Source organism: Podarcis liolepis (genome assembly GCF_965112155.1).
Source record: "Podarcis liolepis genome assembly, chromosome: 5".
Lineage (NCBI taxonomy): Eukaryota > Metazoa > Chordata > Lepidosauria > Squamata > Lacertidae > Podarcis > Podarcis liolepis.
Window position 1 is genome coordinate 35,145,292 of NC_139556.1, and position 144,179 is coordinate 35,289,470.

At 43.0% G+C, this 144,179-nt stretch overlaps 3 protein-coding genes across 10 annotated transcripts; 2 read left to right on the forward strand and 1 right to left on the reverse strand.

Annotated features, from left to right (window-relative positions):
- Nucleotides 1–457: 457 nt before the first annotated feature.
- MCU (mitochondrial calcium uniporter) lies at nucleotides 458–87,084 on the forward strand. Of its 2 annotated transcripts, none has more exons than XM_083503204.1 (8): nucleotides 458–767; nucleotides 65,896–65,965; nucleotides 68,340–68,510; nucleotides 74,286–74,390; nucleotides 80,183–80,343; nucleotides 81,877–82,080; nucleotides 83,075–83,191; nucleotides 85,122–87,084. In XM_083503204.1, the coding sequence occupies exons 1-8, from the start codon at nucleotides 624–626 to the stop codon at nucleotides 85,197–85,199; spliced, it is 1,050 nt and encodes a 349-aa protein (XP_083359330.1). In that variant the 5' UTR covers nucleotides 458–623; the 3' UTR covers nucleotides 85,200–87,084. The 2 variants fall into 2 exon arrangements, with proteins under 2 accessions (XP_083359330.1, XP_083359329.1); XM_083503203.1 differs by having other exon boundaries at nucleotides 85,126–87,084.
- A 6,631-nt stretch (nucleotides 87,085–93,715) lies between these two features.
- Nucleotides 93,716–129,753, forward strand: OIT3 (oncoprotein induced transcript 3). Of its 2 annotated transcripts, none has more exons than XM_083503104.1 (9): nucleotides 93,716–94,297; nucleotides 98,403–98,777; nucleotides 101,690–101,800; nucleotides 105,400–105,522; nucleotides 107,849–107,971; nucleotides 112,397–112,557; nucleotides 114,641–115,056; nucleotides 127,375–127,474; nucleotides 129,335–129,753. In XM_083503104.1, the coding sequence occupies exons 1-9, from the start codon at nucleotides 94,228–94,230 to the stop codon at nucleotides 129,509–129,511; spliced, it is 1,656 nt and encodes a 551-aa protein (XP_083359230.1). In that variant the 5' UTR covers nucleotides 93,716–94,227; the 3' UTR covers nucleotides 129,512–129,753. The 2 variants fall into 2 exon arrangements, with proteins under 2 accessions (XP_083359230.1, XP_083359231.1); XM_083503105.1 differs by lacking the exon at nucleotides 93,716–94,297 and adding an exon at nucleotides 96,208–96,240.
- Nucleotides 123,343–142,594, reverse strand: PLA2G12B (phospholipase A2 group XIIB). 6 transcript variants are annotated; one of them, XM_083503251.1, is made up of 5 exons: nucleotides 142,224–142,594; nucleotides 138,030–138,118; nucleotides 135,941–136,106; nucleotides 132,547–132,666; nucleotides 123,343–124,840 (listed from the first exon to the last, which is right to left on the reverse strand). In XM_083503251.1, the coding sequence occupies exons 1-4, from the start codon at nucleotides 142,459–142,461 to the stop codon at nucleotides 132,548–132,550; spliced, it is 612 nt and encodes a 203-aa protein (XP_083359377.1). In that variant the 5' UTR covers nucleotides 142,462–142,594; the 3' UTR covers nucleotides 123,343–124,840; nucleotide 132,547. The 6 variants fall into 6 exon arrangements, with proteins under 6 accessions (XP_083359377.1, XP_083359380.1, XP_083359376.1 ...); XM_083503254.1 differs by having other exon boundaries at nucleotides 138,042–138,118; nucleotides 142,224–142,582; XM_083503250.1 differs by lacking the exon at nucleotides 123,343–124,840 and adding an exon at nucleotides 128,123–129,017.
- Nucleotides 142,595–144,179: the final 1,585 nt, after the last annotated feature.

Sequence of the window (144,179 nt, forward strand, 5' to 3'; positions counted from 1 at the left end):
GCAGGCTTCTTTCTGACTGCATTTACGCATTTGATCTTCGCGTTTGCCGAGCGCTTTCCCCAATAGCCAGGCATCGAACAGCAGCCAAGGGTGAGATTTCCCACCGGCGCAAGCTTCACCACGTCTACTCAGAAGTAATTCCTACTGATTTCAATGGGGGGGGGAGGTCAGGACTGCAGCCTAAACCCTTGAGGACTCGAGGCTGGGATCGCAACACCCACTTTTTACGCGTCTCCACAGGGCACCCCCTCAGCCTCTACCTGAGCTAGGCGCGCCTCTTAATAAGCCGCCCGGTTCGCGCTCAGTTCTCCCTCCCTGTTTCTCCCGCCCCTGCACCTCCTCCGTTGACGGACAGCTCCCGAGGCGCCTTGTCCCGCCCTCCCTTCCCAGCTCCTCGGCGGCGATTGGCGGCGGGCTTGGCCGAGGATTGACACGCCGTGCCCGCGCCCTCCAGCGAGGGCGGAGCCGCGCGATTGGCTGGTTCCGTATGTGTGTGTGTGTGTATGCGCGCGCGCACGCGGGGAGTGGCGGCGGCGGTGGCGGCGGCGGGGACTCTTCCCCGCCCCCTTCCAGCAACCCCGCAGCGCTGCCTGCCGGAGAGCGGGGCGGCTTCCAGTTGAGAGATGGCGGCCACCGCGGGCAGATCGCTGCTGCTCCTCCTCCTCTCGAGGACCCCCGGCGGAGGAGGAGCGGCGCTGACAACCGCCGGCTGCTTCCCGGGGCTGGGGAGGCACCGTCAGCAGCAACAGCAGCAGCGGCACCGGACGGTGAGTGTCCCCCTCCGGGCGGAGGGAGGCCGGGAGCGGGACGGCGGGACAGGTATTGCCAGGGCGAGCCAGGAGGAAGGGACTCCGCTGCCCTTCCTGCGAGGCGCTTGGGGGGTTGGGGGACGCGGGACGTGCCCGGTGCCGCCGCCGCCGCCGCCCGTCGGAGCCTCCTGGCTCTCCCCTCCTCCCGGGCAGCCCAGCCCTTTCCAGGGTCCGCCCCGCCGGCGGAGGGACCGCCCGCCCGGGAGCAAGGGCGACCCCTTTCTCCCTCCTCCCCGTTGGGTTTCCCTGGGCGCTTTCGTGCCTCTCCTGCTCCTCCTCAGCAGCGGCGCCTCGGACAGATCAATGCACCTCGCGCGGCTGCCTGGCTGGCAAGGGAGAGCGAGAAGGCGCTGCAGGCTGCGGCGTGCAGGGGCAAAGAGGCGGAGGAGGGAGACGCCGGCGCTGCTCCTGCTGCAGCAGCAGTGACTTGGAGGAGTCTTTGCTTGCTTGCTTGCTCCCCCCTCTCCTTCCCTCCCCCTCTTCTCTATCCACCCCGGTGCTGCATCCCCTTTTTATCTTAGCACACCAGCCGTGCCCCTCCTTACGTGGGCCCGTCTTCACTTGATGACAGGCTGAAAAGGGGTGGTGGTGGTGGTTCACAAGTTGCTCGCGAAGGAGCGTTTTTGGATGGGGGGAGGACATTGGCTTGGTTCCAATTTTTCATTCCAAAGGGACAGGGTCAGGAAGCCTGCTGGGCGATTTCCTTCTTAATTCACCCCTTCTTTCCAGGAAGGGAAAGTCAGTGGGGAAATGGCACAGGGGTCTTTCCGCCTCCCTCCCTCCCTCCTTCTTCAGGCTTCTTAGAGCGACAGTATGTGGTGGCTGCATTCCAACCAGTGATTCCTCCCAGTTGTAGGAAGTCTTCTGTCCCCCTGCCCTTTCTCCTGAGAAAGTTATCTGTTAAGCTGAATCAATGCAGAACCAGGCTGAGCGGAATGCAAATCGCTGTGCAGCAGCGCTCCGTTGCCTGTAATGTTCCGGTTGTCGAATGACTGGAGTGCATTGGTCTGTCAGGATGGGTGAACTCAGGACTGGGATGGAATCCAGCTGATCTGAAAGTTCAGTTACCTCTGGCAGCAGGGAATCTGCACATGGCAGCCAAGAGTTCACAAGCGAAACTGTAAAGATGATACAAAGGTTGTATGTTTGTGTGTTGGCCTGTTGCTGAACTTTTGTGGAGTACTTCCCCATGGCTACTATGGAAGCTTTGGCGTCTTCCTAGTTAAGCCCCACTTCCTGGTCTTATGGTTGCATTCAATTAAACTATGTAGTGTGGATCGTATTTCAGCCTGTCTAGGGAAATTCAGTCAATGTAGACTTTTATGTAATGATAAATGTCAGAGCTGCTATGTTGCTCCCTCCACCCAAAGCTCTTTAAAGGATTCTCTGCAGCAGCCTGTTAGGAAGTCCTTGCTCTCCTGTGATCTAAAAGGCCAGCCAGCGTTTTAATTAAGTTGCTCAAATAAAACTGATGAAATGTACACTATAGAAGCAATTTTGATGGAACTAGAGAAGAGCGCAAGGCCCCATGTATGCGGTTCATCCAGATTTTGCTACGCTATATTCGTTTGTTCTGTCAGGTTCATAAGCACTTTGTGTTGGTTTAACACTGAGTACAGGGAAATGACTTTCAACCACATATGCCAGAATAAGTTTGATATAGCCTACCATAATAGCTTTTTGTTTTGCAACGGTGAAACAGGTCAAAGCCGCTATGCAGAAATGAAATTTTCAACAAGATAGTAAATGGTAAAGTGGCTCGTAACGAAAACTTACTCACATCGAGTGATCCTAGTAATTTTCCTCCTTCGAAAGTTGTAAAACTTTGCAAATCTGGTATACCAAGATCTCAGGTAAATAGGTTCCTTGTTCTACTTGACATTTAATGCTTTTATATCTCATAACTTTTACTTTTTGCGACCTGCGGTTTTGGCATGTTAGGCCAAATGCAGAAGAATAAGTCATTCTAATGAAACAGGTGTCTTATTCAGGATCTGCTAGACTTCATTACTTTAGCTAAATGTTGATAACAGAATCTAACAGAAATATAGTATTAGGCTTAAGTATAAAAAAGCTTCGAAAAGTAAACTATTGTGTTGTGTCCCCCCCCCCCCAATCTTAATGATATTGAAGGGAGAGATTTATTGATGTATTAATAGGTCACTGATCACAGTCAACCAATGGATCATCTTTGTTACTGGAGTGTGTTGCTGGGAAATCAAATTGCTTTTGATGAACATGGCTGCATGGGTTATTTACTGCTGGTGTAACAATAAAATCAGGAATGCATTTGAAACACAAAACAGCTTATTTCAATGCTCTTCTTTTCAGATTATTTTGTTTCATTTTCTCCATGTCACAATCAATCATTCTCAAGCCATAAAGTCTACATGATGTTTGAGAAAAACAGGCCAGTTGTGTCGTGTGTTCACTTTGTTTCAAGGTTATATTAATTTTTTTCCATTGAGCAATCATCCTGTGTATGCAGTAGATGGCACTCTGCATTGTGCTGGTGGTTTGTACGAGACCAGGATAGTCTCTGACGACTTGGCTATTCTAGTATGCGATGGGAAGGAATGCTGAAGTTGATTGACCTGTATCTGGCAGGTAGCTCATGGATCTCTATGGCCTCTATGGTCAGGTGGAAGAGCCTCCTCTAGTTGACCTGGCAGAGTACAGATTTTTAATCAGGTTGGGAAAGCCAGAGATAGGCAGCTGGGTCCTGTTTGTACTACTGATGACAGAAACCAGTATGCTCTCAAAAGCATTTGGTTATATGGGTTTGACCCTGTGAGTGAGATGGCTTGCCACTTGCTATCGGCTTTTTAAGATGGAGGGACAACCGTAAAGCCAGTGAACTTTACTTATTTGTCCTCTTTCTAACGAGATAGGCAGATTTCTCATACGCATGCCTGCTCGTTCTTGAGCTCCTGCCCATCTTCTGCGTGCTGTTTTTTGCACTGCGTAAGGTATCCTTTTTTATCCATATGGTTAAGGAATGTGGTTTCTGTAATGAATGATAAACAAATTGAGGGAACACCATGTGACTTCTTGGGAACTGGAAGAATTCCTTCAGTGCCTCTGCTTTCTGCAAACCATACGAAACTAGTGCATCTGTTGTCAGCCTAGAAGTATAGAACTCCAACATGCTGCCTGTGTATGTAAGGGGTGGGCTTTCTCCTTGCCCTGGCATAGCACAACATTGAAGCTATGGTGTAGCTGCCCTGTAAACCTCAACTTGGCTAGCAGATGCATACCGGGATTTGCAGTTCACCAGGGAAATATCACCTCCTGGTGGATAGATTAAAGAGTACATAGTGATAACATTTGTCACAGTAGTGTGACAACTGTTACAACTGACCAAAAATGTCACAAAACAGGCAGCAAGTCCAAAGGTAGGCGTTACACAATTGCAGTAGTTCTCAAACTCTGCCCCCCCCCCCCCCGGGCCACACTTTCAGAATAAAAAGCAACAAAAACACACCAAGGTTTTTGGTGATAACAATGGAAAACAAAACAAAAAACAATTCCTAGCAGGGCTTCATCTATAACATAGAACACAGCTATTTTATAATAAAACAATGCAGCTACATAAGAACAGGAATCATTCATCACAATAATATAATTATAAACAAGCCTCTTACATATGTATACAAACTCAATGAGAGGTATAAGCTTTAAGTATCACTTGTCGCTCTAGCTGTGATTTTGCAAATAGAAAAATGTTTTTTATGAGCATGGTGTATTATACTATACTATACTATACTATACTAAAATGTCTCTTTTGATTGTCCTGGAATCTTCCTGCCGCACTTACCATCCTTTCCTGCCGCACCCTTTGAAAAACCACTGCAAAATTGTGACTGTTTGATTGAATCCATTTTTCTCCTTGGTATTTGTGCTCAAATAGATTCTGCATCTATAGTTATAACTAAGGAAGCATATTCTCTGACAGTCCCCTGATTAGATCCATAGCTCCTTAGCTTCATTCAGAAAGTCTGCTGCATCATGAATCTTCAGATCATGCCTGTGGGAGATATTCAAAGTAAATCTTTGAAAACAGTACTTAACAAGGCCTAGTTAAAGAGCAGATTAAAAAAAAAAACCCAAAAACCAGACAGGCATATAGCATTCTTTTCCACACACAAAAATATAAGATTTTTTATCTGAGAAGCACAGTCAAGGCTATGAAAAATGGGGGAAGGGTACATTCTGGGACGAGCTCTGCTATGTCCCCAGGTGAACTTTTGAATCTGCTCTAGGGTTAGTGATTTCGCTCAAACTGAGCTGTAATTCCTAGTTTTCAAGTAAACTTGTGGAGATTTTCCAGTGTGGTGTAGTGGTTAAGAGCAGTGGACTCGTAATCTGATGAACCGGGTTCGCTTCCCTCCTCCACATGCAGCTGCTGGGTGACCTTGGGCCAGTCACACTTCTCTCTGAAGTCTCTCAGTCTCACTCACCTCACAGAGTGTTTGTTGGGGGGGGGGAGGAAGGGAAAGGAGAATGTGAGCTGCTTTGAGACTCCTTCGGGTAGTGATAAAACGGGATATCAAATCCAAACTCTTCTTCTTCTACGCAAATAAGGGAAATGTGTGTGTGGTTTTGGGGGGAGCATTTTGCTATGGTGAATGATAAATGCGTTCCTGTCTGTTTTGCTGCATGCTGACCCAGCCCTTGCCAACCTGGTGCCCTCCAGATGCTGTTGGACTAAAACTCTCATCAATCAGTGTTAGAAACTCAGATATATAAGCCTGGTGCCAAATGGCTCCTTAAAACAAGGTCACAGTTTCCAAAGCAGAATGACTTGTTGCCATTTTGGGACAAGACTGCTCTAAAGTCTTTATTTTTTCAAATGATGGGACTGACTGCGATTGATTATCAGCTAAACATCTGGCTAGTTCAGATGACACCCTTGAGCTAGGTGAAGAACCTTCAGAACTTAAAGAAGAAAAGTCACTTGATCCAGGGACAGTCCACATATATCTTGGCCTGTTGCTACAGGATGTGGTGTTTAGTTTGTGAAAACAGTCAAGATCCAGTGATCCCCTGGTATGCACCTCCAGATGGTGGAGATGTCAGGCATTCTGGCTGCTCATCATCACCAGCAAGCACAACAACCTGCTGTTGATTGGGGTTGATGGTAGCGATAATACAACTGGAGGGTGCTGGGTTGCTGAACACTGGGCTAATGGAAAATAACTCACCTGCTAATGCAAGTAAACCAAAGAGGATGATTATGTCAACCCATATTTCTTCTGTGGACACAAATTCAATAAGAGCAGAATGGGGCCTGTCAAAACTACACATAAGCAAGATCCATACATTTGTAGTCAACTGTGTGGCTTGAAGATTTGTGACTGTGCATATGCAGCTGCTATTTGTTATTGTCTGCTCGTATAACATATACACTTTTTACATTGGCTTTACCTGACTGGTGAAGCTTTACTAGATTTTCATTGAGTTCACCCCACCCCCCATTTGTAATTAAGGATTGTTTTCCCGCACGTGCATATTGATGGGGAGCTGGGATACAGGGAAGAAACAGCTGGCTGCTTTTTTGTGGAAAACTCAAAAAACGGAACCTGTAAAATGAGACGCTTTGATTGGCTGAAAGCAGCGGGCACTGTAAAAAGTTATAATGGAACAACTTGGTGTACTTAAAGGAGGGGGACATGAGAAACATAGATCTAAACAGAGGCTTGCAGCTCCTTTAAGAAATCTATTAAGGCATATCTTTCAGTGGACTGCAGTCAAGTTCTTCAGATGTTTGAAGCATTATCCTCCATTGGCAGGTGTAGAGATATGGAGGAAAAATTGTAAACAGTGAGGTCAGAGGGAGACGACATGGCCCCCCCCAAAAAAAAAGGGAAAAAAAGGAGATGGACAATTAAGTTAAAGTCTAAATGTACTTAAAATGTATCAACCAAATCTCACCTGTGATGAGGCTCTGTTACTTCTGTCCTATGCTACAAATTTATATGTTTGCCATTCATTCGTCTGACCCTTCATCTGCCTTAACAGCTTTAACTCATTTTGGTTTCTTTCTTATTCAGTTAAACATGCCTTACTTAATAACATCTTGAACGTGGCTTCCTCACTTAACTTGTTCCACCCTTCATGTCCCTCCACCCATGGCAACAACCATCTGCTTGTGGTAGAGTGTGCTCAGAGCTTTGTGCACACAGCCTGCTGTTGCGTTTGACATTTTTGCAGAATGAGGCAAGAGGGTATTAAACAACTCTTTGTCTGGTGGGGATCCTTCCTTTTCCTTTCACCCCCCCCCGCCCCCTGCCACACTTGCTTCAGTGGTGAATATGACAGAAACTAGCGATTACATCTGGAAAGTGGTTAGCGTTCTCAAGAATCTGGTGGGTCAGAGGACCACAAGTCTCATTACAGATGCAAGAGAGATGCCTGGGTGAGAGGCAGTAGTTTCTCTGGTGCTGTATCAGGTTTTTTTGAGGCTCCACATGGCACTTCCTGACTCACTTCCACTTTCTTATTCCTGCCCTGTTTGTTGGAAATATGTGCGTGTGCTTTATGGGAATAATGTCTGCTTCAGAAATAGCTATGAGTGAGAGAAGCCAAGCCAAGCCAAGGCTACTTCAGATGTATGTTTCCCCACACGAGAGCTGCTTACAAATGTTATTGCTCCAAGGAGCAGGGTGCTACATTCCTTAATAATCAGTACAATTTGAGGGCATAGTGTAGTAGTAGTAGTAGTAACACTTGGGTGATATTTGGAAATGAGTGAAGAGTGTGGGCAGGGAAACTATTTTAAATGCTTTCAAGTAACAGCCACTGCTCTTTTTAACAGAATGAACATTTCAAAGTTGAGGTCACCTGGGTGAACCAAGTGCCTAGGATTTTTCCTGTCCTTGTCTAGATGATATTGATGAAACACAGTCACAACAAAACACAAGCATCTTCTAGTTATGCTGCCACATATCTGCAATAATGCATATCGTTTAAAAAACAAAAATCATACAGCTGGATGCCTCACTCACTGCTAGGTGGTTTTATCTAATGCTAGTAAATATTAGCACCAACACTTTGTTACTTAACGGGATTTTGTAGCCCATGTGGTCATTCTCCTTGTGCAATAGACTTCTATTTGCCCAATGGAACACCCCCTCCTTTGCATCCCATCTCACCTTCAAAACCTGTTCCAGAGGTGGGAAATCCTTGGGGTCAATTTTGGGGGTGCACAGGGAGAAGAGAGGAAGAAGAAGCATGAGTGGAACACTCTATCTGTGTGTGGTGTTGGATACAACCTTGAATCAAACCAATTAATTAAAAAAAGTCAAAGAACCCTAAATACTGAATTACCTATTTATTCTTGGGATGTCTAAAAACTGAATCTCTTCCCAAGCTATTTTGGATCCATTTTTCTTTTTGTTTTGCCCTGGCATGACTAAGGATTAGGCAAACATATTGCAAATGGAAACTTAAGCATCCCTGACCATCCATAATGGCAGCATTCAACACACAAACAAGTTAAAAGCAATCCCTTTGGAAAGTCTCTGTGGGCCTCATAAGCTCAGCTGTAATGCCCTATAATGGATCACTGTGAACTTGCTGTTGTCGAAATACTAAGGTGGAACTGTTAAGTAGGTTCACAGATAATAAGCACAAAATCATAGAATTGTAAAGAAGTATTGAGACTTATTCTGGATGGTCCATTGCTTTAACGTAAGTTCCCAAGGCATCTCATTAGGCAAATATGCTGGTCCCTGGTGGTATGGAACTTCAAGGCAAGGCTTTGTTAAGGCTGTTTGGATGGCTGTTCATGCTGCCATGTGGTTGCAATTGCTCTGCAGCAGAAGGTAACTGTTCAGTGAGGAATTAAAGGGTTCTGGACAACATCGTCTAACAGCATTTTGGTCACATTGCAGATGCTAATGTTGTAATTTCACCAGCAATGGTACCTACGCAAAACTGATTTCTTGAGAGGCGTGGTATTGCTGATATGCAACTGGTAATCAGAATAACGCAATTATTTTAGTGTTGATTTAACTTTACAACCCACCTGTAGGAAAAGAAATACCTTTATACCTATTGAGCGCAAGGCTTTTGGTTATTAAAATGCAGACAACTCAGTGGTATTGACAGAATAAACTTTGTGGCAGTTCCTGGAGAACAAACTTCCTAATGTGTTAATATACGGCATATTGGAATTATCAGGTGCAGTATCAAGAACGCTTGAATCTTGAAGAACACTTTACAAAATGAAACAGAAGTATTCAGCTAGTTAGCAATTATGGCAAAGCCAAATTGTCCCTATCCTTCAATAGCATGATTTATCCAAAGAGGTTATGTGTCAATTCCAAATCCAGCTTCTGTTCCTGAAGTATGTTTTCAGCTTAATAGCAATAATACATTACTTCTATTTAATAAAGTATTGGACTGTGAACTCGCCAACTGATCCTTTTATAATTCTTGGCAGGAAAAGACAGAATGCTCCTATCAGACTGCTCTTGGAGTTGAAGTCCAAGAACTTATTCCATGCTCTAGCATTCTTAATGTCCATCTTGATCCTTGATATATGACCCTTGTTATGTATTCTGATTTTAAGGTGGAGCTGTTTTCATAGTACATGTAAAAATGTCATGTACTACCCGCTGCTCTTGTGAACTTCTTTTGAAACATGTTCGTTGACTGCCAGATGTCGTGTAGTGGTTAAGAACAGTAGTCTTGTAATCTGGTGAACCAGGTTCGCGTCTCCGCTCCTCCACATGCAGCTGCTGGGTGACCTTGGGCCAGTCACACTTCTCTGAAGTCTCTCAGCCCCACTCACCTCACAGACTGTTTGTTGTGGGGGAGGAAGGGAAAGGAGAATGTTACCCATTTTGAGACTCCTTTGGGTAGTGATAAAATGGGATATCAAATCCAAACTCTTCTTCTTCAGATTAATTTTTATGTCCAATTCAAAGTGCTGGCCTTTTTAAAGCCATAAATGGTTTTGAGTAACTCAGGAAGCATCTTAATGAAGCTTGAGGGCTCTGAACTTTTCTTCTTTTTTATTGTGACTTCAGCTGTTAAATTAAGCAACTGTTTGCTTGTGTTCTTCAGTTGATTCTTCTTTCTAGCTGATTTACTACCTCAAAACCATGCCAAGAATCAGAATTGTTTCAAATTAGGTAGCTTAATTGAGATTATTTTTGTTGTATGAACAGTATTGTTAATAGCTTTTGCAACTCATTTAGAGTTCTTCTGCATGACTGTTAAGAGCAAATAATTGTCTGTTGTGGAGCTAATATTTAAAGAAAAAATGGTATTATGTTTTTAAGAGCCTTCTAGGACAGGGTTTCCCAAAGCTAGGTCTCTAGCTGTTTTGGGGCTACAACTCCCATCATCCCTATCTTGCAGGACCAGTGGTCAGGGATGGTGGGAATTGTAATCCAAAAACAGCTGGACACACAAGTTTGGGAAACCCTGTTCTAGGATCTAAGACAGGACACTCTACGTTTGTCCTCTTGTCCTTGAGCCAGTTTTCACACTATTCTGATTGGCCACCTGATAGAGAAAATAAAAATGACTGTATTGAGGAACTAGAACTTTTGGCTTTCTTACCAGAAAATTTGCATATGAAAATAGAAGTTTTGAAAATGGTGATATGCTGGGTTGAGTACCAAGCATCTTGATCACGTAATAGATCTGTTGCTGGACTCTAGAACTTAATGTTGTTGTTGTTGTTTAGTCGTTTAGTCGTGTCCGACTCTTCGTGACCCCATGGACCAGAGCATGCCAGGCACTCCTGTCTTCCACTGCCTCCCGCAGTTTGGTCAAACTCATGCTGGTAGCTTCGAGAACACTGTCCAACCATCTCGTCCTCTGTCGTCCCCTTCTCCTTGTGCCCTCCATCTTTCCCAACACCAGGGTCTTTTCCAGGGAGTCTTCTCTTCTCATGAGGTGGCCAAAGTATTGGAGCCTCAGCTTCAGGATCTGTCCTTCCAGTGAGCACTCAGGGCTGATTTCCATAAGAATGGAGAGGTTTGATCTTCTTGCAGTCCATGGGACTCTCCTCCAGCATCATAATTCAAAAGCATCAATTCTTCGGCGATCAGCCTTCTTGATGGTCCAGCTCTCACTTCCATACATCACTAAGAACTTAATGTGAGAGTGGGTAAAAATGGGAAAGAGCCCCCCACCCCGGGAATACTTTAGATCAGCAGCTTTCCCTTTTCTAATTTCTGAATATTTTGGAACAGTTAGTTTCATGATCTTAACGATGTCCGATAAATTCACTTTCTGATTACAAGAATGACATTCATCATATCTGTTCTTGGTCTCTCCCCCCCCCCCCTTTATTTCATTCCTTAGTATTTCATTAAGTGTACAGTTGAAGCTGGTCTATTCTTCTTATTCTTCAATCTCATTTCTTGCTTGCTGATAGGTTTGATCCCCACCCAGGCAAAATGCCTCCGCAGATGAGAGTTTTAAATTGATAATGAGTTGACTTCCCTTAATGACAAGCTTTTAAGAAACAATGACTGCAGAGGTATAGCAGGCTTTGTTTCTTGAGATTTACCTCTCAGTTAGTGTTGGAGAGCCAGCCAAAAGTTATGTAGTTATAAATCAAACCACAGGAGTTGAAGAATTGTTGGCTGTCAATAACAGAGAATGGATGCATAAAACACTATCCAAAATGATTGATCATGGTAACATTTTAAAGGTAATTTCCACAAAAACTTATTTCTAGGCATTTGGCAGAACTGAACTGCTTATGTAAAGCAAGTTATATAAATGTAATATAAATTAACATCAAGCAAATAATATAAATTAATCTAATTTAGTTGGCTGCATGCTGCTTACTTGAACAGACTCTGCTTTCAGAGAATATGCAGAGTTCCGTGCAGAAGAAAGGGTTTGAGAGAGAGCATATTTGAACTCCTGATTATACATTTCCAGAAAGACAAAACTGGAGTCTTGTGTATTTATGGGAACCTGAGACCAGGAGAAGCTGGTCCTTTAGTGGAGACAGATAGTTGTTTGGAATGATGTTGGTAGTCTCTGGACAGTCAGAAGCTTCCAGCTTCATAACTTCTCTGCACTTACAGGGCAAAAGAGCTAATCAGTTCTGGTCAGGTAGTCTATGTGGAAAAAAGACTTAACTTGAGGATGAATATTCAGGAACATCACAGTAGACAGCTGTCCATTCAGGGTTCAGTCACTCAGGGTTCAGACACTCTAAAACAGATTATAGAGGTTGCACAACCAGAACCATATCTCGGCTTCTTATTCTGCTTTTGAAACTGACATTAGCCCATGTTTCCCTGGTTCAGATGTTATGGGGAACTCTGCCCTACTGAAAATCAGGGTCTTGGCACCAAAGCTAAGCACATGGCAAGATGGGTCCACTCATCCACAGCTTCATAAACTATGGGTGGTTTCCAAGCTAAGTCAATAAAGTTCAGGCCCCATGGATTTAAATGGGATCTTAAGTTTAACTTAATTTGAAGCCAGCACAAAATTAGAACCTAAATCTTAAAACTTCAAGCTGATTTCTACCAGCCAGAATCTTTTTGTGAATGCATCAAAAAGTGTGTTTTTTTAGCAAGTTAAAAGGTATAGAATTCTCCCTGCAAAAGGTCTGCCACCAGTTTGTTGCTGGGCTACAACTCCCATAATGCCCAACCATTTTAGTAAATGGTCAGGGATGATGGAAGTTGTAGTAGTTCAACATCTGGGAGCCCAAGGTTGAAGAACGCTGAGTAATACATTCAAATTTTGTAAGACCACCTACAATGCACAGTTAATTCTGAAGAAAGCAGCTCTCCAATTGAAAGCTAACCAGTAGCTTCATAATACAAACCACAATGGGTAGAGCTTTGTTGATTTAATTGTGTAAATAACCTTTATCTTTTTATGCACAATGATCCTCTTGGATTTGGGTGCTGCGAAGGCAAGCATTAAACTGTTTCAAAGCAATCCATATCTGTGTAAAGATTTTACGTTGCCAAAATCAGCACAAATTGGAAAACAGGAGTGTTAGAAATACATCTCTGAATTAAAACATTAGTATGGATTAGCATTGCTTTCTACTGAAAAGTCGTTGTCGCTTTGAATGACTAGCTTGCCAGGGGAAAGACTGCTGCACTGATTGGCAGTCCTTGAGCTACTGTTATACATCTTCTAAAAATGCTGAAGCTGCAAAAGGAATGATGTTAAGGAAGCTCTTCAGGGTTTTGAGCTGAAAAAAGGGTGAAATAAAAGCTAGGCTATACAGTAATGTTTGGACATCCTCAGTGCTTTCCTGCTTTGGAGTGAATGTTGCCATTTCAGGTTGGGGTTACAAATGTAATTAACTTAATTGGATGTTGGATTAGATTGATCTAAGATGAAGCTGGCTCAGCAATAGTTTGACTTACTTGGCAAGTTGTGACCAAAAAGCATTTCTTCATCCTTATGTTAAGAAGCTTGGAGCGGCAGTATCCAGCACCAGTCGGCAGAAGATCAGTGTCAGGGAAAAGAAAAAGAAAAACATAGATAATGGAGCTGAAAGAGAATGAGAATCAAAACTTATTTGGATTAATTCCTTTTAAATTACAAGTAGAACTTATTTCTGTTAAGTTTGTTCTATACAGTGTATTTTAGGAGAGACTATTACTCTGACATGAAGAACATGTTTTGCATGCTTAAGATCCCTACATTAATCTATGGCCTCTCAATTTCAGTGATTTTGGGTAGTGGGGCTGTTCAAATCTGCACCTGGTTGCAGTTGGAGCAAGCAGTAACTGATCAATCTGACTCTGTATAAGCTAGTTAATACATTTAAGTGTAAAAGGAACAAAAGCTTCATTGGGTAACAATCAGTTGCTTGCCAAAGCAATCTATAAGAAATACACTAAAAAGACTTCTACAAACCTAGACAGTTTTTGAAGCAAGTTACTCAGATTCCCTGGAGGATGTGGGTGGTGCTGTGGGTTAAACCACAGAGCCTAGGACTTGCTGATCAGAAGGTCAGCGGTTCAAATCCCTGCAGCGGTTCAAATCCCTGCAACGGGGTGAGCTCCCGTTGCTCAGTCCCTGCTCCTGCCAACCTAGCAGTTCGAAAGCATGAAGTGCAAGTAGATAAATAGGTACCACTCTGGTGGGAAGGTAAACGGTGTTACTGTGCGCTGCTCTGGTTCGCCAGAAGCGGCTTAGTCATGCTGGCCATGAGCGCCGCAACCCCAGAGTCGGCCACAACTGGACCTAATGGTCAGGGGTCCCTTTACCTTTGCCTTACTCAAATTCCCAAGTTTCAGCTAGTAATGATCTCATTGTTGAACAACGCATGCACTGGGAACTACTTTCTTTAAGAAGATTCCTGTAGATTCTGCTCCTTAAGGAAAGCTGTATCCTTCTATCCTTTCACAGATAACCAATCACCATCTCTCTATCTCAAACAACTGTGAGGAGAAAAACAGGAGGGTGGGAAGAATGTGTAATGTTCTAAGCTTATTGCAGGAAAGGTGGGATATAACCTCATAAATAAAAATAATTATTCCTGACCATCGTACAAAACTGGGGCCTATCCCTGCTGTCTTTTCTAGCTCCAGGGCTGCAGTTGCAAAGTGAGGGTAGAAGGTTGCCCCCATGATTTTGCAGGTTTTTATCCTCACATCTCTCCTCCCTGACATGAGAAGGGGAGCTGAGGGTTGTGTTCTAGCACTGGGCTGTTAGAAGGAAAGGTTGATGTTTGGTTTTCGTGCTGGGTTGTACAGTGCTTGGAGGTTCCTCTGCAGTCCCCAGCCGGGGCCATAGCCTTTCCAAAGAGATTCCCTATAGTGCACTTTGTTTCCAAGCACAGTCCAACTGTGGGATGATCCCCAGACACACACACACACCCAGCTCTAAGCTGCAGTGAAAGACTGGGGATCCTCTCACCATGCTTGTCAGAAGGGGGAAGGAAGACTTGAGTGGAATAATGGACTCCTGATGAAAGCTGTCCTGGCTCCCACCCAACACATGACGGCACTGGCAGAGACTCTTGCTGGGAACGAAGGATGGCTTTATTGGAACAAAGCAACAGCACAGACTCGGTAGCAGGTAGAGAGCTATTGCAGCCTAAAACTCTTACCAGGCGAAGGGACAGCAGGGCACAATGGGCTGGGAGTAAGAGCCAGAGTTCCTGAGTTCAAGAGCAGGGCAAGAAATTCAGGACCACACAGGAGCTATTAATTTCTTCCAATGGATTTCTCTGCCTTCTTGCCAGCCGAGCTTCTGAAGTTGTAGTGTACTCACTCACAGGATTTCTGTGCCATGCAGGAATGTGGAGCTTGCAGGTGTTCACTACGTCTAGGTAGGTTCTTCAGAGGCACCTCCTTATCCTGGGAGTCAAGGCTGAGCTTGCCTCCCCTTCTCATTCCTGTTCTTCCCCCCAAGCCGTAGGTTGGCATCTTCCCCAGACTCCCAAGATGCGCTCCCCCAGGAGGAGAAGGGAAAGCCAGAGAATCCAAGCTGGAGCCTGATGGCATCTTGGGGCTCACAATAAAAGCAGCCTTTGCTAGCAATATCATGTGAAATATTTTGTAAGGGTTTTGCTTCCCTGGTAAGTCTTGTAAAGCTCACATTCATTTCATTGGGGTTTGCACAACTTAACTTGCTGGTGGACAGTATCCTATATTTGTTGTTTGTGATAAATTTTCAGATACTCAATTCCCTGTTGAATGAGATAAAAAAACTGGATTTATTCATTCATCGTATAAAATGGTTGAAAAATAATGAAGGAAAATAAAGGTTTTGTGTATTGCAGTTAATAATTTTCCTCCTGTACTGGGGTTTTTCTTAATGAAATTTAACTCTTGCCAAGGTAGCCTTCAGCTTTAGCTACATCTTGTTGCATGCAAGCACAACAGTATAGAACTCAATTCTTCTTGACATTTCATGTTCTGAATTCCTTGGGATCAGGAATGCAAACATACTCTGGAGCATCTTGAAAATTGGATTTTCCAGTTTAAGCGTTATGGCTGTCGTGAAGCAAAAACATAGGTTACATACAATTTACACACAGATACAAACACACACATGTGGCAAGCATGCACCCATGCGTAAAACTTCTAACAGCTTTTCCATAAAAGGGACAAAGCTAAAAAACCTTATTGTGCATAGGTTCATTTGAATTGCAGCAGACAACAATTATTCCAGACTGACTAAAATACTTAATGTACTGCTCAAAATGTTAAGGGTGATGAAGCATATTGTCTCCAAGGAATCAAAGAACTAATGATTTGTTAAGACTGTTCCTCTTCCATAACTGATGTGAATAATTCAAAATATTATTATTTTAACTACTTGATAGAAGTTGGCTTTCTAAGCAAATTTGTTTCTGTTAAAGCCCAATAGCAGTTAGTGTTTCATGCTGTCAATGCGTCGGAGATTGTATCAAAAGTATTATGGCTTTGGCATTGGTTAGTAAATTTCTGATACTGGCAGCAATTGTGGTACCACCTAGCCTTCTGGGTAGCCACATCATTTTACTATGGGATGGCCACACTGTTGCCTGGAGATAGCAGTTCAGATGATATGATGTCAGTTCTGTGCCATCTTTACTAGTAACCAAGTTATTTCTTGCTCAGTTCAGGATGCTTGGTTTGACCTTGCAAGTTCTCATCTAGGGATGCCAACTCCCTTAGGTAGCACAGCCAATGGTCAGGGCTGATGACCACTGTAGCCCAACACCACACGTCCTTCATTCCAGCCCTAAACTGTCTGAAAATAGGATATATGGAGAATCCCTTTCTTCCATACAAACCCATCCAGGAACTCTGCTTAGCTTCTGAAATTTTTCTTCTTCCCGCCATCCAAATATCTGCCAGTGGAATAACTCTATTCTGGTGACAGTAACTGTTTTAATATTTAATTTTAAATTGTTGCAACCCACTCTGGGACCTGCTGGTGAAGAGTGCATAATAAATGCAATATTATTAATTTAATATTTTATATTAATAGTAAAGAGGGTCTTTTCAGTGGTGGCACCCAGGTTTTGGAATGACCTCACTAGTGATGTGTTTTTTGCCTTTTAAAAAACCTGACACTTAAGACACTCCAATAGTGGGATAGTTTTATTATTTCTGTCTGCTCTGTGTTTTAATTACCTGCTTTTTATAGTTATGCAGTTTTTATTGTTGTTGAAAGCTGACTTCTTTTTGCTTGCAGAGAAAATCAGCATATATGTTATAAGCAAATGAGCCTAAAACTGTTTATGCTGAAACAGTGCAGCTTGTTAGCATTCTCTCCCTCTGCACTTCCCGTAGGAAGGGCATAAAACAGGGTTTCCCAAACGTGGGGCTCCAGTTGTTTTTGGACTACAACTCACATCATCCTTAGCTAGCAGGACCAGTGGTCAGGGATGATGGGAACTGTAGTCCAAAAACAGCTGGAGACCTAAGTTTGGGAAACACTGGAAAAGACTTCCTACTCCATATTGTCATGGAACAGTCATCATGCTGTTGCTTAAAAACTTTTAAGCTTGTAACACTTCTTCATATACTCAAAACAAATAGTTAGAAGGTCTACTAATATTAAAAGTGGCGTTTCTGTAGTAATAACATTTAAATTCTTTATATAGATAGATCGTTAAATCTTCAATGCAGATGAATAGCAATACCCAAAGTTAATTTAATATATTGGCATGTTTTCAAAGTGTTTTGCATCAAACCAAAAGCTATTGGAGCTTTCTAAACAAAGAGCTACAAAGAGTGTGCCCACTCAATCACTTTGATTAACAGAATTTGCACTGCCACCGGTGCTACATAATAGCAGTTGCACATTTGTAAGAATTCAATCACTTAGCTGCACTTAGGAACTCCCTGCCTATTGATATCAAGCAGGCACCTTTGCTTTATTCTTTTTGGTGCCTGCTGAAAACATTCCTGTTTTGGCAAGCCTACCCAGACGCTGGTGGGAATTTTAATCTGCTTTTAGTATTTTAAATTTTAGTATGTTTTAAAGTATTGCAATTTTTTCTTGAATGTATTGTTTTATCTTTTTGTAAACCACTTTGATGTGCGTGTTCTGAAGTCAAGCGGTGTATAAATTTTATTAAATAAATACGTGTATAGGTATTTATTTTTCTAACCAGGGGAGGTCCAAGTATTCCCATGCAACATCTGCCCATAATGCCCCACTTCAGGCAAGAAATGCAAATGGTTTCATCCATTTACTTGTAATGCGAATCAGTGGTGGGTTGTTTTTTTAATATTTTCAGAAGAATCAGATTATAAACAGCAAAGTAGATTGAACATGTCTGCCCAAACTATTTTAAGCATGGGTAGCGGAAAGGGTATTGTGGAATAAATTAAATTCAGATGTTACGGTATATCTCAAATCCTCCTTCTTTGTAGGTGTAGGCTGGGGATCTAATTAATGTTGAAGGAAGATTCATTCTTTCCAGATCGAAACCTTTGGCCCAGTAACTACCGATAAAAAACATATATACAAAAACACTTGTAGTGATGATAAAATACCTTGTTATCAGGGCTTCAGATGCATTGATACTGGTTCCAGAGTCCAATAATAGGAAATGTTAACAATCATTTTCAGACACTATCATTTACTGACAGATTTCTTATACTTTGCCAATAGAGATGATCTCAGTAGACGAGGAACTAAATGCCGGCCCAAATTCAAATAATGTGAGGGAACCTCTGAAACTGATGATGAGAACTCAACAACGTGGTTTATTAAATACTTGAAGCGAAAGCAAGTATAAATCATGGCAAGGAACTCTTTAACCTGAACTTTACTTTCCTGTTCATCCTGAATATCTGAAAAGTAGCAATGTGGGCACTTCAAAATAAGCAGGCAAACAGAAACATTGTATGATTTTATAACTTGTAGTCCAGTTTTATAAGACTGTATCCTGTGAAAAACAAGAACTTCCTTGTTACAGTGTCCAGGCAGTTCTCTACAGAGCAGTCAGTTGGGCAGTGTGGGATTAATTCTACAACTGAATACAGTGGTACCTTGTTTTTAAAATGCCTTGGTATTCAAATGCCTTGGTTCCCAAACGCCAAAAACCCAGAAGTAAGTGTTCAGGTTTTCGAATGTTTTTCGGAAACCGAACATGTGATGTGGCTGTCGACTATTGTTTCCGGGGCGCTTGCACCAATCAGAAGCTGCGCCTTGGTTTTCAAACATTTCGGAAGTCAAACGGACTGCTAACAGACTGCATCTGCTAACCACCCATGAAACATCTATTATCATGTCAGGAACAGCTCAAGTGCTTGTCCTTGTCCTCTCCTCTCAGATCTCGCCAAGCTGGCCACAACCCCAAATGGGATTCACTAATTTTGCTCAAGATCACAAACAGAAGACAACAGTTCCCTGTTTCTTGTTGAAGAAATGTAACTTTTTACCATATGATTTTCTGCTGCATATGCTGGATTAGTTCAATAGGTAGAAGGGCTGAGAACTTTGAGTAGAGAAGGTTTTGATGCTCATTGTATGGATTGTTGCATAGATTTTGTAAATGGTTAGTCTGGGCTCCTTCAGTCTGGGCTCTTGTGTGTTCTCACTTGCTGCCTGAATAAAGCATATTATTCTTACTTCTGGGGACAATCCCCCCTGCCTGGAACTGTTTGCCTAATTATATCTATGGCAGCTCTTCCCACCTCTTCCATTGCTACTTGGAAAACATCTGCTTTCTAGTTGCTTTTTCTATTCTCAGCTTATCGTTCTGCTTTTTTTCATTGTGAGCTATGCTTTTTATCAGTGAACTGAGGAAAGAATGAAATCACCTATCTGAAGGTCAAATATTAACCATTCTGGATAATATCCATCATTGTGGGTGTGTGGAAGACAAGCTTGTACAAGGGCTATGTCCCTCCCTCAAAGCTCCCAGTACCCCCCCCAATCAATTCCAGAGAGTCAGGGGGACTTAACATTGTGCAATGACAGTTGTTTGGGATTCCAAGGGGAGAAGGATCACTTGAAATATGGAAGAAGAAGATGAAGAAGAGTTTGGATTTGATATCCTGCTTTATCACTACCCTGAGGAGTCTCAAAGCGGCTAACATTCTCCTCTCCCTTCCTCCCCCACAACAAACACTCTGTGAGGTGAGTGGGGCTGAGAGACTTCAGAGAAGTGCGACTAGCCCAAGGTCACCCAGCAGCTGCATGTGGAGGAGTGGGGAAGCAAACCTGGTTCCCCAGATTACGAGACTACCGCTCTTAACCACTACACCACACGGGCTCTCAGAAAAACTCTGTGCTGCTGAGCACAATAACTCTCAACCTGATTTTGAGAGTCCTTCTCCTACAATCCAATGCAATGCTTTATTAGTTTTCAGGAAAAACGATCATCCATACAAGCAAAAGAGGAATACATAACTCTAGCAGTAAATAAACCCTGGGTTGTGCTTCATTCTCTCAATTAGTATTAATGCATATCTGGAGGTCACCAGTCAGGTTCTTTGTATCTGTATAATTGAGAAAACTGACCCAAAGAGCACAAAGGTGGTCTGCTGTAATTACTCCAATGAACTCGAGGGTCAATTTTTCCATTAAGGCCAAGTTTCAAACTTACTGGTGCCAGCCTAGCATTAAACCTGCTTTCAGAATTTTCCGGTATGTGGCAGTGGTAAGTTTGGTCCCTGGAAGCAGAAATGTAATGAGTTCTTTATGTAGTAAATTCATTGTGGAACCATCATAGATAGAGAGAAGAGCAAGCTTGGGATCCAGTGGAATAGTTTGTCCCACAATGTTGTTAAGTCTCCTAACCCACTGAAGATTATTTTCAGGAGGTACAGAGGCCTTCAAGGGGAGAGAGAAAGGTTGGTTGTGCAAGTTTGTATTTGACTTGGGCACTCTGCTTTTATTGTAAGTGAACTTTGCTTAGTTTCATGAAATGAATATTTAAGGATATCCACCATGTTCTTAGGAAGGGTGCTTAATTTTCAAGTTTCACTCAGTTTTATGATGTGTCAGCTAACCTTCTTAAACTGGTGCTGATTGTTGTGTGAAGAAAGAAATAAGGTAACCAAATGGGTAGTAAAGATAATGGACTGACTTTTTGGCTTCTAAAATGCATAACCCGGTGCTGCCTGCAGTTGCTTTCTATTTAGAGTCTTGAATTTTGGCTGTACCATTGCAGCTGTGTCCCTTTTTAATTACATTGTACAGGAAGAGACTAAAAATCCAGTGAAAAGAGCAGTGTCTGCTTGAAATCGGGTTAACTAATATAGCTTTCTTTGGTGGCTGTCCAAGCATTACAGTATTTACTATATTAGGACTGCTTCTGTTCCAAATGCTGTTTACTTTTTAGGTTTGGCCATTATTGGTTCAGTGGAGTCGGTCACTAGGAGATGTTATGTAAACTCGGAGGAGAGTTTCCTGAAAGCAAACGAATAAGATGGTTATTTTGTAAAACCAGTCTCTGTGAAGCGCAGTAATCCTAACTGCTGGCAAGTGATAACTGGTACACTATTCCCTAGATACTCAAACAAATAGGAGTTTCCTTTGTTTTATTCTCCAGATGCCTGCCTTGATTTAAAGGTTCGGGGAAACAGCCAAATTTAGAAAAATAATGTTTTCCCCATAGCTTTTCTAATGATCTTGTGCAAAAATTTACCCATCCATGTCCCTTTTTGAAAGGTATGCACATTTAATACCAGTTGGCAACCCACCGCTCATTTACATCAGCCAGTGATAGATTTTTCTGTGTTGTTATATTTATCAAGGCAGCTTACATGGATTCCCTGCACTCCTTTTATCCTCACAACAATTCTGTTAGGGTAGTTTATATTACCTTATTTTATTGAAAATATTTTAGATGCGTACAAAAAACAACAAGCAGTTCACATATGCATTCATGATTATACAGCAAGCTCTAGAATGCCTGAGCTTTTAAAATTTATTGGTTTATTGGATTTGTATTCCTCCAAAAACTTGCAATATTATACATAGTGTCTCTCCTCCTCTAAGCCGAAGGATAGCAATTGGCCCAAGGTCACCCAGTGTGCTTCATGGGTTAGTTAGGGTTTAACCCCCTGTTTCCCCAGTCCTGTGGCCTGCAAGGAGCCATACTTTGGTGGATTGTGTTGGGCGACTCCTTGTCATCTCGTATTAGAATTTTGCCCCTGACATACATGATCCTCACACAGAACCTTGGCATGGTAAACTGCTAAACAGGTGAATCCTGAGATGGCAACTTCAGCTTCACTTTCTCTCCTGGATTTGCTTTGTTGTCCTTTGGACCCCAGGGTTTCGCCATAACATTCAAGATGGCTTTCAACAGATGCTGAGGTGCTATTTCATTAATCTTAACTTGTCAAGGTTACTGGGCGATAAATGTGCACAGATGGCTTTTGCAAAATAACCTGGGTTATAACAAGTTTGTTCTTATGAGCGTAAATGCTCCTATAGATAGTTGTTAGGTGGAATAGAAGTGTTAAGGGTGCAAGTGGGTTTCAATATGAGCATGAAGTCTTGAGGGAAATCTTTCCTGCAAAATGGGCAATTTATCCTTTTCCATCCTTCCTCTTAGTATGTCATTTGTGTTAATGCAGAAACTGGGCTTCAGTGAAGCCAGATTTGCAAATAGAGCTTTCTGTGAGAGAGTCACATTTATTTGAATCTGAAGTAAAACCAAATTTAAAGAGATGAAATCTCAAAATATATTATTGAATAGTATTTACTGAGATGACAGAAGGTATCAAGGATGTGCAAAATGCTGCAAAATGTCTCATTTTAGTTCTAACCACATTGGTTTACAACTGACAAAGTTACGAAAGAGAAGAAAAGTCAACTTCTGGTAGTATATGTGTATTGATGTCGCCCCCTGGTTCTAAGCTCTGTTTTGGCAGGAAAAAACAAAAGCTTTAATTCAAATATAGACGTTACAAACACAATGAAAAGCTCAACCTAGAATACATTTCACTTTACCCACTTCACCCTAGGCAAAGTGAATTCAATCAGAGACTTGGCAAAATGTTTCTTCATCAGCTCTATTCATTAACACAGAATAGCAACATGAGCTAAAATATTTGGAAATACGGAACTTGAGTAAATGTATCTGGATAATAATGACATATCTGGATAATAATGGATAATAAATGACATATCTGGATAATAATGACATGGCCTGCTCTTTAGATTGTCCCCTTCACTTTCTCTAGAGAACTAAACAAATATGCAATCAGTTCTGTCCATGTGGCTTATTGCATATTTCAGAGGAGTCCATTTCTGTTAGGTGTATGTTGCCTTGCTCATAAAGGTTTCTCTGATAAGCATCTGCATAACTTTGGTTGTTTTGTTGTTGTTGTTGGGGGCTGTGTTCTTTGTGTTTTTATCTTTGGAAGAGGTGTAGCCGGTGGTCCTGTTTTGGGGGAAGGTAATGGTGAGTATCAGCAGTTTTCTGTGAAATGGGTATTTTGTGGTACTCGTGGCAGTTTCTTATGTTTTCCAATGTCCTTCCAGGCTGGAAGAGGCTGAGGATGCCTGTAGTAATCAATCCACCGAGTAGCTGTGGTTTTGAGAAAAGATTTGTGATAAAATTGCATCTGTCGTTTCGAAGCCCACAAAATTTGGCTACTTGTGGACAATCCCAAAATGGTGATCACCAGGATCCTGCCATTCCTCTAAAGCAGACATGGCCAAACTTGGCCCTCCAGATGTTTTGGGACTACAATTCCCATCATACCTGACCACTGGTCCTGTTAGCTAGGGATGATGGGAGTTGTAGTTCCAAAACAGCTGGAGGGCCAAGCTTGGCAATGCCTGCTCTAAAGGATATGAAGTTCTTTCCTTTGCTCTGGGCTTCAATTTATAGGTGCAGTACAAGGTCAATGTTAGTCTGCTGTTCCCCAATAAATCTCTATAAGCTTTGATCTGAAGAGGGTGGTAGTGATAGTTGCCACAATTGTGCTGGGTTTTTGAGGTTGTCTGAAGTATAGCACCTTTGCTGGAGCTTCTTTTTTTTTGTTATGCACCCCAGAAATGCAGGTGATGAAGAGAAGGCCTGGAGAAGGGAAATGGGGATTGTCTCTTTAGCTGTGCTGTGGTAACCAATATTTATTGGTTGAGAGGACACTTCTGTGGCTGGCTTCCATGCAGTTCCTTTGATCAGTGGCGTAGCGTGGGGGGTGCAGGGGGGGCCGGCCGCACCGGGCGCAACATCTGGGGGTTAGGGTTAGGGGGCGCAAATCCACGGGTTAGGGGGCACAAATTACTTGCCTTGCCCCGGGTGCTGACAACCCACGCTACGCCACTGCCTTTGATCAGAGCTAGGTAGTAGCACACAGGCTTCATCCCTCCTAATATCTTTCAGGACATCAACTGAAGACCTGCTGAGTTCTGTCTTTTTTGTAATGGTATTCTAAAGTACTTAACTGCATTCCCACAAATGGCTGAGAGGCACTGTGTGGTCTTGCTGTCCCCTGAGACTTCCAGGTATCTCCCCACTCCTTCCTCAAGTGCTACATGTGATTTCTTTTTGTTTAATTTTTTATTTTACTAAGCCCAAGTTTTCAGGTTATGTAAGAAGATTTGCAAGTGTAGGGAATGAAATGTTTACAAGGTATTAAATGTGCTTTTGCCAAAACATGCTGCTGTACATACCAATCCTGTACAACTATAAAGGCTTAAAGTTGAATGTTGTACCCTTCTGGCTTTATTTGAAACTTAACTCAGCTCAAAAAAGTGTCTCTTAAAATCTCAAGCCAACAATTAGCTCATGGTGATAGCATCCCTTAGGCTGTCCCTTACTGCCGTTTTTAACAAGATAATAATCCTTTTGGTTCTGAGAACTGGTTTTCCTTGTTGATGCCTTGCACTGCAGTTGTGCGGACGGGCCTGAGTATACAGTCAATTGGTAGCTATTCTTCCACCTTAAGATGACTGTCGTCACTTGAATTTAGGGATCTCAAGAGGCTTCCACATTGATAACTGAAGATGTCCTGGTTTGGAGAGGCTTTCTTCTGCAGAATCAACACTAAATGGAAGTCATTGGAAGAAGGAAGTGATTCAGATCCAAGCACAATTTACGTAACCAGCAATCTTTGTTGGGGGGCAGGAGGAAGGAATTCTTCCCACTTATTTCCAATAGCTTTCATGATCTATTAGATGAAAGTCTTGTTCTTCTACTCCCCTATAAAGGGGTGCAAATCCTAAAGCCTATTATTCATCACCAGGGGTGCCAACTTGAGCGAAATATTTTTTTGGCGGGGCAAGTAAGCCCTGCTCTGCAGAATCGAACACAAGACATGGTGTATGCACTGGGCAGTCCAGTCAGATGGACAGAGTACACATAATAAAGTTATTATTATTATTTTATTGGCAATGCCCATCAACTTTGTGGGTGTTCAGGCCCCTCGAATATTTTATGGCGTGTGTGCCACAGAGACCTTAACCCCTAGGAGTTGGCTCCTATGTTCCTCTTGCTTCTCTGCTTGTCCTCTGTTTTTGTTTCATCATCCCTTCATCCACTTGTTCTTCATGGTGCAAAGAGAGGCAAGTGACTCAGAGAATGGTTTCTTCGATTTTTGTTAGCAGGCTAACAAAAACAATTTTATTATTTATATGCCACCCATTCAACTGTGTTTCTCCAGCCACTCTGAGCGGCTCCCACTGGTTATAAGTGGCTGTTTTATGCTTTATTTTCCTGCCACTTAGGGACCAGCATTTTAGGGTTACTATTCATAAAGCTTCAGATGTTTCACATGAGTAATATTATGATTCTACAGACTCAATTACATCCTTAATTTGAACCATTAATCTTAAACTCTGTGCCTCCCTTTTATTTCAGATAAAATAAATACAAGGAAGTAAAACAAGTCTTCAACTGTGTGATATCTTTTGTATAGATTACTGTAGGTAATATTGATTTTGGGTGAAAATACATCTATTTGTATTTTCCATGTGCTTGCTAGGAAGCCGCTAATGACTTCTTAGGGAATTCATCCAATAAAGTCAATGTTTCTTAGCTTCTGAAAGGGCACTTTGCTGTTCCCTACTTTGGGTCTCAAGTCTTTCTGTGTGTTCCATATCTTAGTTATCTATGTTTATTCCAAGACAGAACAGAAGTATTACTAATAGAGAAATAGTATTTCTGATATTTCCTGGCAAATTGTTTTGGGCTTTCTGATTTCTCCTCTTGATAGAATTCCTGCTCCCCTCCTTGTATTTCCAACTTGTCTGCCAAACAGGTAGTAAAATAAGAACAGGAAAAGTTTTTAAAATGTCATTGCAGCAATTGGCTTTCTCTTCCTTGAAATTATTTTTTTTTTACTATTTCATGGTTATGTGGGGCGCATGTTTCTTCTGTGTAACTTCTGTTGCTCTTAGACTGATTTTTAATTTGAAAAACATTTGTGTCCTGACTTTCTGTGCCTTTTAAAATATGCAAACTTTCCCTCAAGTTACTCGCCCAAGTGGCAAGAACTGTGGAAAATCCAGATCAACAATAAGCTTTGTGGATTGAAATCAGTACTTCCAGTAAGTTAAAATGTGTCATTAAAGTGGGGAACACAAAGTTCAGGTTTGGACACAATGCCTATCCATTGGTTTCTATTGTGAGCAGTAAGGTCCTACTCATGTTCATGTTTCGTAGCATTCCATTTACTATTAAAAATGTCATTCCTGGAGTGTCCTCCACCATTCTCAAGTGTGTTTGCCATGCCTTTTTGTGTACCGAGTTCCCTGCTCTACCCTTAGGCCAGTTCTGGGTAATGCTGTTGATTTACAAGCTTTATTCAGGTTGTTGAGCTCTATTGGCTAGCTGTCTTCTTAAAGCTGTTTGAATTATTGGTAACAAATCAGTGACGAACTAATTATCCTACATTTGCAACAAGGGTAGAGTGCAATGCACTTTGGCCTAGCTGCTCCTGTGCCATAAAATTGAATATACCTACCTGCTTGCCTTCTGAGGAGGCTCACATCCTCAAAGTGGCCTGTGTGCTACATAAAACAGTAAGCAGCAAGGAGGGGGTGTCGCTTATCCCTCAAAATGAAACCGAGAGAATTAAAGAGGACATGGAAGGCATGCGATTGACAAGTCACCTGCCTGCTGATGCTTTTTGGTGTGCATGCACTTTCAGAGATGTTGTGGGCCTGGATTACAAGAAACTGGCTCGTGCTAGGTCTCTGTGTCAAGGGGGCTTAGCAGTGCTTTTTTCCTGGAAAAAAGGGGGAAGAACTCATCACAAAGTTTGTTTGTTCATTGCAGGCCCACTCACAGCACCACCCCACCCCACCCTGGGCAGTGGCTAAATGTAAGAGATAATTAATATAATCAAACAGACAATGATCTGGATTAGAGATCGCCACAACAGATACAGGTGGATTTTTGGCTCGGGCATTGGGTGTATATCCATTCCAGGCCCCCCCGACATTTTTTTTAAATTTAATTTTTAAAAAGGCAAGTTCCCCTGAGTTCCTGCTAAAAAAATCCCCCAAATCCTAGGGCATAGTATGCTGCAGCAAGCATGTAGCACTTCAAAAACCAGCTAGTTAAGGCCCACAGAACTTGGGACACACAACTAGGACTCTAAGCTGCTGAATGCTGCAGTTTAAGTCACTTCACCTAGAGCTTGCTGCATGGCTTAGGCTGAAAAATACGTGACTGGTGTTTTGGTGGACCCTGGTCAAGTCCAGCTCTTCCAGTGAAGACTCAGACCACCTAAAGCTAGGAGACCCTGCAGAGCAAACAGAGTCCTCCAAATCTGACCTTAGAGCCCAGAGGGAGAACTCATAACGATGGTCTCCAGAGGCTGGCCTGGAACAAGCCTTGAGGTGACTCCCCAGTTCACATGTAGCAGAGGAACTGCCCTCCAAGTCAGAGAAGGAAGCTGAACTGCTTTCCAGCCACGGAAAGTGTAGTTTCTAGAGTCCAGGCCAGGGTGACTGTGAGTGAAGGAACACAGGCTTTGGCATAAGGCTTTGGCTCCGGAGGCTTCGCGTTGCTTTCGCTGAAGCCTGGAGGGCAAGAGGGGTCAGGCAGCTATCCGCAAGCCTTCGGAGTGCAGCAGGAGTTCCTCCCACGCTCCGGAGGCTTGCAGATAGCAGCCTGCAGCCTGAAGCCCGGAGAGTGCAGCGCCAACTCCCGTTGCGCTCCCCGGGCTTCAGGCAGCTATCTGCAATCCTTCGGAGTGCCCCCCCAGCCCCACAAGCTCCGGGAGCAAAGGACCTGTTTAGCCCCACGGCTAAAAACGAAGCCAAGACAGCGAGCGGGATGGATCCGGCTCGCTATCTTGGCTTCTTTCCTCTTTGGGGCTGGGGGGGGATAATTTTTTTTCTTTACCCCCCCCTAAAAACTAGGTGCGCCCTATAGTCCGGTGCGCCCTATGGAGCGAAAAATAAGTTGAGACCTTGGTTGAGGTCTGGTAGCTGCTGGAACAACACGTCTTTCAGCTCCCAGGCTCTTATGAACCACCTTTACCTGTTCTGCCTCGTCTTCACCTCCCATGCTGCCAATCTCTGGATGTCTACTTAAAAACCCTGCCTCTTGCACTATGCTTGCTTCTGGACTGCTTTTTTGACCTCAGCTACACCTAGACCTGGCTACCTAAGTCAGTGTTTCCCAACCTTTTTTGGGCAACGGCACACCTGTTTAATGAAAAAAATCTCGCGGCACACCACCATTACAGCCCCGTGACGTCAGCGCGCAGTGTCACGCCGGGAGGGACGCACGAAAGTGAAAGTTTTTCCCCTCCCCCTTGCTGGGGAACCTCCAAGCTTTGGGGGTGGGAGGAGGCAGCAGAGCGAGGGACTGAGGGACGGCGGCAACTGAGGCGGCGGCGGCTGTTGTGGTGGTGGCGGCGATAGCGGGCGGAGGAGGGGGCGGCGGCGGGGCTTGAGGAGCCATCGCCGGGAGTTGCTGCTGCTGTTGTTGCTGCTGCTGCTGCCCGGACATGCCGGCCTCCTCCTCCTCCGCTGTCTCGCGCTCCTCCCTTTTGCACGCGCTGCCCCGCCGCTCGGCACCACCACCGCGGAGCCGCCCCCGGCTCGACGCAGATCCTCGCCGCCTCCGCCTCTCACCGCCCGACTCGCCCGCCTCCCTCCCATGGCACACCAGCCAACGTCTCACGGCACAGTAGTGTGCCGCGGAACACCGGTTGGGAAACACTGACCTAAGTAATATTAACAATAACATATAATCTGCTTCATAATGGTGTGCATTTTGATAGGTTTAAATGAAGAAATGAACTGATTGTGGCAAAGAACTGAATTAGAAATCTGTGGAAATGAATACAGCAGACCTTAAAAATGCTCTTCTCTTTTAAAAAACAAAAAGAGACTGGTGACATTTATATTCAAGTGCTAGGTACTGCATTTGAGAGGACTGGATCATTCTTGGACTGCAATTGAAGACCATTTTACACACTGAAGCTTTTTTTTAAAATAGACCATGTCTTTATTTGTCTAATGAAACATATTAATGGCTATAAAACTACTGAAGCTGTTTAACTAGCAGTTGTTTTTTTTTTTTTAAATTCAGAATAGTTATTTTACTTAATGGTTCTGGTGAATCAGTCTCTTAAAACAGGCAACTAAAAAAAATCTGAGATACATTATTTGTACATTTCTGTTCACTAAAATATGTAGTGGTATTGGGGAATATATTCTACTTGGTGGGTAGAGGTTTCTGGCCAATTTACCATTCCCTTTTACTTTTTATGAGTTTCCCAATAGCTTTTCTTCCACCTTCTGTGTATTCGACAAGCATTGCCTGACATAAGAGTCTGATAATATTTCTTTTTGATTTAAAGGAAGAACAGTATCATTCAAAACCATCGCTGCATCCTACTGTTGCCTGAAAATAATTCATATCTCCAACTCAGTCTGATGTCTATGAAACACCTGCCACCAGATTTGTGTCTCATGGCACATTGTCTGAATGTGAATGACTCTGCACACAATATACAGGGTGTGTGTTTTTTGCTTTGTGCAGGCAAGTTGCATTTGTTCCCCAAAGAGGTTCTTTAAGCTATTTGTCATGGCTAATAGATTTAAAAGCTGCTTTCAGGCAACCTGTTAGGATCTTGCAGATGGGGAACTGAAGCAGAGAGCAAATGCGCTTTGACCAAGTTTATATATGAACTAGGGCTGAATTTAATGGCTGCCCATTTTCATTGACACCCCCTTCCTGTTCACAAATTGGACTAGCTGTTTCAGTGGTTCTGAACCCCTTGCAGTTTGAGAGATATAGTTTATGTTTGCCAAAGTGGTGGCTGCTACTTGCTACGCATCCTGACCCACCCCCATAACAATTTAAAATGACTTTGTTTTGCCTGCAGCAGCAGAATGGAGCTCTGGCCACTGTTACCATATGTCCTCTCCTAATTCCCAAAGCATTTTGGAGAGAAAGCTGCAGCTACCATCCTAGTAGGCATTCCATTCTACACAAATAGTACAAACTGTTGTTGAAGTCCCACCCCCAAAGGTGAACCAGGAGTTTGCTGCCACTGTAATTTGAGGCCAGATGTTTGAAATCGCATGCAGTTTTGTTTCCCACTTATATCTCTGTACTGAAACACATTTGCGATACTTTTGCTACATTCATTTAACCTTCCTACCTCCTCTCTTCTGCACTTTCCCATCCTGGTTGAGATTAGCTTATGTGGTTTGAAATATGCATGTATTCTACCAATCTTTTGGCCTTGTGACTGAGGCAAATATGCCTGGCGCCCTGCTAATTTTGAACCCTGCTCCTAATATGTTAACATTTTTTGTATGGTGGTAGTTTCTTCTTTTGTGGCATGGGGTAGTCTTGAATATTTTTCTGAAAAGGAGGGTATATATATTAAAAAGTCAAATCATGCATGGGCATAGCCATGGCAGGCATGGGGCAGCTGCCTCCTCCCCAGATCAAGTAAATAAATAAAAACTTAACTAGCTGACCATGCGCATCGCAGATAGCTTGGTTCTGCCCCCCCCCCACAAAATTCTCGAAAGACAAAACAGAATGTGCCACCCCTGCCCAGACCCCATTGCACTTTCTCTAATCTGTTATCACTATACAGTGGTACCTTGGGTTAAGAACTTAATTTGTTCTGGAGGTCTGTTCTTAACCTGAAACCGTTCTTAACCTGAAGACCACTTTAGCTAATGGGGCCTTCTGCTGCCGCTGCACCGCTGCTGCATGATTTCTGTTCTCATCCTGAAGCAAAGTTCTTAACCTGAGGTACTATTTCTAGGTTAGTGGAGTCTGTAACCTGAAGCGTATGTAACCTGAAGCATATGTAACCCGAGGTACCACTGTATTAAAAGGACATCTGAATGATTGCTATGCGTAGAGGGATGCATGTGCTTTAAACAGCGACAGTGTACATAAAATGCTCCAATTGCACATTGTAGTGAATCCAGAAATGTCCACAGAAGATATCTAAATGCAAAGAAGGTCAGCTTTCTGAAGATATCTCTTTACACCAGGAAACCCACATTCAGCTGCCAAGCATTCAGTTTGGTGAACGGTTTCTTTAATATAAGCAATGTCAGGGGAGAGCTGCGCACATGACTTTGCTGGAAATGCTCCAAGCCTCTCAGTACTGAAAAGGACTGCAGAACTGCCTTATGTTTCTAGGGCAGAGTGTGGGAGTTCCCTGCACCAAAAAGGTAGTTCCCAGGCATCCTGGGGAGAGGACGGAAGGAGAACAATATTTTAAAATAATGGTGTGCGCTGCACATTCTGACTCGCATTAAGCATGGCTGAAATATGCGCCGAGGGAGGAGTTCTGTGAGTCAGGGGAGTGGGGATTCCAGCCGCTGCCGTGCTCCCCCCTCTGCTTTGCCTGCTTAGTATGCAGAGGGAGTGTTGCCATCCAGCACAGAGTATCTCCCCGTCTCTCATACATCACACACTCAGCAAAGCAAGCAGCAGTGGATGCGGAGAACCCTGGCAGTACAACTGCTAGTGCTTTGCTCATAACCTTGGTGCTCCTCCTGCAAGGTTACCGGCTGTATTGACCGAAAGCTACAACTTTATTTCCATTATGAGATCCCTTATCATCATCATTATTTTTGCCTTCAAGCTTGTCATCCTCTCTATAAAAGGAGATAGTTTATTAAGAGTAACAGTAAAATATACATGTGGTATGCAGGCAAAATATCAGATATGATACAGGCTTCCTGCTACTGGTTACTTTCTTTTCTTTTTTAAAAAAAAACAACCCCCAAGATATTAGAGTCATAAGAGGCTGCTGCTATGTAATATATTACAGAAATAGATTTTTTAAAGCTCACTCACAATTTGAATATGAAATGGGGTCCACGATGTACATTAGTTTATTAGGAAGTTCATTACCAGCGTTTTTTCATTGGCACTATTGTTGCAGAGATATTCTCCCAATTATATTCGGAAGGCTATTTTATTATTCTTATAAATGTGCTGTTTTGCTTGACCTTGCATGTTTATTCTGGTACAGAAATATATCTTCTCATCTTTCAAAACAGCCCCTATTGGGGCTTGTTGTCTTGTACACACGGTTTTATGCTAGAAGTAGGCAACAGAAAAGTCATGGTCTGTATCTAGTCTACCAAAACATTTTCATGGTAATGAACCTTGCTTTTTTGTTTGAGCAGTTCCTAAACTAGTACAGCAATTCAGTTCAAACTAGTTGAACTGACCAGAGTCTTGTTGAAGCAATATATTGTGTTTAGATGATACCAAATTCTAAATTGTTCTCTAAATAAATTGGTGCTTCAGAACAAATTTAGTAATGTGGACCAGATTGACCTGACACTCTAGAAAAGAGATGGGAAAATGAACTCTTAAGTTTCAGAAATCCCTTCATAAATGTGGGTGTTTGCAGGAAAACTGTCTATTTCCTTCATATCAGCTAAAGCTAAACGGTAGGATCTATAGGAGATAAGCCTCCTGAACAGGAGGGCGGGGAGAGAGAAGCCTCCTGAAAACTATATTTTCCTCATGGGACTAAGTTTGGAGAAGAGATGATCGATCTTTTCTCATGCTGGACAGTGACATTTCATTGCTTCCTGCAAGTTCCTGCATGAAATGAAACTGGTGACTTCCACTTCTCTCACAAACATGCAGTTTTGCTTGGTTAGTCACCTAAATATCAAACGTCATCTGAGAACTGAACTCAAATTTCCTCAGCTGTAACTAATGCTATTCCAACTTGTCAAGCTCAGAAACCAAATCTGATGGCACATACCTCTGCTTCCCTCCCCATTTTAAGGAAACATTTAAGAATAATAACTTCCGTTTCTTAAATATTTGTCACATGGTGTTTACATTTCCTAATTCCTATACTTAGCGTCATTAGCGTAAACCTGTTCATCTTTTCTGTTTGCTGTTCGGGGGATAAAATAATACCCATCCAGCATTTTGCTATTCAGTTGTTTAAGAGATAATTTGATGTGTCTCACCATCCTCTTTTCGAAGTGCTCCGAGGCAGAAATGAGTAATAGTCTCAAATTATTATAGGAATAACAACACAGAAGATTTTATCCCTTCTTAAAGGCCTTGCTGGTGAGGCTGCAAATTAGCATTCTGCTGCCTACAAGTTTAGATCTATAGATCACAAAGGAACATTTCTGCAACTCGTCTTAGAATGGAATTGCTCATTCCTAGCAAGCTATTAGGTATATTACTTTGGCTACAGTAGGCAGATGTGGCTCCTTTGTTCCAGCTGCAGGTTCCAATAGGCTTCTCTTCCTTTAGGATGGAGAACTGCTGAAGCATGAAGTTTCTGCTTTTATCTGCAGTTCTGTCACATTACCCTTCCTTCTTCAGAAAAAAAATAAAACTTGCCTTTTCTTAAAGCTGTAGTGAGAGACTCTGTGTAACCATCAGTCATGCTCTGGTGCCCTAGTGGGTATGGCTGCTGCAGCGTCAAAGGTAGTGTTCAAATGGATTAGGACTGTGCAAGATGAGGCATTCACTGCTGCATCCTTTTTTGGTCCATTCTCTCTTGACCGAGTGTATTTAGAGAATAAACCTATTTAGAAAGTGATGTGTATCTGCCAAAAAAAGGCTTTCAACAAAAAGTTTACAGCCAGCAGCATCACTAGACCCTGTTAAATAAAGCAATTACTATGGATTTGCTTTTGTTGTGGTGTTGAGAGTAAATAGGTGTTCATTTTGCTAGGTCTGGTGTGTTTGAGTAGGTGTCCGCATGCTGATGTGCTTTTGCAACTTGATCAGCGGGAGTTACTATAATGAAAGAATCCAGTTAGCAGGTGGGGAAAAAATAGCAGTGTTCCTTTTAAAGTTGCTAAGCCATTCATGTATTCCTAGATGTGAAAGTATGCAATTCTGCAGTTTTTTCCTCTGGAAGCTGGTACATTAGCACACGGCTGCAAGTAAGACTAGCAGGCGTAAGTGATTTGATAAATTATGCACAAGTAGCAAGAAATGTGGCATTTGCAGAGCTTCTCCATCACTCCTTTCCCCAAGCACAGAAAGGGCATTTGAATGAAAGCAAGGAGTAGATGCATTTGCAGCTGGCATGGAACATTATTTCTTTTAGGACCTGGTCTGGTCTGGATAAAAGTAATAGCTTACATCGAGAACTTGGGAGTCCTGCAAATATTAGGAAGTGATAGGCCACAGTGATAGATCTGGATGTTGTAAGAGTGAGAGAGGTCAACGTTTTGCAGCTGAAAGTGGGGAAGTGGAGGCAGGAAACTGCAAGCTAAGTGTCAACAAGTAAACTGTGACAAGCTTACCTTGCAAGATAAAATCTTGGTTTAGGGGAACCAGCAAAAAGTCATTCATTTTCCCAGGTTCTGTTCTCCATGCAGAAGAAAAACTGAAATCTTGCCTGGATAAATGATCAGATTTGCATGTCTGCAAATTTTGCATAAATCTGCTCATCATGGAGGAGGGTAAAGAAACTGTGCAAGGTGTTAAATCTCTGCCCCCTGATGAGTGAAAAAACTGCTGAGTCGCCATTTAGTTTAAAAGATCCCACCAGAGATTGACTGAGAACTTCAATTTTTTTCTTTTGGTATAAGGGCTAAAAGCTGCTTTAAAACCAAAATGTTGCAGTTGGTAAAAGTGCAATTATTCTGAGGTTATGAGATGGTTTATAAGACTTCCTTTTTCTGTATTTACTACAAAACTGTCTACAACAATTAACACTCCATTTCAGTAATGATCCTTCTGACACTGGCAGCTACCGGATTCTACTGATCTGTTAAAACTGCTTCTTTCTTTATAATGGTGTTCTGCTGCTCTTTTCTGTTTCCTTTTCCTCCTGTGGTACATCTGCCCAAGTGCTGCATTTAAAACTGCTCAGATTTCATGTGACTCTCAAATCACAGTTCAGCTGACGTGTGTGCACACTTCTTAACATTTGGCTGTATTATAGCAGTGAAGAAAGTCTGCCTTTAATTGTTCTTTTGCAAGTCATATACAGTGCAAACCCAATGCAGTTTGGAAATGGCAAGTTCTATGAAGGAGGAGAGGAGAGTAACTTTTACAAATAGTATGTGTCGTCTCACTGGATTCATTGTGAATTGATAAAATATTGCAACCCTAATCAGAGTACCATTTTCACCCTTTCAACAACTTGTAAAGTTGGTCATTTCAATAATGTGCCCACTGAATGGGACTATGCGTTGCTTTTCTCAAAGACACGTTGTGAGCAGCAGTTGACACTGTCTGCGATACGTTTCTGGAGCCTGCTGTTTGGTGGGCATAATTCGTGACTGTCTGATAATGTCTGTGTAAAACCACCTTTAATGAAATTTTAAAACAAATGTGGACATTCTCTACCATCAGTGAAGGCAATATATTTTAAGTAACTTTTATGTTGCTTTTCGAACTCCAAAGTGGCTCACAATCAGACTGCAGCAGAGCTCTATTTCATGGAATGAGATGTTCACGGCCATCAGTATAGAACGGTGTCCTAGCATATGACAGGACTTGAAATACATGCCTTCCTGGATAACCTTATCCTACTGTTCCTTGAATACATCCCAGAGAAAGCACTTCTTGGTACTTCATTGGGTAATTTCTCACTGTAAAGCAGCGGACGTGATGGATGGAGTGTTACAGTCAACACAGCAAATGCACTGGCAGATAGCCACTGGAGCAAACAGTTCAGGAGCTATGCTAGTGTAGTGCCAAAAAAATCTTTATCTTTCAAATTGCTCCCCCAGCAGGGAGGTGAAGTGTTTAAAGCTTTAGACTTCCTTTTGGATGGCAAGTTCAGTGTGATAGGTTGGGTTATGTTTCATCAGATGCAGGGGCTATACAAAACAGCAGTATTTATGCTTATAGAAACTCAGTTCCCAAATTACTAAACGTGTAACATAGCTGGTTTGTGGCATGCATGTACTACGAGTGAACTTGGAGTGCAAGCAATTTGCCCTCCTCACAAGAGGCAGTTAAAAAATGACCACCTGCAAGTCCACACGACCCTGAGAGACCCTTAATTGCTAATTCTGTGTGGCCTCACTCACTGCTATGTAGCTTTAACTCATATGCAGTGTACTGAAGACCCAGTAGCTAAGGAGTGGAGAGGCGAGATGCAAAAAATAGGTCAGGTGTGTGTGCTTCCAGAAGAGTAAAGCACTATGAGGGAGCTACATTTCTCCCTTACTTTTCCCAAGTCTATGTGAAGAAGTGGGGGGGAGCTTTTCTTCTTGCTAAGATTCTGGAACTAAAGGAAGTGCTCATGATCTTATCTCACTCCATGCTGAGCTTTTGTAAGAAGCCCAAAGCAACATGAGTGTCTCTTGCTGCACCTGCCTTCAACAAAGACCTGAAAGTTAGGGGCAGTCTTTCCTCCCCACATTCCAAGCCCTGCATTCTCGGCAGTTAGAGGTGTTTGGCAAGATAACATTTTTTTCAGCGCAGTCCTGTCCCACTGCTCTTTATAAGTACACCTTGTGTGAAAGGAATTGAGGCCTGGAGATTGAGCTTTGGATATAGCCTTGATTCTTTTCTTCATTGGCTTGTAAGAGGCCAATGTTTGTCCATTGGCTTGAAAGAGGCCAGGCTAGTGTTTAAAAGCTTGGAAGCTACTTGGGGCGCTCACCTCTTCAGTTTCAACTCAGCACTTGACCTAGCATATGTTTTCTGTGCTTATAATTAATGCCACTATTTTGCCATTTTGGTAAATAATCCATTTAAATTGCACTAAGACATGTTCGAAGCAGAAAGCATTGTGGGGGGAACCTGGTGCTTTTCTACAAGCAGCTTTTGCACAATTCTTTATTTTACACTGCAGATAGATTTTTTTTTTAAAAAAACACAACAACAACCCAAAGCTGCAGCTTTTAAGGGGCAACATTCACCCGTTTCTGTATTTGCGGATTATTACCTAGAGCTCTCTGAATAAGGTCACTGCTTTGTAGTTTGTTAAAATGGAAGCTTTATGAATGAAATCTGAGGAATGAGTCATGCCTTGAAAGAGACTTCGCTCGTAATTGGAATGCAAGCCCACTCGCCCTGTGTTTGTGTTGCTTATTTTTGTCATTGCTGCGGCGGAGGTGGTGTGGGCACCAGACTGAATACAAACCTCCCATTGAACCTGTTTTTCTCGCAAGATAGAAATCATGCAAGTCTAAGCATTAATGGGATTCCTGACTGCTTGCTTATTTATAGTGCTCCATCCAAGCCCTGTTACTCAATAGTCACTCATCAATCTTTTTTTCAAAAGAGCAGTTGGAATAGTTGTGACATAAGTTGTCCTGCTCTGCTTCTCCCTATTTTCCAACACATCTTCTTGCATCCTGCAGGTGTCTTTGTTGTGCAATTGGTTAGTGTATTTTTTAGCTACTAGTCAGAAGGTTGATGGTTCAAGTCCACCTTGGCCGTGGTTGGTTTCATTCATTCTGTTATCCATTATAATGATCCCTCATTTTATGTGTTTAGACTTTGTGGGGGAGGGAAGAAGTACAGCTTCATCATACATGTGGCCAACTAGGCAAGGAGATGGAGGCACTAAGAAATAAAAGCACTGCAAGTGCAGCAATTTAAAGTGCCCGATTCTCCCCACCTCCTGTCACTTGCATCATCCCTGTGCTGGAGGCAAATTACGCCTCTATGAAGCCCCAACTGCCCAAGAAGCAGAGCAAGCCACCATGGTACTGATGGCTCCTTCACCTTTTCAAAGCAGATCGTCAAGGAGGGGTCCTTGATTTTGCTTTTTCAAGAATCTTGCCACAACCACCTCCACCCCTTTTCTTTCCTCTCCTTTGTATCTTCCTTCTGCTCTAGGCACTTGAAGGATGTCCATTTTGCGCAAGAGGGCTCTTGCTTTGCCTCAGTTGCCTTCCACTCAGGCCAAGCAGACTAGGCTGGAATCTACAGAAATATAAAAAAACGTTCTGAAAAAGCTTTTTTTAAAAAAAGTGTTTTAAAAAATACATTGAATTTTCTATAAGGCTCACTGTCGCCATCTAGTTTCACATTGTATATTGCACTTAAAACACACTTAAAACCTTTTATTTGCAGCTGTATAGCTGAGTCCTAAGAATGCAATCTTAGCCATAACTGCATTGCCATTTGATTCCGTGGGACTTATTCCCAGGTAAATAGACAGCATTCATGGCCCTGTGAAGTGTTGAATTCAGCATTCACACTTAGATATAACTGTAAAGTTTTCTTTGGCATTTTATGTGATTTGAGCTTCAATATTATATATATACACACAGAGAGAGAGAGCGTTCAAATGCACCACTTACACTGTACTTTAAAAGCATCTATTCACCAGCAGAAAAAACCCCCAAAACATCTGGTAGAGTGTTTGTTTTGGAAAATGCAGCTGGCTAGATGAAGATAGACTCAACACTTTTATAACATGGCACACTTAAATATTTATTAACTTTCCAATATCTGCTGGACACATTTTGTTTCTAAACTGGCTATAAGTGATGGCTACTATTTTTGTACCCTGTTTCTGATGAATTTTTTACACTAATACACATGTCATGCAACAACAGTACCCGTTTTAAACAGAAGAGTTAAGTGCAAGATGCAGAACAGTATAGTGCAGTCTTTATGCCATGCTGGTCAGCCACTGGATTTGGAAGAAGAGAGAAGAGTTTGGATTTGATATCCCGCCTTTCACTCCCTTTAAGGAGTCTCAAAGCGGCTAACATTCTCCTTTCCCTTCCTCCCCCACAACAAACACTCTGTGAGGTGAGTGGGGCTGAGAGACTTCACAGAAGTGTGACTGGCCCAAGGTCACCCAGCAGCTGCATGTGGAGGAACGGGGACACGAACCCAGTTCACCAGATTATGAGTGTACTGCTCTTAACCACTACACCACACTGGCTCTCACTGGTTTCTTTTCAAGAAGCAAAACCTGTTCCATTTGCAGATAAGAAGTGTAGGGTATTAAGGAGCTGGCACAAATATTCCTAGTGTTGTAGAGTGGGGAGTTAACTTTTAATGAAAGGAGTTCTTACATTGGCAGCCATTACCCAGATCTTTGTTGTTTAGTTGTTGTGTCACCTACGCTGCCTGTAGAAAGCAATGGTTGGAAATCATTACTTTTAACAAGTGTGATTGAAGTCTAGAAGAACCAGCTGTTAGAAGGGTTTGCACCCATTGGTTTGCCAGCAGTAGTATATTCCTGGACAGAGAGAGCCTGGCTCCAGTGATCCATGCACTGATAACCTCTCAGTTGGCTAAGCCAACTTGGCTAACTGTATTGTGTGCAGTGTGGAGCTGCCTCTGAAGGTGGTATGGAAGCTTTTGTTAGTGCAGAATGCTGTAGCTAAAGTTGCTCAGCATTGACTACCAATATATCCCCCTTTATCAGCCTGCCTGTATTGCTAAGAACCACAGCAGAGGCCTTTCTTGGTTCCCCACCATTATTGTGAGATGCATTATGCGTAGAGTTGTCATATTTCAGAAGTTCTTGAGCTTTTCCCCCATGAATTTGTTGAGTTTTTTCCAGTTTTGCAGAAAGTTGTTGAGCTCTTTTTGTAGAATCTCAAAAAATAATATAAGTTTAATGGAATCTGCCAAAATCTACACTTCTGACCATGGCTTGCCATGCGTCAGGATTTTCCCGGACATTTTAGCGATTTTTGCCCAGATGCTATTTCCAAAAACTGAATCCTGGCTATGATCAGGAAATTCCAGAGATTTGCCAACCCTAACTATGTCGTGACTTGGAGGAGGCTTTCTTTGCAGTGCTGCCCTGTTTGGAATTTCCTTCTTCTCAAGATACGGCTTGTGCCATCCCTTCTTGTGTTTTCTTGTTAGCTGAAGTCAAAGATGTCTGCTCAATAGTTTGCAGGATGTTTTTCCTGTGTCTACTGATGGTGTCACTATAACTGCTCTTGTTTCGTGGTGGTATTGATCTGATTGGTCCTATTATGAATTTATTGTTCCCACCTTAGTATTGTTTATGATGAAGGGCGAGCAAGAAATATGTTAAAGTAAGTTGAATTTCAACTCCATAGCTTGGTTTAGAAACCTAAAGAGTTCTGTAACTATTTATTTCTTAACACTGGTTGATAAACCTTTTCCTAGTTTCTATAATGGTGCATTGAAGGGTTGAGAATTCCTTTTCCTGCACATTTATAATCTCAGAATACTGTGCATACAGGGTGCAATCTCACACCTGCCCAAGGTGAGATCTGAAGGCAATCATCTTCTTGAAGCGAAGTGAGTCTAGGTTTGATCAGGGACACCAGCCTGGAACCAGATAGGTACCACCTCTGGTTCCATGATGGCAGAAAGATGGGTGTAAATTTAAGATAAAAGTCCTCTCTTAACTCCTGAACAGCACATATGTATATGACATTTCCAAAGCTTTGAATCCTCCTGCACCCTCATCCTCCCAAAAGGGATGGAAAAACTGCATGTATCAACAGCATTTTGTGTATATCCAGTTCATATAGTGGGCTTATTTTAATTATGCCATGTGCACATGTGAAATGGTCAGATTTCCACACTAGTTGACACTCAGCTGTGCAGTGAATTTCTTGCAAAAATTATGTTGTGGGAGCTTTGGAAGGTGAAATGATCTGTCTGTCTCTCATTTGAAAAGGGAACTGTCAGAATGTAAACTATTTAATGCTCGCTGTTGGTTTATGTGATAATTTAAAGAATCATAGGGTTTATGTTTGTTTTTATAATCTTATTTTTACTGATTCTAGCTAATGTGTAACATTTCCAAATGTGTTTAAGCCATTAATTATTTTAATTTAAACGTTTATACTTTCTCCACAGCCTCTCTTGAGCAAAACATTATTATTTATTTATGCATAAAACTTTATGCATTTAGAACTGGGAATACAAACACTGACATGACAAACCAGAAGTACCCAATTTAAGAAGTTCAATTTACTGACCACTGTGTTTATTCAACAGTTGTGTTACGTGTTGTGTTTTGTCAGAGTAATAGATGGCCTATAAGGGCACAACCTCCTGTGACTAGATATACTTTTTACCACTGGGGGGACAAATTATTCAGTGAAGCACAATAGTTTTGGCAGTGGTCCAGGTTGAATGTACTGACTTACAGTCAGTTGTCATATTTCTATTTCTGGTTTGGCAGTTTAATAATTTGTTTTTCTGTGGCTGCTCATGGTGCTAAATGTGGCACATCACAGAAGGATCAAAGAGGAGCAAAATCCTGCTGGCTGAGCCAAGAAGCCACTGTTAGATTAATATTTTTAAAAGTTAACAATAAATATAGTTAATTGCAGTGCTTTTCAAAAATAGATAGATGATAGATAGATAGATGATAGATAGATAGATAGATAGATAGATAGATAGATAGATAGATGATAGATAGATAGATATAAAGAAATGTATTGCCAACTATTAGTCTGCCAATGTCCCTCAGATAGAAGTTGGACAGGAGTTACTTTTGAAACTTGTGGTTGGAAAGAGTCTATCATAAATCCTAAAAAGTGCACATCAAATTTCCAGTGACACTTCAAGACAGAGCTGTGCTCAATATTCTATGGATTTGATTTACAGATGGCAAGGGCACATTTCAGTGGAGTATATTTTCCCCCCTAAAACAAATAAATACCATATTTTTTGCTCTATAAGACTCACTTTTCCCCTCCTAAAAAGTAAGGGGAAATGTGTGTGCGTCTTATGGAGTGAATGCAGGCTGCGCAGCTATCCCAGAAGCCAGAACAGCAAGAGGGATTGCTGCTTTCACTGCGCAGCAATCCCTCTTGCTGTTCTGGCTTCTGAGATTCAGAATATATTTTTTCTTGATTTTTTCCTCCAAAAGCTTGGTGCGTCTTGTGGTCTGGTGCGTCTTATAGAGTGAAAAATACGGTAAATGAAATTAATATTCAGGTTTGGGGGGTATAATTTGGGACTGTGTTTCTCTTGCTTGCTTGCAGCATCTTGCTTCCACAGTAGAAGAATGAGGAAGAGGCTGTGACTGAAAGCGATAGCTGAAGCAGCAAAGCTAGTTTTCGGTTGTAATTTAAGGATTATTCTTTCCCCTTAAACATGGTAACTTTGTAAGCATTTGTCAAAAGGATAAACTGAAAGGAGATGAGGAGAAACTGTAGCTATGTTACAGTCTAGGATAATAGTGATCTCTGTTTTTATATATGCCCCCAAAGCATCCTGTTTGGCCTATTTCTGCAGCTTTGTTATTAATCGGTCAGTTTTATTGTTTAGCCATAGGCTGTTACACAGCTTTCTGTTATGAAACCTTTAAAAGCCTTCAGGTTATATGAGGATTGAGGAGTGAGACAGTTTTTTTACAGTGAAGTGCATTCACAGAAACCTTCCTGCACTGAGGAGCCTATCTTATGAGAATCACGATGTACCAATTTCTCCTAGAATCTAATTATATTAATCCTCTGTGGAAATACAAGCTTAAAATAGAAAGTTTCAGGCTCTTTAAATTCCTTTTTGGGATATGGAGGTTCCTAAGATTGGGATGGGTCACTAAAATACTATGCTAGCATCTCTAACAAAGCTAGATTTTTTTGTTTTGTGGTTGATATCTGACCTGCCATGCACCTTTATTTTTATTAGATGGAATGGAAATCTTGATAGCAACAAGTTGTCTTTGTTTCGATTGTCATGTGCTAAGAGGTGGGGAATATGGAAAGGTCAGTTATTTAGAGATACGGACTGTGAGAAGGGTACCAAATCCAAAAGACTTTTAGAGGTCAGAGTTTCTAATGACATGGAGTAACGAGAGAATGTGTTGGCTAATTGTTAGTGTATGGAAATTTAATAGGGCTTTATGAATTTTCCTATTGGTCATGAATTCCACCCAGTTAGGAATGAGAACTATAACAAAGTTATAGTTTCAAATAAGATACATATTTGTTCTGCTCCATAGTCACTTGTAAATTCTTCCTCTGTATCTAGCCTTGATATGTAAGCAAATTTGCTGGCCCAGGGAAATCTTTTTCCTCCTTACCTCTTTTCCCCACCCCTCCTCAGTTTTTCTCAGATGTCTTTTTGTTGTTGTTGCCTTTTATGGGAAATAGTTCATTTTTATTTATTTTTAATAACACATTCTTCCGCATTTTCTTCAGTTGATTTTTTTAATAAGAGCAGCCTTATTGTACAGGCTTATCTCTTTTCTTAGCTTCTTGTATATTTATTATACGGAGGAAATACTAGAAGAATGCACCCGACTCTTATAATTCAGGGAAGGGATAGCAATACTGCTCAGATGTTAACATGTTAGAGGATTTCTGTAGGGGACCGTAGCAAATATAGCAAGGACGTCTTCTCCTTCCATGCATGAAAGATGTTCGTCCCTCATTAACAACACCTGACCAAACAGCTGCAAGCCCAGCAATGTCTCACTTCAATATTTTACGACTTGGTTTATCCTGATGAGTTTGTCAGGGGATATGCATATTTCTAAAATGTCCTATTGTTCAGGGTTTTTTTGTTATAAAATTCCAATCTGCCCATTCTAGTTTTTGAGTGATTTAGCAAAGGGAGACAAACTACCCTGCCTTTTTGGAAAGTTAGTACACACGATTACCAGCTGGCCGGGAGCCATCATTTAATGTGGGCACATTAAAATTCTAACAATCTGCAGTGCTGCTTGAGTAGAAAGGATTGTATTCCTGACAGAGTCGGCTGCTCTTCTGCTTCTCACAGAGGTCAAGGCTTTGAGAAGATCCCAGGGGCTTCTTTCTTTTCCTTTACGCCTGGAAACATAATGAAGAAGATTGCTTCCAATATAACACTTTTTGGTTTCAGTTCAGCGGCAGGTAGTGGTTATACCGTTGTTTCGTGCTCCAAGACAAAGGACCGAGTTAATTCTCCCCACATTCATGATGTCATGAGAGATAGTACCAGTTTGGCAAACTGAATGCTTTCCATTGCCCTTTAGGACAAAGATCACACGTTGGAACGTGCAAACATTTGTCTGCGGTGAACTCAAATGTTATCCAGAGAGAGCTTATATATGTCTGTGCATCACATAAGAAGGCATGCACATGCTCTTGGAGTTAAGAGATTGTTTGTCCAGTGGGAAACTGAGTGAAACAAAATACAAGCTTTCAGAAGCAGGCTGCGGAACCTTTTCCAACATTCCCTTCTCTCATTCCCTTCTCACCAACCTTTCTGGAGCCATGTGCCAGAGGTGGGTTTTTCCTGCCTAAGTGCAGAACCTTACATTTGTCCCTGTTGAAATTAAATTTTGTTAGTTTGGGCTTAGTTCTCCAATCTGTTAAGGTCATCCTGAATCCAGATTCCGTCTTCTGCTGCATTAACTATCCCTCTGAGTTTGGTGCCATCTGCAAATTTGATGAGCATCCTCCCAATTCCTTTAACAATTTTGTAAACGACTTGAACAACAACGGGCCCAGGACAGAACCCTGTGGCACCCCACTTGTCACTTTCCCCCAGAATGTTGAGGAATCATTAATGAGCACTCTTTGGGTTCAGTCAGTCAACCAGCTACAGTGGAACAGTCTTCCTCAGGAGGTTTTTAAGCAGAGTTGAGATCCCTGCATTGCAGGGGGTTGGACTAGATGACCCTTCCAGCTCTACAATTCTATGATTCTATAAAACAGTCTTCTCACCTCACATGTGGCATAAATTTCAGCTCAGTTTCTGTTATTTTGATTTTGAACAACCCTCAAGCATTCTGGAGAGATTTGACCCTCTTGACTTTTCCATTTCAACTTCCTTTTTACCAATTCCCTCATTTGGGGGAAGTTTCATTTTGGTTTTTTTTTAAGTTAAATTCCACTTCTATGACAAACTATGAAAGTGATTGACAGTGCCTATAACTATGCGCATGGACATCCCAGTTGTACAAAGGCTTTCCTGTCTGACATAAAAATGAATTGGTCCTTGGTTTATATATTGGTCCTTTGATTATATCAGGTAGGACATATTTTTTCAGCCAGAAATAAGCTGGCCAATTCTAAACTGGCAAGAAGTATGCTCCCAAAACCAAACAGCACACCCTGCAAATATGCACACCCGTTACTCCTCCTCCTGCTCTCTGTCAGCACTAGTGTGGGTTGTGACTTACCAAAGTCACAACACACCCAAATACCTACTGAAAACAGATCTTTCATTAAATGAAAACTTTGATTCTCTTTTTCCAACCTCTGCTTGTGTGCAGCTACTTAAATATTTACAGTAGGCAAGTGTTTAGCTTGTTTCTTAGTGGCAAAGATGGACGCACATGAACATGCTTGGTAAAATCATGCAAAATGATTTTTGCAAGCAAGAATTCTGTGAATTAGGATTGTGTTTAATTGGGCAGAAGATTTTCAAGTACAAAAATTATTTTAAGGTCATGGCTTATAGGTGTTTTTATTCTACATTTCCTTGAGTTTGCTCTTTGGCATTAAAACATTGCCAAATATAAAAATGCTGTTAAAGGCATGAGTATAAAAGGATGCTGCGTTCTATTAAACTGTTGTAGTAATGCTTTTATCATGCCTTCTATAGTTACTAAAATTATTTCCATGACTCACCAGGTATTCTGGGCTGTAGTTCAAGAATAACTGAGTTTGGTCAAATAGTTCAATAAAATTCTAGTGCCTTCAATCAAAGATAAAAGCTTGTTTCTCCATTGACAAAAGAGTATATCTTGATATCCTCACACATGCGTTCACTAAAAAGGTAAAGGTAAAGGACCCCTGGATGGTTAAGTCCAATCAAAGGCGACTATGAGGTTGCAGTGCTCATCTCGCTTCAGGCTGAGCATGACTAAACTGCTTCTGGTGCAATGGAACACCGTGACAGAAACCAGAGTGTACAGAAACACTGTTTAACTTCCCACCACAGCAATACCTATTTATCTACTTGCACTGGTGTGCTTTCAAACTTCTAGGTTGGTGGGAGCTGGGACAGAGCAATGGGAGCTCACCCTGTCTTGGGCGTCTGAATTGCCAGCCTTCCGATTGGCAAGCCCAAGAGGCTCAGTGGTTTAGACCAGTGTTTCCCAACCTTTTTTGGGCAAAGGCACACTTGTTTCATGAAAAAAATCTCGAGGCACACCACCATTACAGCCCCGTGACGTCAGCGCGCAGCGTCACGCCGGGAGGGACGCACGAAAGTGTAAGTTTCAATTTTCCCCCTCCCCCTTACCTTCCTTCTGTGCCAACCGCCAAAAAGCCAAGAATCGCGGGACCGCCGGCGGAGGGGGGGAGGGCAAGCGGAGGCAGCGGCGAGCCCCGTTCCTCCCCATCCGCCCCATTCCGTGCAAGGAGCGCGAACAGGTGTGAGAAGGGGGTCAAACCTGCGGGTCGGCGCCGGGGAACCTCCAAGCTTTGGGGGTGGGGGGGAGGAGGCAGCAAAGCGAGGCAGGAAGGAGAGCGCGGCTTGGCGAACTACTCGGCGGCGAAGGCCAGCAGGTCCGGCGGCCGGTGCCGCAGCACCTCCACCGTGTAGCCCTGCAGCAGCTCAGTCAGACCCGGTGGGATCTCGATGCTAATCTTGTAGCCAAGGCGCGCGGGAGACTCAACGGATGGGCCCGGGAGAGAGAGAGAGAGACACGACGGAGAGAGAGCGGGAGTCCCTGCTCGCCGCCGCCGCTACAACTACTGTGGCGGTTGGTCGTGGTCGCCGCCGCCGCCGCCCACCTCTATCTCTCCCCCTCAGCTTTCTACACGGGCCTGGAGCCGGAGGTGGGGGGTGGCCGCCGCCGCTTTCTCCGCCTCCACGTCCTGCCTCCTCCTCCTCGAGCCCTCCGTCAGCCCTGAGGGAACCGCCGCGCTCGCGCCGCTGCTCTCTGACACGCGAGAAAGAGAAAGGAACGGAGCGGTGGGGTAGTCGGGGGAAGGAGGGGCCGGAACGGAAGCGCGAGGCGAGCTGCGCATGCCCAGCAGGAAGCGGCGGAGAGCGCCACAGAGAGAGAGAGAGAAGCAAGGGAGGGCGGGGAGTGGGCGGGAACACGCTTCATGCGTCACAATAACGGACAAGGGACGCTCGAGGGATAGATTAGGACCTAATTTGACTTTTTTTTTTTAAAAAAAAAAACTTTTTAATTTTTCCCACGGCACACCAGGCAACATCTCGCGGCACACTAGTGTGCCGCGGAACAGTGGTTGGGAAACACTGGTTTAGACCACAGCGCCACCTGCTCCCCTTTGTGTTCATTATATAGCACATCTAAAACTTGTGTAAGTGAGTAAAATTTTGTTTAGGCTTTTGTCGAAATATTTTTTATCGGTGAGCTTTTGCATTGCTCAAGAAACAAACATTAAGCCTAAAAGTATTGCATGTAGTTTTAACACAGCTTTAGGGTTGAAGTCCCATACCTATACCAGAAAGTAAGTACCACTGGGGCTGATTTCTGAATAAGCATGTATAGCGGTACCTCGGGTTACATACGCTTCAGGTTACAGACTCCGCTAACCCAGAAATAATACCTCGGGTTAAGAACTTTGCTTCAGGATGAGAACAGAAATTGTGCTCCGGCAGCACGGCAGCAGGCCCCATTAGCTAAACTGGTGCTTCAGGTTAAGAACAGTTTCAGGTTAAGAACAGACCTCCGGAATGAATTAAGTACTTAACCCGAGGTACCACTGTACATGTGTTAGTACAGCTGGCATATTTTACTTCAAAAAAGTGCTTTATTTTGTATCTATTTGGTGTATTCTACACAATATGGAAAAAAATTGTTTGGCATAATGGTTGGTCCTAATCTGGGGAGAGCAGGATTCGAATCCCCACTCAGCCATGAAGCATAGTGGGTGACCTTGGGCCAGTCGTCATCTCTTAGCCTAACCTACCTCACAGGGTTGTGGTGAGGGTGAAATGGGGAAGAGGAGAACCATGTATACCACTTTGAGACCCTTGGTGGATAAAAGTGGTATATAGTTGTAAGAAATATGAACAAACAAATGAATGAATGTGCTGGCTTTCAAGTCTTTCCTTGTCAACCTTGCTTTTAAAAACCCGTTTATTACCTTGATTGGGAATATGAAGTGTGCTTAAAGGGTTTAATGAAGGGATGGGGGTGGGGAACGTTGTTGGACTACAACTCTCGCCTGGCCCAGCTGACATGGTCAGTAGCTTATGGAAGTTGTAGTCCACTGACTTCTGGAGGGCCACAGATTCACCACCCTTGTTTAATGAATGAACAGTGCACAATTCCACAATCTAAAGTCATATAAGCATGAGTCAATGAGGCATGAAATAGGTTTGTGATTAATTATGATTTAAAATAAATGTGTTTCACTTTGGAAAGATTGAATGACCCGCCTTATATCACTGTATATACCATGATGTTTGTTTGTTTGTTTTTAAATAAAATGGTGCCTAAAGAGCTACAGAACTGGAAAGGATATTTGCTGTTGTGGTTAAGAATGAAGATAGCTTGTGTGTGGTGGGGCAGCAAAAAGGTGAATGAACAAACAGATCATGTATCGATTGAAAGTGGATATGGAGAAAAATATATGAATGTATATTTCAGCATGTGCATGGTTGGGTAAGTTAAGGCTGATGTTAAACGAATGGCTAAAAGGAAGATGTCATAGAAGCATAGAACTTTACACCTCTCCTGTAACTTATTTCCCCCCCAAGGAGATGATTTCCCATTAAAATCATGGAAGACTATATTTTGTTGACTTGCTGTGTACACACACACACACACACACACACACACACACACCCGCCCTGTGCCCACAGGTCTCAGGGCAGTTCACAGAATAAAATCAAAATATAAAACCACAAAATATATAATCGAAATAAAAACATCAACCCAATCTTCTAGTACAGTCATACCTCGAGTTGAATGCGCTTCGGGTTGAGTGTGTTCGAGTTGTGCTCCGCGGCAACCCGGAAGTAACAGAGCGTGTTACTTCCGGGTTTCGCCGCTCGCACATGCGCAGACGCTAAAAATGACGTCACACGCATGTGAGGAAGCGGCGAAACGTGACCCGCATGTTCCATTCGGGATGTGACCGGGGCTCCGGAACGGATCCTGTTCGCATCCCAAGGTACCACTGTATCTCTTTTGAGTCACCTTAGCCTCTCAGTCCCCCTTTCTCTGTACTCATGTGTTGAAATGTTTTATCTCATGATCCTCCTTATCTGCATAAGGCCATTTTTTAGCTCAAGAAAAGGATGTGAAAACAGAATCATAGAGCTGAAAGGGACTTTACTTCAAAAGTCATCTTCTGACTGATGCAAGAAACCTGCTGCTAAAGAATTCCTGGTGGGTAACTATCCAGCCTCTGTTTAAAAAAAACTTAAAAACAAAGGAGAGTCCACCTTTTGAGGCAGTCTGAACATCTTGTGTCATCAGGAAGTCCCTATTTGAAATTCCTTTTCTTGTCATTTGAAACCATTGATTTTGATCCCACCCTCTCCCTCTGGAGAAAAAGAAAATAAATTTGCTCCATCTCCATCATCTATGTGTCACCTCTTATTTGAATAGGGGTATCAAACTGCCTCTTAATTGTCTTACCTAATTCCTTCAACCTTTCCTCATAGGACTTGGTCTTTCTCACTCTCCCATGGGCACATTCCTTAAACTGCAGTACCCAGAATGGGAGAAGTTACTGCCGATGAGGTCTGACCAAAGAGAATAAAGTAGTACCGTTACTGCCTGATATTTGAATTCTTCTGTTCATGAAGCCTAGAATTGCATTAGCCTTTTTAGCTTCTGAATTCCACTGCTGGCAAGAGAACTAAAATCAGATTGGTAAAGGTCTTTTGTATATTGGCCATGGGACCAACAAATCACTCTCCCTGTTATTATTGTAACTAAATTATAACATAAAGAAGTATATATCAGAGTATGCCTCTGTATCAATAATAATTTCTATGATACCTTACAGACTAAACTCCTGTGTCACATTTGCTACTTTTCACAGATGGCTTTTTTTTGTCAGTTTTCACATTACTAAGTAATGCACATGGAGTTGGTATTTTTTCAGAACAGCAGTGGACAGAATTTTAAGCAAAGAAGTAGCAGGTAGGGTGTGTTTTTAACTTTGTACAGTGCTTAAAATTCCTAGGTGCTGTACAAAAATAAATAAAACAAGCCCTGCCTACAGGCTTTATGAACTAGCTTGTCTCTGCTACTCTCAGCTACATCTATGCAGCAATTTAGCTAAGTATGTAGTTCTGGTTTGATGTTAGCAGAATGTTAGATTGTTTTGAAGAGAAGCCACACCAGATCCTCAATTTGTTTTAGATTTCATGGTACTAAGTTCTAAATTATAGTGTTGTGCAGGGCAGAATAAACCCTAATCAAGCTTGAAAAAGCTGTCATCTTTTCATAAGTGCAGAGCCAATGAAAAGCTGCTCACAATAACACCACAAGCTGTTGTTGTTTTTTTTTAAAAAAACAAAACCCAAAGCCAAGGCTTGGTTTCTAGGATAAACATAACCAGTTATCACATCTGTCAAATGATGAATAAATGACTTCACGTTGGTATGTGTAGTGTAAGAAGGCATAATTTTCTGTTCCATCCTGTATTTGTCACATGCAGCACTGCTTCTGTTCCCCTGCATCTTCTGTCAAATACTACATTATTTGTCTCCCTGCTTGCTGCGGCTAAATCACACAATTACCGGTACATTGTCATTAGATTATTCCACCCAATTCATTTCTATGCAATGCAAATGGTGGGGATGTAATCAATTAAATATAGTTTGTGGACCAAACAACAACAGTGAATACCAGTTGTATTTGCTGGAACAATTTATGTTAAAGACATGAGGCAATTAAGCAAACACTGGCAGTTTATTCTCCTGTTGCTGTTTTTTATCAGAATTATCTGATGTCCCTAATAGTGACTTCAACTTGAGGTGTGTTCCTTGCACACATTGAAATAGCTTCAGCTCTGTGGCAGCCTGTTGAAAGTCTAGCATAATAAAATATATAATACGCAGTGTACTGAAAATACGAGATTGCTGAAATTGTTTGTTTGTTTGTTTTGCATTGATGTGTCACCATGCCACATCAATAAAGTCCCCTGGTATTGAGACTCTTTTAAAGTCTTGCCCGAGTTAAAGAAAGCATAGTGACTCAGGGCCAAACTGCACACAACCTGAACAATGTCATGCATGGGTTTCTCCACAAATTGTTAGACTCTGGGAAGCTTGTTCCGGATTTGGATTCTAACAGGGTTCTTTAAGTACTTTTCTCCCTCTGCTCTCCTGATTCAGATTGAAATCCCCGTGTGTGCAATTTCCTTGAAGAAGGTCCTGCTGAAATTAAGGAGATCTTTGTTTCAGTGCAAAATGCAGGTGTGAGAGAGAGCTGGATTCATATTGAGACCACAGGTGTGTGCTGGCTACACACACACACACACACACACACACACACACACACACACACACACACAGAGGACCTGATCAGGAATGATTCCCTGCATGTTGTGGTGGGAAAACCCAAGGGTAGAACTATACAGTTAAGGTCACATGTAGTTTGGCCTTTGGGTGAGCCATTAAATGAGGAGGGGAGGTTGTGTAAATTGTTGCTCTTGAGTAACAGCGTGCTCCAAAGAGGCATAAACCTTATTTTAAAAGGCTAAGAGGTATTTAGTGAGTAATAGCAGTTAGGGTAGAAAGCGCTCCCTATTATTTTGTCCCCATAGTTGTTGAATATTTTGATCAAATTATTACACTTGGAGTTCAATATATAATTTGCAGCCTTTACTGATGAAAATTACCACTTACCAAACACCTATCTTATATCAAGGAATAGTTCTCTCTCCAAAGTACTTTGCAAGAAGCTGTGCCATCAATAACTGGAAATTATGCTACTTACTTTATATTAGCACAGTTTGAATATTTCATCTGCTGTTACTTTTCTTCTCAAATTAATGGTCTTTTTGGAACATTTATTCTGCTGAGTCTGACATTAATATTCTGCACGTTTTTTTTAATAAAGCAAACATATTTTAATAAAGCAAACATATTTTAATAAAGCAAACAGCATTAGCAAAGAAATTGCACCAGCCCTTGTGTTTGCAGACCAAATAATTTCTGAAGGCTTATGCAAAGCTGCAAATAAGGGGAGGCAAAAAACCAAAAAACAAAACTCTGTCTGCCTCCTGCTGGAATTTGTGCAAGGAAGAAACACAGGTCCCACAATATTCTTGGTGTTCTTTTTCCCTTCCTCTTTCACTATCAGAGTCTCTTGCTTCCTACGTTTTTGTGTGTGGCCTTGCCCCCATCCCCTTTGTGCCACTTGGCCAATTCACCAGTTCAAAACTTGGCTCCTCCACCAAGCTTTTCTGCATGCTGCATCAAACCTACAGAAGGGTATATGGTTGCGGGACTGTGCAACTGTGAAAATTCCACGTCTCCTTGATAAATCTTGCTCCCGTGCAATTCTAGGAGTGTGACGACTACTGTTTCAGGCCCACCAGGAAATAGAAAATGAATTGCAACCATCATGTTAAAGCAAATAGTTGTCTTGTAGCCCTTCACCCAATGTGTCATTGCTTGGCAAAAAGATTTCCTAAAGCTGGTAATTTGGCAATTAAAACAAGTGAAGGTCATGCTGTGTCTAAACCCATCAGTTTCTCCAGGAGCTAGTATATTCATTGGTATGTGAATATTTTACTCCTTATTGGATCGAGTACATATTGCCTGGGAACAGAGCAGAGCACCTGTCACATAGTTCTGAATTTTCAAATATAAATCCTTCAACTTAATATACACTGGATATTGAAGCAAATATCTAGGGCCATGCTCATTCTTTAAGCATACTACAGTTAGTAACTGGAATGCTCCAAGTTCACTCATGGCTTCCCTGCACTAGTTCATTTTCGTATACAGAATAATGATAATGATGTTAATAATAATAATAATAAGATGTTTAAAACGTTTGGGTAAACATGATTATTTGTTATAATTATTTGTCTGTATCAAGTGTAGTAACTTAGTGAATCATTTACAGGGCACCCTAGAAAACAGACTTATTTCTTACCCTAGTTCATGTCAAAGTGCGGAATTAAGAAGAACACTGTAATCACTGGAGACAGGGATGCTCAATTTTGCACTGGCTCTTTAATGCTGTCCGATAATGTGTGTCTATGCATGTTTTTGTTTTGTTTTGAATTAAGTCCAGATATAGGGTTTCAGCTGAACTCTTGTTCTTCCTGTTTAGCAGAGGTTTAGGTGCTTTGTGAGCCTTATAGAGGACTCTCTGTTATAGGTCAGTTATGGAAATGCAGGTAAATAATACCACCTGCAAGCAGATAGGTTTGGGGATGCAATAAAACAGTCACATTCTCCTGTTTTTCTGTGCCCCATACACTCTAGATCGAACTGCTGTTACGCTTCACAGGGATTTAAGAGCACAAAAGTCACTCAAGGTAGAAATTCTGTCTTATCTGAGTAGTTCTACTCTGTGAACTAGGAATTGGGTCTGTCTGAAGATTCTGGGTGCTGAAATGGTCCGTATGTGGACTTGTGCAAATGTTGTGGTAACAGACTGTTAGGCTCTGTAAGCTGTTGTTAAATTCTGTAGACTGTAATACAAAAATTCAATTACTTTGGGGAGGGTGAGTTCCACCCTCCCATATCAAGATTAATAGCTTCAACTTTGTCTCAGACTATCTTGTAACAACAGCATTTTGTTTTTCAAAGCTATCAATTTGGCATTCTAATTAGTTACAATCTCTCCACAGGCCAGTCTAGTAGCAGCTTTCTATCACGGCAAAACCGAAAGCTACATTATCTATCTAAGGAAGGATTGTGTTCCTACTTAGATGTTAAACTATGCCACACAAGTATTATCTTATTTAACTTTTGTATTGTTCACTTTAAAAAACAACAGCACCCCAAAGCAGACAGTGGTTGTAGGATACACCTATCCACTTGAGACAATTTTCATCCTGGGTCTCACCTATTACTTATCTGGGGAAGTAAAGATGGTTACTTTAGCTCCCTATATACACTCAGTGCCCAGATGGTAGTGTTGCCACCAAATGCTTCATGTAGCCCTGTCTCCTAGGCAACAGGTTTTTTGAGGCTGCAAGGTGATGGGGTAGAAGGTGAAAATGCTCACCCCCTTAAATGGTTGCCTCTCCATCAAGCACCTCTCTAGGGAGCACTGAAAATTATGTCTGGGAATATCAAATCACATCATTTTAGATCTGAAAGTGATCTTCAAGGTCATCTGGCTCAACCTCCTATATCAACACAGAACCTATAATACAGGATGCAATGACGATATCCCCGGCAGGTGCCCCAGTTGCTGCAAAGGAGAGCCCACCACTTTCCAATGTCCCACCGTTGCACAGCTCTTACCATTAGAAAGTTTTCCCCGTGGCAGCCATTGCTTCAGACTCCGCTAACCCAGAAATAGTACCTCGGCTTAAGAACTTTACCTCAGGATGAGAACAGAAATCGTGCAGTGGCAGCTGGAGGCCCCATTAGCTAAAGTGGCACCTCAGGTTAAGAACAGTTTCAGGTTAAGAACGGACCTCCAGAACGAATTAAGTTGTTAACCCGAGGTACCACTGTATATGAGAGCATTTTGCTCGTCCACTCAGAGTAATACTATTGGTCACACTGCCCAGTATGTCTGTCCTGATTGGCAGAGATGCTCCAAGGCCCTACGAGTCTTTGCAAGCCATGCACCTGAGGTATTTTTAAGCTGGAGATGAATCCAGCATCTTCTTCACACAGAACATTTGTTCTACCACTGCCTTGGAGGGGGAGGTTATTCCCCATTCTCCCTCCCTGCCTCAGAAGGGATGCTGTGCCTTGTTTATTCTGAGCAGCAGCAGGAGGGGCACACAGAAGTGGCTGGAGTCCCAGGGCCACAGAAGCAGAGCCCAGAAACAATTGCTAGGCTACTACATGGCTCAGTATCAAGACCAAGTACAAAAAAATGGTTATTTAGGAAAATAGAACTGGCTGTGTGAATAATAAGCATAACTATAACAGAATAATGGCTTCCCCTTTTCTGGAAGATTACATTCTCTGCCTCTTCCCTGCTTCTCCTGTAGATTATTCTAACCTATTTTTGACTTCTTTTACTAATGCAAGGCAAATGCACAGGCAGGGAAATGTTTGTGACAGCTTCCAGGTTTGAGTCAAGGAATAAGTGACACCAAGCCCCTTGCTGTTGAAAACAGATAGCTTTGGGATAGACCAAAGAGCTGGAGCTGTACTTTCATGGTTCTTCCCCTTACAAAATTCTTCAAATTGCCCCCTATGTATGAAGCACACTGTTGTAAATTAAGTTTTGGGAGAGGCACCCTTTCTGGTCATCAGCATAGCCTGTGATTCTAAGAGTTTAGTTCTACTCCTCCCTAATGTACCTCGGCTGCTTTGATTCACAATGAGGTACAACAAGAGGGCTTTTAGCCCTTTCTGGTGTTTTATACTGTAATGCTGAACTCAGTTACTAGATTTGCTTTGGGGGATAATAATAATATAATAATTTATTATTTCTACCCCACCCATCTGGCTGGGTTTCCCCGGCCACTCTGGAGATGGGTTTCACCAGTGCCAGGATAGATGGCAACATGTTCCACATAATCACAGGAATGATGGTTAAACCAGACTATATGAGAGCTTTCGTTTTCCACAAGCATCATGTTGCCACAGTGAGGGGTGTGTGTGTGGGGGGGTGTGGGTGTGTGTGTGTGTGTGAGAGAGAGAGAGAGAGAGAGAGAGAGACAGAGGGAGTGAGGCAGGCAAAGAGCTCTTTAATGCCTGCCTCCCGAGAGTGAACATCAGGAGAGGTTGAGTCCAAATTCTCTGGCTTGTTTCCTTCTATTCTTTTACATGCAGACTAATCTGTGAGCACTTCCAGACTGTCCATATTTTGGTCTTGTACAACAACCCCACAACCCCCAAAGATCTAGCATTTTGAGATGAGGAAAATGTACCGGAAAGTGTATGATAACTCTTGCTTTGATGCAATGTCATCTAACTGCCCTGCAAACCAATCAGAATGAACCAAGGATTACAAATAGATAAGGAATCCCAGATACAGTTTCCGACCTCTGGGTCTCCCACCAGTCCATGAGCTCGACCTAAGTAGTGAACCATGCCTATAACTTTAACCAAAAGGTTTGTTTGTTTGCTGTACTGTAAAGACACTGGTATGTCAAGAATGTTTTGCTATCTAAAATATATATGCCCTAGCTGCAGTAGACAGAGTTATGATGGCCAGGAAAAGGCGCAAGGCAGAGTCATTATTCAGACAGATTGCAAACAAGGAAGATGCTAGGCTCCAGTGCACAGCTTGGGTAAGCTTGGGAAAAAGTTGTCACCCAAATTCTTATTGCTGCTGTTCTGTAGAGAGTACTTGAAAACTAATGGGGATGGGGAAACCTGTGGCCCTGAGATGTTGCTGGGCGACAGTTCCAATTGTCCCTCATCATATTGGCTGGGAGTCCAGCAACATCTTGAAGGCCACAAGTTGCCCATGCTCATTTAAAATATATGTACATGTACATATATATACGCATGCCACAACACCCAGACACCTATATAATGGAATTTATTGAATTCGTCTATTTTCCATAGGAAGACAAAGGTCAACAAAATAAAATATACCTGAAACTCATTTAAATTTAAAGCATAAAAATGTGCATGGTATATATTACAGAAAGTTTTGCATTATAAATTACCTTAATTAAAATAAAGAGAATAAATAGCACCTCAATAGGTTTATGCCCTCGCAATGTAGAATCTGCTCAGCAGATCATTGAAATAGACTCTAAATATATTTTTCTGAGACTGGAAGCCAAAAAGGGCCATCCTCCAAGCTGCATATTGATTAGTTCTTTGCAACAAAAAGCTTGATCTTTAAAAAGGACTGTAATTAATGTTCTTTAATACAGGAATAAAATTGATATTCAAGATTATAGTGGGACTAATCAGCCAATGTTGCTGCCCTGTTACATAATCAGTCTTAGACTGGTGTGCCCCAATATTGGCATCTCTCTCTCTGAAAATATTGAGAGAGAGAGAGAGAGCGCGCGCGCGCAAGCACTTTTTTCAGCTGGGTCTCACAGTTTGGCACCTCTCTATCTCTTTTCTAGTGTTATTTTTCTAGAAAAAGAGGTGACGGAACTCACTATGAACACCTCCCTCATTCGCTTAGAATGGCTTTGCTTGCATATATTTTCATTCTTTTCTCTTTCTGCATTCATGCTTTCTCAGAAAAGCTATTGCAGCCATTGGAGCAAATGCATTGTTTCCTCACCAGAGCTCAAGGGGGCAAGAACTACTTAAGTTTCTGATACCTGCTTATTCTCTCCCGCTGGTTATTTATATCCCGCAATACTGTATATGAGAACTACCAAAACAGAAGATGTAGCTGCCTTGTCTTCAGACTTTGCTCCCATTCAAGCGAATATAGTTTCCTAGTAAATGTGTAGTTATCTTCCCATTTCTGTAAACCTTCTAATTTGGTTATTCTGTAATTCTGTGATTTGCTGTAGAATATATGATTGCTTAAAGAGTGGGAAGGAGCACGGGTGGAGGAAAGCAGAGGCTGAGATGACATGCAGGTTTAGTCCATCACTAATTTGACAGCCAAAGGCACTGCGATTGCTTCAGGAAAGCTTGCAGCACTCCTGTAATGTTACTGGGATTGTGGCCAACAGGTTTGGAGGTACTTGTATGTCAGAGCCAAAAATGGATTTTTATTTCACAGTGCAGAGCTGGAAGCAAGATTTGTCTTTTCAGCCATAGGCAGCTAATTGCCTTGACTCTGGTTCAGACGTGACTGGATTCGTTTTTGAGGGACCTGCAGCATAATGATGTAAAAAGCTTTTAATTTTCCCACACAGAAAATAGGAGCTGAACACCTAGCTCCAGAGCTTCAGTATTCAGTTAATTAAGTGTCCCAGTGCTAGACTTTACCGTAAGACAGGAAATTAGAGGTGTGTAAGGTTGTGTCTGTATGGAAAATTCTGTTAGCTTGAAGTGCAGAAATTTAATCTGTTATTTGGATTTCTTACTTCTGTGGGGGGAATGATTGCTGTTCCTGTTCTGTGTGTGTCTACATGTGTTCACAAACACATCTGAGAAATTCCATGAATCTATTATCATTGAGGGACGCGGGTGGTGCTGTGGGTTAAACCACAGAGCCTAGGACTTGCCGATCAGAAGGTCGGCTGTTCAAATCTCTGTGACGGGGTGAGCTCCCGTTTTTCGATCCCTGCTCCTGCCAACCTAGCAGTTCAAAAGCATGAAGTTCAAGTAGATAAATAGGTACCGCTCTGGCGGGAAGGTAAACGTCGTTTCCGTGCGCTGCTCAGGTTCGTCAGAAGCACCTTAGTCATGCTGGCCCCATGACCTGGAAGCTGTACGCCAGCTCCCTCGGCCAATAAAGCGAGGTGAGTGCTGCAACCCCAGAGTCGGTCATGACTGGACCTAATGGTCAGGGGTCCCTTTACCTTTACCCTTTATTATCACTGAACTTAGAAAGGTAGAACTTATTATCTAGAATACGTAAATAATAGGTAGGCTACCTAAACTGGGTAGAAGCGAATGTAATCGGCATATATTGGACCAGTATAGACATCATATGTAGCCATGTTTGGTAGCCTAAGACCTTACTAAGAGCCTTAATGTGCAGAGAAACTATATGCTGAGCTAAGAGTTAAACCCTACTAAGGGACTGTGTACTATGGAAATGCCCGTGAAAACTGCTTTTCATCATGCAAGCAGGGAGGTTAGGAAGGTAGGGAAATGATGGTTCATTCTGTATTGAAGCAAGATTTTGCTACGAATAATGCAAACAGTGGGTTGCAAACCCATTCCAAACAGAGGTTTCATATCCAGATTTGCACCCCATCCTTAACTATGCAGCAGCTATTCAAATGTTAACACTTCACTATGGTTAAGGGAGAACAAGCAGTGGACAAAACATTATGTCAGAATGGAGTCGTTGATCAAAAAAGAAAAGACTGTGGTAATTAAATCAATACCAGCTACACTGGTAGTTGGTATCCTGTTTAAAATGCTGACCGATACATTCTATCTAGATTACAAACATTACTCTAGTCTATGGGGTGGAGGTTGATTTATGGAAGCTTCTTGTGTGCTCTGACTTTGAAAATGCCTATTGGCATTACCACTGTGACAGTGAGAGGTGAGGCAGGAGATAAGCTGTTTTTACCATTAGGATGAAACCCAGAGACCCTAGGTGGGACCACTGAGCTGTTAATAGGCCTCTGTGCATGAACCTTATCTGCCAAGTATCCATAATCAGATAGTGAGGGAATAAAACTTCCAAACTCTTACAGCTTGTGCATGTTCTCAAACTGATGAAACCCTCCTTATCCCTATGGATCTGTTACCAGATGCTCTTAAAGGTAAACACATGCCTTCAATTGAAATCTGGGTGTAATTATTTAGTATTGCTTCCTGAACTGATGCCAGAACATTCTGGCTATTAACTAAATGTCATCGAATGAATGGTTGTGAAACATAATCAATGAAGTCTGGAATGTGCGCTGAGTTTTATTTGGTCCAAAGCTTCATTATTCTGCTGAATTCTTGTTGGGTAGCAGGTGTTACGTTCTGTTACCCTTAAGATCGGAAACTAAACTTGTTCAGCACTCTTTAGATGAGAGAGCACTGATGCTTTTATAGATTGGAGTCTGCTTTGTATGGCATAGTGGCCTGGGGAGACCTGGAGCAGCACTCAAGGGTTATGGATTCATTCATCTCAGTGTTTATAGTTGCTGCACTATTAACTTATTTAATCAAATTTGCATTAGCCGTGGCTCACAAATATGCTACTAGGCTTGAGTCCTAAGCTTTCTCTCATTCAGCATAGATGTCTGTTAAGCCCGTATTCTAGATGTTTCATGGCTGGAACTTTACCTGGAAGTCTTCTAGTACAACCCCTAGTACAACACTTTTTTTATCATTACACTTGGTCTTTAAAATAAAACAGCCGAGGAGAGAAATCAGAAAACCTGGTCAAACTTTCCTTGCTGTGTGCCACACATAGAGCCCCAATCCCATGTTCCTCTCATGTGCCAAAGGCAAGGGATTGATTTGGGGAGTCTGCTATACCCACGCTGCTGTTCCAGTCCTTCCACTTCATTGTTGCTTTGCATAAAATTGCTTGAAACCTTGCTGCTTTAACATTCGGGGCACAATCGAGCTTCTTCAGTGTTCATTCACGATAGCTGAGCGAAACCTCTGTTGTAAGTGGCAGCATGATTGCTAGATGCTTCTGTCTGCATAAGGCAGGGGTCAGCAACCTAAGGCCCATGGGCTGGAAACGGCCTGCGGAGGTCGTTTGACCGGCCCATGTTCCACCCCCAAACCCAGTTACCCACTTGCGCACTGCACTAAACTGGCACAGCACAGTGCAGGGACTCACTTCCACAGCACCAGAAATTGTGTCTGCGCACACACAGATGCCAAAAAACACTGGGAGGGGCACACTCAGGCACACACGTGATCCGGCCTAGGCAAGATAAACCTTGCTGACCCCTGGCGTAAGGGAATGGCTTTGCCCAACACAAGATTGGTATACTGGCTGTGCCTGCTTTTAGACAAAACAGGTTTGATCAAGGTGTCGAATGACGTGGTTGTAGTTGTTTACCTTCACTTCCAACTACTATAAAGATCTCTCTACATGGGGCTGCTGCTAGGAAGCTACCTTGCTCAACTTGCTGCTGCTGCAGTTCTGCAGTAACTGTTACAGTAGCAACTGGTGTGACTCCATTTCCAGACTCAACTCAAGGTGCTGGTTGTTAACTTTTAAAGGCGCAAATTGTTTTGGATCCCTAAAGGGCTGTCTCCTCCCATAGGAACCCCCACTTCTGTTAAGGATGCTCTTTTGTGTACCCCATCAGTTTCTGAGGCATCTCTAGTAATGAGGTGCAGGAGATAGCCTTCTCTGTTTGCTCCCAGGCTGTGAAACTCTTCCACAAGAGAGCTCTCTGTCATATGCTAATGATTGTCCACTACCTTTTGAAAACTCATCTGTCCTGGCAGATGTTTTCAAATTTTATTTAATTAGTCTGCATTATATGCCTTTTCTGTCTGCACCTAGTTTTTGTTCTTGTCATTTGCTCTGCATTTGATTGTTTTTGATACTGTGTATTTTATTTCAGACACACTGGACATTTTTGTGTGGAAAGGCAGGGTGGAAATTTGCTATAAAAAAAGATGGTGGGAATAAATGAGATGGCTTTATCTATCTTGATCTGCTTGTGGACTCTCTTGAGACACCTGACTGGCCAGTGTGGAAGACTGATTAAACTAACCTGCACCTCTGTGTAAAGCTAGATTAAATAGACTTTTATGGTGACATCCTGCATGGAAATTCTGGCATTCTCATGTTCAGCAGCACCCTATCTGTGGATGGGGAAGATACCCCATTGTTTAGTGTTTGACATTTTAAGTATCTGTGCAGGATGCTCAAATCCTTTGGGATACAAGATAGATTTTTAAAAATCCCTTGCTGTTTATCACACGTGTATCCCACTCCTCTTCCAAAGACCTCATAGTGGATTTATTTATTAATTTTCTTATATTTATATTTCACCTTTCTTCCGCCATGGAACCCAAAGTGGCATTCATGTGCTTCCCAACTTCAGTAAGATGGTGGTCTCATATCATGCCCGGGTTACATATTGTTCCCAGGTGAATTCCCATCTTGATAGTATGGTGCCTTGTATACTGAGCCGCCATCAGAAGAACTTCCTCATGTTTCTTTGAGTAACACTGTAGTGAAGAAACGCGCTGTTTCTTCCAGGAAGTGGCCTTATTGCTGTTAAGTAAGAAAAGAAAAATGGAGATTGGATCATTTCTGTGAAGGTGTAGCATAAATTGACCTGATAACAGACATGCATTGCACCTCAAGTCCCTTGATTACATCTTACCGTACTACAGTGGTACCTTGGTTTACGAATTTCCATTCTGGAAGTCCGTTCTTAAACCAAAGTGTTCTTAAACCAAGGCATGCTTTCCCATTGCAGCGGAGGACTCAATTTACAAATGGAACACACTCAACAGGAAGCGAAACATGTTCTTATTCCAAGGCAAAGTTCACAAACCAAAACACCTACATTTGGGTTTGCAGCGTTCTTAACCCAAGTTGTTCATAAACTAAGCTGTGCTTAAACCAAGGTACCACTGTACTGCTGTTTTCAAAACAGGACCTGTTGTACCATGTTGCAATAAGTGACCAACAGTTAGATATCAACAGCTATATATGCTGATCACATGCATAGCTTCAATCTTTTCTCTTCTTAAGAACATTTTATAGGAAAGCAGGTGCCACAGCCTCAATCTAGTTTACGGGTATATGAACCCAGGTGGAGAGAGAATTAATGGTTCTGCCTCCCTGTTTCCATCAGGCAAACATATGTACCTAAGCAAGAGGCTCTAGGCTAGTTGGGATAACAGCTGCAAAACTGCATGAAGAGAGAAGAGCCTGTTCAGGCAGTTTCAGATATTCCAACAGAGCAAATAAGTGTAGCAAGGAAGATTACCAGAAATAAGTAGCAATAACTTTGTCGATTAGAATTTGGGTGGTTGAGAATGCATGTTAATCAAATGAAAAAGAGGTAGCAAGCTGGAGGGATCAACTTTTTGCCTTCACATAGGAGATTATTTCAGACCCGTACTATTTTAAATCTGAAACTCCAGTCCAGACGGAATAGGAGTGTCTGTTATTTCTAGATCCACCTTGCACAAGCATCATATTCACTATTGCATTACTACGACAGAGGCTGTAGCAGTGAATATAATATAAATCAAGCTGGATCACAGTTGTGTAGTATGGACAAACTAGACATTTGAAAGTATGTATGGTTTGTTTGAGTAGTTATGAAATTTAGGACTATATCCAACGACTTTTAACATGATAGCCTTCAGTGGCCAATCTTGTACAGATACATACCCTTTTTTGTATTTAACCTTATAGGTCTTCTGCAAAATGGGCTGAAGCAAAATTTGGAGCAAATGCCAAAGGGTTTAGTTCAAAGAAATTGAGATTTTATAAAATCGAGGCAGAGAGTGGTTCCATCAGTAGCCTGAATACAATATTTTAGGATGCCTCCCCTCAGGGTTTTAAAGGTAAAGGGATTCCTGACCATTAGGTCCAGTCGTGACCGACTCTGGGGTTGCGGCGCTCATCTCGCTTTATTGGCCGAGGGAGCCGGCGTACAGCTTCTGGGTCATGTGGCCAGCATGACTAAGCCGCTTCTGGAGAAACCAGAGCAGCACATGGAAACGCCTTTTACCTTCCCGCTGGAGCGGTACCTATTTATCTACTTGCACTTCGATGTGCTTTCAAACTGCTAGGTTGGCAGGAACAGGGACCGAGCAACAGGAGCTCACCCCGTTGCGGGGATTTGAACCACTGACCTTCTGATCAGCAAGTCCTAGGCTCTGTGGTTTAGACCACAGCACCACCCGTGTCCCACCCTCAGGGTTATAGAGCTTCACAAATTTACATCTGAAGGGTACCTTGTCCCATGTATAGTGATATCATGCAAATGAACCCCTATCAGTTGTTTCCACTTGGGAAGTCTCCTACGCAGTGTGGTGAGCCAATTGTCAACAAACCAACCATCACGTATGAAAGTGTATCTACGGTTCCACTCATTCCAACAGCAAACAGTTGGTTGTGCCTTGAGGGACTGGAGACACAGCAATGAGTACCAACCAGCTGTTTGGGGGGCAGGGCCGTTACTCAGTGGTAGAGCACCCTGAAGGGGCCTGATTCAGTCCCCAGCATCTCCAGGAAGGGCTGGGAATGTGCCCTATCAGAGACCCTGAGAACTACTGTCAAATCAGTGAAGACACATTACTCTGCTAGACAGGTCAATGGTCTGGCTCAGTATAAGGTAGCTTCCTATGTCCCCTACCCAGCAATAATAGCGAACTTCTTGAAGGAAATATCTCTATGTTTGCCAACCCATGTATCTGCAGGTATGCTGGTGCTGGTGTTAGTGGCAGTGGTCCATTAATAAAAAAGATTTAGAAAAACCAGCGCTGGAAAGTACAGCAATGCAGTGCAATACAGAACCACCCCCACTAGCATCCATTCTAAGATGTATGAGGCAACATAGCATGGCAGAAGAAAAGTTAACGTACAGGAAACGTGTCAGTTTGGGTAGTTCAGTGAAGCCATTTGATGTGTGGTAGCATGGTAATTACAGCATATTGGAGCAATCTCCTCTATATACAGCATTGTACTTAGGAAATGGAAGAGGGAAATTGTTCTTTCCAAGCAGCTAGTTGGTGTCCTCTGAATAAATTGATTCCTACCTTAATGCAGAGCAACAAGAGGAGGTTCGCTGGCAACTCAAGTAATGAGCCATCCTTTCCTCTTAAGGAGCTCCAGGCTGAGTCAGTGCAGATGTTGCTGCAGTCCCCTCTGTAGCAAGCTGCTCATCCGAGTGGTCTATTCAAGATTGCAAGGCTCTTTCTGAGATTAGGAAAACTGCATTCCCTTACCCGCAGTTGTGGAAGTAGCCCCATCTATTGCATGCCCTTATTTCAGAGAGAAGAACATATCACAGGTATTTGACAATGTACTGTTTCAAGGTAAACATCAGCTACCATATTCCAAGTCACCTTTTCTTTTTCACACTGAACAAGACGTTAGAGGTGCTATAGGTATGGGCTTAACACACTGCAAAGCTCCTGAAAACTAATGGCTTCTATTAATAATTTAATTTAGAAATTTAAAAGCCGTAGTCCTAAATATCCTTATTTGCAAGTAAGCACTTTTCAAAAGGAGCCTCGCTGCTGCATGGAGAAGTTTAAGATAAAAGTGCAGCTGTAAGCTTCATAGAATAGTTAGGCTTTTAAAATTTTATATGAAGATTTAGATTGCAATGGCTGAAGGTCAGGGTTTAGCAATATTGTCCATGCATTTTGCAGTAAGTAGATGGCCATGACCATAAAAAGATTTTAAAATTAATTTATTAACCGCCATTTGTGGGAGTATTCAGTAATTGTGCCATTATGGCTCCCATCAGAATGAAATTCAGATTTCCTAATTAAATAAGTGTGAAACAGATGCAGCAGGTTTTACGTGGAATTGTATGTGAATTCTGTTGTTGTATGGGGTTGCTTGAATAAGCAGTTCAAGACAGAAATGTGCAATTGGTGTGGATTAACCAATATTTCTAAGGAGTCCTGCTTAAGCATTCCCTAAGGTAGTTAGTCTTTCAGCCTGCAAACATTTCCCTCTGTCTCTGCTTCTGCCAGTTTGCTTGTATAAAATGTACCAAAATGTTTTTAGTTGTTTCTGCTGTGATTCCTAAAAGATGTACCGGTATCACTTTGATTCTGGGTGCTGGCGATTCACTCTTATTGCTGTGCTTCTTTCTTAGATAATGTTTTGCATTTTGAATCTTTTTGCAGCCTGTTAGCACACTCACGCCCTTGACTTAAAATGGAAATTAATTCCTATCAGGGCTATTTTTCTAGAAAAGGGGGTGCCAGAACTCACCATGAATGCCTCCCTTGTTCTCTTAGAATGGAAATGGCGCCCACCTGAGAGGTGCTGGAACTAAGTTCCGGCTGAAAAACACCCCCTGCTTATAGTACTTTTTAAAGATTCTGTGACTTGCAAACAATTCCATTCTCTCCCTCCACCCCCTGGCTTTAAATTCAGATGAGCAAAAAATTGTAAGGTATGGGAATTGGCTCGTGAACTGTATCCATACTGAATGACAGATGGCAGCAAGAAGTATATCTCCTGAAAGGTTCTACCAGTTCATTGTCTTCCCTACAGTAGGATGTTGCTAGATTGGTGTCCTGGCATGGGTCATCTGAAATAACCTAGCACTTGCTGTTTTTCTTAATAAATCTTTCCTTCCTGTTTTCCTTTCCTAGGCACACCAAAGGCTTCCTCCTTGGCAGACCATGAGAGTAGTCTATTGCAGTACTGTAGTGCCCTCTGATGGTGAGTACAATAAATAAACTTGTTCAAGACAAGATTCCTACCCCAATGCTCAAAGATTGTGTGTCTGTATTGGTATTTTTTAAAATCAAGGGTGTGCCTCAGTATTCCCCCCCCCCATAGAAATTGTGGTAAATGAGGTTCACTTGTAGGCAGACGCACTTCAAAATTTGATGAAATGGTTTGCTGGTTAAAATAAATACCTTTACCTACTCTAACTTACAACACACTGCTTTGTTGCAAGATTTTCTTTGCCACTTACCTTTTTCTCTTTTTGCTCATTCTTAAATTAGAGAAGGATCTTTTCCCATTGTTTGTTTTGTTCTTGGTGACTTCATGTCACTTTACCAGCCTTGTTTAGGGCTACCTTTTCAAGGTCAACTCCATGCCTTGAAGGTCAGTCAGAATTCTTCTTGCAGAGATTCAGAATGATGCGTAGCTGCATTTGGACTTTTGCTTCAAAAACCAACTTGAAACATATCACTTCCATTTTCCTTTTTTAAATTCATTTTTCTTCTTTGCTTTGCATATGTACCTTTCACAACTGATACTTATAAGAGCTTTAGCGTTTCCTGCATCTTAGTTTGAGTTTGAAACCGATATGGCTAGTATGCATATGTGGTCTTAAAGTGACAGGCTTTGGTTTTCTTTGCTGCGGGTTCGTGTCCTCTCCAAAAATGTGTAAATTCCGGACTAAAGACATTCATGGCGGCTGTTGCCCCAGTTTCCTTAGCTGTATTTGCGTAAGAGGAGTTGTGGCTGTAGTTGCTCAAAATGGCCTCTCCCAACTCTCTGGCTGAGGGACATCTGGTCCTGGGAATGTTCTGAGGTCAATGTAGAGTCTACAGAAACATTGTGCATGGCAAAAAGCCAGTGAGATTTTCAGCTAGCCAAAGCAATTCTTTTAAAAACAAAACACCTTCGCCCTCTCCCTTCACAGACCTCCAACAGAAGCTGTAGCCTCTGAATTATGTAGTCAAACCTCTGGCATCGCCCCATTGTTAAAATGTTACTGAATTATTAGAGCTGTTGTAAGATAGAGTCAGCTAGATGCTGTGTGTATTGAGTTTATATTTCCCCTTGTTTTTATCTAGTGTCACAGAATGTGTACCTGTCATACTGATGGGAAACCTGAAGTACCCTGCCCACAGTCCACTTGGGCACTTGAAACATGGCTGTTACCCCACCAAAAAATAGTTGAACCAGATCAGCAGTCAGAACTGTTCTGTATTTATTTTAAGTATGCTAATTTTTTTGAAATGATTTTCTACTTAGTAGTGAACTCGCATTTTTAAACTACAGAGAGAGGGAGAGGGAGGGAGTTTAAAATGCTAACCAAAGAGAAAAGTATTTCAAAACCTTGGGGATACATTAAGCTATTTCCAATAGTACCATGTTAAAACTGAGTTCAAGAAAAAATCGGCCATTAAGAATGAATTGTGAGATTTCTATAATTTCATTAAAGTAAAGGGACCCCTGACCATTAGGTCCAGTTGTGGCCAACTCTGGGGTTGCGGGGCTCATCTCGCTTTATTGGCTGAGAAGCGCACGGAAACGGCGTTTACCTTCCCGCCGGAGCGGTACCTATTTATCTACTTGCACTTTGATGTGCTTTCGAACTGCTAGGTTGGCAGGAGCTGGGACCGAGCAACGGGAGCTCACCCCATCGTGGGGATTTGAACCGCCAACCTTCTGATTGGCAAGTCCTAGGCTCTGTGGTTTAACCCACAGCGCTACCTAAGTCCCTATAATTTAATTACTAACATGGTATTTTCAATAGAGAGATTTTTTAAAATGCAAAAAGAATAATTTCTTCACTTAGATGGCGGAAAGCTCCCGGCACTGAATGTTATTGTTATTTATTAAATTTATCCACCACCCTTCGTCTGAAGATCACAGGGCAGTTTACAGCATAAAAATACAAAATGAAGACACAAAATACCATAATAGCAACAACAACCAATAACCCCTCTCCTACAAACACATTTAAAAGACCATAGATGGTTTAATCAGCCAAAGACCAAGTTATAGATGAATGTTAATTATTGTTGTTGGGTGTCTTTTGTGTTGGTATTTTTTTAAAGAGAATTAAAAATTATTTGCCCAAATATTGAAGCATCTTACATGGGCCATTGAATAACAAGACAGATACTTGTTACTGGTGTTGTTTTCTGTAGATCGGAAAGTCTATGTGGCATTTTATTTTTTGTTTTTGAGAATGGCATTGCTGTTGCACACAAACTTTCAAGTTCCCCCAAATGAGTCCTAGAACCAGCTGCTGGAACCTCTGCTTTATGAATTTAGTAATAGTGTTTATTTTAAATTACATGATATACTTGAAGTAATCTGTTTTGAATGTCTGCTTCCCTGCCCTCAGACGTTACAGTGGTTTATCAAAACGGGTTACCTGTAATATCTGTGAATCTTCCATCCCGGCGTGAGCGGTGCCAGTTTACACTTAAGCCTATATCGGATTCTGTTGGGGTATTCTTACGGCAACTACAAGCAGAAGACCGGGGAATTGACCGGGTTGCCATTTACTCACCAGGTACCACTCAGCATTACTGAAGCAATTGGATGAACACCTACAATACAATGTTAGATTCTGCACTTGTTTTCTGTGCTTACAGTTCCTTTAGTTTGTTAAGGCATTTTCATCAAAACTGCTTGTAAAACTGATATGGATGTTATATCATATTAGCAGTATTTCACATGTCTTGTAAAACTGTTAATGTTGAGGGTGGGGGTGAAGATAATCCCCACTCTAGAAAATGTCTCTTTGATGTTTTCTTAGGCATACCTAAGCTCATTTAATAAAAAGGATACAGTGGTACCTCGGGTTAAGTACTTACTTTGTTTCAGAGGTCCGTTCTTAACCTGAAACTGTTCTTAACCTGAAGCACCACTTTAGATAATGGGGCCTCCTGCTGCCGGTTAAGTACTTACTTTGTTCCAGAGGTCCATTCTTAACCTGAAACTGTTCTTAACCTGAAGCACCACTTTAGATAAGGGGGCCTCCTGCTGCCGCCACGCCGCCGGAGTCTGATTTCTGTTCTTATGCTGAAGCAAAGTTCTTAACCTGAAGCACTATTTCTGGGTTAGTGGAGTGTGTAACCTGAAGCGTATGTAACCTGAAGCATATGTAACCCGAGGTACCACTGTACTTGGTTTCTTGTGGCTACAATTAACTACGGTACTGGCCAGTGTGGTGTAGTGGTTAAGAGCGGTAGACTCGTAATCTGGTGAACCGGGTTTGATTCCCCGCTTCTCCACATGCAGCTGCTGGGTGACCTTGGGCCAGTCACACTTCTTTGAAGTCTCTCAGCCCCACTCACCTCACAGAGTGTTTGTTGTGGGGGAGGAAGGGAAAGGAGAATGTTAGCCGCTTTGAGACTCCTTAAAGGGAGTGAAAGGTGGGATATCAAATCCAAACTCCTCTTCTTCTTCTTTGGAGTAGCAAGTCTTGTGATATAAACTGCTTTCTAGATGAGGTAGTTAGAACGTAAGCATTTAATTCTGTGCTGCCTACTATTAGGCCTGTAGAGTTTGTTCAAGGTTCTAGGTTCTATCTTCTTTGATTATTGGAAAAAGGAGAGATGCAATGCAGGAAACTATACGATTTTGCCACAAACTATAGTTTACCAAGCGGATAACAAACAAATGGGCTAGCTCTACATAAGGATGGTGTTAACCTGTGTGCTAGAATACTGGTTGTGACAAAGACTTAGGCAGAGAGTGGGGTTCAACATCCCAAATTGCTGCTACTCCAGCTTAAATCCTACCCCACTTCAAACCATTTTGGGAACATTCTGACACATAGGCCTGCCATTGCAATTCACACATATCAAGGACACCTCATATTTTGGGAAGCTTTTGTTTTACAAATTTGAAGCTGCGGGTTGTACTCCTGGAAATGTGTTGTGAATTTTTTATTTTTATATATATATATATATATATTTTATATATATATATTTGCTTTCGTAGATTTTCACGGGTACAGGAATGCAGGTTTTGGTGTCTTCGGGTGTCTTCCCGTGTAAGAGTTGGGGTGTCTAGGCGACGTTTCGACGAGGTCTCACTCGTCATCTTCAGGCTGGTGCTTTCGGCTTCTTGTTACTGGAACAGAGCAGGATCTCAGTGTTTGAGTTCCTATAAATACTGTTGAGGGGGTGTGGTGTATAGCCTCCAACGTTCTGGGCAGAGAGGAAGTTCCCAGGTTAGTGTGCCTTTTCTTCTTTTGTTCCTTAATTACTTGAGGGATATCTTGAGTGATTTCTTGAGTGATATTCTGAGTACCACTTAGGTGGGTCATTAAGTGTGGATTAGTTGCTAAAGCTTTCGTGTCTTGACCTCTTGAGCTTGTGAAGAGTTTTTCTGAGAAGATGGCTGTACTGCACTTAGTTGTGCTCTGGCTTGGCTTCGTGTATAGGGGCGAGCTGTGGTTTTGTGCCCTGTGCCAGCCAGATCTGTGTAGGGATTGCAGGGGGGTGCAGCATCCGGAGGTGCCACTATGGTTTGGCTACTGGATGGTGTCTGTAATTTATCTGTGGAGAGGGTCTGGGTTTGGGTCTGGTGTGGTTGATTGGTGATGGCGTTCTGTGTGCCTCTGGTTCTGGTGTCGGTTTTTGTGGGGAGGGCTAATTTCCAGATGTCTGGCAGGCGGGACGTGTCGTCACGCTTGTTCATGTTGTGAGGGTGTTTCTCTATCTCGATGGCTTCCATGATTATTCTCTTGTGGTGATGTTCCATGTTAAAGAGCAATTTGGAATCTGCAAAATTAATTTCGTGTCCTGTTTCTTTCATGTGTTGGAAAAGAGAGGAAGTTTTTTCTTCTTTTTTGACGGCATTCTTGTGTTCTGCGATACGTGCATTTATTCGTCTGTTTGTTTGTCCAATGTACGTGGCTGGGCAGACTTTGCAGGGTATTTCATAGACCCCTTGGTTTTCCAACTGGATTTTATCTTTGGGGTTTCTGAGGATATTGGCTATTTTTTGGTTGGTGCAAAAGGCTGTTTTGATATTGTGTTTATGGAGGATTTTGCTAATTTTATCTGTAGTGCCCTTGATATAAGGAAGGAGGGCCATGCCATTGTTTTCTTCTGTGTCTTGGTTTTTGGGGGGTGTTTCTTTTTGGATTAGCTTCGTAACCCTGTTTTGCTGGTATCCATTGGCGATTAACACATTTGAGAGATTCTGTAACTCAGTTGTCAAGTGGTCTTTGTCAGCCAGGCGTTTGGTTCTGGAGATGAGAGTCTTGGCTACGGAGTTTATTTGTGCAGGGTGGTGGTGTGATTGTGCATGTAAGTAGCGGTTGGTGTGTGTTTTTTTCCGGTAGATAGTGTGTCCTAGGGAGCCATCAGGTTTTTTGTAGATTAGGACGTCAAGGAAGGGAAGTTGGTTGTTGGCTTCTATTTCCATAGTGAATTGTATTTTGGGGTGTAGGCTGTTGAGATGTGTGAGGAAGCTATCTAGTTTTTCTTTCCCGTGTGGCCAAATTACAAAGGTGTCGTCAACATATCTGAGCCAACATATCTGACCTCAAACTCTGTAACAAAATCCACCCTGCACTCTGGGACAAATGCAAACAACTAGCCGTCTGGAGAGCTGAAACTGAGACCTCACATAAGACAGACAGACACACCAACAAACTCCACAAACTAGAGAAACGCCAGAAGCCCAGCCACCCTCCACAACAACCCATGAAACAAACAGTACATAACATATCAGACAGGATCCTCACCTCAACTGAAACCAAAGTACTCTCCAAAGGTTTCAACTTCGCAGTCGCCCCGAGACGCATCCCCACGGAAAACATCATATGCGGAGTCGAAGCTAGCCTAACCAAAATCAACCCAGATGAAGCCAATAAAATCAGACTTGAAGTCACCAACATCCTCTGCTCCAGCAAACCACCCAGAAGCAATTTACACAAAGAAGAACAGAAAGCACTCACCAACCTGAGGAAAGACAACAACATAATCATTCTCCCAGCAGACAAAGGTAATGCCACTGTTGTGATGAACACATCGGACTACCAAGCAAAACTATCAAATCTACTCCAAGACCCTACCTACCAACCTATAAAAACAGATCCCACCACCTATCTGGAAAAAACCACCAAATCCAAAATAAAAGCCTCTCCTATCAGTGAAGAAATCCAGCTAAGAATCATCCCCAGAGAAAAATCATCCAGATGCCCCAAACTCTACGGTCTCCCCAAGATACACAAAGAAGGAACACCACTCAGACCAATAGTCAGCTCCATAGGCTCACCTCTACAAAATCTCGCTAAATTTCTCGCTAAGCAACTTCAGCCCTATGCAGAATCCATCGCTTCACACGTTACTAACTCCTTCCAGTTCATAGAAACAATAAAGAAGCAAAACCTACATCCCGATGACCTACTTGTGAGCTTCGATGTTGTATCTCTCTTCACACAAGTGCCCATTAATGAAGCCTTGACAGCCATTCAAAACAAATACAATCCCCCCGAATACATCCTGGACCTGACCAACCACTGCCTAACCAACACGTACTTCATCCACAATGGACAAAGATACAAACAGATAGAAGGAGCACCTATGGGATCACCCCTCTCACCGGTCATCGCAAATTTGTACATGGAACACTTTGAAACCAATGCTTTAGACAAGTCAGAACACAAACCCAAACTTTGGCTCAGATATGTTGACGACACCTTTGTAATTTGGCCACACGGGAAAGAAAAACTAGATAGCTTCCTCACACATCTCAACAGCCTACACCCCAAAATACAATTCACTATGGAAATAGAAGCCAACAACCAACTTCCCTTCCTTGACGTCCTAATCTACAAAAAACCTGATGGCTCCCTAGGACACACTATCTACCGGAAAAAAACACACACCAACCGCTACTTACATGCACAATCACACCACCACCCTGCACAAATAAACTCCGTAGCCAAGACTCTCATCTCCAGAACCAAACGCCTGGCTGACAAAGACCACTTGACAACTGAGTTACAGAATCTCTCAAATGTGTTAATCGCCAATGGATACCAGCAAAACAGGGTTACGAAGCTAATCCAAAAAGAAACACCCCCCAAAAACCAAGACACAGAAGAAAACAATGGCATGGCCCTCCTTCCTTATATCAAGGGCACTACAGATAAAATTAGCAAAATCCTCCATAAACACAATATCAAAACAGCCTTTTGCACCAACCAAAAAATAGCCAATATCCTCAGAAACCCCAAAGATAAAATCCAGTTGGAAAACCAAGGGGTCTATGAAATACCCTGCAAAGTCTGCCCAGCCACGTACATTGGACAAACAAACAGACGAATAAATGCACGTATCGCAGAACACAAGAATGCCGTCAAAAAAGAAGAAAAAACTTCCTCTCTTTTCCAACACATGAAAGAAACAGGACACGAAATTAATTTTGCAGATTCCAAATTGCTCTTTAACATGGAACATCACCACAAGAGAATAATCATGGAAGCCATCGAGATAGAGAAACACCCTCACAACATGAACAAGCGTGACGACACGTCCCGCCTGCCAGACATCTGGAAATTAGCCCTCCCCACAAAAACCGACACCAGAACCAGAGGCACACAGAACGCCATCACCAATCAACCACACCAGACCCAAACCCAGACCCTCTCCACAGATAAATTACAGACACCATCCAGTAGCCAAACCATAGTGGCACCTCCGGATGCTGCACCCCCCCGCAATCCCTACACAGATCTGGCTGGCACAGGGCACAAAACCACAGCTCGCCCCTATACACGAAGCCAAGCCAGAGCACAACTAAGTGCAGTACAGCCATCTTCTCAGAAAAACTCTTCACAAGCTCAAGAGGTCAAGACACGAAAGCTTTAGCAACTAATCCACACTTAATGACCCACCTAAGTGGTACTCAGAATATCACTCAAGAAATCACTCAAGATATCCCTCAAGTAATTAAGGAACAAAAGAAGAAAAGGCACACTAACCTGGGAACTTCCTCTCTGCCCAGAACGTTGGAGGCTATACACCACACCCCCTCAACAGTATTTATAGGAACTCAAACACTGAGATCCTGCTCTGTTCCAGTAACAAGAAGCCGAAAGCACCAGCCTGAAGATGACGAGTGAGACCTCGTCGAAACGTCGCCTAGACACCCCAACTCTTACACGGGAAGACACCCGAAGACACCAAAACCTGCATATATATATATATATATATATATTTACTCACAAAGTATTCTACACTGTTTTGCACTGGAATTCAGTACATTGATATTAATTTCTGGATAGTTCTTAATAAAATCTTTTCCCTCTTTCCCTGTTCAGATGGGACACGTGTTGCCTCTTCAACAGGCATAGATCTCCTACTCCTGGATGATTTCAAACTAGTAATTAATGACTTGACTTACCATGTTCGTCCACCAAAGAGAGGTAACGACTTCATGCAGTTGGGATGTATTTCCAGAAGTTATTTTTGGGAAAACCCTCCATCTAGCAATTTTTAAAAAGATCATTTCATCCATACTGAAAAAGACTAGTTGATGGTTCATCTTCCGCAAACTTATGCATTCAGAATTCTGAGCAGATCATTCTTTCCCTGACCGTCAGGATGTGAAGATAACTGTGAAAACATTCCAACAGCTTCTCCAGCATCTCTAAGGCAGAACTATTATGACTTGCCTAGTTCTTTGCTCCACCCCCCCAAGTCTCCAGTCACGTCTCTGCCACCCCCCCACCCCCGCTACACACATCCATTCTTATGGCCTCCTCTCATTCATACTTCTCATCCTTAATTTTTTAAAAATCTCAGTTTCTATAAAAAGGACTTCAACTTAAAGAAATGACAGACAATCTGGTAGAGAAAATCCACGATCCAGGTGGCAAATTAATGTCCTCTCTTATAAGAGATTCCTCTAGGATAAAGTATGCTGGGGGGACGGGACACCCCATATAGATCACTGAATGTATGGCAGGTGTATTGATCACTTGACTTCCAGGTGTACACATTGTTGTTACTACCATGGAACCTCGGTTTTTGAGCGTTTCAGAAGTTGAACATTTCGGCTTTTGAATGCAGAAAACCCGAAAGTAACTGCTTCGGTTTTCAAACATTCAGAAGCCGAATGTGCCGCCCGGCTTCCATTTTGAGTTTCCCTAAAAGCTTCTGCTTTCAGTTTTCGAACGTTTCGGAAGTTGAACAGTCTTCCGGAACAGATTACGTTCGAAAACCGAGGTTCCACTGTATAAGGCAGCTTGTTAGTCTACTAAGGATTCTTTGGGAAGTGCCAACGCAACACACACGAACTTCAATTCAAAGAACAGCAAGCAGTATTCTGCTAATTGAACAGGGTTTTTCCATCTCTTCCTACCTCCCCACTGCAGCCCCCCAGCACCTCCTAAGAAGCTGCTCCTGAAGGTCAGGGGAACCTCAAGAATGATGTGTAATAGAACATGGGGAGATAGAGAGATGCTAATCAGTAGAACCACCACACTTCTCAGTTTGTGTGAACTGTAATTCCTCTCTGCTGTGGAACAAAAGTAGTGGTGAATTTTCGGTTCCAAAATGCAGCACATCACTAGAGCAAAAACCAGGAATATTAATAAAACTATGCTATCAGCCATGCGGCAACTGTGACTTTGAATATTTAAAAAGGCAGCAAAAATGATTAACTGGCAACTTCACCTACCATCTGCTGAAATCCTGGGTCTTGATTTGGCCTAGGAGTTTAAGCCAAGTGCTCTTCACAATGTCAAGCACTTCTGAGATTTTGGTTTTGCTGTTTGCTGGAACTTATCTGTGAAATTCTTAAAAAATGGAATGTCACCCCAAAAATGATTGCATGGCTGTGCCCACAAATAACAGGGGAGGTCCTGTGTAATAATAAGGAGCGAAAGGTTCATGATACTTCTGAAAAGAGAAGCTGTTGCAAAATACTGATGAGACCAAAGAGGTCTTGGTTCAATTTCAGGGAACAATAAGACCATTAATAAAATGTTGTGTGGACTGTGAGGGCCCTTTGAATCTTCCAGCCTTCCCCAACCTCCTGCCCTCCAAATATTATGGACTTCTATCAGCCTCAGCCAGCATGGCCAATAGGAAGGGATAGTGAGAGTTTTAGTTCAAAACATCTGGAAGGCCCCAGGTCAAGGAAGACTGATTTAGTCTTTCACATGTTCTGTCATGGAGGAACTTCTCATTAGGTATAAAAGTACCCATTTTTAGAACATTAATATGTAACTGTGACTGAGTTTCTAATGTAGGAGGCATAAGCTGGAATTTAGTTTTATTTAAATCCAGACATAAAAACTTTCTCAGAACATAGAGAAGCAATTTCTTCATGGTGCTAAATATTGTAGGAACCAGCAGTAGTTTTAGGCCTGTAAACCTGAACATCAGATCTGTTTCTTAAGAAGTGTACTACTACCCGATTCTGTACCAGTTCCATCACTTTTCACTTGTGCATGGTTCATCATCATCACTTTTGATTTGTATACCATCTTTCTATCTTACAATACCCAAGGTGGTTTACAAGCTGAAGAAACAAAAAATGTACACCTTATAACAATCTAATGCAATGCAAAAATGTGATAATAAAACATAACTTTAAAATAAGCAACCTACATCAAATAAAGTAACATCTAGAAATCATTAGAATAGTATAAAGGTAAAGGGACCCCTGACCATTAGGTCCAGTCATGACTGACTCTGGGGTTGCAGTGCTCATCTCACTTTATTGGCCGAGGGAGCCGGCGTACAGCTTCCAGGTCATGTGGCCAGCATGACTAAGCCGCTTCTGGCGAACCAGAGCAGCGCATGAAAAATGCCGTTTACCTTCCCGCCTATTTATCTACTTGCACTTTGACGTGCTTTCAAACTGCTAGGTTGGCAGGAGCTGGGTCCGAGCAACGGGAGCTCATCCCGTCACAGGGATTCGAACCACCAACCTTCTGATCAGCAAGTCCTAGGCTCTGTGGTTTAACCCACAGCGCCACCTGCGTCCCGTTAGAATAGTATAAAATAATATTAAATATCAACATATAAAAATTAAACAGAAACCTACTCTTAACAATTACAATAAATAATTTCTAAACTACAATCAATAAAACAACGGCAAGCCGCAGTGCATAAAATAATACAATACAAATTGAGAAGCAGAGACTGGAGGGTGGGACAAGGCAAGGCAAGGTGGAAGAAGACCTTGCCTAATGAAGTCTCCCCCCTCACATGTCAAATTAATTTGACATGCTTCTTGGTTAGATTGAAGCATATTAATATAAACACACATTGTAGTTAATAAAACCCTTATATTTATACTTTTTGTGTGTATTGACAGAGAAGATTAGAGCTTGCAGGTATTGCTGTGGTTCAAATGTTGTGCTGCCTCCATCTCTGCTGAACTGATGTCTGTCAAACTTGGCTTGTTTTGTAGATTCACTGAGAATTAACAAAGGCAAGCTAAACCTGAAGACTGTGTGCTGAAATTTACTGCTTGCAAGGTTCTATATATTTTAGTTTGCGTTGTCTTGACAAAATTTACAATATCTAATTGTTAGGTAGAAACTCAGCAAAGGTGTTTTCATTATCCTTAACAACATTAACATTAACCGTTTGATAAATGTACAAACTTGTAAACAGTAATATTGAAAGAATGTTGTTACAGTAGGCCGCTATGCAATATGAAATATCAGATAAGTGTTGATTTTGTTGCCCTCTCAGACTTGATTATCCTAATTAATTTGTGCATGAAGTACCAGTTCACTATAGCTTCCTTAAATTGATTTGCGTGTTCAGATCCCAAGACCTCGCCAATAAATAAAGACACATTCGACTCAAATTTTTGTTTTGGTTTTTGGCAGCATTTAGGCCACAACTTTATTGATTACAGATAAGTGAGTGGTTGGATAGGCTCTGTTTCAACTAGCTCCCTACGCCCATGGTAGGTAGCGCTGACCCAGGGTGCATCATAGGACAGCCAAGGGTAAACACCTGGGGAAGGTCAAGAGCCTGGGAGCAGACTCTGTCCACTCCCCAGATGCTCCCCGGGACACAGGCATGGGCACAACCCCCTATCGGGGGTTGACCAAACCAATCTGAGTCCTTGGATTCCTTTAATGGAATACCCTTCACATAGGGATCGGCACAGCTCCGCATTCCTATCCACCTTGAACCAGTGCCTATCCACAACCTTACAAGTTGTGATGATTTGCTATGCAACAGGCAAAACCCAAATGGCCATGGCCAATCAGTCAAGTGGGGGAATTCCTACTGTGCCCCTGTCCCAACGACAGACGACACACAACATCATAGCAAGGTCAGTTGCTGAAAAAAACCCTAAATATAGGGAGAGGTGGGCAGGTGTTCCGATGCACGAGCGAAAAGAGGAAACTCTACGACACGTGCATGGGTATAAATAGGTCCCTCAAACCGCATGGCTTATTTCCCATTGGCCAAATTGAACCCAGCAATGAGGGACCGCCAATCAGGCATTGTGGCTATCCAAACGATCCCACCCATAACCTTGGGTCAGTCACGTTGATCTCACCGCAACACGTGCCCTCTGTGAGGAAGACCCGATTTAGACCAAACAGTCTCCAATATTAATAAAGATTGAGTACTAAATTCTGGTGCCTCCATTTGGCCTATTACGTTTTCATTTCCCCTAGTAGTAATAATAATATTATAATAATTTATTATTTATACCCCGCCCATCTGGCTGGGTTTCCCCAACCACTCTGGGTGGCTTCCAACAGAATATTAAAAAACAATAGTCTATTAAACATTAAAAGCTTCCCTAAACAGGGCTGCCTTCAGATGTCTTCTAAAAGTCTGGTAGTTGTTGTTCTCTTTGACATCTAGTGGGAGGGCGTTCCACAGGGCGGGTGCCACTACAAAGAAGGGTCTCTGCCTGGTTCCCTGTAACTTGGCTTCTCGCAGCGAGGGAACCGCCAGAAGGCCCTCAGCACTGGACCTCAGTGTCCGGGCAGAATGATGGGGGTGGAGACTCTCCTAGGCTCTTCTTCAAAACCATTCTACACCCTTGTTACTGGAACCCAGTTGTTTGTATCAGTGGGAGATGCAGGTTACCTTAGGGAAACAGAGGAGAACGTAGTGTGAGGTCATGGCCTAATAGTAAAATTAGATTTTGAAATATTAAAGTGAAGTACTTGGTAGAGATGTAAAGGTCCAGAAAACCATTGGGAAAATTCAGGGGTCTCTCCCCCCCCCCGGCTTCCCAGTGACACCTCCCCTTCCAGTTTTTCCAAAGACTTTGGGGATCTTGGAAAAACTTGCTCTCAAACATTTTCTCTTTTGGAAGGAGCGAACTACTTTTTAATACAAGTTTCTAGTCACTCAAAATGTGCAGCATGGAGATTTTTATGGAAGAGAATCTGCAACATTTGAGCAATAATTTCTGTGTATTGTGTAGACATATACATTCATATTAGCTCGTACAAAACTAACAGTGCAGTCTTATACATCCTTACTCTGAAGTAATTACCAGTGAGTTCAGTGGTTTCTGCCTAGTGAGTGGGTATAGGATTGCAACCTTATATATTTATATATCTTTATAGATGCAAACCTGCGTGGAACTTAAGCAGAGTGGGTTCTGACTGAATCTGCATAGAATGCTTTGTAAACTTCAGGAATATGCCAAATTGTACGGTTTTATGTGCTAAATTACTAATGATGCATTTTATATCGTTTAAGCAGAAAAAACTATTTAATAAATTCAATATATTCAATAAAAACGTGGCATATATTTCCATTTTCCCCAGCTTTTCCTGGGAAGGTACGGTCAGGAGGGATAGTTTTTTACATGGCTTCAAAATTTATGCTAATTTTTCATCAGTAGTCCTAGACCTTCCTCTTCCTCTTATTGCTGCTGATGAAAAATGATCCAGTATATTTTTTCGATTACACACACACACACACACACACACACACACACACATAAACACACACACAATTACAAGCAAAGTCCTAATTCCAGTGTTCGGAATTAACGAGCATAAAAGAACATGGTTATTCATATTTGGTGTGTATCTTTAAGCATTAGTCTCCGCTGAGCCTTTGTTTGAAGCAGGGTATCATTTTCTTATTTTATTTGGTTCTGTAAATGTCAGTGCAGTGAGAGCAGTTTTTCATTTCTGTTCTAATAAGCTGTTAGAGGCGTAACCACTGTGAAAAACAGAACGTTAAAAAGTCCTGTTTGCTTCTTTAGACCTCTTAAGCCACGAAGATGCAACCACGCTGAATGATGTGAAGACATTGGTTCAGCAGCTATATACCACACTGTGTATCGAGGAACACCAGCTGAATAAGGAGAAGGAGCTCGTTAGACGGCTAGAAGACCTCAAGCAGCAACTAGCGCCCCTGGAGAAGGTGAGAACCTCTCTTCATTGAGTGACACCCTAAGCTGCTTTGATGAGTGGCTCAGTCGATGGCATAGCACAAATTGCATTGTAAGCTAGCAATAAATGTAGCTGAAAAAGTAGAGCTTAATAGCTTTGTGTTGCTAGTTGGATTTGTAGCCTAAAGGGAAACCTACTTTATGCAATTCTTTCTGATCTTTGTCAGAGCACGGAAATATTAAATGGGTTCCAAGTGAGTTATTTTTCACCTGCGAAATGAGTTTTTGGCACTATTATTAAGCATTTCAGGGTAAATCCACAATGCAGTTCAGATTTAAACATAAAGATCCTTGCCAATGGAAACATGCTATGCATATTGCACATGTCACAGCAGTCACCTGGGTCCTGTCCCCCAGACTTTGTTTACATAGAGCGATTCCTTTGGTGGTGCTATGAAGTTGAGATAACTCTAAACTGCAGCCCTTTGGTACTCCCCTGTAATAAATTACTCTGAAACTGTGTGGGGTCCGTTTCTCAAGCTCCACCATCACAAACCACCAAGAAAGTAAGTGGATCAGCTCAGTTGCTGTCACATTAGTTTGTCCATCATGCTTGCTCTTTAACATTTATAGCCTATGCCTTAACACCAAGGCTACCTTCAGAATGTACAACACCAAGGCCCCATTAGGAGGTAGCTCAGCTTGCTATCCATTAGCTGTAACCAAGGTTTGTTATTGGCTATACGCTAGGTTAGTGACGAGAAAGCTGAACCACAAGTCCCAGCTTGGACAACACACTAAGGCATACCTATGGGCAGTCCTTGTAAGCTATACCATCATACTTTGGTTCTCAAATTTAATCTGTCCCGGGAGTCCGTTCGACTCCCAAAAAGGTTCGAAAACCAAGGTGCAGCTTCAGATTGGCTGCAGGAACTTCCTGCAGCCAATCGGAAGCTGCATAAGCCACGTCGGACTTTCAGCTTCCAAAAAACATGCGCAAACCGGAACACTCACTTCCGGGTTTGTGATGTTAGGGAGCCAATTTGTTCGACAACTAAGGTGTTTGACTACCAAGGTATGACTGTAGTTTGGTTTACCGTGTTGCATGAATCAGGTCAACGACAGCTTCTCTCCCACCTTGCACCCTTCTTTGCATGTGTATAATTTACATATATGATTGCATGTTTTTCTGGTTCCCCCCATTCTATATCTATATATTGAGACAGAGCTTATGTGATGGTCTTAAATAGTAAACAAAACGAAAAGGGATGCAGCAGGGGGTTGGTAGTCAACAGAAAGAAATGTTTCACAATAGGAATGGAAGCTCAGTTATTTTGAACTTGAAATGTCAGCCACTCAGTCGACTGTAAACATGCTCTCTCTCTCTCTCTCTCACACACACACACACACATTTTATTGATTTCAAAGTTAAACAGCATTCTGTTTAAGGATTGTTATAATATCAGCATTGAAAACACCAGTCCTACTGTATGTGCTTATTTCCATGTTTAACCTTCGTTGAGAAGCAACAGCTCAACGTAGTTCTGAACGTTTTTGACCTGCAGGTTAGGATGGAAATCCGCCGGAAAGCAGAGAAGAGGACCACCTGGGTGCTCTGGGGTGGGCTAGCTTACATGGCCACGCAGTTTGGAATTCTGGCCCGGCTCACTTGGTGGGAATACTCTTGGGACATTATGGAGCCGGTGACCTACTTCATCACATATGGCAGCGCCATGGCAATGTACGCATACTTCGTAGTAACGCGTCAGGTGAGGCTTGCTTTTGGTTTTATTCCACTTTATAAGCAGGTGTCCAGAAAACCCCATTCTCATAAATATGACTTTTCCTCATCTGTGCTGTTCTTTTCTTGAAAACAAGGGTGCCTACCCTGTGTACTTCTGAATCTTTGGCTGGTTTATCCATATACCATCATAATGTGGCAAAAAATATGCAACATTAAGCGATGAGGTGTCTGTGTGTGTGTGTGTGTGTGTGTGTGTGTGTACATAACAGATTCAGTGGAACCTCAGTTTTGGAGCATCTCGGAAGCTGAACATTTCAGAAGCCAAACACTGAAAACCCGGAAGTAATTGCTTCCGTTTTCGAACGCACCTCTGAAGTCGAATGGCTTCTGAGGTGCGTTTCTCAGTTTTCACCATAGACTTTGCCAACAACCCTTTGCACCTCGGTTGTTGAACATTTTGGAAGTCAAACGGTCTTCCAGAACGGATTACATTTCACAACCAGGGTTCCACTGTATAACATTCAATTTATAACAGATATAGCAACAGACATAACTCACTGAGCATTAGCTGAGATGAGCAAATTCCTCCATAAACCAAAGATATGTTTACTTCTGTTGCTCTGATGAACCACTGCACAGTTGTCGTTTTCAGAGTAGCAAAGGTGTCAAAACTTGCATGCTACTACATCCCAGAAGAGGCAAAAAGTTAAAAAAACAACAAAACAAAACAAACCCCCTTGCCATAGCTTAACTCCTTCACCTGAATCTAGCAATATGTAAAATGATAACTGGGTGATAGGCCAGAAAGACTTCACAGCTTATCACTCTTTAGCTGATAACCAGACTTGAGTTCATGGCTGTAGAAAAGCGTCAATATTCTGTTATGCATTTATTGCCCACTTCCTATATTTAGCCAATGCAAGTATTAATATTAATCAACAGTTTTATCCCCTTTCTTCAAAACCCTCATATATTAATGCCTTCCTTTTTTCTTTTCTATTCAATCTTTGATTGCACAGGAGTATGTATACCCAGATGCCAGAGACCGGCAGTACTTATTATTTTTCCATAAAGGAGCCAGAAAGACGCGTTTTGATCTAGAAAAATACAATCAACTCAAGGATGCTATTGCTCAGGTAATGAAAGTAATTTCAACTAACGGGGGTGGGGTGGGAAGATACCCTCCCATCCCATCCCAGTGTTGGATCTTGGTAACTGAGTGAGGCACTTTCCCACATTCTCTTATCACCATGTATTATGAAGCGCTGCGTATTATGGCAGGTGTTAATAATTCTGGCATAGATACTAAAGGTGGAATCCAACATTGTGCTCTTTCAGTCTGCCCTCTCCATCCCCCCCACACCGTTCTGAGGGTTCTCCCAACCCTTCCCCAAGCCAAATTAAGAGGCTGCAGAGGGCGGAAAGGGGGGAAATCCCTGCTGTACAAGTGGAAGTCTTTGGTCTCAAGGCTTCTGCTGAAAGTGCTGGTTAGGTGTATCCTGCCCTAGTTTAAATGGTGTATTTGAACCTGCAACAGTGCAGGTGGGGAAATGGAAGTCCTAATTGTTGTCTTGCAGGGGCTAAAAGAGTAAATGTCTGTTGGGTGCCACGTTAAATGATTGCACACATCAAATCTCTCTTCTTCCCGGTGGATGATTATCAGCAGTTGCTACCAAACCTTAAACCTTTTGCCTACTGTTGGAGGCAGTTTCATGTAGCTGGCATGCCTTAGCTGAGAATCCAACATGTGCATCAATGTCATGTGATAGCTGAGTGACTAATGGTCATGTGAGGTGCCCATGGAATATGACCTAATCTATCCATGGTTTATGGCTGTACAAATTACCTGCAGATGGTGAGTTTGTGGGACTCCCTTGGGTGGCTCACTGATGTTTATAGAAGAAGAGAACAAGAGTAGGGATGAGGAAATAGTCAGGGGCTGGCACTAGGATTGTATCTGATTTTTAGAGTTGCCAGGTGTCCATCATTTCCCCAGTCTAGTCAGTAAAACCACCTCTACCATGGTCTATAATTCCAACAAACTTTAGAATTGGCCCAATTGAGGGCTCTTCCTCTTAACACCATGGCTGCACATCTGATACCTTGACCCTATTAGTGTCGGGCTTGCCAGCATTTTTTTAAACAGACTTGGCAAGCCTTCTTACATTTGTGAATGCTGTTCTTTCTGCCCCTGACATTAATCTTGGATTCTATAGAATGCAGTGTTGTTCGTTGTATACAGGAAATAAGCATTATCTGGTGGGCGGTGCGTGTGATCTCTAGGAGAGGGATAATCCATTTTTTTCTGCCACTTTGGAAGTTACTGACTTCGCAATTGCTGCAACTGAAATTGCTAAGTCTTTGGGGTTAAGTGCTCAATCTACTTGGAGGGGGATTATTGCACTTAATTAGGGCTGGGTATTTTTTATTTCAATTGGATATATGTAAATAATCATATAAATATTGTGCTTGTGTAATAATAATAATAATATAAAATTTTTTAATAAACCCATCTGGCTAGGTTTCTGGACGGTTCCCAACCAAATATTAAAAACACGATAAAGCATCAAACATTAAAAACTTCCCTAAACAGGGCTGCCTTCAGATTTCTTCTAAAAGTCAGAACGTTGTTTATTTCCTTGAAATCTGATGGGAGGGCGTTCCGCAGAGCGGGCACCACCACTGAGAAGGCCCTCTGCCTGGTTCCCTGCAACCTCACTTCTCGCAGTGAGGGAACCGCCAGAAGGCCCTTGGAGCCAGACCTCAGTGTCTGCGCTGAATGATGTTGGTTCAGATGGTATCATCTACTTATTTTTCATAAAATTTCTATGAGTTATAACCTCAACAATAAAGAGATCAGTGCTTGCTTCGGCAGCACATATACTAAAATACAGCAGGAGTCGTTAACCTGTAACCCCCCAGATGTTACTGAGGGACAGAACCCATCATTCCTGACAACTGGCTGCGACTGATGGGACTTGTCATTCAGCAGCATCTGGAGGGGTGTATTTCAGCACATTGTGGCGAAATGTGGTTCTTATAGCTTTCTCCCCCCTTAATTTTCAGGCAGAATTGGATCTTAAGAGGCTTCGAGACCCCTTGCAGGTGCATTTGCCTGTCCGACAAATCAGCGATAAAGACTGACCAGCCCAGGTCCTCTGAACCCTGGCAGACTTGGCAAAACGGTTCATAGCTCTCGCCTCTTTAATTAAAGCATTGCTGGTGGAAGCTGGGAGGTCTTGCGGGGGTGGAGGGCTTTTTAATCATTCAAAGCAGAACAAGGACCATGGCTGGGGAGGGGTCAGTGTGTTCAACGAGAAGATTGGGCATTGTGGGATGTTAAGTCTTTTCAAAGGGCTTGACAAATACCGTCACATTTAAACGTTCTTTCTTCCTGGATGAAAATATATATAAAAAAGTCGGCATTTCATAAACAGAATGTATAGGGGGCATATTTTTCCGGCTTTGCAGTGTCTGCCTCTTGATGATGCACCAGCAGCCTGCTCAGCTTTTTAAAAGACTTCTCCTCTTTCAAAATACCAATAATAAATAATAACAGTGCATCAAAAAAGTGAAGAAGAAGGGGGAAAAGCACCATCTTATGAAACTATGGCTGCTGATCCAATTGGCCCTACATGAACATGCACTCTAGATTGGACCTAGTGTGTCTCTTTTGTAACCTTCATGTGAAACTGCTTTTTACTTTAAAAGAAAACGAAGCAGACTTTCTCCTTTATCGGACGATTACATCACTATAATCAGTTTTATCGATATCACAAGCGGAATAACCCTTGCCCTGAACGTTTGATAATTGACACTTTGAATGACTTCCTACATTCTTAAACTTGAACATGTCCCACTGCCCTGGATGTACTTCTAGATATAAAATGGTGATATTGCATGAGAGAATTTTTCATATTCAGTCTTAAGGGAGCGAAGTCTCCCCCTACTCTTTCCACCCCAGAATCTGGTAGCGACCTGGATTAATCAAATCACAAAGGTTGGTTTAAATATATATCCAATTGGGTACTTGACTCAAAACCATGACTCTTTACAGAAAAAGCATTAGGACAGGTATAATTAAATGTGATGTTTGCATAGCAGAGTGAATGATGTGTCTTTCATGAAGTCACCTGGTCTGGAGACTTTGTCAAAGGCCTAGAGCAGAAGACCACAGAGTTCCACATTGGTTCACAAGCCCTCTCTTTCTTTGGTAGCTTTAAAAAAGAACGCCCCGGTGCCTAGGAGCCAGGGTTTCTGCGAAGTAGCAGATTGCAAACTCCTTTTTTATTATTGTTGTTATTATTTTAAAAGTTGAGGAAATGGCACTCCATCACCCTCCACTTCTTGCAAACCAACTGGGCGGTTCCGCCCCCCGCCCCCCCGAGCGGATCTTGCATCCTGCATGGAGTGGAATCAGCCTTTTCTTATCATCCTGTGATAAATACTGTGGAGACAGGATGGAAGCTGCAGAAGGGCTCTAAGCTTAATTCGCAGAAAGGCCGGGTGTTTCCTTTCAGTTCACTACTTCTCACTGTGTCAAGGCGAGAGGCTCCCACTTTCTGGAGAAACCATGTTTTAAAGTGTACAAAATAAATATAAACCAGACGCCAGGTGCCTTGCAGATGTGGAAATGCAGACGGGACTGTTGCTGCCTCCTCTCACTCGATGGCATGTTGGACTGAATCGATGCATGTTCCAAGGTGTTTTTTCTTTCTTTCTCTCTCTCTCTCCCCCCACCTTTGCCTTTCTGTTCTCAATTACATTTTTGATTTTTGATTTTCGTTGGTTTTTTTTAAAAAAACAAAAACAAAAACAAACCTGTTTTATCCTCTTTGTATGCAGCATTTTAAAAAAGAAGATAAGAGGAACATTTTATGTGTGTTTGGGGCGAGGGAGGGGCATGGAGAAAAAGTCCTTAAAAAATAAAGTAAAATACTGAACATGTGTAAAATCCTGTATCATTTATTAAATATGTATAAAAGAGCAATGTACTTCTGGAACAATAAATAACTATTCAGTTTTTGAACCGTTGTGTTGAAACTGATTTCTTCCCAGTTGAAAGGAGTGAATCATTGTTTGCTAACTTTTGCCTGGCAGCCTGTATGGGCCTCTTTCATTTATGGATAAGCCCAAACCAAGATGTCTCATGCTTTACAAAAATCATACAGGGATGGTAGTTCTGTGTGGGAAACAACGTTCATCCAATAGATCACAGTATGTGGCAGTACATTCTCAGTGATTGTACCTCTTATGCACATGGAGTTGACGACCTGTATGCCAGTGATCACATAAGCACACAATTTCCTGTATGCAGTATAATCTCTGTTGTAACAGGCAGACTTTCCCTCAACTGATAGATATCATTCTTGCCCTGGAATGGCAGTAAAGAAGAATGCCTTGCAATATAGCTTTGACCATAAACTTGAGATACAGAAGCTTAACTTAACCCATGGGTGATGAATCTGTTGCTCTCCAGTTGTTGTTGGACTTAGAGTCATAGAATCGTAAGAGTTGGAAGGGACCTCAATGGTTTGATATAGTCAAACCTTTGCAATGTAGGAATCACAACCGTTAAGGGATGATGGAAGTTGTGGCTCAGCAACACCTGAAGTTCCCCACCCCCTAACAGTGGAAGCGGGGACTTGTTCTATCAACCTGCACCTTCCTTATGCCTGCTGATCTCAGAGGAGGCTTCTGTACAGCTCTACGGTCAAAGGCAGATGGTGTGGTAGGATGTAGGTGCTGACCTGATGTCCTGACAGGTGAGTTGCTGCTACTTACCAGGAGAAGGAAGGAGGGTGGTGGCTGGTGCAGAAGGAGCACCAGATTGGCAGATGCATTTGCACCACACTGACCTCGATACTGTAGTGCCTTGCTCCTCCCAGGAAGGACCAGCCAACTCAACGGCTGAGAGGTCAAGAAAGTGTCTCCCACCGTACCAACCTGCAAATGACTACAATAAGATTGGATGTCAGGAAAACCCTTGCCCGTCATGTTGCAGTGCCAAATTCAAAACAAGTGAAAAATACTCGTTTATTACCTACACTATTGAGATTTCCACCGTGCTAGACATCTGGAGTTGTTTAGGAACCTGAGATGCTTTAGGGGGATAAAATAGACAAGGAAGCAATAAGATTAAGCACTGTCTTCCACCATAACACATCTTTGCTTCAAATTACACACTCCCAACACCTCTCTGCGACAGAAAGGATGTGTGAGCTAAGATTTGCGAGTTCAGTTGTTTAACTTGATCTTCCCTGGAAGTGGCTTTTTAGAGGAAGGAAAAAGCACTGGCCCACAAATGCACTGAAAAATAAATGAATAAGCTGCCAAAACCTCCTCAAAACCAGTACATGACCTGCCGCCACATTACCAAGATACGCCTTTTGTTGTTGCCTCTTTTAAAATCTGTGAAGCAGGTGAAATGTTTTCAAAAGTTGCTTTGACATTTTTCATTGTTGTTGTGAAGAAAAGCCTTGCTCTCTTTCCCTCCATTTTGCCAGAGCGCCCAGGCACCTATTTCCTAAATCTACAATCCCAGGATGGGTTCTGTCAAGCAGGAAGTTGAAGAAAAATGCAGTGGGGTTTTACATCAGCGAAAACCATCTTCACCTACCCCAGGGGGTGTCTACAGTCTCCGCAACTCTTAGCAAGTATCACACTACCTCAGGGGTCAGCAACCTTCTTCAGCCGTGGGCCGGTCCACTGTCCCTCAGACCATGTGGTGGGCCAGACTATATTTTTTTGGGGGGGGGAATGAATGAATTCCTATGCCCCACAAATAACCCAGAGATGCATTTTAAATAAAAGCACACATTCTACTCATGTAAAAACACCAGGCAGGCTCCACAAATAACCCAGAGATGAATTTTAAATAAAAGGACACAGTCTACTCATGTAAAAACACTCTGATTCCCTGACCATCCGTGGGCCAGATTGAGAAGGCGATTGGGCTGCATCTGGCCCTCGGGCCTTAGGTTGCCTACCCCTGCACTACCTGGCCAAACGTGACCTGTGCTTTGATATTTAAAACCTCCAGCTGTCACTCAATCCATTGCTGGTGAGAAAGTCCTTAAAAACTGAGCTGCCTTTTGCCCTTTACATTCCATCGTAGGATCCATCTTCATTGACCATCAGAAAAACCTGCAACTGGCCACCTTTGCTGTGTTACTCATGAGGAGACCAGACACAGGTTTGTAACTAACTAGGTCAGCATTGGTCAGCTTCTTTTATTTTCAATCTGTTTTGTCCATTTGTCCTCTTCCTTTTTTGTTCTCAATAAAACGTCATATAATTTGGCTGCTGGGGTCTGACGTTAATGCCAAACTTTAGGATTCTGGTAATCACCCATGTGCCTAGGTTGTTTGGTTCATGCTACAGGCCATGGGAGTTGATAAGAGAGGCACAGACTGCTCTGATTCCAGGGAGAGCTGGAGAGCCAGAAGTTGGTGCTACTCTCTGAGTAAACTGAGAGGGATCTGGCTGAGAAGTACAGAGTGTGCTGTCTCAGACCCACATTTTAGTACTTCCTTGGGTGCTCCAGAATTCTCTCCCATCCAGGGGATTTCATATGGAAAGGTTGCAGGGCAGCAATAGCCGGATAGTTGAGGTGCAGCATGACTCCCCTACAAGGCAATTGTGCAACAGTTGTGCCAACGCAGGCACTCCCCTCCTTCCCCTTATGTTACAAATTGCACCATCAAGCAGAATAATGCTAGGAAAAATGGCCACTGTTACATCTAAGGAGACCTCCATCTCCCAGTGTGCAACCTATCATGCCGGCTAGAGGTATAAGCAACAAGCCAGCATTGCCCAGCTCACAGGAGGATTCCTTTAGCAGTACAGTAAGGCTCAAGTGCTTCATAATGCAATACAAGACCAGGATAGTGAGAGGTGTCGTCACTTGGTCCCAGGCATCCATCCTCCCCATTGAGATATGGGTTTAAAAGGCCAAGGAAATTTGTGGGTGTGCAATTAAGGTGTAGGCAAGCCCAGTTTATGAAATTGCACATTACCAATCATGGACCACTGCTAAGGACTTGGCTTCCAGTTTCCTAGCACTGTGGAGCATGAGCCAACGTGTGAGAACCTTGACTCCAGTCTTAAACTGACATATTTATTATATGCATTTATGTATGTAGTAGCATTCTGTTACATGAGAACCATTTCCTGTTAAGTGTTCCATCCGAAACACAGATTTCCACCTCAGTGAGAACTACGCCTTTGGTGAGATTACTTGCAGAGAGGTATGTACATAAATGTGTCAATGTGGCTGTTTTCCCATCTCCAGCAATCTTTCCCCCAACTTGGCTGCTTGCCTACAATTAAAATCAGCAAAATGTTTCATTTCATGGCTGTAATCTGAAGATACCTGATTCCAGGATTTTTTATTATTATGTGGCATTGATCTAATACATTTGTGAATGATTAATATTCAGGCAAATATTCCATTTCAGGGTGTTTAAAGCTCTGTTGGAATTATAGCTTCCTGTCCACCTTTCCTTCTTTGCTCTGTGGTTGTGACAAAAAGTAACCTTTCAATAAATACCAAGGAAGACCTTCTGCTTTCCCAGGTACAGCCTTCTGCAAGAAATTATATATGCAGCCTGCTCTCTATTGGTGACTCCTATTGTGCTTGATAGGCAGTGCTATTTCTCTAGAAAAAGAGGTGCCAGAACTCATAATGAATGCCTCCCTTGTTCTCTTATAATGGCAATGGCGCCCACCCGAGATGTGCTGGAACTGAGTTCTGGTGAGTTCCAGCGGAAAAAAGCCTTGTTGATAGGCTGCGCTACTTTGACCTCCCTTTCTTCATCACTCCTTTTGCCTCTCATGCTATCTCTGTGTGGGCAGCCTACTGATGGGTACATCCCATAATATTAGTATTATTTAATAAATAATACCAATCACTTTATCTTGCCCAAGGCAGCTCAAAGCAACCAACCAACCAACCAACAAACGACATAAAAACCAATTGATGGGGGGGTACATTTAAAACACAGGTGGCGCTGTGGGTTAAACCACAGAGCCTAGGACTTGCCGATCAGAAGGTCAGCAGTTCGAATCCCTGCGACGGGGTGAGCTCCCGTTGCTCAGTCCCAGCTCCTGCCAACCTAGCAGTTTGAAAGCACGTCAAAGTGTAAGCAGCTAAATAGGTACCGCTCCGGCGGGAAGGTAAACGGTGTTTCTGTGCACTGCTCTGGTTCGCCAGAAGCGGCTTAGTCATGCTGGCCACATGACCCGGAAGCTGTACGCTGGCTCCCTTGGCGAGATGAGCGCTGCAACCCCAGAGTCGGCCACAACTGGACGTAATGGTCAGGGGTCCCTTTACCTTTACCCACATCCAGAAGACCACAGAAAGTTTAAGGCTAAAATGTTAGAGGTAAAACTGTGATGTATCCAGACCCTCCAAGTGTCCCTATTTTTCAGGGATGTCCCTGATTTGGAGAAGCCATCCTGGTTTCTGATTTGATCCCAGAATGTCCCACTTTTCCTTAAGATGTGCCTATTTTCATTGGAGAAATGTTGGAGGGAGGTATCCTACCTCTGAGCCATCTGAAGGCAATCCTGTATGGGGAAGTTTTTTTATATGTTTTTTTTTTTAAAAAAAATGTTAATGTTTTATTATTGTTCTTATATGTTGGAAGCTGCCAAGAATGGCTGGGGCAACCCAGTAAGATGTGTGGGGTATAAATAGTTAAATTATCATTATGAAATGGGGCGTCCCTATATTCATCGGAGAAATGTTGGAGGGTATGAATATATCCACAACCTCCATAATAAAGTATAAGGATGGGGCATTGAGGTGAGATTGTTAAGAGAGTTGAGTTTATTTCCCAATTCCATAACTTATATGCTAATAGTTTCCCTTATTTTATCCATTTTTCTGCTTTGCTGCCTCAGCACTCCTTTGCTTTGGATTATTTTTTCCTTGTATCCATCTTTGGTTTTAGTAGTGTTTCAGTTAAAGGCAGGTGGTTTTATTCATGTATATTTTTAACTTTTGCCTGGATAGAATATGAGATCATAAATCCCCAGTGGAACTTGTTTACTAAAATAAGGTCTTCCTAGCTCCTTGACCCCCAGCAATCAATCTTAGAAGCATGTCCAAACTTATCTGGAATATGCAACCTTCAGTTGACTGGCGGCAAGGCCTTGCCACATGTGGCTGGTTCTTGGTGGCCTGAAATAGAGCTGCAGCAAAGTGCTATTTCTCACATTTCCCTCTCCTGAACCAATGTGAAAGAATACAGAAGGTGAAAACTTCACATTGTTTATGCAAAACGGGATAGCGAAAACGAGGCTGGCAAAGTTCCTTCAATTGGCTGTATAGATGCAGCAAATCAGGACAATTAAGATGGATGCCAGAAAATGGTTGTGCGTCTCTGGTAGAGAGGCACTGTGAAACTGCGGTTGTTTTTAATGTTCTGTTTTATGTATGTTTTAATGTGCTGTTGCACTATCTTGAACCAACAGGATATAAATGAATAAAGTGGATCCAAGGACAGTCTGAGGCACTGGCCAGTTTCAAGGAGGCATTTGTGCTTATTCTGAAGCAAGTAACTGAACGGCCAATCCTTAAATCTGGCAGAGAAATCTCTGGAGGCTAGGAATCTCACCATCAGCAGGTGATGGAGGGCAACGTTTCTGCACAGTTTTTGTCTTCGAGATTGGGCAAATGAAAGGCTGCTGACCCCTCTTATTCTAAGGGTTTCTCAATTGATCAACTACCCTGTAGTTACTACAGAGATACAACTAGTCAAAATGAATAATACCAGCCATCAAGCATGAGCTGGGGCAGGCAGTGAAGAGAAATAACATTTTATGTGTGTGCGTGCTTCAGATCAGAAATTCAGCTGAAAGTTGTCATTTTTTATTTTATTTGATCCTAAAACGAAGACTATATCAGCCTCCAACAACACATAACTTCCCTTGGCTGGCTGTACGGGTGCCCTTTCAATGGGAGTTTTATGTTTTGAACGCTGAACGCTGAAGTTCTTACTGCACACTCATTAGAGACCAAGGACACTTTCTAATGGTTGTGCCGTAAGAACTTTGACCTTTCTTCTCACACCCCTTTTGCTAAATGGAGAAGACATTCGAATGAGAGCCACGAGTAACATTTTGATTTGCCCTTAGTGTACTCCATAAAATAGGCAGACTGACCTTCCCCCGGTGTGGCTGAACAAGTAAACCTTGCTGAAGATGCTTCATTTGCTGCTGCTGCTACATATATAATATGTCCAGCCACAAATTCATTTTGAGGTAAAAAAAATTATGAAACAATCTTTCAATTAAACAACAACAATGCACCCCTATTATGCTGTTTATGAACACCTGCTACCCCTGCCTCAGAAATTTATAACAGCAAATGAAGAAGAATACACAGCACTGAGTTAATAGCTGGAAGTGTAGAGGCTCAGAAAACAGAGCTGTGTCAACAAGGGCCCAAGAGTGTCTCTCCTTTCATTTGTGAAAGTGTGGGTGCCTCGCCCAGCTGTTTAGCCCTGAAGGGGGGCAAGGGACCTTAGTATGGCATCCCGCTAGCCTCCCTCAGTGGTAAGTTGGTCTCAGAGTATGGTCTGTTTTGCTCTATTTTGGCATACGGGGGGCGGGGGGGTTGAAGTCTCATTGTCTCTTGCTCTCCTATTTCCTCTGATTAAGACACTTTGCTTGTCCTTTCCTCATGACAGGAAACAGAAAAAAAATAAGAAGGAGATAATAGCTAGGAGCCATCTTCCTTTCTTCCCACATCTCCACAGGATGCCTGGGTCTCCCTTCCTCAGTGGTCTTTCCAGATAAGATAGCAGGTGTGTCACTTTAGGGCACTTGGACAAGAAAACAATCAGAGGATGGGCTTGGAAACAAAATGAATGCGTCTGCATGTGGGGGAAATAACCCTCTTTGACTCTAAAAGGCAGAGCTGCTATGGGGCAGGTCAAGGCTGCAGTTGGGCTCTGCATTCCTTACAGCCTCTTCCTCTGATAAAACCTCCAGGACCCTTAACAGACTCTCTCTTCATGTGAGCTTGCTTCAGGACTCCAGAACCCATTTGGTGTGTCAAGGAGAGAGAGAGAGAGAGAGAGAGAGAGAGAGAATACAGGTGAACCCACGTTGCGTGCTTAAAAGGGATTATTTTGACAGAGCACGTGGCCTTGGTCCGAGGGGGATGTTCCTGTTTCTCATTTTGTCCTTGTACCTCCATGCTAAAGCACAGCCCTTGCAGGAGAACACAGTGGGTAAGTAGATGCAAAGCCATTTATTAGACACTTTGGCAGTCATTGTTCTTGCAGTGACTTTGCCCTCCTTTTAGGTCTTTTTCCAGCCAAACTGAGCTGTAGTGAACATAGTCCAGAGTTAGCACTGCATTTCAATTGCAAAAGGATCTTGCATTTCCTCTAACACTCGTTGCCCTGAATTTCTTACCGGTGGGAAAATGTGAGCCTTCCCCCAAATATTATGTTTGATCTGTAAATCTCACAGGCACCTAAACCTAAATCCTAAATTTCTTTTTTTTTAAGAGGGTATACTGGTTGACTTTACATGCTTTTGATCAGAATGATTATATTGTAGTTTTGTTTTTATATTTGATGTACCCTGTCCGAAGGGTGGGTTAAAAATGATACAGTTATTGCCTTGGATTCTAAGTTCCTTCTCTGTTTCATGCAAGGGAGAACCAACACCCCCTAAACCATATCCTACACCTTTCCCAAAGGACTACAGAAGTCCTAAGATGAAATGTATTCTGCTTGTGAGAAAGAAAATGAAATACGATTCTTTTGAAGAAATCGAAATACCCCCCCCCCCCAATCTAAACCGTCATGGCGTTGTCATAAAAACTTTGAGGGCTTCTCCTTCCTCTCCTCCACCTGCATCCCTGTGCCACCCCCTCACAAATCTGATCTTGGGAATTTGGGGCTTAAAGATAGAGAAGAAGAACAGTTTCACTGAGCCAGCAAATTATTCAAGTTGGCCAATATCCTTGGATGTCACCCGCTTTCTCAGCATCTGTAGAAGAGATTATCATTCTCCCATTCACCACTAAGACAGAATCTGCTCCGTGGTGGACTTTGAATCACAGGTATGCATGGGACACCAAATTCTTAATTTGGGTTCTGAGGCATAACTTCAAATGTGGTAGTGATGTTGAGAAATTCCTGTGGCAGGAGGTAAAATTCAAACAGATACTAACACCCCATTCTTGGATCCACCAAGAGCCTAACATTCAAACCATCACACAATGTTGGCTATATGATTGCTTTGTGTATTTTCCCACCATGGAGCAAGAACATCTGTGGATGGTGTGTTTGTGTGTATGTTGACTTTGATTAAGAAAATGTCATAAGCATAGACACAGAGAAATACATACACAGAGCTGCATTTCAAGGTGGATTTTTCTTTTTAAGCCAGGAGATCAATTGTGGATTCTCCTGCATAACGTGTCCATTAATTCTGATGAGTGTGAATTGCAGCCACTGCAATATCTATAATCACAGGCAAATGAAGCAATCACAGTTCGTCTGTGTCCAAGTTGTTTTCTCATTAGGTTAAAATGCATATTCTTATTTTCAAATGGTGCTACAGACATTGCAGAATTCCTAAAATTTGGGTTAAATAATGCGACAGTAGCAGGAGAAGCCCAGTGGGAAATAAAGCATCAAAAGGTAGAAAAACTCGATTTGTTCAGTTTTGCTGTGTGCCTAGCCAGAACAATTGCCTTCTTTAAGTGCGAGGATAGTGAAAAGTAATGGATTTGCCTAAGTCAGAAAAATATTAGCATAAATCCTGCTTTAATGGTGGACCTGACCAGTCATGGTTAACTGGTGCTTAATCAGGTGTTAAATATATGCAAAGATTTAAGCTGCAAACTTTCACTGCAGAAGCTGCTGGGGGGAGATTAAATACAGGCCTGATGAAAAGTGAAATGAATATTTTTATTACATTCTTCTCTCTGGCGGCTTCCACTTTAAATCTCTATGAAATCCTGCTTCTTAGCAACAGGTTGACTCAGATGCCCTTTGTACATACACAAAGCTCCCACTGCAGGCAACAGCACTTGTGTATGATCAATAAATAGATGGTGCTTAAATGAGATATCTCACCATCATCCAGTTCGGAGAACTTTATTGCAACAGGAGATGCAAGCAGAGATGGAGGGCATGGAAAGAACCCGCCCTTGAAGGTAGTTCATCAGCTTTACCTGGTGCAGAACTGTGGTGCATTTATGAAGAAGGAAGGGTCACAAGGAAAGTAGCACCACTTTCGCCATATCTATTCTGTGCTGACTGTTTGTGGTTAGCCCTCAGGTTTGTACTGTGTATCACCTTTAAAACATCTGGGCTCTGCATCCTTAAGAAACTAGCCTCCCGTGAGGTCCTTTCCACACCTGCAGATCAGAGGGAGAAGGAGGTTGCTTGGAACACGCAGGAGGTCCTTTTCTGTGACGGCATCCACACCCTCTAGGCTTCGATGCCTACTGAGATCCACCAAGTCACCACGTTATATTCTTTCCACCGCTAGCTGAAAGCATTCCTATATGCAAGACCTTTCCTTGGCTATAAAAGGATTGGTGCTGTTGTATTCTGTTTTAGTTATTGCAGTTTTCATTTTTGGTTTTATATATATTTTATCATGTTTTGAATATCATTTTTTGCTCTCTCTGTGTGTGTCAAACTCTAAGCAAATTATTAACATAATAAGGACCAGGGCTGGTCTTTAAGATCTATGAAGACCTTTAAATACTAGGGAACAGAAAGTATGTAGAAAATTGGTTTGCAAGTTCTGAGGGAGAACTGCAAGTCATTGGGCCCGATGGCAGCGTGAGTCAAATGTTCTGCTCTGAACTGGGGAGATCAAAGCCACTCTCATGAACCATTGTCAAGGAGAGCACCATTCTGCCTAGCAGAAAGCACAGACACAAAGAAACAGCAGCTTAGAGACCTATTTTAATCTCTTCTTACTGGCAGGAGGCAAGCCAGAGAATGAAGAGGAAGGGCCCAATGTATATGCCAGGGCAAGGAAAGGTGACAGAGAAGACAGCCTCCCAGGATGAAGCAGAGACATTGCAAGACAATTTCTAAGTGCAAGTTAACAGCACTGTGGGCCAGCACTATAAAGCCCCCTTTGTAAAATATGATAAGTTTTAAAATTAAAATATAGTGGTGGGTGGGGTAGGGGATAATATTGCTTTGCTGGAAAATAGTCCCAGGTCACAAGGGTAGCCTTTGGTACCCAAAGGTATTATTTGATTAAAACGTTTAGGATGAAATACTGTGGTCCCTGGAAAGCCATCTCAGGTGCCATTGGAAAAGCAGGCCCACTGCTGGGATTCCTACCTAGGAACTTTCCACCGTCATGGGTGCTTCACAGGGGGTGGGATTTCAGCAGGGGTGTGTGCTGGCAATAGCCGCAAATCTGCAGGGTCCTAGGTTCCTTCATTGTTTTTCAACGTCCACTCCCCTAGCAGAGCCAGAAACTACATCAACCCAAGAGCAGACCATTGTAGGGAATTAAAAAAGGTGTTTGGTGTGGTGTCTCTCTCCTTAAATGGGAAATAAGTCTAATGGCTAGATCCAGTACGTGAGATCATTTTATGCAGCCCTCAGAGCCCCTACTAAATTTTAACCAAGTTCAATAAAATAATAAAATAATAATGGTTTGCTAAGGAAGGGGAGGGGGGAATGTGTGGCATTAAAGTATCTTGAAATGATTTAACAACAACAAAACCCTACAAAAACAATTACAGCAAATATATATATAAGCCAATTGCAACATAAACACAGACTGGAACAAAAGGCTTGTTTAAAAAGAGAGACCTTCAGCAGGCACCAAAAGGACAAGAGATGTTTAACAGGAGGCACGTTTGAAGGGGAGGTGCTCTCATGACAAAGGCCCGATTCCTACATTGTACAGAATGGACCTCCTGATGAGATGTTATCTGCAGGGGGTTCTCTCTCCTGCAGAGCACAGCGATTGGCTGGGTATATAAAGGGAGAGAGGATTGCATCTCTTTTAATGGAATTGTTTGTAATGTGTAACTTAATGGGTGTTAACTTGTAAATGGGAGGCTGCGCTGGAGTGCACATGCTCTGCAAGGGAGAAGAGCTTCCTGCTTTGTGGGTATCAGCTTTACAATGAGGTTGAGGGCAGTTTGTGACTCTGAATCAAAGGTCAGTCCTGGGTCTGAGTTGTGTGGGGGATATAATGCGCTCCAAAATACAGAATTTGGCCCTCTCTGCCTTAGGCGACTGATTATTTGTCTTTTGCTAATCTTCGTTTCACAAGGCTTTCCCCACATATTCTTGGCCTGTACACTATTGTTCTTTTGCTCTTTCCATGTTGCAGCTCTTGATCCTTGCTCTGCCTACATCAGTCTGAATGAACCTTGGAGGAACACCGAACACCACTTCAACGGCTCTCACGACCAGCCCGAGTGTGACAGCCATGTGGACGGGGAATGGTACCGCTTCACTGGGATGGCTGGCGATGCCATGCCCACCTTCTGCATCCCGGAAAACCACTGTGGTACCCATGCTCCAATATGGCTAAATGGTAGCCACCCTCAGGAGTCAGACGGCATTGTCCAGAGGCAGGCCTGTGCAACCTTCAATGGAAACTGCTGCATGTGGAACACAACGGTGGAGGTCAAGGCCTGCCCAGGAGGCTATTACGTCTACCACTTAACCAAGCCCAGTGTCTGCTTCCATGCCTACTGTGGGCGTAAGTGACCCCCAAAGCTTCTTTAGTTGTAAAGAGGGGTTCCCCTTGGGCATATAATATAATGCCTACAACTTAAATAAAGTTCTACGGTACCTGTGTTGTCATGTATGAAAAATCCCTTCGTTCAGTTGTTGATTTCACCGTGGGGACTTCTCATATAAAGCCGTGTTCATTCATATATATAAAAAATATAGAACAAAGCTCCCCCTCCTTCCTCAAGCAATTTAAAGCTGGATTTCCAGTTCATCTCTGCATCCCCAGGCAATCTAGTTAATAGCTTCCTGTTGCGTTATTCATTGGTATTTATAGTTTATCACTGAGAAATCTATTTTAGTAATTTATTTCTTCTGGAAAACAATTCCCCCTTGTGCATTGCAATCAGCTGAGGAGGCCTCCTTTTTTATGGTGGGGCTAGAAAGGCCTTTCTGAAATGGCATCCTCTTGCTGGAACTCTTTCCTAGAGAAGGGCAGCTGGCTTCATCCCCTTGTGAACTTCTGGAGGTGTGGCCAAGACCTTCATTTTAAGGAAAGCTTTTGCATTGCTGGATTACTCCATGAGATAGTTTGCTTGTTTTTAGCTGTCTTGTGTGTTTTATACAGCTCTGTTTTGGCTCTTTTTGTAAGTGTATAAGTTGCTGCACATTTGAGACACAAATCTGCTTTGTGTCTTGGGAAGATGTCTGTTCCTATGAAATCTGATCATGGATCTCCAACATGCTATCAGTTTGTCCTTAAACTGGAGAAGACTTGGGTTCAAATTGATGCCCAACCATGAATCTCACTAAGTTATTTTCCTAGCTCTCAGTGAAATCTACCTCACCGGGTTTGTGTGTTTACAATTTGGATGGTAAGGGATCACATATCCTGTCCTGAATTCCTTAGGATGTTGCTGGACTACAATTCCCATCATCCCTGGTCATTGACTATGCTGGCTGGAACTGGTTAGAGTTCTGAATGAGTCTCATAACACTCAGAGGGCAATAGATTTCTCATCCCTGTTTCGAGAGCACCTAAAGTAACTTTTTTAATACTGGCCTATTTTCTAATTTGTATCACTGCTCTCAATTGACAGATGTTATTACTGAACACATTTCTTGTACAACTGACTGAATTAAACTGACACTTTAAAAGAAAGGAGTTAATTTTCTTAAAAGCTGAATAAAACACTCCCTTCCTCCCAGATAATAAAAAATCATTTTTATTGCATTGACGACAAATCCAGCCTTCTGTTCTGGCTCTTACCTTGAAAGTGAAATACACACGGACTGGCTTTGATACAGTGATCATGTCAGTTTGATTTATTCAATGCACAAGGCCATACAACGTGCCCTCAGCCATCGCCTCCAATCATAAAATCTGTGAGTTGTTAAATAATCCCGAGACACTGACAACTGGATTTCTATTGCAAATAAATGTTGGAGCTATTTGGGATTCCTGCAAATCAGGAATGCGAAAGATGCAAACTGTATGTCACCTTTAAAAAATGCCTCACCTTGGAAAATGTTTTCCTGAAGACAAATGTATTGATTTTCTCCTTTCATGCTCAAAACCTTTTCAAACTGAGGTTGCACAGATTAAGGGTTTTGCCAGTACTAGAATCAAATCAATACAGACTCCATGGCTCAGGGAGGGTCACTCTTTGGGCACCAGTGTTTTAATAGCCATACCAGTCAGAGAATTTCAGCTGGATGAGCTTTTCAAATCCAACTGCTTCAACTGATATTGAGGAATCATCCCTGCTGAAAACAAAACAACACAACCCAGAATAATCAGAATATATCATCAGAAATATTCTTTTCAACGTGTTACAAAATTGTTTCCACCACAATTTAAGTAGGATATTGACAAGCTGGAACGTGAGCAAAGGAGGGTGACCAAGTTGATAAAGGAGCTGTAAACGAAGCCTTATGAGGAAAGGTTGAGGGAGTTGGGTATGCTTAGCCTGGATAAGAATAGACACAGAGGAGGTAAGGTAGCCATCTTCAAATATCTACTGCTGTAGTGCCTGATTCAGACGTACAAGCATAGCACTGTTGCATCTAGTTCAGCCCTTCACTTGCACCCTATTAATGTAACTGTGAACATGGAAGGTAATTGCGTGTTCAGACCCAGAGACCTCCCCTCTAAATAAATTCACAGATGACTCAAATTTTAGTTTTGGTTTTTGGCAGAATTTAGGCCACAACTTTATTGATTACAGAAGGTGAGTGGTTGCATAGGCTCTGGTTCAACTAGTTCCCTGCACCCTTGCAGGCAGTGCTGACCCAGGGCACCAGCATAGGCCAGCTAAGGGTGAACACCTGGGAAGGTGAAAAGCCGGGTACAGACTCTGTTCACCACCCAGATGCCCCCCTGGACTCAGGTACGGGCACAACCCCCTCTCAGGGGTTGACCAAACCAGTTGAGTTCCTGGATTCCTTTAACAGAATACCCTTCACATAGGGATGGTGAGACTGCTCCCCCATCCCTATCACCTGAACCAGGGCCTATCCGCAACCCTACAAATTGTGATGATTTGCTATGCAGCAGGCAAAACCCAAATGGCAACAGCCAAGTGGGGAAATTCTTGCCGTGCTCCTGTCCCAACAACAGACAACACATGATGGCATAGCAAGGTCAAAGCACAATGCCCTAAAAATAGGGAGAGGTGGGCGGGTGTTCCGAATGCATGAGCCGTGCATGGGTCACGTGCATGGGTATAAATAGGTCCCTCGATCCATTTGGACTGCGCCCCATTGGTCAGATTGAACCCAACATCGAGTGACCTACCAATCGGGTGTTGTGGCTAACCAATCAAACCCACCCACAACACAGGGGGTCAGTCTCCAGGTCTCACCGCAACACCTGCCCTCTTTTAGGGAGGGCACGATTTACTCCTGTATCTTTAACAATCCTCTTTTGTAATTCTGCAGATTTCTACGACATCTGTGACATGATAGATTGCCGGGGCTCTTGTTTGGACACTGGAGACTGCACATGCTCTTTAGGAACAATATTGGGACCTGACGGACAGACCTGCCTTGGTAAGGAAAGATGCAGAAGAGGAGACAAAAGAAGCAAAAGGGAAGTATCAAGGCGGTGGAGAGAGAGAGAGAGAGAGAGAGAGAGAGAGAGAGAGAGAGAGAGAAGAAATGAGCAAGTAGCTGAAGGATTCCCCCTCTGCTGTTTTATAATTCTGTTCATTGTTTTTTCACGATCAGCTTGGACTTTACACAAGTCATGCTTGCCATTTGCTAGTGGAAATACAAGCCATCGGGAATAATCAGTGTATGAGAATGGACTGGAAAACAACCACTACAGAAATAAAGAGGGAAAAGTTAGGAAACCAACAAGAACATAGGAGCAAAAAAAAGAAAACATCTTAAAAATGCACTGCATCGTGAATCTTAGCTACCCATACTGTAAATCCTTTGTAAATAGACCTGTGCAAAATACAGAATAGGAACAGTTCAATAGTCAAAGGTTGGAATAAACCAATTTCTCTTAAGGTCTAGGTGCTTTCCCAGTAATCTGCCTTTCCTCTCTCTGGCGCAGCATGGGCACAGGCATCCAGGAGATCTGCTCTAACCACAGAGCCAGTGTACTATGTGGACAGTCCAAATATGTAAAGTCCTATGCGCATAGGGCACAAACAGATTGGCTGTCTCCATATGGGGAGTGGAGAGTGTGGCTGTGCTCCAGCGCTGGATCAGACTTTTCAAATACGGTCCATACTGGCCCAGAGCAAATACCAAAACTGAATTGCAGCAACCCCAACCCAATGAATGTGCAATCACTAAACTGGGTGTTGAGCCAGCACAAACAGTTTGCACTTAAGTTTGTTGTTGCACCCTTGGAAAACCCGAAGAGATCTCAGCTTGCAGAGGGGAAAAGCGGACAAAGGCAATATTTTAGGAGGGCTGCGCATTGTTTCCATGCTGCCATGATTACATCCATGGCTTAATTATCCTGGCATCTTGGAAACTGTGCAGAAGCATCTAAAACCTCAGTGTCAGACAGTAAATGCTTAGAGCCAGTCAAAGGGCAGAAGCTTTGCTTACAAAGACCAAATAACATCTCAAGGTTAGTTTAAAGCTAGTCTCATACATATTCACAATCCCAGCACACACCTGCCTCTCATTTGAGACTTTTCCTCTGCTGATCTGTTCAAGTCCTCTCTCACTCAGGGTCAGGTTGTCTCTTATGTGCCTGCAGCTACCAGGGCCGGCCCATTCATGAGGCAAGGTGAAGCAGTGGAAGCCAAAGAGGCAGTGCTCCCAAGAGTGCCCAGCTGGCCCTGCCTCCTTTGCAAGAAGCAGCAGTGCCTGTTTCATAATAATAATACCTAATTTGCACTTCATGAACCAGTCTGTGAACTGCAACACAGCTGCAATTTGAAACTGGCAACTTCTCCTTGTTTTGTGAGGCAGTTCTCCAGCCAAATAAGCATGGATTAAAATGCATATATTAGGGAAACTCTATTAATGCAATCCTCTCATTCTTCTGCCTGAGATCTCTGAGGCTTACTCGCCTTCCTAATTAGTTTCCTGAGTTCTGCATAATAACAACTTCAGGTATATTTCAAAAACCATTGCCTCCCTCCTTCCCACATTCTCAAGTTTTCCTTCTGCATTCCCTGTTTCCGAATTGAGGATCCTGGGGAATCTAGCTGGATTGGGGTCTGGCAATGCCACCACAGCATTGAGCACCATCATCTGAGAGGTCTTTCATCAATCAAGTTAACTGGTTTAGCTTCAACATTCGGTTCCCTGGCTATATGCTATGAATCTTAATTCTCAGCAGCTCTTTCTGAAATTCTTTTCTTCAAGTTTCTTAAGTTACTGCAGCAATCTTCAAGCCATTTATGGCTTGTAAAGTTTGGATCAATGCCATACTGCCTACTAGCGTGAGCTCTGGTAAATAGCAGCTCTTCTTTTAAAAAGCTTTTGAAGATCTGGGGTTGCTTTCAGATGAGCATTCGTCATTCTGATGTTTACTGAGCGTTCAACCTGATCTGTGTATGCAAAGTTTGTGGGGAGGTTAGATGGTGCCAGCTATTTATTGAGCATTCACTCTAATTAGTTTCCATGGTGGGGGGACGTGGGTGGTGCTGTGGGTTAAACCACAGAGCCTAGGATTTGCTGATCAGAAGGTTGGCGGTTCGAATCCCCGCGACGGGGTGAGCTCCCGTTGCTCGGTCCCTGCTCCTGCCAACCTAGCAGTTCGAAAGCACGTCAAAGTGCAAGTAGATAAATAGGTACCACTCTGGCGGGAAGGAAAACGGCGTTGCTGCACTGGTTCGCCAGAAGCGGCTTAGTCATGCTGGCCACATGACCCGGAAGCTGTACGCCGGCTCCCTTGGCCAATAAAGCGAGATGAGCGCCACAACCCCAGAGTCGGCCATGACTGGACCTAATGGTCAGGGACCCCTTTACCTTTACCTATTCTACATTTTTCTGCATCACATTCCTTTTCTCAAAAAATCCTTTCAAGGGAAAGCCCATTTGTCATGCAAGAACACCAAATGAACTTTAATTGAGCAACCTGAATTTGTGAATATGTAATGGAATTCCACCCAAGGATAGACACAAGTATAGAGGTTCTCTGGGTTTCATCATTGATTAACAGCGCAATCCTACTCAGAATTAATTCCTACTGATTTCAATGGGATTTACTGCCTAGTAAGCACTACTAATTAATAGAATGCTAATAATAGGGTACTAATGAATCTCTTGTCCTAATAACATCTCCGCCACTCACCCTATGAAATCTGGCCTAATTCCGAGTCTTTATGCACATTGCTGACAAATGGGATGGCAAAAATCCCCATTGAATTAAAATGCCCTGGAAAGGTTTAATTGAGCTATCTAACTAGAAAAAGATCACTTTCAAGAATATGATGAGTAGCTCCCTCTTCTCTGGAATTTCATGGAAGTTGAAAAACTATAGCATATTCTCATCTAGGAATCAGTGGTCTGGTTTATCTTGATTTCCCCTTCATCTTTTCTAACATTAGTTTAATTGGGTACAGGGATTTCCAGCATTTGTTAAGCAGATTTTCCTCTATATTACTCTACAGAAAATGTAATATAGGGGTTGATCTACATACAGGAAAAAAACACTCTAAATAAGTCAGAAATTTAATTGTTATAACAAAAGGGGAAAAAAGCTATGGAAAAATCACTTAGAATTCCCTCCCTCCACCGCCATCTGGTGTTGTGTGTTTATAATGCATTCAAAACACAGTTTTTTGACTAATGTAGCTGAGTCCAGATTCAATGAGATTCAAGCTGCACCCAAAGTACTCAGTATACTCCATGTGTGCTGTGTCATGTAGAAGATTCACCCAAAAACAATGGCACAGACATCTAGTTCATATAACTCTTCCGTTTATTTTTGTGTGCCCATGCCCATGTGTGTAATGCAAGTGAGAACACGGCTGTTTCTTTAGACTCAGAATCCTGGCTGTCTTTTCATAATATGTAAGATGATCCTTACTACTAGCCTGTGCCACCTAAAGAAAAAAAAACGTTTCCCTGATTCAGATTTCATTAATGGAGCAATTGGCTTGCATATTATACTTCTTAATCACCAGCTTCATATTGTTAAGTTGTGGATTTGTGGCTCCTGTTTTTCTCCACAGATGAAAATGAATGTGAACAGAATAACGGAGGTTGTAGCGAGTTCTGTGTGAACCTCAAGAACTCCTACCGTTGTGAATGTGGAGTTGGGCGAATTCTAGGGAAGGATGGAAAGACCTGCCAGGGTGAGTAAGGACCCCTTGCTCCAGGTCTTGCAGGCCTTTTTACACCTGGGACTGACTCCAGCTACAAAAGCTGAGGCTGGTGAACAGACTCTTTGGCTGGGGTATTGTTTTGGGGTTTTCGCTGGGGTGGGTGTTGCTCTTACTGATGCTATTTATTTGTATATTTTTGTGTCTATAATCATGGTTTATGTGGAAATTGTTCAACTTGCTTGTGTACTTTTTGACGTTTTATTAATTACTTATGACTAATTTTGTTATGTTTGTGTAATTCTTTTCATTTTGTAAGCAGCCTCGAGCATGGTTTTGGCTATGGAAAGCTGGCATACAAATAAAATGATGTATGTATGGCTCCAACAAAACATCTGAAAGGTCACATGTTTCCCATCCCTGACATACAGCATGAGTTGTCTTCCTTAAAAATAATAACTAGTTGAATGGGACAACGACAGAAATGTGAACTGCACAATAGGAACTAGAGTACCGTAGCAGAGCCCTGTATTGTTAAACACTTCCTCCATAGCCTCCCAGCTGGAAATCAATGTCATATGATGTTAAGTTCAACTTTACATTTGCTGTGCAGATTTTAAATAAATGCAACCAGCATCAGTTCTTTGGGACCGTAGCAGGCAGGAAAGTGGGATTTAATCTTTCCTCTCCCTAAATAAACTTCCAAGAAAAATATCTCTTCTGAAAGTGCTGTTTACCTTGGGTAAATTATTGGTGCTATGCCAGTAATTATTGGCCCTTTCCACCAATGCTGTTTCCACTATTTTAAAAAACTGGCACTTTTTTTTTCATTGGCAGATTTATATTTGGGTCTAGCTTGGCCCTGGGTTGTTGTCTGAGAATGAATGGGGGAGGTGTAACCAAGGAAAACATCCTCTTCACATCAGTAATATACTTGTATCTTCATAATCTAACATTCTGGCCTTTGGGAGGAAAGCACTGGTAGCATCCATTTTAATCATTATTTTTTTGTTTTGTTTTTACTAAGAAGAGTAATTGTTTCCTTTTCGGTAAACGTTGGGAAATTTGTGCTTGCTATATAGATAGTTTTAAGACTCTGAGGTAATAGGTGACATTTTTCATGCGTTCAATGCTCTCCAAGGCATTTATTGAGCAATATACAATCAAGTTGGTCGGTTTCATATTTACTGATATGCCATGTGGTTTATGAGCCATTCCAGGAAAGATATAATTCACTTTGCAACCACCCCAACATCCATTGCACAGCCACAAAATTTTCAAAGGATACCACCGGTTTTAATGGTCATAATCTCAGAGTGGTGGGGTTTCCTAGCCTAACACATGGGCACTGATTTAAAGCTCATTTGAACTGCCAAGAGCTTGTCAGTCTAAGAAATGCCTTGGATGTTTTAAAAACTACCTGGAAATTTTTTATTCTTTCCGTATGTACAGAGACTGCCCGAAGGCCCACTCTCCACTCCCATCCTGCTAGCCCAAACTAGCAGGAGGACACTAACTTGGAAAAGGCTGCCTTAAAATGGTAGCTGGTCTGTATTTGCTACCACCTGTAAACTTGGCAGGATCTCCTTTTTGCATGCATTTAACGGTTAACTGTACAGTGGTACCTCTGGTTAAGTACTTAATTCGTTCCAGAGGTTCGTACTTAACCTGAAACTGTGCTTAACCTGAAGCACCACTTTAGCTAATGGGGCCTCCTGCTGCTGCTGCACCGCCAGAGCCCGATTTCTGTTCTTATCCTGAAGCAAAGTTCTTAACCTGAAGCACTATTTCTGGGATAGCAGAGTATATAACCTGAAGCGTATGTAACCTGAAGTGTATGTAACCCAAGGTACCACTGTACACTTAAAAAGACAAGTTGTGAAGCCTAAGTTTTACACATTTTAAAATATTAAAAACTTTTTTTAAGAAAACACACAAATTGTGGGTGTCTGCAGATTAGGACATTACATTGATTCACAGGGAGCAGGAGGTGTGTGTGCTGTTTGCTGCCTCTTCCTCCAAATTGCTGTAACATCCAACAGAGAAAGTCTCATGTACAAGTGCCATTTAAATTAATGAGAGCTGCACAAAAAGCACAACCTACTTCCTAATGTTCTTCCACCATTCATATTCACAGTTTCCCATTCATGTTCTTCCACAGTTCCCATTCATATCAATGCGGCTTAGAAAAGATTTTGCCCAGAATGATTGCAAAAGTTAATGTATAACATATGAAGGTTTATACCACAGATAAAATTGCTATAAAATCCCCTTGTTATGGGCATATAGAAACTTTCATCTCAAGCAGATCTGGGTTGAGCAAAGATTTTTGTGTGTCTGACCGTTATCTCTATCCTAGAAATTGAAGGTTGCCACAACAACAATGGGGGCTGCAGCCATGTTTGCGTCACGGTAGAAGACACATACCAGTGTGAGTGCCCACGCGGTCTTGTTTTGTCAGATGACAACCACACTTGTCAAGGTAGGACAATGGAGATTGCTAGCGACAAATAGTACATTGTGGCTGGTGCAGGAGAACGTTGCTAGGGAGCAAATGCACCACTTGTTTCCTTTGCCCCCACCCTATTAGAAATGAAGTATATTTAGAAGGAGATCCTCCTAAATGCTGAGGTCAGATCAACAAATCAACCCATTTCTTCTAGCCCTGTACATTGGGGAAGATCTCAGTTATGTTCCCTGACCTAGTTTTGGTTCCTCAACACTTGTCTTGGCTGTGTGTTCACCATGGATCCCTCTTCCCTTGTTCAGTGGTTCTTCTGCTACAGTTCAATCCTGCTCGACCTCCCATTTTGATGGGCAAACACAGTATTCGACACCAGCCTGTCACAGCAAAATGCTGACCCACCTGTGAAATTATGCTGCCCCGCATTTGTCAGAGGCATTTGGCGGGTTCATCCTGCAGTAGTTTCTTCTGCAAGGACAATACGTGGGACAAATGTCTCATATGCCCAATAGTGGGCTCATCAGCTTGAGTATCTAGTGCAATGGCAAGACTCTCACATGCTGTGCTCTGGAACAAATGTGTTTAAGGAGCAGCCACTGCACTTTATTAAGCAAAACACATTTATGACCACACATACAATAGTTTATGGGAACATAAAATGTAGACCCTGCCTCCAACTGCATAAATACAGCTTTTTATTAATTCTAATTAGGTGCATGGTGATATAGTTGGTAACAAGGCCAGCAGTTATCCAAAGCAGTTTGGAAATTAATGTTTCACTTTACACTCTTCCTGTAAATTAGTAGTCAACATTACCCTCAGTACTGCTGAAGATAGAGTTATTATATTCCTTGATCAGCTAGGAATTGTTTACGTTTGAGGAAGCACCAAAAGAAATGTACGTTTCTGGGACAGCAGATATGGAGAGGGGAGGGGACACAAAGACAGTGCTTGTGAATGTTGGCAAGAGTGTGCCTTCAGGGGTAAAGTCAAACCGTTGGGAGAGTTACAGTGCCTTCTATGGCTAGGGAGAACGGTATGGGAGAGACATGTTTTATTGGAGGTGGGGCAGATGAAGGCTTTGCTACTACAAGTGCAGCACAGTCTTTCTTCTCTCATACCTTGTATGGTCATCGGTCATGGATGCTTTAGTTGAGATGACTCTTAGGGTCCCTTCCAATTCTAAGATTCTGCCATTCTATGATTTGCCTCAGAAACATAAGTTGGCCTTCATCTGTAAGGCTGGATGAGGAAAAAAAGAGGTCTGGATAGTACACTTTCTTATGTCCCGTCCCCCCACTTTAATAATTGCTTCCAAGAAGAAATACATATTTTCTGCCCTTGCCTTACTTGATTAATGAGAGACAGGCCCTCAAACTGGGATCCAAACAGCAGAAAAGCACCAAGCATACTCATTTATCAAAGAGTTCATTGAGTGACTTAATAAATGTCCTAAATCAGGTCTGTGAGCTGATCAATTCATCTATGCAAAGTTATCCATCTGCCAGGCATTACTGGAAATGGTTTCCAAATTGTCCCTCAGAAGCTTGAAAGTAATGTTTGCCTCTCCCTTCACCGCCCGCCCCCCCAGCAACCTCCTGCTTTCTGGTTTGTTCTCTGGTATTTGGGATACATAGATTCCTCTTCATTCTTGTGTATCTACCAGAGCAGTTGCTGACAGACAGAGAACCTTTGTCTTTTCATTTTCTGTTTCTTGGATTGTGGTGTTGTTGCTGCAGGGTGGGTTGTGGTGGGTATTCTTGCTGTTGCTGCTGTTGGTTTTTTAACTTTATTTTAGATTTATATGGAAATGGTGATTTTTGTGGAAATTGTTCAGTCCGGTTGTCCATTTTCTGATGTTTTATTTATTATTTATGGCTACTTTTGTAATGTTGCATTTACGTATTTTTTTTTCACGTTGTAAGCCACCTTGAGCATGAACAAATAAAATTATGTATGCTTCAGTCACAACAGCACCCTTGATGAAGCCAGGAGGGAAATGCAGGAATATTACTTTTCTGCATACATGTGTACACACTTCAGTATATTGTTTTCTTATCAAAACTATTTCCTGGACTGGGCAGATGGTTTAAAAAGTTTTGAACAGTAACATTTGAGGAAAAAGAAAACTGTATTTTATCCAAGATACCAGGAGTCAGAAATCAATGCATCAACTTTAAATGGGGGCAGCACCTGTTTTCATGATTCTGAAAAACCTGGCAAAATCAATGCCTGCTAACTGTTACATTAGCAGGATTCATAAATCTGTACCTTTCCACACTAAAAATAATTTATAGTCTGTTCATCGCTCAAGCTTGAAAATTATGTGTCAGTGAAACAGTGAAGATTGTGTTTCAGAAAATTCCCTAAATATGGATGACAGCGTGTTTGTTTTCCTTCAAATGTTTCCTCACAGAATGTATAGTGATGGCAACAAAGAACACAAACTAGTTAAACTCAAATGGGTAAATGTGAAGTGAGTTTTCTGCCTCAGTCAGTAGTAAACTGGAACTTTTACCCATCAGGATATTTGTGAGGATGGGGCGACATTCCTTGAAAATGTTCCTTCATTGTGTATAGGCTGATGGGCAACTTTTGATTCTTAGAGGACACTTTATTAGAGGACAGGCAGCCCTGTTTAGGGAAGCTTTTAATGTTTGATGTATCACAGTATTTTAATATTCTTTTGGAAGCCGCCCAGAGTGGGCGGGGTATAAATAATATATTATTATTATTATTATTATTATTATTATTATTATTATTATTATTATTATTATTTCTCCAGACACCACTCTAAGGGCCAGAATAATCCAACACCCTCATGGATAGTTAGACTTGATGATAAGTGGTATTGCCTAGTAGTAGAATGTTCACATATATAACTAAGGTCAGCAATATGGGGTGAGGCAGGCTGAATAATCAATGTACTCCCAGAGCAATCCTTTCAGGAGACAAATTGGCCAGTGGCTCTTTGCCTGTCCAGAATACTCATGAGATAGAAAGATAATGTAACCTTATGAAAAATTGACACAGACACTGGCCTACATCCAAAAAGCTGCTTAGGCTCACACAAGGGGCTTGTGCTATCCAAATATAGTTTTTTTGCTTGACCTTTTAAATTTTAAAAAGGTAAAGGTAGAAGGACCCTGTTAAGTCCAGTTGCGGACAACTCTGGGGTTGCTGCGCTCATCTCGCTTTACTGGCCGAGGGAGCTGACGTTTGTCGGCAGACAGTTTTTCCAGGTCATGTGGCCAGCATGACTAAGCCGCTTCTGGCAAAACCAGAGCAGTGCATGGAAATGCCTTTTACCTTCCCGCTGGAGCGGTACCTATTTATCTATTTGTACTTTGATGTGCTTTCGAACTGCTAGGTTGGCAGGAGCAAGGACTGAACAATGGGAGCTCACTCTGTCGTGAACAGCTGGCTAGGCTATGTCACAGAATTCTCCTCCTTTCCTTAAGTAGTTTGTCACATCGCATGGAAAGGTGCCGTTAGTCTTTTGTCAAACTTTCTGTTTTACTCATTTCACAGTGCCTTAAAACAAACAAACAAACAAACAAACAAGCATTTTTTTCAGTTTTTAAAATGAGAATGACTTTTAAAAAACAAAATACAACAATACAATGCAGATCAGTCAAGTTCATGTCAAGATTAATAAACATTTCATCTGTCTAATTATATAACAAAATAAGTGCCAAGTGTAAGATACATACATTAAAGTAAATGTGTGTGTGTGTGTGTGTGTGTGTGTGTGTGTGTGTGTAGGAATCCATCAAATACAGTTTACCCCAAGGGATCTCTCCAGAATGTTCTATGTGTTGTCAGTGAATTCCAGACATGTTCTCTCTGAGGTAAATATGGAATAAAACTGTGCCATTGGTTTCACAGTTCTTGGCCAATGATATATTTATTTTTCATTATTCATATATACATTAATATATCTTCTTGCCTTCATGCTACAATGGTAGTCTGGCAATTTCTTAATCTGTGAAGATCAGGTTATTGGTGCCAATGCAATGCTAGCCATATGCAGCATCGCCACAAATGGAGGAGAGTTTCCTATCTGGAAGCGATCTTGATTTGTGGAAGATTAGGATAAAAATAAAATACCTCCCTCTAATACTGAATCATCACAAAAGTGCACATGACACTACTAGATCTCAGAAATACAACGTAAGCACAGTTAAGCTCTCATCCTGAGGGGTGAGGATGTCACAGTAGAGAAGACAGACAGGTCTCTGGGGGATTAAAGAAGCTGAATCTAAAGCTTAAAATAATCATCACATTTTACAAGCCGGCAGATCAAAGCCAGGTTTCCACCAGGCAAGATGAACCTATATCAGGGAGCATTTGCTGCAGATAAAAGAGGCATCAAAGGAGGACTCATGCAGCTTCTCTAAGTTTCATTTCCAGCTCACTCACTAGATTTGCTCTTTCTTACAGTCCCTGTCCTATGCAGATCTACCTCCATAGAGGTGAACATCCCTAAGGATCTAGTTGGAGGGATGGACCTCTCACTCATCAATGGTTCCTGCAAAGGAGTATCCAATGGAACACATGTCAACATCATCTTCTCCCTGAAATCCTGTGGCACCACTATAGATGTACGTATGAATATTAGCTTTTTCCTGTTGGCTGGAAGGATGTATCTCCATTAGAGACTATCAATCCTATAACATTGAATCTGTACAGTTCTGGTGTATGTAAGAATATTCTCAAGAGCACATTGACACTGCATTGGTTTTACTTCAACCTTTCCAGAACAATTCCAGGAATGAGTGTTTCTTTGATATTAGATTTCAGTATCAGCCACACACTTACACCCAACAGCATAGTAAATAAGCAAAAGAACAAGAAACACCTCTATTAAAATTAGTTTTTAAGAAAATATAGTTTGTTATTCGCCTGGCAACAGAGGAGACTGAAGCTGCCCTTTGTTGGCTGGCAGAATAATGACACCAGCACTCAGCTTCCTCAGTCGCTCCTGATCCATCTTATAGCTATTTAATTGGGTTTCCACTCTCTTTTCTGTGTTTAAAGTACATTTAAAGTAAGATTCTTATGTATTTTTAAAGTACATAAGAAGAGCCCTGCTGGATCACTCAGACACCCGTCAAATCCAGCATCCTGTTCTCAGCATTGTGCCTCTCACAAGCTTTTTAATGAAAATTATCACAGCTGGAGTGATTACTCTCTTTTTTCCCCTTATAGCTATTGACACACATTCAATTCTGAAATTTGGGAGAAATTTCTATTTCCCTTATATTCCATATTCCATACCTGTTTCGCTAACCATCCACCAACCACTGGAAATCTTATTTGGCCATCCCTAACATTTCAGTATGCCCACACACTTTCCCTCTTATCTTGGTTAGCATACAGACTAGAAACATGGTTTTTTCTAGCAGGTTCATAGCTTGGGGGCACTCCTGGATCCTTTGCTGCCACTCAAGGCTCAGGTGGCCTCAGTGGCCTGGAGTGCCTTCCATCAGCTTTGACTAGTGGCCCAGCTATGCCCCTATCTGGACAGGGATAGCCTAATTACTGTTGCCTATGCTCTGGGTGGCACTGTGGGTTAAACCACAGAGCCTAGGACTTGGCAATCAGAAGGTCAGCGGTTCGAATCCCCATGACGGGGTGAGCTCCTGTTGTTCGGTCCCTGCTCCTGCCAACCTAGCAGTTCAAAAGCACATCAAAGTGCAAATAGATAAATAGGTACCGCTATGGCGTGCTCTGGTCCATGGGGTCACGAAGAGTTGGACACGACTAAACAACAACAACAATGGCGGGAAGGTAAACTGTGTTTCCGTGGTTCACCAGAAGTGGCTTAGTCATGCTAGCCACATGACCCGGAAGCTGTATGCCGGCTCCCTCGGCCAATAAAGTGAGATGAGCGCTGCAACCCCAGAGTCAGCCACGACTGGACCTGATGGTCAGGGGTCCCTTTACCTTTACCTTATGCTCTGGTTAGATTACTGCAATACGTTATACATAGGACTGCCTCTGAAGACACTTTGGAAACTTCAGCTAGTGTAGAATTCAGTGGCCAGGTTGCTCACTGGAGCAAGATGGTTTGAGCATATTATACTGATCCTGGTCCAAGTGCAAAGTGATGGTTTTGACCTATAAACTTTAAATGGCTCAGGACCACAATACCTCAAGGACCGCCTCTTTCCAAATGAACCTACCCAGACCCTGAGATCACCTTCTGAGGACCTCCTCGAGAGGTCTGGTGGGTGGCAATATGAGAACGGGCCTTCTCTGCAGTGGCTCCCTATCTGTGGAATGCTCTCCCCAGGGAAGTTTGCCTGGCTCCTTCATTATACACCTTTAGGCACCAGGCAAAAACATTCCTTTTTAACCAGGCCTTTGGTAGATCTGATTGACATCCTATGCCCTTTTAAAATGTCGCTGGGCTGAAACCTCTGGGTAAAGGGGGGTATATAAATTCAATAAAATAAAATAATAATAATAATTTTTAAAAGCAAATTTTGACAGTACTGTAGAGTTTCTTGTTCCTAGGAAGCTGTCTTCTGCTCCCACAGAAGCTGACTTCTGTCCCTCTCCCCCTGCACTCTTGCAGATTCGCTCACACAGAGCCAGTCATAATAGAATTGTTCCTCTTCACATATTTCCTCATCTATGTCCATCTGGCTTCACAACGTTCTCTTTCCTTCTCTGCCCCAGGTGGTAAATGACAAAATCATCGCTACCAATATGGTGACTGGCTTGCCCAAGCAAACCCCTGGCAGCAATGGCGACATCATTGTCCGCACAGGGAAGCTGTTGATCCCTGTGACTTGTGAATTCCCTCGCCACTACACCATGTCAGAGGGCTACGTCCCCAACGTGAAGAACTCGCCGCTTGAGATCGTGAGCCGCAACCGGGGGGTCTTCCCCTTTACCCTCGAGATATTCAAAGATAATGAGTTTGAAGAGGCCTACGGAGATGCTCGCCCCACCCTTAAACTCCGAGATTCTCTGTATTTTGGAATTGAGCCCTTGGTGCACGTGAGCGGTCTTGAGACATTAGTGGAGAGCTGTTTCGCCACCCCTACCTCCAAGACTGATGAGATCCTGAAGTACTATTTGATTCGAGATGGGTGAGTGTTGGCGCTGGTTCTTTCATTTCCCTGATGTTTCAAAAACCCCTGTTCTCGTTGCTGTTTTGGGTCTCTCAGAGCATGGAGGATAGCAGAAAGTGCCACCCTTTTCTCAAGGCAAAATGTTTTTTTTTCTCTGCTGCCCATCAGAACAGTCGCCAGCTGTCATGGCTACCCAGGCAAAGCTACCCACTTCATAAAAAGGCACCAGAGGGAGCCGTTGGGTGAGCAAATGGATGTCTTACAACTGCAGTTACAGGAGCCAACTCTCCCTGTGATTGTAATGACTGGTAATTAATTTGGTGCCAAGAGTTAAAGCCATTTGCCCTTCTTTGTAGGCCATCTGGTGACCCACCATTAGAGCATATTTAACCAATTAGCAGAATTGTGATCTTCAGTGATTGGATTACTTCAGTGGGAAGCCTGCTTAAGGCCCTCAATGAATCATGGGACTTTTTCCCCTTGCAAAATATTCCTTTATAAAATAAGTCCCCCTGGACTGGAGATGTACATACAGTAAGTACTCTGGACTTCTTTCACATCTTACCGTCATTATTTGAAGAGGCCATTTTACACATTCCATTCCCCACCCCCAGTAGTGACAATCCCCACCATAGCAATTGCTGGGGCATAGGACTCTTCAGATATAAGTCAGCAGAAAGGATTTGACCAAGTGCTATAATATATACATAGTTCCATGCTCTCCATCTTCCCAAGAATGAGTTCCTGGGTAGACTCTTGCAGGGTCAGTTTTCTTGTGAGGAAAGCATTCTGGAGACTTGGGTGACATGTTTCTACACATATAGACCAACCAGAGAGTGAAACAGAAATGCTTTCATTCTCCAATCATGAACTCTATCCTTCCCACTTAAATGTGCTTCTCCTGCAGATGGGGACAAGGATAAATTGCAATGGCCTGGCATAGCCCTCAAAGGCCTTCAAGCCTATTCTTCACCATCAAGTGTGAAGTCATATGCAAGCCTAGAGAGTTTTGGGGGGCCGAGACAGTCATTCTGCGAAAGCAAAGAGCATGTTCGCAGCAACACGTGTAGTGGCTTTTAATTGAATTGTTCCTCAAGCAGTTAGCAGTGTGTCAGTATCATTACATCAAGACTTATTACTGTTTGGCCCAAGGACTTCTGTGTTTTCTATACGGTTGGCTCATTAAATCTACCAGGATCCCTTCGGGCACTCCAAAACCTCAGGCTCCAAACATCCACTCGCTGCCTGCAACTTGGAACATTGTGAATGGTTTGTATGTATTTTTAACGGCAGCAGCAAGGAGAAAAAGAGGAACAACAAATGCATAGGAGAAGACAGGAGGCCGAGCTCTGGGGCTTCCAGAACTCCATGTTAATCATGATGAGCAGCTCCTCCTGTTAAAAGGCTCTTGTATATTTATGGCATGTGTGCCCTGCAACCCCATTGCTGCCTTTATCCTCTAGAGGGCATCTCGAGACAGCAAAATGGAGGCTGGGTGTGATGGAACAGGCATAAGGCTGGCTTCAACATACCTTTTATTTTTATTTTTGCCAGTGTCACAAAGTTGGAAATAATTCTCTGAGCTTCAACGAACAATTTTTGCCGGCTAATGGCCAAAACCAGGATTCAGTTTCACAGATTTAATGCATGGGAGAGAGGGGGACCATCAGACATGTTTCAGTGTTAGGAAGGAGAGTGCTTAAATCTTTGGGCACTTATACCAGCTGTTGCTTCGATCTGTCCCAAAATTTATAAGGAAACAGGTGAAATCTGTGCCTAGTCCCAGATTGTGTGTCAGAGAAAAAAGGTGGGGTTCATGTGGAAATAAGTTACAGTAAGAGCTGTTTGCCAGTAGAAAAGACTCCCATGAGAGGTGGTGGACTCTCCTTCAATGGCCACCTGTCATGTATGATCTGGTTGAGATTCCTGCATTGCAGGACAAGGTGACTCGGGGTCCCTTCCAACTATACAAGACTAACCAAGAGAGAGACCCCTTCCTGGCTAAGAGTTGAAAGTGCCTCTCGCTTCAGTTGCCATTGGAAAGAAGTGTTCAAAAGCTCTGTGAAGTGCAATCAAAGACACACACATACACAGTCCTGCTTGCAGGATTAAGTACCCTCCCAAGCTACACATTTGGGAGCCTTGTGAGGTATTTCTGTTGCTAGCCTGCTGCTCCACTATAGATGGCAAGCAAGTCAGGTTGGCTGGATGTTTCCTCACATAAAACACCTCGCTTTGCACATAACAGACCAGCAAGTCAGGCAGGAGGACTAACTTCTCTTGCTGGTATCTATGTGCAGACTATCTTGTGCTTTAGACAAAGCTAACTACTTGCACCACCACCAATATTTTTTTTTTACTCTGGTTTCTCCTCAGATCGTTTTTCCACCCCAATTTCTTTTTTCCAAAAACATGTCTTTGTATGTGTGAGGGTTTGATTAGCTGCTTGTGCGTGAAAACGTGCTCCCTCAGAGTTTGTGCGACCCCACAAACCTCCGTGTGTGACGGAGCTCCTCAGACATGTCTGCTCTAGTCACTAGTAGAGTCCGACAGTGGCTGTCTGCGGAAGCGTTTCCAGCAAAGAAGTTCCTTAACGGAAACGCGTCTCCTGGACTCACGGCGTGACAGTTTCCTGCGAGGTGTGGGTCTCCCTATGGGAGACTCCGATACCTCCCCACTGTTCTCGCTGGAAGCCTCCCTGAGCCCTCCCTCCTGCTCGCATTCCCTCAGAGACCCACTCCTCCCCCTGCTGGTCCCTGCTTCAGCAGTTGAGTCTCTTTCATCCTGCCTGAGTCCCTCCACCACCTGATGCTCTGATGGCAGTTCCCTGACATCCACCTCCCCTCCAGGGCCCCCCTCACCCCCTCCCAATTCCTCCCCCCTGGGAGGTGAAGGGCTAAAACCCCGAAACGAATCTTCCTCATCTTCTGACGTCTCGAACAATTCTCTCCATCGATCGTCGTCCTGGCCAGCTGAATCCTCCTCCTCTTCAGAATCTGGGAACCCCTCCAACTCCTCTTCCTCGTCGGTGGTGGCAAAGTATTCCCTTCGGAACCTCGCTACAGGCTGAGGTTTACGTGGGAACCTCTGATGAAAAGTCTCTATTAAAACCTCGTCATTGACATCCTCTGCCCTAACCCAGGTGTTTTCCGACTCCGGTTCCCCTTCCCACATTACCAAATACTCTACTTGATCTCCCTTCCACCTGGAATCGAGGATCTCCGCTACATGGTAGCTGTGTTCCTTCTCCTCCATTGCTGGTCCCCTAGTGACCCTCCCCTCACTGTCTCCTCTATACGGTGACAGCAACGACCTGTGAAAAACTGGGTGCAGCTTCATGTGGTTCGGTAACCGGAGCCTGAAAGCCACTGGATTGACCTGCTGCATGACTTCAAACGGACCCAGCCTTTTGGGTCTTAATTTCTTACAACCTCCTTTGAACGGCAACCCTTGGGTTGACAGCCACACCTGGTCCCCCACCCTGATGCTTTCACCTTCCCTTCTGTTTTTGTCTGCCTGCCTCTTATATTCCTCCTTAGCCCTGTTTAAGTTGAGTTGGAGCTGGCGATGGATCGCTTCCATTTCTTCCACGAACTGTTCTGCAGCTGGAACGCTCCAGTTCTCCCCCTCCCCCCCTGGGAAGGCTCTGGGATGGCACCCGTGATTAGCCAAAAAGGGGCTCATCCCCGTGGACACGTTCTCTGCATTGTTGTAGGCAAATTCTGCCAACGCCAGCTTCTCCACCCAATCATTCTCTCTGTCATTAACATAACACCTCAAATATTGTTGGAGAACCCCATTTGCTCTTTCCGCCTGCCCGTTGGTTTCAGGATGACGGGCCGTCGAGAAATTAACCTCTACATGCAGTAAGCTCATGAGCTTCCTCCAGAACCTGGAAGTAAATTGTTTCCCTCGGTCTGAAACCACCCTCAAGGGGGCGCCATGCAACCTAAACACATTCTCTACAAACAATTTGGCGGTTTCTTCTGCTGTAACCGCATGTGAGCAGGCTATGAAGTGGGCCATTTTAGTTAACAGGTCTACTACAACCATGATGGCTGTTTTCCCTCTAGACCTTGGCAGATCAGTCATGAAATCTATTGCCACTGCTTCCCACGGTCTCTCAGGTGTGGGCAGTGGTTCTAATAAACCAGCCGGCGCCTGCCTCTCCCCCTTGGCTCTTTGGCATTGTTCACACCCTCTCACATACTCCCGCACATCTTCCCTGACCTTGGGCCACCAAAATTCCCTGGTAACCAGCCACATGGTTTTGTGTTGCCCAAAGTGCCCTGCTGTGGGGCTATCGTGCAGCTGCTTGAGTACTTTCTCCCTCAATTCCCCTTCAGGTATATATAACGCTCCCTTATAATACAATGCCCCATTTCTCTCCTCAAAACCACCGGATTTGTCTTCCTCCCCTCTGAGATCCCTGAGTTTCCCCTGGGCGTATGCATCCTGCACCGTACCCTCTACCAATTCCCTTTGCCCCACCAAAGTCGCCCCACACACCCAGCGGTCCTCTGGAATGATATGGGTTTCTTCGGGTGCTCCCTCCCCCTCCAAATATTCAGGTTTGCGTGAGAGAGCGTCCGCCCTAACATTCTCTGGGCCTGGCACATAACAAATCTCAAAGTTAAATTTGGAGAACTCTTGGGCCCATCTCAACTGCCTTTGGTTGAGCACTCGCGCCGTTCTCCAGTACTCTAGATTTTTATGGTCCGTGCACACTTGCACTTTATGTTGTGCACCAACTAGCAGATGCCTCCATCTCCGGAACGCCTCATGAATAGCAAGCAGTTCTCGGTCGTACACCGTGTAGTTCCTCTCGGATTTGTTCAGCTTCCGCGAGAAGAAGGCACACGGACGCCACTCTGACTCCTCCTTCCCCGGCTGCAGAAGAAGCACCGCCCCTATGGCTCTGTCAGATGCGTCTGTTTCAACCCTTAGCTTCTTTCGTAAATCCACATGCAGAAGTTGTTCTTCAGAGGCGAAGGCCCTTTTCAGTTCCTCAAACGCTCGCTCCGCCTCCGCCGTCCATACAAACTTCTTTTTACTGCTGAGACAGTCAGTGATGGGCGCCGTCAGATGGGCGAAGTTGCGGATGAACTTACGATAAAAGTTTCCAAACCCTAGGAACCTCTGCACATCCTTCTTGGTTTTGGGTGTTTTCCATTCCAGCACTGCCTGTACCTTGCCGGGATCCATGGCCAATCCCTTGTCTGACCGGCGGTACCCCAGGAATTCCACCTCCTTGGTATGGAACCGACACTTCTCCAGTTTGACCCACAGCCTGTTGGCTTGCAGTCTGCTCAACACTTCTCTGACGTCTCTCACATGTTGCTCCTCATTCTCAGAATACACCAACACATCATCTAGAAAGGCAACGCAATTCTTGTAGAGCAAAGGGCCCAGCACGTGGTTCATAAAAGATTGAAAACACGCGGAGCCTGCTTGTAATCCAAATGGCATAACGAGGTATTCAAACGCCCCCAAAGGGGTAAACATGGTGGTTTTCCATTCATCCCCTTTCCTTATGCGTATCAGGTTGTACGCCCCCCTTAGATCCAGCTTTGTGAAAATCTTTCCCTTCCTCACCCTGGTCAAAATATCATCAATTCTGGGCATAGGGAACGCCACCGGTTCAGTCACTGCATTCAGCCGCCTAAAATCACATACAAGTCTCGGCTTGTCCGCATTTTTTTTGTCCACAAAGAACACTGGGCTCCCCCCTGCTGCTTTGGACTCTCTGATGAAGCCTCTCTTCAGGTTCTTGTCAATGAACCCTCGCAACTCCTGCATTTCCCTGTCTGACATGGCATACAACTTGCCCACGGGAAGCTGTGCTCCAGGGAGTAAATTGATCTGACAATCAAAGGGTCTATGAGGTGGTAGTTGGTCAGCTTCCTTCTCACTGAACACGTCGCTGAGATCTGCATACTGTGGTGGTACCTTCACCTTCCCCATTACTTCAGTCCCTGCTAGGGTGGCTTGGGCCCCTGCTGAACCCTTCTCCCCTTTGCAGTGTTCTAGGCAATGTGCTGAACCAAAGAACACCACTCTTTGATGCCAGCCAACCAGCGGATCATGTAGAGCTAGCCAGCTCATTCCCAAAATAATGGGAGCGCCTCCCAGGGTGGCCACATTAAACGCTATCAGTTCTGTGTGCCTTGCCACCCTCATTATCATTGGGACAGTCTGCAAGCGGACTCCTCCTCCCAACAACTCCCTGCCATCAATCGTGGTCACCTGCAGGGGGTTGCTTAAAGGGATGGTCTGTATCTGGTGTTCAGCAGCAAACTCCTTGCTCATAAAATTGCAGGAGCTGCCTGAGTCCAATAGCGCCTTTATTTTTAGGGGGTGCCCATTCTGCAGCTCTAGCGACACTTCAATCACTAGAGCAGGTCGAGGAGCTTCTGGCACGGGCACTTTCACTGCTCTTTGGCCTGGCTGCAGTGCCCCAATTGTGGCAACCAGGCGTTGGCTTTTACCTGCTCCGCTCCCCCTTCTTCTCCCCCCTCAACAGCTCCCACCATCCCTTGCCATTCCTTCCTCTGGGGGCAGACTCTGGCAAAGTGGCCTGGCTGTTGGCAGAGATAGCATTTCCGGGGGCCCTTTCCCTCCTTCTTAGCTCCCTCGCTGGTTTTTGAAAATGCGCGCGCGCGCGCTGTTCCGATTTCCATCGGCTCTGCCGGCGGGAAAGCTGGCTCAGGAATGTCTGGAATGCGGAACTCCTTCCAACGTTCCCCTCTCCCTTCCCGCCTCTCCAAGGCTCTTGCCTCCTGCCGCGCTCCTATGGTCAGCGCAGATTTGGTCAGCTGATCCATAGACTCCGCCCTGGGGCTCCGTGCCAGCTCGTCTTTCACCCCCGAAGAAAGACCTTCTTCAAATAGCATTTGAACGGGGGCCGCCGATAAATCCCAACTCAGTCTGTGAATCAGCATGGTAAACTCAGTCCAATATTCACGGACAGATCGACTCCCCTGCTTACAAGCCATTAGCTGTCTGCGCACCACCCCTTCCTCAATATCGCTGGAAAACATGATATCCATTGCACGAAAGAACTTCATTGTGTCCTTTAGTATGTCATTGTGCGTTGCCATTAGGGGTCGAACCCAGTCTCTAGCCCCTTTCTCAAGATGCCCAATTACAAAAGCAACTCGCGATTCCTCATCAGGGAACTCATCGAACTGCACATTAAGGGCATATTGCATCTCTGTCCTAAAAGCATGGTAGTCCTTGGGGTCCCCCCCAAATTTCTGCACCAATCCTGGTACCTTTCTGGGGAATTGAGTGGCTCTCCCCTTCTTGTCTGCATCCTGAGCCCTTCTCTCCTCCAGCCTCGCCATCTGCAGGGCCAGTTGAACCTCCAACGCTCGGTATCTATCTTCCAAGCTTGGACCAGCTCCAGCCCCTGCTCCTCCGGTTCCGGTTGGTTCGCTCATGATGCCTTCTCTTGCACAGGCAGCGTACAAAGACTGTCGGACTGCTGTGAGGGTTTGATTAGCTGCTTGTGCGTGAAAACGTGCTCCCTCAGAGTTTGTGCGACCCCACAAACCTCCGTGTGTGACGGAGCTCCTCAGACATGTCTGCTCTAGTCACTAGTAGAGTCCGACAGTGGCTGTCTGCGGAAGCGTTTCCAGCAAAGAAGTTCCTTAACGGAAACGCGTCTCCTGGACTCACGGCGTGACAGTTTCCTGCGAGGTGTGGGTCTCCCTATGGGAGACTCCGATACCTCCCCACTGTTCTCGCTGGAAGCCTCCCTGAGCCCTCCCTCCTGCTCGCATTCCCTCAGAGACCCACTCCTCCCCCTGCTGGTCCCTGCTTCAGCAGTTGAGTCTCTTTCATCCTGCCTGAGTCCCTCCACCACCTGATGCTCTGATGGCAGTTCCCTGACAGTATGGATTGCTTCAGAAATGATAAAAATTATTCAGAATATGAAGTAAAAGTAAAATATTATCAGAAATTTATAAGAGATATCAAAAACTAATTTGTATAAAACTGTGCCCCTCAAAGGTCAGTACTACAGCATGCCTCTGAGGGCGGCTACCTAGTTGGCCTAATGACAGTACTGGTTCTGTCTATGTGAGGGGAGTCTTTAAAATGGAGGAACATTGTATTTGGGGTGCAATCCTAAACATGTTTACTAGTGATAAGCCTCATAATGGGACTTCCCTCTGATTAAACCGGCACACGATTGCGCTGCCAATCCCCCACCTTCAGTCTGAAGTGTTCCAGAGCAGAAATAGATACTGATGATGCATTCCCTCTCTTGTCAAATGAACACACAATCGCTAGGCAGTGACTCTGAGACATTTATTTTCATGTTCTTCACCTGCTGTTTAAAAGCAAAGCAAAGCAAAAAGCATCCATACCCCCAAACAGTATAATCAAAACTGATTGTTATACTGCTGTACCCTTGGGGTTTAAAGTTGTATAAAATACAAATTCCCCAGGGGGAGCAAGGCTAAAATCTGTCGCAGCAAAAAACAACAGAAAGTCCTGAAGCACTGTGAAGACTAATAATGTTATATTGTGGCATATTTCATGACTTAGTCTCCACTTCATCACATGCAAGACCTAAGCCACTAGGCCTATTTATTTATTTAAAGCATTTTTACCACACACTTTGGTCAGAAAACAACTCTCAGGGCAGGTTACAAAGATCAGTAGTAAAACAGACCTGGTGTACTATTTGACAGACATGACACATAAGCAGAAGGAATGGGAAGAGAGGAGGAGAAAAGCAAGCTCATGCATTACTTCTTAAAGTTGCAATTCTTATAACACTAAGCTGGGATGGAAACAATTCAAGGAGACTGGTGGAATGGCTGCAGTTGAGAGAGAGAGCATAGGTGGCTGGTCTCCCAGCAAAGATGATGAAGTACCGTAGTTTTGATTTTCTTCTTTCCCTCTGTTCCTCAGTCTGATATACAAGTACTTTCATTCCAAACAATTAATGAAATTTCCTTTCAGGATTGTTCTTTTAAACGGTACACTTTTGTAATCAATTCAGAACCAACCATGCCTTCAAGGGCACCCTTATTGATGAACACTTCGGTAGCATCTGGTGTTTACCTTGTCTTCTAAGATATGTGGGTATTTGTCTTTTAAATTTTAAAACTGCTAACCCTAAACTCATTTTTTAAATTGAAAATTTGCCAGGCACGTAGCCTGTGGTCTGTGAATAACTGCTTGATACCGACTTCGTAATTCTTTATTAGATTGCATGTAATCAACCCTCAAATATGTAGGCTATTTCCACGCACAAAAAACCTGCAAAGGAACTTTTTCCCTGCTTTGCTGGATTTAAGCAGAATTCGCTGTTTTAACATCTATTTTTAGGCACTGATAGGGTCAACATCCTAGGGAGTCTGAAAAATAAACACTCGCGATAAAGAATTTATACACCATCTTCAGGCTGCATCTGGAGAACTGAGGGAGAAATTCAGTGTCGCCCAATGTTAAGCCTTCCATCAGGGCATTTCAGCTTGCCGGATGGAACATCCTTTTCAGTGGGGTGGGGGGCGTGGGCTGCCAACCCACCTAGAGCCAATTTCATAGGGGGGACCCTGATGTACAGACAGAAATCCCTGCACGTGTCTTCTGCCATCGGCAACTGTTCGGTGAATTCCACCCAAATTACAATGCTCACTTCTGGACACCACATATTGTAAATAATAATAATAATAACAACAACCCATTGACAAAATGGAGCTTTTTCAGAGAGTGGTTACTGGGATGGTGAGGGGTTTTGGAAATTGAGTCTGAGGAAAACCAGTTGGAAGAACTGGGAATGCTTAGCCTGAAGAAGAGGAGATGAAAGAGCGTTATGATAATAGACTTCAGTTACTCTCTTATTTTAGGGTAATCTTCCTATTGGTAAGAGTCAATTAGAGGAGAACACACTGGAAACTTCAGTTTTATTCACAAATTCACTGAACAGGTATCATGGAGGTGCAGAAGCCAGGTTTTTCTAGTCCTAAAGAAACGTTGGTAGTCCTCCACAACCCAAATGAGGTCCCTGTGAACTGCTGCCACTCAGTCTTCCTCACACAACTCATTCATACACTTGCCTATTCAGGCAAAACTTGTAGTTGTGATCTACATTCCAGGTGTCCAGTTGCTTGCTGTCTCTCTCATATATCTCTAAACACCCCACCCATCTGGCTGCTTTGCCCCAGCCACTCTTCAAATGGCACATCATGTCCCAGAGGTGTTAGTTTGTTGTAATATGGCATAAGCTTTGAATAACAGAGGAACATAAATCACAACAGTACATTAATTTTCTCTACATATACGGTATGTTAACCTTTAGACAGCGAGTGCCTGGGATGTGTATCTGCAACAACAACAAGGTTTAGAGCATGCTTCATATGTCAACTAAAACATTTCCTCCTTTTTGGTGATAATGTAAGGAGCTGCATTCAAGTGGCAATCATTATGACTAAAAATGTAATTAAATCCTGCCCAATGAGCCCTTTCTTTCCCACCCCTGGATAAGTAGTTAATTAGCTATTTATGCCATAAGTCCAAGTATTAAATATCATTATACCCAGGGGAAGAGCATAATAGTTCAAGTCTGTTTCTTTCCTCTTCCTATCTACAGCGTCTAGAACATTCAAAGTCCACATTCCTGAGATTAGGTTGCTGGAAGGAAAAATGCCATGTTGTCTTATATTGCAAAACCAGATGGCTTCTTTCTTTCTTTCTTTCTTTCTTTCTTTCTTTCTTTCTTTCTTTCTTTCTTTCTTTTTGAAAGGACAGGTTACTGAAAAATAACATCTATCAATTAATTTTTTAAAAAATCCCCTTCCAGAAAAGATCCTGCTCCTGTAATAAGAAAACACCAGATACAATACATCACATAATTTTGGATTGCCCTCTTCTCAATTAATTCATAGCTGGGGCATTTTCCGTAGTATTATATCATACTTTTGAAGGGAATGACATTTACAGTGCATACTTCATCTACTTCCTCTGAATTAATTCCACTAGTTTCAATTCTGGATTAACTGGGTTGAGAATAAGATGCCGTGTCATGTTCAGATGAAAACCTACTAAGATAACTGTATGACTCATCTGTTTTTTTGGTATCACAGACCCCCAAACCTCAGTGGTATAATCATCCCTAAAAATCTCTGGTTGGAGAGAGACAAATAGTTCTTGTGGGAGCCAAATACAACTTGAAATAGGCATTGCCTTGCAAAGTATGCATCTGACTGATTCATTGGCATCTCTGGTCAACTAGATTTGGCAGGCCTGTGTGGAATAAGTGTAGAGCAAGGACTTGAAGTCAAAATGTGGTCCTACAGACCTCTTTATCTGGCTCATGGGACTCTCCCCCTCTTCCTGGCTAGAATTTGCCTTGAATGTTTCTTGCTTAACTGGATGTTACCTGGAGGCCATAGAGAGGTGTGCAGGTTTGAATATAGAAACTAGCCTGCTCTACAAAGGTAACATTCACATCCATTGCTCTGTTCCCTGTTGCCTCTGGCCCTACTCTCCATTGGCATGTGGCCCCTGGGAAGTTGTCCAGAAGGAAATCATGGAATCACAGAAATGTAGAGTTGAAATGGAACCATGAGGGACATCTAGTCCAAGAATAGTTTCTAACTCATGACCCTGAGATTAACAGTCTCATGCTCTATCTACTGAGCTATCCCAGGTTCAAATGCAGCCCTTGGGCTGAAAAATGATCCTCAACCTTGATGTAGACCTTCAAGATTTGTGCATATATTTCTTTCAAGCCACCTTTAACTATGGTTTGTTTCCTGCCTTAGTACCTACAATCCAAGCTGCAAAGCTGTTACAAGACCCAATGAATCAACAGGATAAAGTAAAAGGCTGCTGTGAAAAGTTACTTTATTTTTGTGATAGTTTTTGAGAATCAGAAAGGGAAGGAAGAGATGATGATGTTTCCAGAGTGCCTTTAGTTCTAAAACTATATTCTTTGAACTAAATGCTAATGTCTGCTTGAGCCAGCTCTTTATTATCTGTGTATCTCTGGTCAAAAAGGTGAACTGAGGATAATCTTGATTGCAATACATTGGCAAATTACTCGGCTTTCAGGAGGGGGGAGAGAGGGGGGAGAGCATGCTCACCCCTGCATTCTGACAATTTTGCTGGCTGCTACCCCCCCCCCAATTTCTGGCAGTGCTATTGATTCTCACTTCTGTTTTTCCATCCACTCTTCATTTTTGGATGTTATGCCACTAACGCATCTATTAAGCAAGGAGAGTCAGCTTCTCTACCCTGCTGCCTCTGTTCTTGGAGGAACGTGCTGCGATTTCCCCACCCACGTCTGTGAAAACCATTAACATTTTTCTCTTTCTTCAGCTGTGTTTCTGATGACTCTGTGAAGCAATACACATCTAAAGATCATCTGGCCAAGCACTTCCAAGTCCCAGTGTTCAAATTTGTGGGTAAGGACAACAAGGTGAGTGAAAATGTGTAGCAGCTGCTCCTTTAGCAGTTTTCTAGCAAAACATCTGACACAATGCATGGACAATAGATGCAGGAGGTGCCCTTGAAGGATGCCAATCAGAGATGCATTGCCTTCTTCCAGTTCTTCATAAGGGATTTCACTTTAGGAAGAGGGTAAGGATAACAGTTTGCTGGAGATGCTTTTCCTAATGCTGGTTCCCTGTCTTCTGCTTTTATTTCATACTTTCATACTGACAGTGTAGGAATGACAAAGAGGGTGATTGAGAATATATATATATATATGTATACAATGCACACACACATATAATGCAATAAAGGTAAAGGTAAAGGTACCCCTGCCCGTACGGGCCAGTCGTGTCCGACTCTAGGGTTGTGCGCCCATCTCACTTAAGAGGCCGGGGGCCAGTGCTGTCTGGAGACACTTCCAGGTCATGTGGCCAGCGTGACGAAACTGCTCTGGCGAGCCAGCACCAGCACAGCACACAGAAACGCTGTTTACCTTCCCGCTATAAAGTGGTACCTATTTATCTACTTGCACTTGGGGTGCTTTCGAACTGCTAGGTGGACAGGAGCTGGGACTGAAAGATGGGAGCTCACCCCGCCGCGGGGATTCGAACCGCCGACCATGCGATCGGCAAGTCCTAGGCACTGAGGTTTTACCCACAGCGCCACCCGCATCCCATATAATGCAATAGGATGATGCAATATTGTCGTGAGCATCACTGGCCTCTGTCCCTCTTTCCTTCACTCCCTCCTCTGATGCCCTCTCACGTCTCTGTCTCCCAAAGGCTTCCACAGCTATTTGTTGCAGCAGCCCTGGTTACAAGCTCCTCAGGCGATTAGTGCCTCTGGGGCTGGCCAAGGGGTACTTCCCAAGCCCCTGTGGGGCAGTGTGAGGAGGCACCTCTCTTTGGAGGTGGAGCTCAGAGAGCAGGGGTGGCAGCTGTGGCTGCCCGGAGGACTCCCAAGGAGAGGGGAGAGGAGAGGAGGCTGAGGAAACACTCCACAAGGGATGGTATTGCAAAAGGGTGAGAGGCTCTGCTAGCTCTGCAGGCAAGGGGTGACATAACTGGGTTCCTGAGCCCCATGGGCTGCTGCAGAAAGAATGTAGTTGGTCAAGGGAGTTGTGGATTCAAAAAGATTGACAACCACTGGTGTAGATATTCCCTCTACTTGGAAAAGAGACAGAAAAGAGTGCAGCAGAAGCTGAAACTATGTTATCTGTCTAGCTTGTTGACACCACTTTCAACTCCTGTTCAGGAATTGAATACTGTTGCAACCTAAAATTACGTACAACCTGTCTGGTTTTAAGATCACCATCCTGATCAAAACTTTGTGACCTATCTGTTATGATTTTCTTTCTTTCTTATTTAAGCTCATTTTCAATGCAAATAATACGCAAAACATGTACGCAAAAGTCTGGCGGTTTGGAGTGGAGGTGTCTGCTAGATCAATACTTGACCTGCTTTGTTTTGTGGCATAAAATCCCAGTGCAGCCTTTTCAGTCGATTTATTCTTCTCAGGAGCAGACTACACTGAAGATAGAATGAATACTAAGCCCCAGGCAGAATCATTTGTAAGCCTCATAGCCTCAAAAGCTCCAAGCCTAGCAGGTTGCTCCTCTGAACTTCTGTTTCAGACATGCCACTGCAGAAGCCTATAGGTTGCATGTGATTGAGAGGCAAAACAGGATGTTTTCTGAGTTTCTGGCTTCTGTACAAATACTGCTACCACCCACCAATCTGAATTGTTTCCTTTACCTAGCAAATCCCTGGATTCTGCAGATGTGCGTGACAGATTCCCCCAGGCCATTTGGGATGCTTCATATTTGTTTATCTCCTTTTGTATTCAGGAAGTGTTCCTGCACTGCCGTGTCCTTGTGTGTGGAGTGACGGATGAGAGGTCTCGCTGTGCCCAGGGCTGCCGCAGACGGATGCGCAGGTGGGCAGAGTCAGAGGAAGAGGAAGCCAGTCACATGGCTAATCGCATCCTCACAGGTGGTCCCATTAGAATTGATGTGGAGAAGTAGATCTATCTCAGCCTGCACCAACCTAGATCCCACCAGACTACTACCCCCGTTTTGGGCCTACAGCCTTCAGCTGGTTGAGGCTGATGGGAGTTGTAGTCCAAAGCATCTGGAGGGCACCAGGTTGGCAAAGGCTGTCTTATCTTGTGAACATGCTGTCTCACTGATGCTTTCTCCTATGTACCTTCGATAGTGAGCAATCATCTGTGTTTGGCAAGAAAATAAAGGCAACATACAAAACAAAACCATGTGATTTCCTCTTTCCCCAGTGAAAGCCTATGATCTTTGCTAAGGTCAGATTAGATGCAATCTCATCCAAATGCTGTTTGATGTCTGATAATGGATGGTTGGAGCAAAATTAAATAGGCCATTCGAATCACAGGAATGACAATGGTACCAATTTTTGTTAGAAATCATTAGTTCAAAGAGCATGTAAAATGTCCAGATCTATAACATTTTCATGAATAGGAATTTGGGTTTTTTACAAGGCTACACTGACATAGAGGAGGGGGACACTGTCTGCAACACACCAACAACTTAACTAGCACACTTGATCATTTTTAGGTGTTGAAATCAACACAAACTAAGGGGTGCAGAGGGTGCAGAGTGGTTCAAAATCTAGGAGTTTTGAACCACTTTATAGTATTTAAGTGGTGAGATCCTATATCATCATGACCTAGAAAAATCTTTCCTAAAGCTAGATGAGCCAGTGGCATAGTAATTTGCAGTCTGGAAAGGTGTTGAAGCTCTTCACAGCGACAGATTCATGAACACCAATCCAAATGTCAGTGTGATAGATCTCACCCAGTAAAAGATGGCTGCATGACCACTGAAGCTCATAGGATTAATTCAAGTTACTGGATTCAGTGAAAAGAAATGCAATGCAACTCTATTACTGTCTGCTCAGAAGTAAGTACCACCTTGTCCAATACTGCTTACTCCAGTGTAAGTGTGAATAGGGTTACCAATTTAGTCTCTATTTCCTATTCAATAAATTTTGTGGACTTCAGTGATACTGTTGGGGAACATCTTTCTCTATAGTACACAAAGTACTTATGCTAGAATCAGGGCCAGTCCTACCATTAGGCAGAAGGGGGTAGCTGCCTCATGCAGCAGATGCTGGGGAATGGGCAGCTGTTGCCTTCAGGTGAGATGCTGCCTTCAGGTGTAGTAAAATTAAACTTCCAGTCAATATATAGAATGGGGGTAGGGGGGTGGGGAAGGCTCCCTTTTGTCCTTCAATATAAGCAAGAAAATGCCTTTGGCAAGCCCTGGCCAGGAAGGTCCAGAATTCGTGTTGTTCCCCTTTAAAGCCTTTGCACTGTCCTCTTCCTGCATCTTCTCTCTACTTTTTGTAAGGATTATTAAGAAATATTTTGTTGGTTATAGCCAATTGCCTTGCATAGACTCACTGTCAGCACCGATGTAAGATATATGCACCATGTGTTCAAACTATATAATCTACACTAAAAAAAAAAAAGCTTCGGAACTAGGTGCTGAAAATTCTATGTTTTAACTTGCTAACTGTGTATTACTAGGAAGTTCATTAATTGTAGCATTCTTATAGTGTGAATCTCCATTCTCCATCCCAAATAACAGAGCATTTATGTTTTGTAATGTTTTGATCATATTGCTCTCATCATGCACACCTATTGTTAGGAATTTAAAATATAATGATAAAAGGCAGTATAGGAAACTGATGTAGGGCTGCCATTACCGAGATTTCAGAGGTAGGAATTGACGTCTGGGGGGAATTTCTGCAAAGCTCAACAACTAACTGATGGACCTACCAAAAATCAACCCAGATGGAGGAATGAAATATTGGGAGACAACACACTTATCACAGGATAGCCTAAATAGGGAGAGGGGATTTATTTAGTTATGGGATCATGGAAAAGAGTAAATACTGTACTGAAAAGAGTAAATTCTGTAAACCATTCATAATGTAAATGGATGGACAAGTTCAACAGTGTTAAAAACAGCTCCAAGAGTTTCAGATAATCAAGAACCACAGAACATAGGTTTAGGTGCAGCAGGATATGTTTAGAAAAGGAATCCTGATGTTATTTTATCAGAGGGCAACAGGCAAAATATCAAAAACGTTCAAATTTGGGACAAGTGGCAATTTGTGTTTACAGAGAAATAACCCAGAGGGTCTAAGAGTTATATTTTGGAAGAATAAGGATGGTTCTAAAAATATATATAGTTGTGCCACCCGAAGTTGTAAAATAATAGTAATCCTTTGTAGCTAGAAGAGTGCATCATAAATGTTACTGGCAAGCTCTGATGTTATTTTGAACTATATATGTTATTTAATAAAAGTTAGTTTTGCAATGGCCTACCATAATAAACTTTTCAAATACTCAATATACCTTTGTTTCTTAAGCAATATGTATGTTGCTTCTCTTTATGTGGAGCAATGCCTTAATGGAAATAAAATTAAGAGTAACTTCAAAACCCACACTGTGATCTTGTCATTCTTCCCTTTTTTTTGTCTTTTGGGGAATCTCCAGAACCAGCCATTCTGTGTGCTGCTGAGTAGTCCATGATCCAGGACTACTGGTGCAACCCTGCACCTGTTTTTTCAATAGAATGGGATTCTCATGACCCTTGACTAGCTCTACACCACTATGGTAGCATTAAATGTCTGGTGATAACAGCCAGTCAGCTGTGTGAATATTTGCTGCAGAAATGTACTATAGCCAATGTCAAGTTTTCTCTGTATCCTTTGTCACATCTGGAACGCTCACACACACACATCACAGTTGGTCTTCACTGAGGTTTGTCATTATGCCAAACAGATGCTTTGGGAAGGCGAAAGAAGTTGTCAGATGGAACAGACGAGAGTGCCGGGCCAAGGCAATCGGTTCCACTCTTCAAGCTGCAATTAAGGCATTTGCAGTGATCGAAATGATCTGCTCCCCTAATGTAACTGCTGCCAAAAATGGCACCTGTGTAGGGAGTAGAGACCGGACCCGCTTCTAAGCAAGGGGGCGCATGAATCCAGAGCCATCGCTGTCAGGCAGTTTGACGCTCACCTCACAACTCTTCCCGTTCTTCCTCCTGACAAATGCAAGCGCTTCTTTGGCTGTCCATGAAAGGACGGCAGCCCAGAGTCCTGACTGTTTTAAATACGGCGTCGGCTACTGATTCACATGCTGGAACAGAGGACAAAGAGGAGCATGTCAGGACCAATCACCAATTTCCACTGTGTGCCTACTGAGGTTTGGTCTGCTTCTCTATAGGCAGCTGCTTGTCATACAGACAGCTTCATGATCCATCATACCAAGGGGAGCTGGTTTAGCTTAATTGGAACTGCCAGCTGAGAAGTGATAGGCCAAGGATACATCCCTTACATCTAAAGTGCATGGTTTCCCCTAAAGAATGCCCAGGAATGGTGCTGGGAACTGTAGCTCTGTGGGGGTAAGCTACAGTTCCCAGGTTCCTGTGTCTGGTGTAGCTGATAAGCAGTTCTGTCATTTGCATTGCAAATTTCTTTGTTTATTGCTAGGATTTCTACCTCACCTTTCCATAAAATGTTGTCATGTTTGTGCTCAGCCAAAGACTATTTTGTGGATGCTCACTAGAATATCACACTAGAGTCCAGGGGTGGGAAAACCTTCGGCCCAGAAGGCCATATCTTTATCTCCCCTGAACCTCTTGGGCCAACTTTGCCAGGTGGTGGTGGGGAACCACCCACTTGTCAATCATCTGAAGTCATGATGATATTGGGTTATTGACGCCTGTCGCTGTTGATCCATGATGATGGAGGCAAGGTCGTTCAAAGGGCTTGCACAGCCCAGTTCTTCCCAAACACCCAACAACCACCTGATAGCTGGGTGCTGTGCCTAGGACTGAGTAAGTTTTGAAAGCCCAGTGCTTGGGAAGCAGGTTTTCAGGCTGGTTGGGAAGTGATGCACAAAGCATTCTGCAAGTTCTCCCCTCAGCGCTTGCCAAGCATTAATCATAGGGTTTGCAAAGCGCTTTGCGTAGCATTTCTGAAGCGCTCAACATCTGGTTGTGTATTTGGCCTCCAATTTTGGCCTCAAAATTTGGCCTGTAGGAGAAAGGTTCCATACCCCTACTATACTTGACTGTTCCCTTTCTCATTAACCTTTAAACAAGATATTACATTTATAACCAGACTCTCTCACCCTTCTTCTTTTAAAGTAAATAGCAGGTTTGTGTGCATGTGCTGCCTCCTCAAGAGGTCCAGAGGGTGGCAACACGAGAATGGGCCTTCTCTGCAGTGGCTTCCCGTCTGAGGAATGCTCTTCCCAGGGAAGTTCACCTGGCGCCTTCACTATACACCAGGCAAAGACGTTCCTTTTTAACCAGGCCTTTGGTTGATTTGATTGACATTCTATGCCCTTTTAAACTGGGGTTGGGGGGTTGGGGGGTTATTGGGTTGTTGTTTTGATTATGTATTTTGCGGTTTTATATTTCACTTTTATTCTGTGAACTGCCCTGAGACCTCCAGGTGTAGGGTGGTATATAAATTCTAATAATAATAATAAAGGTTCCTGCATCCCTGGCAAAAATGGGATCTAGGAGTGCAAGGGGAAGACCCATAATTAAGTGGGGAGTTTCATTACTTCAATTTAATATAAGTTTTGATCCTCATGGATCAGGAAAATGGGAAGGTGGTATATCTGAAAGGTTTGAATGGCCAATGGGGAAAATGGTCAAGGATGGTTGAAGCTGAACAACACCTGCAGATTCCCCATCCCCGATGCAAGTGATGAATCACTAAGATGTTCACAGCATATAATCTTTACAGGGCAACTGGCATGATTTTTTTCTTCGGTTTCTAGTAGGTTGTGTACACCTATAAGTACTAAAACCACACACGTTCCATCATCCTAATGAGACAGGAAGCCAATGATGAGGGAAACTGTCTTAGAGAATCTGCTGAGAGTCTGCATCAGCAGCTCTGAACATCCCCATTTATCTTAATTGTTACATTTGGAAAATAAATTAGTGACCCCTTTGCCATCTAATTGCTGGAAGCTGAACTAGAGAGGGGTAAATGGTGGGATGGGGGGTGGGGAGAAAGGCTAGACACTGTGGGAACAATATTTTTCAAAGCAGCACACATTAGGCAGTACACTCCTCCTCCTCCCCTACCCACTTATTAAGATTCCTAGGGAATCTTTCTGAAAATCTGCTCATCTACGCAGGAGGAGTGAAGGGGGAGAAATTGATTTCGTTTGCATTTTAACGCTAAATCCCCAAATTCTCCCACTACAATACTGAAATGCTTCTTGGAAATTGGCCCGTCTCCAGATTTTGCACTGCATTTCTCCAGCCTAAGAATATGTACAAAAATGTAATGTTAATGAAAGCTGTGCATAAAAACTCACAGTGAAGGTAACATGCCTTCTGTTGGGGGAAATTGCTCTCGAAAATGAATAAACTAAAAAAAAAAAAAGGTGACTGCGACAAGGTGTGCATCAGGAGTACCGCACGTAGAAATGTATACAAATATGCCTGAAGACTTCTTTTTTTAAAAAAGAAAGGATTGAAAACATATGTAACCCAGTTTAAGACTGGAGAAATGGGAAAAAACAACCAACATGGACACATCTTCCTATCCTTACACTGAAGGTAGCTAATTGGCAGCTCATGAACCCAACATTTGCCTGGGGCCAGACACAGAATACATGTTTATGGCCACATCACAACATACATTTAAAGCACTACACTCCTACTTTAATCATCCATGGCTTCCCCCAAAAGAATTCTGGGAGCTGTGGTTTGTTAAGGGTACTGAGAGTTGTTACAGGACATCCTATTTCATCATAGAGGTACAGTTCACAAAGTGGTTTAACCATCAACACCTCTTCCTAGGCAACTCTGAGAATTGATGGGAACTGGGGTCTCCTAACAACTCTCAGCACCCTTAACAAATGACAGCTCCCAGAGTTCTTTGGGGGAAGCCATGGCTGTTTAAAATGGTAGCATACTGCTCTAAATGTATGTTATGCAGCTTATGTTTGCCTGGTCCACTTTCCATTTGTAACAGCTCCTGCTGATGCTGTGTAAAAGTGTGTGCCATTTTTGCCTGGCTGTGGTGTCCGAAGTGTTAGAAAGTATCTTTGGTGCTTATTAAAATATAATTTGAAACACCATTACCTGGCATTTTCAGAAGGTAAAATTAAAATTATTTGGCTTTCCGAAAGCAGTTTATCTGCTTCTTCATCAAGCCTAGAATTAGCAAGCTAAATGTTGTCCAATCACAAAAATAACAGCCGGTTTGAATTCCTCATACCCAAAAACATGTTTCTGAGACTGAAGAAACTTGAAAAAATTAAGTTTCACCCCCTTCAAAGGACACTCCCTACTGACTCATTCCCACCAACTGCTTAGGAAGTCAGCCGTCACTGAGTTACACTTCCTTCCACTTAATGCATCCCTGGGTGGAAAACTCACCTGCCACCTTGGAGACGAAGCCAAGGCTGCGCTTGAGGTCGGAGCAGATGGACTGCAAACACCAGCGAAACTTGGCATCGCAGCGGTATTTGTTGGCCCCGCAGGTATCATAGCATATATCCAGCTGGTTGCAACACTTAGTCATGGCAGGGATACCCATATCCAGCTGTACATGAAAGGAGAGGGAAGAAAAGATTCTCTGACACACAACATTGCTTCCCCCCCTCGACTCATATTTCTTCTCTGAATGCTGTTTATAAAATTTAATTTTGCATGGGTTAGCTGCAACGGATTGAACAGCCTGATACTGACGGTTCTTAGGAGACCAGCAGGACGAGAAAAACAGGCTGCAGTGAGATTAAACAATAGCTATGCCTATCAAATAGCCATGTCACTTGTCTTGGGAAACAATGCCATAGTTCCTTGTGCAGAGCTAACATGGTGTCCTTCAGATTTTGTAGGCTCCCAATTCCCCTCAAAGAAGTAACATTGAAAGCGGCCTCATACCAAATCAGACCATTGGTCCACTAAGCTCAGCAGTGCCCACAATGACTGTAAGGAGCTCTCCAAGGTTTCAGGAAGGGGTTTCTCCCAGACGTAGCTGGAGATGTCAGGGATTGAACCTGGCACTTTGTTGGTTACCATTGTCTTAAATCAGCCTCTGGTCAAGGCTGATGGGAGCTGTGGTCCAAACCATCTGGAAGGCACCAGGTTGGGGAAGGCTGTCCTAACATGTGGTTGCCCATGGCTTCTGACTACAGAGATGGCAGTTAATACAAGAACAGGCTTGTCATCACCCACCTTCGCCACAGATGACCTGAATATGTCAATGAACCACACATATTTCTTTTCTCAGTCAGATAACACCCTGAACACAGTGAAATATATTTCATTTGCTGACCAGCATCAAAGAAGGACAAATCTTCTCCAAGGAAACATCAAGCCACGTACGGCGAGGCTTCCACTGACAAGGAGCAACTCACGTTTACAGAACAGAGGAACACTGTAATTTATATATGATTCTTTAACATGAACTTTGTTGGACTGGTCATGTTGTGCGGATGCCTGATTATCATCTTCCAAAGCAACTACTCTATTCCAAACATAAAAATGGAAAGCTTAATGCCGGTGGTCAATAAAAGAGGTTTAAAGACTCTCTCAAGGTAAATCTTTAAAAATGTGGTAGAAAAACTGACAACTGGGGAACACTGGCCTGCGAGTGCTCCAATTGGAGAACAGCCTTTACCAAAGGTGCCATGGGCTTTGGAGACACTCAAACTCAGGACGAAAGGGAGAAACATGCTAAGAGGAAGGCATGTTTGGTAAACCCTCACCATGACCAACTCCGACCTGGAAGCCTATGTCCCCACTGTGGAAGGACGTGTGGATCCAGAATTGGCCTCCACAGTCACTTACGAACCCACTGTTAAAACTGTGTTTATGGAAGACAATCTTAATTGGCTACGAGTGATTGCCAAAGAAGAAGAAAAGAAGATATTGCCCATCAGCCTCAAACTGCCAGATGCTGAGTCCCTCTGAGGCGATGGTGCCAGTTGGCATTTAGGACCAAAGCCCATCAGTTACAACTCATGCATTCCAATCTGGTCCATATCCAGGTACCATGTCAGCTCTTTGGAGTGCTTTTCCACTCGTTTTTATTACAGATCCCGCTTTCTTTCATTTTTGCCTTTCTGTAATTATGAAGATAATTGGAGTCGTGAATCCTGCATCCATCTATGCAGTCCCCATCCCGAGGATTTATTTGTTCACCACAGCAGCCACCAACAGTTGGAAGCTAAATGCTCGGGTGACTGGCCAATCAAACAGTAAATTATACGGGTAGCAGTCAGTTGAGACGTGATCGCTTTGTTTGCCACCAGCAGCCAGCCGTCACCTCTGGCACACACAAGGCAGACAGCTTGCACTTGACATCAGGATGAGAGTGGCTGTCTGGGCAAACATTGAGTGGGACGCTCTTCCCATTTGGAGAGCCTGGACAAAAAGCACCAAGCAATCACAACCCTGCCTGAAAAGGCAAGTGTGGTTAGTAAATCATTTCACTGGGTAATGAGATGTTAGCAGTACATACACTTTCGGGTACCTTGAGACCCAGGAAATAGGAGCTGCAGCCATTGGGTTCTGGAGACTTGTAATCTGGCCTGGCCATTGGTGCTTTGCCTGTAAAACAAGGGGAAAACACACCCAAAGAAAGCATTAATAGTTCTAGATGTGACAGACTTGGAAAGGAGGGCTTTGTACAAAGCTTATTGCAGGGATGGTGACTGGCTTGGCTTTGCCAAAGAGCAAGGAATCAGTTTAGTTGGGCATCCTTGGGAACAGGACTAGAAGCAACAGCTGAAGGCCCCAGGGGGCTGGAAGGGCCCTTTAGCACCAGGCGGTGGTGAAACTTGAATCCATCCATGGTAGCCACCTGATCTTTTAAGTGGCCCAAGATGTAAGTCCCTGGCCCATAGGTCAATGAAACCTCTAGTTTTCATTGATCTAATGGCCAGGGCATTGCATCTGGGTGATGTAAGATGGCAGGCGGCCACCATAAATAGGAGTCAAGCTTTGCCCCTGCACAAGAGTGCTGCTGCACAGTAGAGGGTACTGAGTGATGTCACTGCTACAACAAGCAGGATTGGGCCCTGCCCTCATTGATGGATATTGGAGTCCCATGACTGGCACTATTCCAAGTGTCCCTCATAGTCTGTTGCCAAACAAGTTTCATAATATAAAGTTGAAGTCATTCATATTGATACATATCCATATCCTTTATTTCATGCTATTTACAACAGACTAGAATTGCAATTAAAATTTAATTTTGCAAAGGTGTTTTTAAAAATCTAGCAAAGTGGTTAATTTCAACACTCAACATGTAAAACATCCATTTCACATTCGGAATTTAAATACTCATTTTGAAAGGGCGTTTCCTGTCAAAATTCAAGTGCTGACATCTTGTTTTTTATTTTATCTGATGTAAAATGTAGTATTTCAAAAGATGTCAACAGTCAATGAGCAAATATGTGTCTCCCATAAGTAACATTGCATGCCAACAACCCAACACTGTGGGTTCTTTGTTCTCTGTATGATCCAGTTCATGTATACAATGGAAATGCAGGTAGGCCAAGAAACACAATGCATTTCCATCTCAGGGTTTTTGTACCTTCTAAAAACTTGGGACTCCCCCAAACTTGTAAATATTCCCCTTGTGTGTGTGTGTGTCTGTGTCTGATGCCTTTTGGTTGCATAAAGCAATGACACTCATACCCTGAAAATATAGGAATTATTCTCTCTTTGTTGCCCGTCAGAGTGGTGGGGGGTGGAAGAGTGGTCTGAGGTACTGCATTATTTACTCTCCAGGAGCCAAATAGTCTGTGGATGTCCCTGTACTTCAGATACGGACAGAAAGTTCTTCAAACTTTCGCTGGTTGCCAACCTAGCTGTCAGCATTCCAAGAACAAATGAATGGCAAGATGCCCTAGCCCTCGATGACATGTCAGATGCCATATCATAAAAGGATAAATCCATCCCTTCTTTTACTGGCACCGGTCCCCCATACCCTTGGTGGATGAGCCAAGGGAGAGCATTGTGTGATCCTGTCTTGTGGGCACCTGGTTGGCCACTGTGAGAACAGGAGGCTGGACTAGATGGGCCTGGGGCCTCATCCAGCAGACCTCTTCTTGCGTTCTTCAAGGATGTCCCACACATGACATGGCTGTTAACCCAGGTTTGCAGTTGAATGTACACCTGACAAACAGCTGAATCTTTGATGAGCGTACTTGTTTGCATTGCATTAAAATGTACAGTGGTACCTCGGTTTTCGAACAGCTTAGTTCACGAACAACTTGGAACCCAAACACTGCAAAACCGGAAGTAGGTATTCCGGTTTTCAAACTTTTTTCAGAAGCCGAACGTGCTCTGTTTTGAGTCCCCCTGTGTTCCCTGTTGCGCTGCTAATTTGCACACACACACCCCATTGTAATTCAAGCCTCCCTGGCTTGATTGCAGTGTTCTAAGGTGATATTAGGAGCTTATATTTGGTGCTTTTGTTTTTGCTATTTATTTTGCCTTTTTGTTTTTGAGGCTTTTTCAGTTAATCTGTTTTTGTGACTGTGTGGATCCCAGTTCAGGTACTGATTGATTGATTGATTGATTGATTGTGTGACTGCAGAAATGGATAAAAGCCCCCTATGCAAACAATGACTATCATCTGTGCAGGTAAGAAAGAAAATTAATTTTAATTTTTATCATCTACAATACTGTTTTATTTATTTTATAGTACAGTACATTGATTATTGCTTTCATTTTGTGGATCAATGGTCTCATTAGATAGTAAAATTCATGTTAAATTGCTGTTTTAGGGGTTGTTTTTAAAAGTCTGGGACGGATTAATCTGTTTTGCATTACTTTCTATGGGAAAGCATGCCTTGGTTTTGGAACACTTTGGTTTTGGAACAGACTTCTGGAACAAATTAAGTTTGAGAACCAAGGTACCACTGTAATGTGTGAATTGAACCCAAACCATCGGTAGCACTGGGCAGCTGCACATATTACAGAAATACTCAGTCTGCTTGTTGTTGTTTTTTAAGATGCAAAGCCTTGAGGAGTTTTTGTGACCCAGAAAACAAAAATCAAGGTGAATAACAACCGTCCACTCTGGGGAAAGAAATGAGCAGCGAATTGATTAACAGCTCCTGGGGATTCCATTGGTACCAATTTCAGAGGTTAATGGAGTGTAGGAGACACCATAAAAGCAAACTGTATGGTTGTAACTTGTTAGTCTCAACAAAACAAGAAAAAACACAAAGTTTTTAGCCTCCAAAGAGATTGTGGATGTTCTTCACTATCCCCAAACCATTCTAGACAGCAAATATTTAGTGTTTCTACTCCTAAAGAAGAAATCCGAGCTGGCCAAACCAGCAGTCTTGACTGTTTTGCTTAAGGCTTCCTATCTCGTGACACAAACCACATGCACAGTTCCAGAAGCTGCATGCAGGTGGAAACTGCCCATGTAGGACTAGCTGGTGCAAGCGATTTCTAACCCAGCCCCTGAAAGCCTGATTCTCAAAGTCCAGTCTTCATCAACCTGTTGCCCTGCAGATATTTTGGATGGATGGGGATGATGGCATATCCTCCAACATATACCCCACACATCTTACTGGGTTGCCCCAGCCACTCTGAGCAGCTTCCAACAGATATAAAAACATAAGAAAACATTAAACATTAAAAAAACCCTTCCCAATACAGGATTGCCTTCAGACACCTTGGGGGTTGGATGACTCCATACCCCCATTTCTCCAATGAAAATAGGGACATTGTAAGGGAAAGCAGGACATTCTAGGATCAAATAAGAAAGTGGGATGGATTCTCTAAATCAGGGGCATCCCTGGAAATTAAGGACACTTGGAGGGTCTGTGATGGAAGTTGTTGTCCTAAATATCTGAAGGACAGCAGATTGGCAAAGGCTGCCCTAGTCCATTGAACTGGAGCAGGCAGGTCTGAATTTTGAAGTTATCTGTTGCCTGGTTCAGGGAAAAGTAAAAGGATATATTTATCCATTCTAAATAGGTGAAATGAGGATTACATAAACTATGTTAACGATGATGGCTTGGAAACTTCAAGCAGTATGTAGCCCAGATTAACAAATACGCCTAGCCAAAGTGTGCAAGTTCATCAACCATAATAAAAAAATGACAACAAGATGGCTGTGCTCTACCGCCAAGTATACCAGCCACAAGAGTTGCTGTGCTCAGGTCCTGCTTGCAGGGTTGCCACAGGCATCTGGTTGGTCACTGTGAGAACAGGGTGCAGGACATTTTGGGAGCTCTGAAACTTGAATTGTTATGGGGGGCCCCTTTGCAACCAGCAATGAACTAACCACTGTTGCATTCTTCAGCGGGGCTGTTCACCTGTACAACATCTGTGCTATTGACTCTCAAACTTTGGGGTTATTGAAATACATGCAGCAACAACAAAATAATCAATCTGAGTCGTGCGACTCAGTTTGCATCTACTAGAAACATTTTTTTAAAAAAAAGCATTGTGGACTAAAGTCACTTCTGGGGCCAGTCCAGGATTATGGGCCCTGAAGCTTAATCTTCATTACTTTCAGAGCAGATCCACCCCTGGCTGGACCTATGGATTCATCCAGCAGGCCTCTTATACAGAAAGCAATATTCTGGTCAACTATTGAGAAGCTGATATAGGTTTGAATTTGCCCAGGCTATCACTAACTGGAATGAAACAAGTGCTAAATAGAAGTGAAAGAAGAGGAACTTACCATATCTACACCGGTACTGGCAGACACCGTTCTTCCCTCCTAGCAGCTCTGATACGTAGTCTAAATAGGCATTCACAGTCTCAAAGCCATCTCGGATGGTCCCAATACCCCAATCTGAAAAAGAGGCTTCCTCGGGCACTGCTGATGGATGGGCTGCGTTGTCCTGAATTGTCTCTTCAGTGCCTGTCCCCACGGCCAGAGACATGCAGAGAATCAACAAGCCGCCGAACAGTTTCATTTTGAAGCGGGGCGAAGCAAATCCAGGCACAGGGGAAGTTTAGTGAGACAGTGAGGGGTTAGTGAAAAATGACAACTGAGCTGCTCCGAAAGTTTTACACAGCCTGTGTGTACACCCTTCTCCGGTGGACTTTAAACACTGCTGCTGGGGCAGCAGGATGAGGTCACCACAGTTAAGAGAGAGCACAAAGTTCAGATACTTTGGTCGAAGCATAACTCAGTGCAATGGGTCTGTTGCCCAATATTTAAGGCTGTTTTATTTGCTCCCAGGATCACCCTGGCTCAGAAGATGGCACAGGCCAGGTCCTGTAACCCCAGAAGAACTCCAACAGCATAAAACACATCTGCTTCCAAAGCACCTTCAGCATCTCCCATCAACCCACCCCACTACCCCCCCTGTTGTTGTTTCTTTTCCCTTACTCCGGCACTTCTCAAGTAAAATATGAAGCCGGGAGATGAGGTTGTGATCAGTGGAGCCTAGTCTACCTCAGTTTGCCCTCAGCTGGTCTTCACTTGCCTTACTTCCTACCTGCAACCATTCTAGTGGTGGTACTGCTTGCCAACTTCCTTCTCCTCAGCCTCAGGCCACATTCACACTTAAAGAGCTATGATACTGCTTGGCGATGGTTCCCCCAAAGAATTATGGGACCTGTAAGGGTTAAGGGAGCTGAGAATTGTTAGGAGGCCCTTCTTCCACTCACAGAGTTACAATTCCCAGAGTTCCCTGAGGAGAGGTGTTGATTGCTAAATCACCCCGGGAACGGTAGCTCCGCTATGTGCAGGTATTTCAAGTTACGGTAATTACAGACGCATGTGCGCGCTCGTAATGCTGACATACACCAGTCAAAGGGACAAGGAAATGGAAGGGGTGTGACTACAGTCACAGAACTGTCCTCAATCTGAACAGTTGTATGTGGATGGGGAAAGCATGATAACATCAACATGCAAGCGGTGGTGTGAAGAGCCTGCTACAATTTTGCTTCAAAAAGGGTTGGAACGAACAGCAGCTATAGCATCATAAACGGCACAGCTGCAAGAGTCTTCTGTATCCTGTACCTGAGTTCAATGGGACTTACTCACAGGGAAGCGCATATAGGATTGTAGCCTAACAGATTTGCTGCAGCATAAGGCAGTATGTAAAGTTAGTGTAGGTTAGAATTTAAAGCTTATGCCACAATACGTCTGTTAGTGTTTGAAGGTTACTCTTACTGCTCTCCTTGCTCAGGACTGGTTAGGAAGGAAACAAAATCTCTCTCTCTCTCTCTCTCTCTCTCTCTCTCTCTCAGGCATGGGGCAACTCAGACACATATCAGTGAACTTCATCAGCCTTGGGTCATAATAGCTGCTGGCTGATACCAGGTTTATTCAGAGAGTTCCTGACCCAGCATTGACTTTATTTTCTGTTTTAAAGACACAAAAGGGAGAATTAGCACACATAGATGATGATGGTGATGATGATGATGCCTTTTCCACCAACTGGGACTCATGGAGGCTTATAGCTAAAATAGAAACAGCTAAAAACATAAGGGAGGGGAAGCAATAATTTAAAAGTCAAATAAACATTAGATAGATGATAGATAGATAGATAGATAGATAGATAGATAGATAGATAGATAGATGATAGATAGATGATAGATAGATAGATAGATAGATAGATAGATAGATAGATGATAGATAGATAGATGATAGATAGATAGATAGATAGATAGATAGATAGAT

What these genes read in the sequence shown, in the direction of transcription:
- MCU (XM_083503203.1), top strand. Translation starts at nt 624, where the DNA reads ATGGCGGCCACCGCGGGCAGATCGCTGCTGCTCCTCCTCCTCTCGAGG. An exon ending in AGCAGCAGCGGCACCGGACG is followed by an intron (nt 768 to 65,895) that starts GTGAGTGTCCCC and finishes TTCCTTTCCTAG; the next exon opens with GCACACCAAAGGCTTCCTCC. An exon ending in TACTGTAGTGCCCTCTGATG is followed by an intron (nt 65,966 to 68,339) that starts GTGAGTACAATA and finishes CCCTGCCCTCAG; the next exon opens with ACGTTACAGTGGTTTATCAA.
- OIT3 (XM_083503104.1), top strand. Translation starts at nt 94,228, where the DNA reads ATGTTCCTGTTTCTCATTTTGTCCTTGTACCTCCATGCTAAAGCACAG. An exon ending in CTTGCAGGAGAACACAGTGG is followed by an intron (nt 94,298 to 98,402) that starts GTAAGTAGATGC and finishes TCCATGTTGCAG; the next exon opens with CTCTTGATCCTTGCTCTGCC. An exon ending in GGATGGAAAGACCTGCCAGG is followed by an intron (nt 105,523 to 107,848) that starts GTGAGTAAGGAC and finishes TCTCTATCCTAG; the next exon opens with AAATTGAAGGTTGCCACAAC.
- PLA2G12B (XM_083503251.1), bottom strand. Translation starts at nt 142,461, where the DNA reads ATGAAACTGTTCGGCGGCTTGTTGATTCTCTGCATGTCTCTGGCCGTG. An exon ending in CCAGTACCGGTGTAGATATG is followed by an intron (nt 138,119 to 142,223) that starts GTAAGTTCCTCT and finishes CTTGTTTTACAG; the next exon opens with GCAAAGCACCAATGGCCAGG. An exon ending in GTCTCAAGGTACCCGAAAGT is followed by an intron (nt 136,107 to 138,029) that starts GTATGTACTGCT and finishes TTTCATGTACAG; the next exon opens with CTGGATATGGGTATCCCTGC.